The sequence below is a fragment of the Amblyomma americanum genome, chromosome 1, assembly GCF_052857255.1.
Source record: "Amblyomma americanum isolate KBUSLIRL-KWMA chromosome 1, ASM5285725v1, whole genome shotgun sequence".
Lineage (NCBI taxonomy): Eukaryota > Metazoa > Arthropoda > Arachnida > Ixodida > Ixodidae > Amblyomma > Amblyomma americanum.
This window is the reverse complement of record NC_135497.1, coordinates 58,984,242-59,115,965: the sequence shown is the minus strand read 5'-3', so window position 1 is coordinate 59,115,965 and position 131,724 is coordinate 58,984,242. Positions and strand designations below refer to the sequence as shown.

Below are 131,724 nucleotides of genomic sequence, written 5' to 3'. Positions count from 1 at the left end.
GAAAAAGAGCTAAAGGCTAAAAAACTTAATTTAAAGGAAAAAGCAGGAAAATAGAAACAACAAACAAAAGCATAAAACACCAAAGGCGCAGAACAGACAGAAGCACAGATAATGTCAGAGAATGTCAGCACAGATGAAGTCACAATCACAGTTGGTCCAGACACCACAGACAGACAGAAGCACAGATAAAGTCACAAATCATGTCAACACAGATAGTCACAGGCACAGTTGGTCCACACACCACAGACAGTCAGAAGCACAGATTAAGTCACAGAAAATGTCAGCACAGATAAAGCCACAGGCACAGTTGGTTCAAACACAGTGTCAGACCATAAAGATATACATCATTGTCCAGCAAAGGAACACAGAGCACTTCTCTGTACAGAGCTTATGCAGGAAAATGATAGTGACGAAGGTACTCATCGGGAATGTGTAGGAATTGTGCTGCTGATGAGATGAACCATTTGAATCCGAACTGCACAAGCAGCAGGGTTATTCAAAAGAGAGGGGTACGTAGACAGTGTGATGTCAGATGAGCAGAGAGACTTTAAACAAGAAACTAAAGAAGCTGTAAGAAAACAATTCCGGAAGTAATGACTAACATCTTCGCACAAAACACTGCATGAGCAAATTGAAGAAGGAGATAAGCCAATTTTTTTAAAACAGAAAGGGAATCGGCCATGCCCAGTGAGTAAAGTAATAAGAGGACTCCTAAGTAGACGGATGGAAGGAATATTGAGCGTATCGGGGATCCAGTTAAATAATTCTGTGCGGCCATTATTTTCTTGCCAATAAGCTCGCCATAAAAGAAGTGAAGAATGGTGTAAACGGGAACGCACGCAACGGCGTGGAAGGGTAGAAGTGTGTAAATGGCCATATTGCCCAGCACTACCAGCAGCCTGGTCGGCTAACTCATTTTCAAAAATTCCAGAGTGACCCCAGATATGAAATAAAAGAAATGAGGCAAGAGAAGAGAAACGATAGCGATCTTTCTCAAAGGAAATAATTGTCGGGTTAAATGAAGTAACTGAACACAGTGCAAAAGGCAGAGATAGATAATCAGTGTAGAAATGAACGGGCATAGAAGGAGGGTTATTAATAGCAAACGCAACAGCAGAATGAAATGCTAGAAGCTCGGCGGCATAGGCACTTGAAGGTGGTTTTAAGGATATGCGATGAAAGTGTAAAATATTTTGTGTGGAGCTAAGAACAACAAAAGCAGCACCAGCGCAGTGATGAGTGAATGACCCGTCTGTATAATTATGCAATGCACATTGACACGAAAAAGCCAAGGCTTCCTGATAGCTACGTTGAGCAAAAGAAAATTTTTATTTCAATGAGGGATGGTCAGACCAGTTATTAGGTACTGGCTGAATTTCAAACGGATTATCGCGTCATGCCTTTAAGGTGGAGCTTAAGTATCCCCTACAACTTTTCTTTTTTTCTTTCCGCCTACTGCTTTCGCCTGTCCTGCCTCGTTTCTCCTGTAGTGTTCCTTTTACCCTTCATGCTGTCCGTGCGCATACTCATGCTCCCTGCCTTTTCTCTGTGCAGAGGCGGCTTACAACTCCTTTTCGCCCGTAGAGGCACTAGCTCGCCAAGAGAGCTTCGCCCGCGTGGAGGCGGCACCCTCGTGGACTGTGGTGGCACTGACGGCGCCACCGCGTATGCTCAGTAACTGTGATATTGATTTTTAAGACAACTGCGACAGGAGCTGCTTGCCGACGCTTATCGCGGTTGATATCAGTTATCTGCCGAAATTGATTGTCAATTTCACTGAAAAATAATATCGCGCTCCTCAAGATTTTTGACAAAGCTTTTTCTCAAATGTTTTGGCGTCGGAGCCCTCTACTGCGACGTAGTCGGGACACGTGGGGTCCAGAGGCATTGATGGACTTGATGCGGTTTCGTGTTGTCGATATTCTTGCTGTTTGCGGTTCCCCGCGTAATTTTGTGTTTTTGGAAGTCTTGAGGCTAAATTTACATGTAAAAATATTTTTTTTCTTTTTGGCTCTAATTTATTAATTGATTACCACACATGCACCTCATGATTTCCCCTGAGAAATTTTTTGATGTTCTATCTAATGCAACCATTCTATTTCTTTTAACTCAATTCATTCGGACGTTATCGTGATGACAAACTCGTGATCAGACGAAACCCCGAACACAGCCATACAATGCTTACGCATTAATACGGGTGTGATAATGCGGACATCTGTACTGCACATTAGTTTTCGCAAAATATCCGTAAACTTGCAGCAGCCAGAAAACGAGAAGGTTACCGTACGGTGGACAATAGTTTATGTTCGTGGCTGGTTTTTCGGGGTCGTCTTAACTACGATAAATAATCTGTCGGCACTATGAGGAAGACTTCTACTGATAACATCATAATAAAAAAACGCCTAAACACGAAACGCAATGGCGACATCAAAAGTGCCCTGTTATCAGGCAGTTTGACATGCTATAGCTAAGATAAGATACGCAACCTCTCCAAGACCTGCACCAGAATTGACCGCTTCGTTGTAAATTACTTCGTAACTGAAATCTCTTATGAGACCATATACTGATGGTGTAACTTGTCACTGGTGATCCTGTATCAGCAATGAACACGATAAAGAAAGTGTTAAATAGGCTTCTAATAAAGCTTAACCGGGGTGCAAAAGAAAAGGGAGGGGGGACTTATACCCGAGAACGAAGTGACCTACTATACGTCGCGGTTCGAGATACGCATCTCGCGCCTCCATTGCGGGCTGTGGAAGGAGTGGTAGTATATCGTGGAAGGCGGTCCATATTTATTGGAAGAGGTCCGGTAGCCGCGGCTGGTGAGCCGGCGGAGCGGGCTGACAACACTGCTGGCCAGGCCGAATGCCCAATGTGTTCTGTTCTGCGCGAGCGAGGTCGCGTCAAGCTTCATCTTCGTCATCAGCGTCGCTGGCGATACCAGCGCCGCTACAGTGGCGCTGCTGCGAGCTGGGCCCTACCCGGCCCGCGTTTACACTGCCTGTACGCTCTCGCGCCTGTCGTTTCTTGCCAAATCATTAGTCCGCATTTGAAGAAAGCGCGCTCTGGGCACGTCGCACCGTGCTATCGTGCACAAACAAGCGAGCGAAGCTTCTGGTCTTCTATCGCTTGGCTATAATAGCGCACCTCGCATTCCACAGCATACCGTGCAGATCAAGTGCTACTTTATTAAGTGCTCGACCCAGCAGCACTTTCAGAAAAATGAGCACCGCAAGTCATTCCAGGCGAAACAGACGCCCAAGAAATGAAATGAAAATTGGTGGTTGGGGAAAGGAATGGCGCGGTATCTTTCTCACATCTCGGCGTACACCTCAACCGCGCCGTCAGAGAAGGTTAATAAAGGAGGGACTGAGAGAAGATAGAGAGAAACAGGCGCTGTAGTGGAGGGCTCCGGGATAATTTTGACAACCTGGGGATCTTTAACGTGCACTGACATCGCACAGCACACGGGTGCCTTACTATTTTTCCTTCTTAAAAAAGCAGCCGCCGCGGTCGGACAGAAGGGCGAGTTGATGGTGCATTGCAGACCATGTACGAGCGCATACGTCTTCGTTAGTGTGCTTTCGCAAGAGGAAACAACACATGTCTAGAACGACCGAGCTGTGTGTTCCGCAGCTCCCAAAGCTGCTGCGACCAGGAAGGCAAAAATGACGATGAAATACTATGAGTTTGACTGCACATGCTTACATCAAGACCATTTTTCACCAAATGTTATCGCTAGATATCGCGTGTTCAGTCCGAAACACGCCCAGAACGTGTTCTAGATAAGCGCTTTGCCTTTTGTACATGGTCTGCAGTGTTCACGTGGCAGGACAAAGTATAAAACCGCCTTAAAACCGGATGGTGCAAAGAGCCACCCCCCCCCCCCAGAAAAAAATTATTAAAAACGGTAAAAAAAAAGGCTGAGTTTTAAAGTAGTTAAACCGAGTAGACGTGCAAAAGCATGTGTTTAGCCTGGTTGGCTCATGATTTTGCTTTGCAGGATCGTCGGAACGTCTGGCGACGATATTAGTTTAGCTCTGACCGAAGTGTAGCTTATGTGGTCTGTTCGCGCCGCTGATGGCAGTTGATGAAGACGACGGTGTGCTATGCACCGCTATATAGAGAGCAAGAGAGCAAAATAACTGTAATTCGCACCAGTAAAATACGACAGGGGAAAAGGCTTTTGCCTACAATCTCATTCATTCCCCAAACCATGGAGGAAGGAAAGCTCAGGAGAGGCCCTCACTATCTCAACTGCGCGCCAAAAACTAAGCTGGATATCACGAGCTTCCGCAAGGACTACTGGGAGTCTTTGGCCGACAGCGCAGCCAATGGCAAAGCTAGGCGCATCGTCGTCGCCTGCTACACTGTCTGATGCGCATGCGCAAGCTCACCGAGACGGGGGCTAAGTAGGGGGTAGGGGGTAAGAATGGTTGAGCGGCTTCAACAAATGTGACGTAGCCGCCTCTCCTGAGTCCTTTCCTTCCTCCATGCCCCTAACCATTGGCCTGAATCCCTTGGGATTCTGCTGCGGTAAGGGCGATACCGATTGCTTTGCGTTGCTCATCTGCTTCATGGTTTAGTAATTAAGGCTCCCAGGATTCTACATTTTCTATTCGGGTCGTTGTAGCAAGGGCAGGCCCAGACCATCTGGACTAGATCTACAATGCTATTGTAGTGCGTACACCTAGGATTAAACGCTTCCGGGTGCCGTTCAGTATAGAGTCGAGGGTATAAGTGTACAGCTCGAGAGTGCATTGCAGTTTAACTCAAGGTGGGGGCAGCTGCGGCGATATCATAGTGGTCTGCATCAGTGGCCGGCTAAGCTATGTTCGGGCCGTCACGGGTTCGAAACCGAGTCGCGCCAGGATTTATTTCATTTCTGCACCCTCAAAGTCTACAACTGTTGAAAAACGTCACCACGCGGTCTTCACAAATGACATGACGATCAATATTTTTACAATTTACTTTATTTCCAAGCTATGCAGGCAAGGAATATGCAATACATGCACCATAAGAATGCACCACATAAAAATAAATGTTGAAAGTAATGGTCCGACTATAGTTTCCTCAGAAGCAATCTTGCGACCTGTTGTCTGCAGTCAGTCATCCGGGCATGTTGACCTGTACAGTGGAAGGAAAACAAATAAGAGGAACTGAAAAAAAAATTCCCACTCCATCTCTACAAATGTGCTTTACAACACAAGGCATATATATCCTGGCTATCCCATTCAAGAAAGTCGACGTTTTGGTTTGGTTTTATGTGGTCCAAAAACCCAAAGTGGCTCAGGCTATAAGAGGCGCCGTAGTGAAAGGTTGCGGAGTAAATTCGGCCACCTGCGGTTTCTTACCGTGCACTGACATTGCATAGAACACAGGCCTCTTGCATTTTGCATCTATCAAAACGCGACCGGCTAAACCAGGATCGAACCTGCATCATTCACGTTGTAGTAGTAGTACAGTTTATTTGGAACAAAAAATATACAAAATTTGTTCTGGGTGAGAAGGCTAATGGCATTTTTGCCTGATGAGGCCATCCCACCCCTGACATTAGTGGCAACCACTATAGGCATATTCGAACACATTTGCAGTACAGTACATCGTACAACAACCAATATGTATGCAAGCACACAAAACGAAACAATTGGACAACCCTGAGGACTGTGTGCACACTTCTGTATATGGAAAAAAATAATTACAGATTCCCGAATACTATTTACACGTACAGCACACGGAAATATCATCCATGACACAAAAAAAATTCTTTGACTTATTATTCCATTAGGTATATATGTCTTAATGTTTACTTTAGGTAGTGATGGGTAGGTTGATAATAATTCAAAGATGGCTGGATATTGATTCAATAAAATTGTTAATTGCATACATAATCTCACATCACCATAGTTGGTGCGAGATCGGGGCACCAGTATATTATCTTCCCTAAGCAGATGTGGAGTGTGTTTCTTTTTGTATTGAACCTCAAAATTTGAATGGTGTAACATATACTGGTGCACGATTTCCAGAAATAACTTGTATTTGAATAGCTTACTGATCTCTAGTACGTCATAGATCTTAAAATATGGCAAGCAATGTTCTATTTTTGGAATTTTCGAATACCACATATTAAGCGCTTTTGGAGAGGGTGCAGCTAATCAAGGTTTCTTGGTGTTGTGTCTGATGATACCAGGGAGCAAGCAGTATGTTAAACGTGAATGAAAGAGAGCATAGTAAGTTTGTTGCTTTACTGGCAACCTGTTTAATATGCCAAAAACACGTGAAAGTTCAATTCGCAGAGCTTCTGTGTGCGACTTCCAGATAAACGTTTTATGAAAGATAACACCTAGAAAGCACATCCTCTTAGACTGGTTGATAATGTTATACCCGAACATCAATTTGAACTCACTATCTTTTTTTCTACTTTAGGCTTGAAAATCAGGTATTCCGTCTTGTTCATCTCTAGGTCTAGTTTATTAAAGGTTAACAAAAAGTCTGAATAGTGAAGCCATTCATTTGCTTCCCTGTAAACAAAGATTTCATTTCAACCTGAAAAAAATACATTAGTGACATCTGCATGTAATACCATTTCAGAGCAGCCTGGGGTGTTTACAATATCACTCATATATATCAAGAATAATATGGGGCCCAGAATAGATCTCTATAGAACTCCGTATTTAATAGTGCCTCAATCAGATTCGGTGCTCTTTATTGTGGTGTATTGCTCCCTGCAAATTAAACAGCTTTCCATCAGGGCATGTGCTGTACCTTGCATTCCATAGAATGGTAGCTTTATTAATAATAAATCATGATGGTCAGAATCAAACGCTTTCCTGACATCAAGAAATAAACCCAGAGTAAGCTTTCATTTCTTAATGTTGTCAAGAATTTTCTGTTTAATATAAAGTAAAGCAGTTTCAGTTGCCTTATTATTTCCGAATCCCAACTGCTCTTTTACTATCATGTTATGCAGAGTGAGGAAATCGACAATTCTTTGGTTCATTATGTGTTCAGCAACTTCTGAAAAGACTGAAAGCACTGACATTGGTCTATAGCTTTTCAAGTCTTCAAAAGCACCACCTTTATGAATAGCTGGAACACGCGCAAGCTTCATTTGATTAGGAAATATTCCTATTTGAAGTATGCAGTTGCATACATGCGTAAGGACTGGAGTTATCAGTGCGGCTACAGCTTTCACGGGGGAACATTAACATCATCGTAGGCTGATGCACAGTTGTCCTTCAACATCATTATGTTGATGAGTTCTTCGGCGCTAGTTGGAGTGAGAAATACAGCTTGAGGACATTGAACATTCATGTATTGTTCACACGGTAATGTACCATGAATATCATTTAGGCACTAACTTCTACAAAGTGCGTGTTGAAAATGTTTGCAGTGTTTTCGTCAGTTCAGCCCTGTGTAGGTATAACACAGCGGTAATGTCGTCTTGTGTAATAGCCTTCACTTGCAGTTTTTCTGCAATCTCATTAACTTTGCTTAGCAAGTCCTCATCTTGGGTTTCAGTCATTGTTCTGCAATCTCATTCTCTTTGCTTAGCAAATCCTCATCTTGGGTTTCAGTCAATCTATGAAGCTCTAGGCTTAGAAAGCGACTACGCCGCTCCAAATCATCTAGGTCCTGCTTCAGTTGAGCTGTATCACTACCTACATTGTTAGAATCCAGCCCTTCAACTCACTTCGTTAGTTGTTTTGTAGTTTCTCTTGAACAGTCAGGTGCTTCTGAAAGTTGTCAAAGTTATCAGAGAGCAACTGCATTTGTGACTCAAATGAATCAAACTTTTTTGACAAAGGCAAAAGCGCATCAAGCTTCGTTTCAGTCTGCAGTAATCTGAGTACCACGTCGAAATCATGCTGCAGATTTTCTGTGGTGCTTGTGCCCATGCGGTTGCCTCGACCAGAGTCACATTTCCATGATTTCTTTTTGGCTTCGCACTTAGCATTGAAAGATTCTTCTGTTATTCCCGCACATGCACCACGATGAAAATTAAATTTGCACTCTGAGCATGTTGCGAAGATGGTATCAGTGAGTTGAAGACAGCAAGCACAACGAGCTATAGTACGCTCAGATCTTTTACAAAAAACCAACCACTTAGCAGCAGCAACGACATAATAGGAAAACAAAATCACATTGAGTGAGGCATAATTATGCACAAACCAGCACAAAGGCAGAGACAGTTACATGATGCTCGCAGTTGCCGTCACCCCTGCCAAGTGAGGTCCCAGTGCAAGGAATCTTCTTTTATAGCCCACAGTGAACCGTTGATGGTGGTGCTAGTGGTTTTATTAAAAATAATAGTAAAAAGGAAGGAAAAGATTTTTGCTGGCCCCGGCATCTGCCATCGTTCCAAATATTTTGTACAATTTTTTTTGAATTATGAAATAAAGCTTCCTTTCTTTGATTGATTGATTGAAAGTATAGCAGGCAGAATAGAGAAATGAAATGAAAGAGGTGTGGGGACAGGAAGAGAGGATAGGGGGAGAAGTAATATGTACAAACTATTTACACAATAAGAAATGTGTCCAGGTTGTGCGCGTGATTAGTTCATTTTAGAGAAATTAAACCACACACGCGCGCAGGACTGTGATGGTTACAACTGGAGTGGGGCGTCCAGTTATTAATCGTTCAAGGTAGAACTCGCGGAGCGTTTGGTCACTGCGTGTAACTGTGTAGCTACCTGACAGAGAACAGACGGGACGTCAAGCCCGTGTGTTCGAGGAATGCACAGAGGCTCACCAAAGTTCGCTCACGAGTGCGCGCACTGCCCTGCAGCCACAATAGCGTCTTGATGGAGTCTGGTATTATGCCCTGCGCCCTATAGGCTGCGAGCATATCGCGACGAGCATGGGCTAACGCGGCACAGTGAAGGAGCAGGTGTTCTAGTGTTTCCACTGCACCACACCCGTCACACACATCACTCGTCGCGATTCCGTGACGCACCCGTCTTTCACCGGGCCACAAGCAGCCAATGTGCGCGCGGAGGATCATTGCACATTGTGACCGTGTACGTGTGCGACAAGCCGGTGACACTGTCGATGCACTCACCTCCCGCGATGCTTGGGTCGGGGTGCTGCTTTCGGAGATGGTCGTGGATGGCCGCACGCACGTCCTCCAGCGCAAGGGGTAGATCGCTGGCAGGTAGTTGGTGTGCAGCGGTCGCGAGGTCGTCAGCTTCTTCGTTGCCGGCGATGCCACAGTGACCGGGCACCCACTGTGCACGCACGGCACGACCTCTCTGCGCGAGCGAATTTACCGCACTAGTGGGGTACCGCGGCCGTTAGATTGCAGGCGGCTGAAAGCGGCACGGAAGTCGCACAGCAGAGCACTCCTGGGCGGCGGAGGGCCGAGGGTGAGCAGCAGGTCCAGCCCGAGCCGGATCCCCAAACACTCCGCCGTGGTGGAGGAGCCCAGGAAGGCTGCGTGTTGCTGGCTGTGCAGTCGCAGGGCGGGGATGGTGGCCGCCGCAGCAAGGAAGCAGCTGTCGCGGGCCACTGAGCCGTCGGTATACACGAGGAGATGGTCCTGGAGCTCATCGTGTATGACGGCTCTGGCCAGCTGCTGCACAGCACAGAGGGGTGTGCTCCGCTTTCCCGCAATGCCGATGATCTCTCGCTGTACCTCCGATGATGCTGTGCCAGATTTCCGGGTGACACCGACGACCACGCCTTTCTGGTCCACCGTCCGTCTTCAGGGCACGTGCGATGGCCAGTGAGATGTACGGCTGCACAGTGGGTAATCTGCACAAATGCGGAGACGGTTATGTGATGCTCGCAGTTATCGTCGCTACTTTGCAGTGGTGACGATAACTTGACCTAGTTTACATGACATAACTGACAACATGGCGTAACTTGAGCACCTGAAGAACACGATAACTACTGAGCCATCGCGCCTGATTCATAATTTCAGTAAATATGCATGACAAATTCTAAATGGCGTCCATAAAACATTGTAACTAATACCCACATTCCGTGCAGTACTCTACCTCTACACTAAATACCTACTGCCAATATTGACCTCTGTATGTATCCTCTTTACATTATTTGGAATAGAATACTTAGAAAACTTGTGCCACTTATCATCATTGACTCGGTACGAGCTGTTGAGAATGCTGCCCCATAAAATGTACATTCAGTGCTCCTTGCAAAATGATCCCAACTGGAGAATATTCAAGCATTTATTCTTATACCCGCTATTGAACAAGCGCTTCAATATACCATGCATGGAGCCTGGTACGTACGCCGATACTCAAACGGGCACAAGCCATACAAACCCTACCAGGCAGACTGCGAACCAGTTCACCACGGTTTTGCGCCCACAACTTCAAACACTTTAACGTAACAGCATACTCATACACCAGCGTGTGCTCTTTGGAGCAAGTGGGTTACAGCGCTTCCATGCCGTGCTCATTATCCAGAAAAACTCAAAGAGCACATAGTGGCTGCAGCAGCGCCATTTCAGAACGAGACGTGAGCTTCAGACAACAAGCTCATTATTGTAAAGATGAAATACCATCTCAAAGTCGTTTAAGTTTTTACTTCAAGTGGAGCCCAGACAGAGCAGTAAAAAGGAGATTGTTGCATGCAGGTATCCTAACCTAACGCTGATAGAAAAACCAACGAAAGCAACGAACACGCTCAAAGTAAGAATTATTTCATTGAAACAATTAACGTGTTCATCAAAAGGCGCAGCCATAATTAAACAGCGCGAGCAGAATTGCATTCGTGGCGCAAATAAGCGCCAAGTTACATTGGCGCTTTTGTAATGTAGCTGTCTGAGATCAGAGACGCATACTCTGCCTCTCGCACAATTGATTGGTATTGGAGAAATTAGTGCACGAGTAAGCGGGGTTCATAAACGAGCCTCTCGGAACGAAATGTAAGCCATCTCTTGTCGAGGCGACATTTACTCATCTTACGAAATGAATTGTCCGGAGGCAAGCGGCGGCGGCCAGCGGCTCGGATAACAAGGATGGACGAATCCATACGTGTGCAACGAAATAGGAGACGGGATGCAGCTCGCAGGTTCTTCGCGGTGTTTGTACACGCTCGCCATTTGCGCCGGCAACCACATTTTTTCAACCATCACTCTATTAGCATTCCTTCACCGCCGCTTCACTACAACTTTGACAAACGCCTCGAGCTCTAGTCAATAGCGTTACAAAAAATATTTGGTGAAACGTCGCTGCCCACGACGCGCACCGAGTGAGCGGCTGTAACAAACAAGCAATTAATGCACACCTTTCAATGAACAGCACTCCATGATCCCGACAGGCGATAACACAAAGAATAAAAAATAAATGTAATCAACCTCAGAACTTGATTGTGCCTTTCCACAGATGCCAAGTAAATCGTGCTCACACGGCTCTAACTAACGCATAGTTTCATTCCGGCCTTCACTCAAGGGCTAAGCGATATTTCTGGCTGTGCACCTACCTTTCAACACGGAAAAGCCAGTAGACAGCTCGCGAGGAGGGCTTACCGTACCGGGTTTCGCACTGACTAACTTTCTTCGCGTTGGGAAAGACATAGCGGCACAGACGTAAGCGCATTATTCGAGAACATTGCGGCTGCCGCTGCTCACACAAACGGGCTTACAAACGCCGCTTGCAAACGTGGATAGGAAGTTTGTCGCTGCGCACATAATCTGCTCTGCACACACAGCAGTGCTTAGAGTGGCTAAGGAGACCAAATGAATAAAAATAATCGTGTAGACTTACCGTAAGTGGCCGATTAAGTTGAATTTCAATCAAAACGTAATTTACGAGAGAAAACGCCGCCGACGCCGACCCAGCGGTGCCCACAGTTGTTTGCTGCCCGGATGATTTTCCGCCGCCTCCGGGCAAAATGGGTAAAAAGTGCAATATAAACCAATTTTACGGTCATGTCTATATTGGTTGCACTCTTGCCAAGTGTAGCTTGCTGTAGCACCGAAGACCACAAAGTGCCATTTTTTTAAAGCATAAATTCTCCACTCGCGCTTTAAAAACCTTATTACTTTCGCGAAAACCAAAACCGAAACCTTACTACTTTGTCCATGCGCGCCGCATCTCCCATCGAAAAGTATGTGGCGCCCTTTTCAAATAATTATAATGCTGCATAGCGTAACGTCTTTTTGGCGCGTGCTCGTGTTTGGAAAACCGGTTTGGACAACAGCGTGTTATTGCCTCCGATGCAGCAGGTCTAGGGCGAAGAACGAAAATATACTGGGTTTCTGGTTGTTGAGTCGCAGCACTTTTTCACGTGAATGCAAACTGGAAAGGTATAAATGGCATATCTTAATTCCTCAGAGAACCAAGATATTTGAGACTCTTCTAATCATGTTTCTGAGAGATGAGCACATCCTTGAATTCTCACCCCCGTTATTCCCCGTTATTTTGCAGCAGGTTTTAAGGAGAAATAAATGTACAGTCACTGATGAAATGCTTCTTAATTAAGCGTGTTGGACAGTAACGATACAACGATGTAATGGTATATTCTAGAGCGATTCCTTTAAGGCAGAGCATGTTCGTTTTATGTGGTACAGTTTTCAGCACCCTTACTTCAGAAATGGGTGCCTTTCCTCGCTCTACCTGTCAGCATTAAAGATTATTGAATTATATTATCAATATACGGCGCGGTTTAAGGAAAGTTAGCTTTTCAAAGCTTCTAAATAGAATATACGGGAAGGTATTGCATAGCCGTTAGACAACATTTTTTTTATTCCTGAAATAGCAAAAGGAAGCGGAGGACTCTGAAAATAGTTGCGGTCACCCGATGCAGTTTGGTTCATGGGGGTTTAACGTCCCAAGCCAACTCAGGGAATGAGGGGCGCCGTAGTGAAGGGCTCCGGAAATTTCGACCGCCTGGGGTTTTTTAACGCACACTCACATCGTACACTACACGGGCCTCAAGAATTTCGCCTCCATCGAAATTCGACCGCCGCGGCTGGCATCGAACCCGCGTCTTTCGGGTCAGCAGCCGAGTGCCATAAACACTTAACCACCGCGGTGGCCCGATGCAGTTCTACTCATCATGCAGTGCGAAAAGAAATGGATTTTTTTATGGACTTAGTCGAAAGCCAGTGTATACACTGTTATTTAAAATTGGGATTGTTATAAACAATAAACAATATGTCTCTAGACAATAGTCTATACGCAGTCTAAAGATTGTCAATAGTTGATAGGAAATTTAGGCGGTTAGAGATTTTGGTCTACAAATTGTCTATAGGCCGTCTATAGACAAAGGGCTGCTAAGCCGGTTATAGACTATAACATATAGATGGTTTATAGATTGTCTATAGACAAAAGGAAATTATGGCGGTTATAGGCTTTAGTCAATAGATGGTCTATAGATTGTCTATGGACACAAAAGGAAATAAGACAGGTATAGACTTTATTCTATAGATAATCTATTGACCGTCTGTAGACAAAGAAAACTTGTCTGTTATAGACTTTAGTCTACAGATATTCTATGGACCATCTATAGGCAGAAGAAAATACGGTTTTAGACTTTAGTCGATAGATAGTCCATGGACCACCTACAGACAGAAGGAAATTAAGGCTGATATGGACTTTAGTCTTTAGATAATCTATTGACTGTATATAGACAAAGGAAAATTATGTCTGTTATGGACTTCAGTCTATAGATGATTTATGGATAGTCGATGACAAAAGGAATTAAGGCGGTTATAGACTTTAGTCTATAGATAATCTATTGATCGTCTATAGAAAAAGGAATATTGTCTGTTATAGACATTAGTCTATAGATATTCAAGGACCATCTATAGACAGAAGGAAATTGCTGCGATTATAGACTTCAGTAGTCTACGGACCATCTATAGACAAAAGAAAATTAGGGCGGTTGTAGACTTTAGTCTTTGAATTCTCTTTAGACGGTCTTGAAAAAAAGGAAAGTCTAAAGGGCGGCTATAGAGTCTATAAGAAGTCTATAGAAAGTCTATAGACCAATTTCATACGGGGGGTACTGATGCAATCTTTTCCGCTGCCCCCAATCTCCTCTTTAGTTGTCTGTAACTCTTGATTAGCAGTTAATAATGTCATTAATGTCGAAGGAGTGGAGAGCCTGCGTTTCAACTTTGGACGAGTATGGGTACCTTATGAACCGCTGTTTCGGAATCCAGAAGCAAGGGATCAATTTTTGCGCAAAACAAATGACGGAACGGACATCATTTACTCAAAACACCGTATATCTCACATAAAACTACCACGTTGGAAGCCGCGCTGACGGAGGAAAAAAATGTTCCAGTTTGGCAAAAGAGAAGAAATACTGTCAGAAGTGGGGTTCGAACCCACGCCCTCTTCCGAGGACCAGAGCTTAAATCTGGCGCCTTAGACAGCTCGGCCATTCTGACCACGGCGCATTCGCTTTTACGAACATATATTCACTCTGCGAAAGTGCGTGTGCATAAATGTAGCGTCTCTGACAGAAGTAACCGAGTAGCCGCGACGGCAGGGGGAGCGAGCTCTCTGCCGAGCGGCGGCACTGCGGTCCCAGGCGCTGGCCACTCCTCCCCGGCTGCGAGTGTAAACTGGGTGACGTGTGCCCGCGCTCTCGCCCTCCTTCCTTGGATGACAGGAAGCACATAGTATGTGTGGCGAGCAATTTCGCACCTTTGGGTCCCAAAACGATAGCGGAGAGGGACCAAAAGGTGCGAAATTGCTCGCCATACATACTATGTGCTTATCATCCGAGGAAGGAGGGCGAGAGCGCGGGCACACGTCACCCAGTTTACAATCACAGCCGTCAAGCAGTGGCCAGCGCCCGGGACCACAGCGCCGGTCCCCAAGAAACAACAAGAAACGACGGTATACCTGGACGCAGCCACATACGCCAGATCAGCGGGGCAGAGCAACAGCAACGCGGTAGCAACGGTGATTGATTCGAACCTACGCGAGATCACCAGTGCATCACTACAAGAGTGTACGATAGTCGAGACTGAAGAAGCGTTCGTCGCTCTAGAGGCAGCGGAGGGCTATCGGTACAAACAGCCTTTAACAATCCCTACAGACTCACAAACGGCATGACTCAACTATCTAAGCGGCAGAATAGGGCACGGAGCGCTTCGCACACTCCGCCCCGGAGACCACATAACACAACGACAACCAAACGAACAACCAATTAGGCATACGATAGTGTGGACGCCGGGACCCACGGGAGGGCAGGGAACCAAGAGGTGTACAGGATAGCTCGAGGCTACACTTATTACCGAGCATCCAACGTAGTCGACCTCGTGGGAACCGAACCTTTACATCAAGACTATTCGGCGATAATAAATTACTACAAGGGTTGCAGAAAGCGATATCCGCCACCGCACAACTCCCTTAGCAGAGAGGAATCTGTCGCGTAGAGGTAGCTGCAAACGGGTCGTACCCGAACCTAAACGCACTCAGGAAAATGTATCCCACACAATACAATGACAAATGCCCCTGGTGCCACGAAACACCCATGCTGTATCACATAACGTGGGCATGCCAGAAGATAGACGTGGCACACGTTATATCAAACCCGAGTGCGGAGCAATGGGAGGGAGGGCTCTCCAGCGATGGCCAGATCGACTAAGGTCTGATTCGGCAAGCACAACTGGCAGCAGCATTCAGTGGAGCCCTGGACTAAGGGCAACAGACCGCTCTGCAAGAAGATGGACGAAGCCATCTTAAGACCACCGAATACCAGCGAATCTAGCGCTCAATACAGTTTTTCACTCACTCACACACTCGCACCTTTGGGGTGCCGTCGTACTGTGCGAGGGCTCCGGCTTACGTCAGCAGTAATTTTTTCGTTGTATTCGACTACAGGGGAACGAAAAAAGAAACAGGGCAGTGCTGGTTAATAGAAATGTGTTTTAATGCTTAACAATAGATGTTAGCCTTTTTATAGGCTAACAACAAAAAATGTGGGTTAGTAATGTTTACGTACAATGTTCACTGTAGGTCCAAAGTAAGAAAAAGGTAAAAAAGAAACGTTGTCTGAAGTGGGGTGCAAACGCACGCCCTCTTGCGAGGACCAGAGCTTAAATCTGGCGCCTTGGACCACACGGCCATTCTGACTATTGTGCTGCTGCTCTTACGAAAATATATTCAGTCTGTGCAAGTGTGTGTGCATACATGTAGCGTCTCTTCCAAAAGGAACCGAGCAGCCGCGAAGGCAGCGGGAGTGGGCTCTCAGCCGAGCGGCGGCGCTGCGGTCCCAGACGCTGGCCACTGCTCCACGGCTGAGAGAATAAACAGGGCGACGTAATCCCGCGCTCTCGCTCTCCTTCCTCGGATAAGAAGTAAGCAGGTAGCATGTGAATGAAAAAATGTTTTTTTTAGGGAAAGGAAATGGCGCAGTATCTGCCTCGCCTATCGGCGAACTCCTGAACCGCGCCGTAACGGAAGGGATAAAGGAGAGATTGAAAGAAGAAAGGAAGAAACAGGTAACTTTGTGGAGGGCTCCGGAATAATTTCGCAGCGAGGAATTTCGAAATTCGCACCCGACCGCGGCGGCTGCGTTTTTATGGAGGAAAAACGCTTATGCGCCCGTGTGCTGTGCGATGTCAGTGCACGTTAAAGATCCCCAGGTGGTCGAAATTATTCCGGAGCCCTCCACTACGGCACCTCTCTCTTCCTTTCTCCTTTCACTCCCTCCTTTATCCCTTCAATTACGGCGCGGTTCAGGTGTTCAATGATATATGAGACAGATACTGCGCCATTTCCTTTCCCCCAAAAAACCAATTATAATTATGCGGTCGTAATGCACGAGGTGAGGCTTACGTTAGTCGTAATTTTTTAGTTGTAACCGACTACAGAGGAAAGAAAAAAATTGATGTTTGTTTAGATCTGGCTAACCCTGGTCGAAAGGAAAAAGCTGCATCTCCCTAGCTACGTTTGTGGTCCAGCGTCTGGAGGCCTCCACGCAGGCGTCGCATCGAACACACCTAGCGTTAGGCTGAGTGCTATAAAGTGCACCGGCGTTTTATGCACAACCTACTTTGATGCCCTGCTCAGTGCGCATGCGATTCCAGCGGACGCTTCCCGCTCCGCTCAGTCAAGGTGTGTGACGTCACGGAGGAAGTAGCAGCACACTTGGGATGCCTCCTTCCCTCCTCTCTGAAACGCGGGGACGGAGCGCACATCTGCCGCTTTCCATGTCACGCGTCGCGTTGATCACACCTAGCATTCCACTGAACGCAACAAAGGGTGCCGGCGTTTTATAATAATAATAATAATAATAATAATAATAATAATAATAATAATAATAATAATAATAATAATAATAATAATATAATAATAATAATAATAATAATAATAATAATAATAATAATAATAATAATAATAATAATAATAATAATAATAATAATAATAATAATAATAGGTTTTGGGGGAATGGAAATCGCGCAGTATCTGTCTCATATTTCATTGTACACCTGAACGGCACGGTAAGGGAACGGATAAAGGAGGGAGTAAAAGAAGAAAGGAATAAATAGATGCGACAGTGGAGGGCTCCGTAATAATTTCGATCACCTGGGGATCTTTAACGTGCACCGACACCGCACCGCACGCGGGCGCGTTAGCGTTTTCCCTCCATAAAAACGCAGCCGCAGCGTCCGCGTTCGAAACCGGGAACTCGGGCGTTTTATAATAATAATAATAATAATAATAATATTAATAATAATTGTTTTTTGGGGAAAGGAAAAGGCGCAGTATCTGTCTCATATATCGTTGGACACCTGAACCGCGCTGTAAGGAAAGGGATAAAGGAGGGAGCGAAAGAAGAAAGAGGTGCCTTCGTGGAGGGCTCCGGAATAATTTCGACCACCTGGGGATCTTTAACGTGCACTTACATCGCACAGCACACGGGCGCCTTATCTCCCCCTCCATTAAAACGCAGCCACCGCGGTCGGGTTCGAAACCGGGAACTCGGGCGTTTTAATAATAATAATAATAATTGGTTTTTAGGGGGGAAGGAAATGGCGCAGTATCTGTCTCATCGTTGGACACCTGAACCGCGCCTTCAAGGAAGGGATAAAGGAGGGAGTGAAAGAAGAAAGGTAGAATAGGTTGCCGTAGTGGAGGGCTCGGGAATAATTTCGACCACGTGGGGAATTTTAACGTGCACTGACATCGCACAGCATACGGGCGCCTTAGCGTTTTTCCTCCATAAAAACGCAGCCGCCGCGGTCGGGTTCGAACTCGGGAACGCCGGATCAGTAGTCGAGCGCCCTAACCACTGAGCCACCAGGGCGGGTCGGGCGTTTTATGCAGAACCCACTTTCATGATGAGAGCATGCGATGAAGGTAGACGCTTTCCCGCTTAACCGGAGGTCAATGCCAAGGTCAAAAATCATAGGTGAAAGTAGATATTTGGTGTAACAGCCGCTGGTGCCGCTGCTGTAGCTGACGTCATGCGTCGAACCTGACTAGCACCCGTTATGCTCATGGTTTGAACTCTAGCTACACTCAAGGTCAAACTTGCGACCACGCTGACCTCTAGCTACATTCAAAGAAAACTTGCGGCCCGGCTGAGATCTCGAAAATCTGGCGTAGTGAATATTTTCGCTTCAAAAGAAACAGGGCAGTGCTGCCTCATTAAAAATGTGTTAGTGCTGCCTACGTACAAAGTTCACAGTAGGTCCAAAGGGAGCAAAAGATAAAGAACAAGCGTTGTCAGAATCGGGGTTCAAACCCACGTCCTCTTTTGAGGACCAGAGCTCTTGCGACCCTCTTGCGAGGACCAGAGAGAGACCAATAACGTCACATGCTCATCAGCCACACGTCTATATCATTTTCTTTGCGATGACGCCCGAATTATCCCGATTAATTGCGGCTGCGCACAATTGCTTCCACATTGTTTGAGACTGTTGTAGTTGCTTTGGTGGCTTATATCGATGACGTCATCAGATTCAATGAGAGCTATAGTTTCACACTTTTCTGGGTACATCCCCGTTGGCGAGTCATGAGCCTATAAAAGCTTTCGCCCTTAAATCTTGAAGCCCGGTAAGGAAGGCGTGCGGCCTGAGACAGCAGCACTAAAGCGCAGCGCACTCACATTAAGCTTGGCTTCGCGGCCCTCCGGAGGACGGATGGGACTTCTTAGGAGGCTACTACTCCGGGCGACCGTGTTGAGCTCTGTTAGAACCAGAGGTCGCAGATTGAACCCAACGCTTCACGTTCCGCAGAAACCCCATCTATACATCGCACTCAGTAAGTTCAGTCAGTGCTGGGGAATTCCATTCACCAAAAGCGAATGATCCGCTGGAATCATACAAGTCGCGCTGTTGGCTCTCAAGCGGAAGCTGGCATGCTCCGTTGGCGGCTCCTGTAGGTCCTTGCGCAATGGCAGCAGCTTTTTCACGCATCCCGTTAGATTCGCCAGTGCACCGCGAATTTTCGTGAGGACCGCAGCCGCGTGCGTTGTCATTTTCACGACTCGGCCAGTTTGTTTTCACAGGCACCGCGGACTTTGCACGTACTCGCAGCCGCAGGCGTCGATTACACATTTTTTACGCGAGATCCGCAGACGTGCCCAGCGGTGCAGGAGGCGCCCACTTGGCGGCAGCAGGAACCACCTCGATTGTGCACTGCCCACCCAATTAAAAGGGGGGGGGGCAGTGGCAACCATTTGATCAGCTGCGAACACAGACACAGCAGCAACAGGCTCAGGACCGCCACGTCTTTGCAGGGCATTCCTTCGGCCTCCGCAAAAAGTGCTGAACAGTTTGCCGAATGATGGAGCTTCCGCCGAGTCCGTTTGTGCCTCCTCTCGGCTCTTTGTCGGCCGAGTTTAATATCCGTCGCTGGTTTGAGCGATGGGAAGGCGTCAGTGGGCTCGTCTGAATAGCAGCGGCGCAGAGAATACGTGACATTCGGCTGGTGATCACAGCAGCGTCGGGAGAGCTGGACGTAGACTCCGCTCCGGTGGCTGTGGACACCGCAGCGTCCACAGGAATGCGGCGAGCATTGCGCCCGAAAGTGGTCCGAAGAGCCACACCACCGGCAAAAGCGCTGCATGCCTTAGTAATTCCCATAGGCTCGACACTGTAGACTTCGCGTAAACCATGTATTCAGGCCTGCCCGTCTCCGACTATCTGAATACTGGTCCTAGGAGGCACGGCGGCACAGCTTAAGACCATGGCTCTTGAGGAGCCCGCAATGCCATTGCGACAAATTAGGAGCGCTCCTAGCGTGAAGCACATAGGTACGCCGCCGTTTCCACATCAACACATACCACTTTTATGTTTGCGAAAGTCCGGAAACACATCCTGAGAAGGGAAGTTTTATTATTCACGCCGAAAAAGAGCCCATTTAATGCTTAAAAATATAGGGGCATAGAAAGAGAGAGAGAATTTGCCGCCATGAAGAAAGAAAAGGAAAGTGCACAGGCCTGCCCACTGGCTCAAGCCTAGCCACAATAGCTACCACGTGCAGATAGTAGGAGAGCTGAAAGATGGGATAGAAAGACAGGATAGTAAAGACGCGCTAAAGACAAGGCCGATCCTGGAGGCAGTGCAATACCGGGCCAACCGGTGGCGGGAGTGAAGCATCCTTGAAACTCTCTGCCAAATTTCCAAAAATAAGTCCAATTGGACCCGTAACAGATACACTACGGGGTCCGGAGAATACATCAACACATACCACTCTTAATTGGGCGAAAGTCCGGAAACATATCTTGAGAAAAACATTTTTATCATTCACGCCAAAAAAGAGCCCATTTAATGCTAAAAGAATTGGGAGTATAGGCCATGCCTGCATAGTATAGTAGAAAGAAACCTACAATGTGCACTAGTTATTGGGAGTTTTACTGAAAGTGTTTCATTCTAATTCGCAAGAAATTTCTCTTATGATGTAGCGCATCACTCATCGCATCGAAAGTCTTGTTTCTTTAATGCAACATTCCGCAAAGGGCCGAGAAAATTGCCGAGAAAATGTGCTGTCGCTGCAGAATCGCCACACACAAGGTAGCCAGAAGGTTGTCTCGAACCCTATGCGAAAAAATTGGGTTTTGAGGAAAGGAAATGGCGGAGTAATTGTCTCGCATATATCGGTGCACACCCGAATTGCGTCGTAAGGGAAGGCAGGAATATGGGAGTGAAAGAAGGAACAGAAAGAGGTGCCGTAGTGGAGGGCTCCGGAATAATTTGGATCCCCTGGGGTTTTTTAACGTGGACAGATATCGCCCGCGGCCGCCTTTGCATTTCTCCTCCATCGAAACGCCGCCGCCGCGGTCCGGTGGTATTGGTGGTGGAAAACATTTATTTACGGCTGTTTGCAGGAGAGAGTGGCGACTGGCCTTAAGAGCCAGCCCCTCAGAAATTCTAGGAGAGGTCCCTAGTGCGGGACCCCTGTGGCTTCCGCGGCAGCTCAGGCCCTAGCGACGAGGGATATTTGGCTCTCTAACATAGAGCAGCCGAGCAGGGCAGCCTCCAAGCTCTCTCGCGTAGGTGAGGAGAAAAATTGGAAACATAGGCGCTTTCACCCCCTGCGAAACGGCTAATCAAAAGCGAGAATGGCGAAACGGCTAATCAAATGCGAGAACGGTAATGTGCCCGGCAGCCAGCTCGTCTAGTCGCGGGGTCGCACTTCAGCCGTATGCCGTATGCTGTGGCCCAAGACAGACCTTGAGCCCCCTAACAACGCCGCAACCGCGCTCTAACAGCTGGCGCCGCCGTCGACGTCGCTTCCGTCACCGCTCACTCCACCAGGGGTGGTATTACGGATAGCTCTCAAAAACAGTCTCAATTTTGAGATTGTGACGTCAAAGTGACGACACCGCCAGATGCCGACCGCGGAATCGGCCAATGAGGAGCAAGGTTGCTGTGGCTAGTAGCAGGGCTCCGCCCCGGAACCAGCTATTCGCACGACAAGGGACCGTAGAGTAATGTTTTGCTGTAAAGACGCAGTGAATAAAATGAGTAATGTTTATTTTGCTAAGAAATTGTATTTCAAACTCAACAACACCAAGCTAAACAAGCAGTGTTTTCTGTTTTGCAATTAAGTTTGCTCTTCAGTCACTGTTGTTGCCGCGATGGTGTGCTGTGAGCGGTAAAGCGTGAACATGTTAGTCTAAAAATAAATAGAAACGCAATGAAGAAAAGAAATGTTTAATTTTGGTAATAAACTGTGTTGTAAAGTTAATAACACGAAGGAAAATTAGAAGCGTTCTTACTTTTTCAAATAAATTTGCTGTATTGTAACTTCTTCCGCCATGAGGGTGCGCTGGCAGTTATATCGCTTTAACATGGCGGCCTGCAAGAAAAGAGCTGATTCCATGGCTAGTTCCTGTTTTTCTGCGTTGCATATTGCAATCACTCAGTTCCGCCCTTGGGCGCGTCCGGGCAGCCACAAAACCACGTGACGTGACGTCACGACAGCCGGAGGAAAAGCTGGGCCCCAACTCGCGCGGTCGCGCGCGGCCGCAGCCACCACCTGACTCCCGCTCCTCCGGCTAGGGGCGCTGCGCCGGCGCGTGACGTCACGGAGGAAAAGCTGGGCCCCAACTCGCGCGGTCGCGCGCGGCCGCAGCCACCACCTGACTATAGTTAGTGCCTAGAATATACTGGCTAGTGTGCCGAGCGCCAGCGCTGCGCAATGGGAGCAGGTGGCACCGTTTGCAATGAAAGCCCACCGATGGCGGCAGAGGGCGCTGCTTGTCGAGAGGGTGCTGCTGCAGCAGACGACGCGGTTTTCTCGCTTCGAAAGGCAGCGACCTGGTCTTGTGCGTGCGCGATTAACCTGCTTGTGCACGAAATTTTGTTGACTGAGGTGCAGTGTATGTTGTCCTGTGTGGCTCCTTGCACATGAAAGTCGACGCATCCGCTCCTCCGAACAGTTCTGTGGTGATTTCGTCGGTTTTCAGTGCGCGTTCTGTGCGTGCGTGTATCCGTTCTGCATGCTTTCACCGTGTAGTCAAATCATGCACTGAGCTCTCGATTGTTTTTTTCCCGTGTCCACCACTAAACGAGCTACATGGGACTGCACAAAAAAGATGTCAAAGCCAAAGCGACAGTGCAAAGAGAAGACTTGCTTTGTGCCAATGTGTAAAAGCGGTTACCGCTCGAACAAGAAACGTGTTTCCATGTTTACTGCACCATCTGATGCTAGGGGGCTTGCAGAATGGGAAAGAAATATCAAAAGAGAGGACAGGAGGCTGACGCCAGCTGCTGTGGTTTGCGAGAAACATTTTGAGAGCAGTTATATCGAGCGCACATTCAGTGTCAGCGTAAATGGTGTTACCAGCGAGCTTCCCCGCGATAAACCGCGCCTGAAACCCGACGCCGTGCCTTCGATATTCATGCATTACCCAGAACACATTCTGCCTAAAGTGTCAGCTAAAAGAAAAACTAGAAATCTGTGCCAGCAAGAACATCCAGCAAAGCGTCACAGGCGTGCTGCGTCGGAAGCCTCCGAGTTGTGCCCAGGCATTGATAATGCTGAATCGGTGAGCATGGAAGCATCTGACACCAACAGCGGAGCTGCAGTAAGTGAAAAGTGCACCACCCCACGCTGTGATTTTTCAGAAGAAAGCGCTGGCGAAGCGCAAAATGCTGGTGACGAACGACCACGAACAACCAACGATCGTCTCCATCAATTCTCCAACGTCGCTATTCCAGTGACATGGATGAAAGTGCCATTCGTGACAGTCGATTCATTAGCGTACGCCTATTGTGAGGCTGAAAAAATAACTACGCTAACCTCTTCATTGAAAAGATGGTAGCATTTGCAAAGCCATTACTTGATGGACAATCAGTGGTAGCCACGGTTTACCTCAGGGGAAGGGAAAAGTCAAAACACATCGTCACAACTTGCGAAGAGGCCGAAACTTTGATCAAGGAAGTTGCCTTGACAAATCTTTGTGATGGATGCGGCATAAAGCCGGCCTTAGGAAAGCACACCTCCTACAAAGTCATGATTTCTTCTGAGAAGTGTTCATTATCTGTGAGGTCTGAAGGTGAATCCTGCACTTTCTGCAAGTACCAAAGGATTCTGGCTCAAAACCAAGCGTGCAGAAAAAAGAAAAGCACAAGTGAAATTGCCAGAAAATCTGATGAAAAGAAACAGTGCAGGAACATTTCTCGAAGCCTGTCAAGAACCAAGAAAAGATTGGCAAATGCAAGGATACAGGTGGCTCACATGAAAGAGCGAAATGAGGCTCTTAGTGAAGAGACATTTAACAGCAAAATTAAATCTCTTCCCTCAAAGCAGCAGCTGGCTGTAAAGAGTTGTTTCCTTGCTGCAAGGCGAAAACCACACAAGGTAATGCGATACGATGGTGAGTGAATTTTAGAATGTATGCTGATGAGGATGCGAAGCCCGAAGTTGTATGAACATCTCCACAGACAGTCTATTATGGTTCTGCCAGGGCGAACTTGCCTGAAAAAGTACCTACAGCGCTTCAAGGGTGGCTTTGGCCTCAGTACAAAGGCCTTCGATGCCCTAAATGAAAAACAAAGACCATGGATGCTTACAGTCGTCACGGTGGCCTCGCCATTGACGAAATTAAGCTTTCGGAGCACCTAAATGTGAAATCAGCTGGTGAGTATAGCTGCAATGAATTCTTGGACCGTTCTGTGAATACGGTAAAAGCTCTTTGATTCAAACCCCGCAATGCGAAAATCCGCATAATTCGAACTGCCGGCGCGGTCCCGGCCAACGCTATGCAAGTCAATGGCGTTGCACGCTCGCTGTTTCGGAAGGTACGGGTCTCGCACCGGTTAATTCGAACGGGCTCCCAAAGGAGGTTGTGTACATACAGGTATCGGTTCGGCAAGCGGTCGTCCAAATAGCCCTCTCAAAGCTGAATTCTGTGCTGCAGAATCACTCGCGCACCTCTGACTTGCGCTGAACGGCAGGCGTGATGGCGGACGGACGGCCTCATCTACAAGAGCGGACACACTGATAGTTTCGATTTTGCTTTTCTGAAACGTACGCCCAACCGCACTAGCCAGCCAGCCAAACCCAGCTACGCGCCGCTTATAGCGTTGGTTGGCTGTTTCGCTAATCTTCTCTATCCACATTTTTTTCTTGCCCTTTCGGAGCTGCTGAGCAATGCCGTATTCATCGCCCGTGAATATTCCACGCTTGCGGCGTGCGATGCACTAGCGGCAGAGCTCCACCGCTAAAAATAGTGATTGTTGCTCCGTTCTCATCTAAAATAACAAGCAACTACTGCCAAGTATTTCACCAAATAAATTTACCGCGATGCAAGCGGTTCTTGTAAGTTTTTTTTCGGGGTCATTCGAAAGTTCGAACTTAATTTCAGACTATGCGAACATTTTTTCCGGTCCATTGAAGCACTAATCAGCGAGCTTTTACAGTATGAGTAAAATACGATGTTCTGCTAAGCACTACAATATTGCTCGAGCCGTGCAGTGCTCTGGTAATTGCCACATTCTGGTCTGTGTTGAGAGATGTCTGCGCATAAAACAAGGTGTTTTTCCTGTGCTTTGTTTTTACAATTCAGGTGATATTGAAGGCTTTGTTGACCTTGGAAGTCATACACCTGCTGACCAGAAGAATGTGCTGGCAGATCATGGGATGATTGTGCTGTTTCAGCCATTTACTGGTAAACGTTTTTTCTCTTGGTTACAGTTCGCAACTTTATACGTAAAACGCACGTACATTTGTGAGAGATTACCTTTCCGCAGGAAAATGGACGCAAATTCTCGGTAATTTTGCCTCAAAGGGCAATGTGAAGGCCCCAACACTGGCAAAAATCATTTTGGAAACCACAGTCCTTGCGGAAAAGGCTGGTCTGTTCGTGGATTGCATAACATGCGACGGCGCCAGCTGGAATAGGAGCATGTGGCGGCTGTTTGGAATACAGGGTAAGGCTGTAATTTCACGCAAAATGCAAGATTGTTTAAAGTGTGCATGGTGCTAGTGCAGATTTCATGTTTCTAATGTTTAAATATAGTGATGACGAAACTGATCGCAAGTTGTTTTTTTTCAAAGGTTCTCCAAGCCACGTTCGGAGCAGCACCAAACACCCAGTGGATCCTAAAAGGCAGCTCTATTTTTTGTCAGATTTTCCACACCTTTCGAAGAATGTGAGAAATGGATTTGTTGGAAAAGGATACCTGACACCAGCTGGGCATGTTCACTTTGGTATTGTACTAGGAGCCTTCGAAGCGGATCGAGAAAATGTTACACTGAAAGTTATGCCAAGCCTGACAAATGCACACCTTAAGCCAAACTGCTTTGAAAAAATGAAAGTGGACATCGCATTTTAGCTCTTCAGCGACCAGGTCATCAAAGGACTTTTCATTTATAGAGAACACATTGAAGCCTCACATAGGACCGTGCAGCCGACAGTAGATTTCGTAAAAGAAATGAATCGCCTGATTTGTGTTATGACATCGCGAACAAGCGAGAAGGCACTCAAGCCTGACAGTCCAAATGTGCAATTTCTGAAAGGCTTCCTAGAGTATCTGCAGGAATGGGAGCAAATTGCAAAACCAGCTGGTGGTGGTTTTCTTACAGAAAGCACGTCTGCTGGGCTAAGGGTTACCATCAAGAGTACACTTGGCTTGTTGTCCTGCCTGACGTCGACTGTGGGTTTCAAGTATCTTTTAACATCCAGATTAAGACAGAATAAGCTTGAAAACCTTTTTGTATAATTAGACAGTCGTCTGGCTGTAACGACCATCCGACAGTGTCACAGTTTCTGATGACTTTGAATTTACTCGCATTCTACAACCTGGCAAAGCCACCTAGAGGAGTGAACTGCACCCCAGACGTAATCAAAGCACTGCTGAGCCCAAAGGAGGTGTGTGAAACTACGAGTAAGTTCCTTTCAGACAAAATAGATGACCTTCTTGACCACGAAAACGTCAGTGAAGCTGAAGATGTAGTTCAAGCTGTCGTGTCTAGCAGTGACCAAGCATCGTGCATAGAGAAGAAGAGCCACAGTGCTTTGATCTACTACACTACAGGCTAGGTGGCAAGAAAGATCATTGCTAAGCTGAAGCAAGTGCCGACGCCGCTTCGCACTTTACTAGCCATTTTGACAATGGGGGCCTAGTGTACCCCAGCCAGAGCTTCTAAACTGCTGTAAAGGCCATGGAAGATGCCTTTACTGTGTTTTTTAGTAAAAACAAGCTCCATGGAATGAGTTTAGTTGAATTTTCGAGTCAGCTACAGACACTGTCTTTTCCTCAACTTGGCTGCTCAGAGCATGAAAAGGCAGTTTTATCTACCGTTGTAAAGTTTTATGTTCTCTTAAGGTTTCGTTTTTTTGTCAAGGGCCTCAACAAAGAGTGGGAAGCGCAAAGGCAGCGGCAAAAGTTTCTAAAACTGCATCGCTGCCAATAAATGCTTCTCATGTGCACATATGGGCCCTGCTTGCGGTACTTCTGTAACATGTCCGCGATTGGTATTGCACGCGAATGAAAACGAGTGTTGCACGACTGTGTTTCCTGCGTTATTAACATTGCATGTGTTTACTCGTTCACAAATGTAGTACGTACACAGCGAGAACACCTAAATATAATCCAATAAAATTAATCGAAGCGTTTTGCCTACTTTATTAGAGAAAATGTTACCGAAAAAGTACTTAACACATATATAAAAGATATCTATGTACAGCACAAGTTTCGTGTTTCGAAACACGAAGTTGTGCTGAATTTCACAGCAGCTTTCGCGCAAGCGCCAAGTGCTAAATGTGCAGCTCCTCGACAGAGACTCAAAACAAACCCTGAAACCTATAGACAGCTGCCTCCATGACAGCTTTGGTAGATTACAGCTGAACGAAAGCAAAAATGCACTAGTCCTCTTGCCGATGTTGCGAGAGCGTTGCGGCTCGGCGGCACCCTCCCGACTTGCAGCGCTCCATGCGGCGGCCGTCGGCATTCATCGCTCGCGGTGCCACGAGGAAGGCCACGGTCAGCACACTTGCCAGTATATTCTAGGCACAATAACCTGACTACCGTTCCTCCCGCTAGGGGCGCTGCGCCGGCGCGTGACGTCACGAAGGAAAAGCTGGGCTCCAACTGGCGCGGTCGCGCGCGGCCGCAGCCACCACCTGACTCCCGCTCCTCTCGCTAGGGGCGCTGTGCTATGATTGACGTCACGGCATATGTATAAAAGAGCTGCGCTCCTTCGCCGGGACAGTGATTGATTCGAACCCCTAGAAACCACTGTGTACGTGGACGCAGCCACATAAGCCAGAGAAGCGCGGCAAAGCAACAGCAACGTGGTGGAAACGGTGATTGATTCGAACCTACCCGAGTTCACCAGCGCATCACTAGAAACTGTACGATAGCCGAGGCTGAAGAAGCGGCCGTCGCTATGTAGGCAGCGGAGGGCTATCGGTATAAACGGCCTTTAACAAACCTGAGACTCAGAAACGGCGTGATACAACTACCTACAAGGCAGAATAGGGCACGGAGCGCTCCGCATACTCCGCCCCGGAGACCACATAGCACAACGACAACCAAACGAAGAACCAATTAGGCATACGATAGTATGGACGCCGGGACACACGGGAGTGGCAAGGAACCAAGTGGCGGACAGGATAGGTCGAGGGTACACTTACTACCGAGCATCCAACGTAAGCGACCTCGAGGGGACCGAACCTTTATCGCAAGACTATTCGGTGATACTAAATTACTACAAGGGATGGAGAAAGCGGTATCCACCACCACACAACTCCCTCAGCAGAGAGGACTCTAGCGCGTGGAGGCCGCAACAAACAGGCTCGTACCCGAACGTTAACGTACTCTGCAAAATGTATCCCAAACAATACAATGACAAATGGCCCTGGTGCCACGAAAAACCCACGCTGTATCACATAACGTTGGCATGCCAGAAGAAAGACGTGGTACCCGTTATATCAAACCTGAGTGTGGAGCAATGAGAAGGAGTGCTCTCCAGCGATGGCCGGGTCGATCAAGGCGATCTAATTCGGCGCGCACAACTGGCAGCAGCATCCAGCGGAGCCCTGGACTAAGGGGAACAGACCACTCTGCAAGAAGATGGACGAAGCCATATGAATACCGCAGAATACCAGCGAATCTAGAGCTGAATACAGTTTTTAACTCACTCACACACTCTCACCTTTGGGGTTGTTGTGCTCGCGCTTCCTTCTTGCTGTTGAGTTCGGCGAATTTGGACATGGGGAGGATTCTCTGAAAACCACCGCGAAGGTGAATGAGCCCTCTAGAAACAACGTGGCTGCAGGAATGTCGGAGGTAGCGACGATAATGGCGTTTCCACGTGTTCGAACAGGTCATCAGACTGGGAAGTACAAGATCAGTGTTGTCCTCTTCAGTCACGCTGGGGTTGAACAATTGCCCGAGATCTGCGCCTTCGACAGAGGCTCCACGTTCCGGTCATCAGAAGACGAAGTACAAGATCAGAATTGCGCTCTTCAGTCACGCTGGGATTGAACAATTGCCCGAGGGCTGCGCCTTCGACAGAGGTTCCGCGTTCTGGGCATCAGTACAAGATCTTACAACCCCTGCTAGGAGACATTCCGCATTCCTGTGTCACGCAGGCGCTTTCCTGTTCCACATGGGCGCAGTCCGGACCCACGTGCGCGCCCAACTGGAGACCGCGTGGACGACAACGTGACCGGGTCCTGTTCCCTTTCTTTCGACCGAGCTGCGAGAGATAGTCAAGACCACCCTGCTGTGGGTGGTACCATCAGTGCCATCGTTTGACTGCACATCATTCTTCGAACTGTATTCTCCAGCTAGGGATCGGGGGAATACGATTAGTATTTAACGAGCTGCTGGTTTGGTACCAGAAGAGCCCCCCTCTTGAGAGATACCCTTTGCTGGGAGCGACTCCCGACTACGACTGCTAAGAAGCTCTCTTAACTGAGAAGCACTCTAAGTTGCCCTTACTTGTATATTATGTAAATAGTCTTTCTATAAAGTTTTCCAAATTTTCTTCCTCCGAACGTCCTTGTCTCTTCTCTGGACCAGTAACGCTACCAGAATCCCACAACTGTGGGACGTCCACGTGAAGTTACCGGCTCCAACGGACTTCGGCAGCTACGGGACTGATAGCTTGGCTGGGTGAGTGCCCAATGTTTTCCGTTCATTTCGGCCGACCGTACTAGCACAGGCATATGCTAGGTGCGGATTCCTGTTTCCTGGGAAATTGATTTAGGGAAACTGTTTTGCCCACTTTAAGCTAGGGCTTTTGATTTAGTGGGCTTGCAAACGCATGGTGGAACTCAAGGAGGAGAAGTTAAAAGTGGAGGAGCTGCTCGAAGTTTGCCATTGAGCTGGGGGTTTCACTAAGAAAAAAGAAATTCTTGAGGTTATTGCGGCAGGTGGAGGTGACTACTGAGGAGGTCGACGAGGCTTGGGAAACGACTGTTGGACGCAAAGAAGAGCAGAGAAGGGAGTTGTGCGAGCAGAAAGAAAAAGAAGAGCCTCGGTTGGCTCAAGAAAGACAGGAGTTGTGCGAGCAGAAAGAGAAAGAAGAGCTTCGTTAGGCTCAAGAAAGATGTGTTTCGTTCGAGCAGAAAGAAATAGAAGAGCTTCGGTTGGCTCAAGAGAGACGGGAGGTCTGTGAGGCAGACAAAAAAGCGAGAGAACATGCTCGAAAAATGAAGGAGCTCGAAATCGCGTCGAACGGAGAGAATATGGCGCGTCTTAGCCCTGTAGCTTCGGTAGAGGAGCAAGGGAGGCAGAGATTGGAGGATCTCGTCTCATCATTCCACGTGGGAGGCGATATTGCACTCTTTTTGGTAATGTTCGAACGCGCATACTGGAAGGTGCACATCGACAAGAGCGCTTGGGCACAGAAGTTACTTCCTCTCCTTCCGTGTGAGGCGGCCGAAGTGGCGGCTCGCCTCTCATGGGAAGAGTGTGATGACTACGAGAAGGTAAAGAGCGCACTGCTTAGGAAGTAGCGGCTTTCTGCTGAAGCCTTTAGGCAGCGATTCAGGCAGGCAAAGAAAGGCGGAGAATCGCATGATGACAAGGTACTGGAGTGCATCGCACTAGAGCAGTACTATAGCGCGATTTCAGAGGATCTGAGGATATGGCAGCAAGATAGCCTAACAGATATAGACCTAGACAAAGCGCCACAACTAGCAGACGAGTATTACGTTCGAAGAAACCTCTAAAGCAAGGCAGGGTACGATAACAGGTTAGGAAAGAGAAACCTCTTAAAGAGAATCCCCGACCAAAGGGTGCCACCAGCACGCCGGGATCACTGGGCAGAGGATGCGGGATCAAAAGGATGAGGTAGAGAAATAAGGATTGAGTCACCCAAATCTGCCGATTTGCCGAAACAGCAGGCACCTGTAGTTCGCGCGTTTGAAGCGCGAAAGTCCATTGTCTGCTATAATTGCCCCTGCTATAAACCCTTAATTGCTGGAGCCATACATGCGGGACGTGGTGATAAATGGGAAGAAATTAAGAGCACTGCGCGATTCAGCGGCTACCATGGATGTTGCTCACCTGTCCTGTGTTTCCTCCACGGACTACACCGGCGATTGCGCATGGATTAAGCAGGTCACCGAAGAACAGAGTGCATGCTTGCCTATAGCGAAGGTGACTCTAGAGGGGACTTTTGGTAGGCTAGACACAGAAGCGGCAGTTAGCGCAAGCTTGCCGACACACTTGCCCTATCGGTTTTCGAACAAATCCGAGCAGCTGCTAAAAGAAAAAGGCTCTCTTTCACCTCGGGCTTGGCTTGCATGGCGGTAACACCTTCTCGAGCGCGAGAACTCGCAAAGAAACTCGACTGCGCTCCGATAAATGAGCAGACACCGAACCATTCTACCGACCAGCCGAGGGATCCTTGCAGGAAAACTGATCCGTCTAATCCGCATGAGCATGACCATGAAGAGGTTCCCGAACCAGCGGTAGCTCATGAAATCCAAGGAACTGCCGATTCCGTAGAGAATGGGGCAACAGGAACCAGCGCGAAGGGTTCGACATTAACACCTGCTTCGACTGATTGGGAGGAGTTGACTAAGGTTGAGAGGAAAACAATCATTGCAGAGCAGAAAAGCGACCCATCGTTAAGAGCTCTAAGCAATAATGTGAGAGAGGGAGTCGCCAGAAAGAACATCAGCTTTCACGAAAGTTCATGCCTTCAGTACCGAAAATACTGTGACTCAAAGCGACGCGCATATGAGCAACTCCTGGTGCCAGAGAAGTACCGGCGGCAGCTTCTAAAGCTCGCACACGGAAATGCATGGGCGGGCCACCTGGGCATAAAGAAAACAAAGCTAGATAAAAAGATGTGGAACAGCTTGTTAGATCTTGCGACACCTGCCAGCGGGTCGGCAAGTCGACGGATAAATGGAAAGCGCCCGTGACACTAGTTCCCATCATTACAGAGCCCTTTCGGCGTCTCGTAATTGACACTGTCGGCCCGCTGCCAGCGTCCAAATCTGGTTGTCGCTACATTCTGAGCTCACTGTGCGTGGCAACCAAATTTCGCGAGGCCATTCTCTTGAAGGAGCTTTGTTCCGCATGTGTTGTAGACGCCCTTTTGTCAATTTTTTCTCGCGGGGGGTTCCCTGGAGAGATACAAAGTGATAACGGGAGCGTGTTCAGAAGCTGCTTGACAGCAAAGTTCTTTGAACGGTGTGGGATTAAAATAATCCGCAGTTCAATTCTCCACCCTCAGTCAAACCCAGTCGGGTGTACGCACTCAGTGCTAAAGCGGATACATAGTTCTCTGTGTTTTGAGCATAGGGAGATTGGGAAGGCTGCATTCCAGCAGCACTCTTTGCAATGAGATCCATCCCCCACGAAAACAGAGGATTTAGACCCGCTGAACTAGTCTACGGGCGTGACTTGAGGACGCCGTTGCGTATGCTGAGGGAGTCATGGGAGGGTTACGGAGAGGATCTCTGTGTAGTGGAATACGTTCTAAAGCTACTGGAAAGACTTGCGAAAACCAGAGATCTCGTGGAAGCAAATGTCAGAGCAGCACAGTCACTGTCTAAAGTGTACTACGACAAATCTGCACGCAAGCGCACCTTTCAATCTGGCGACCAGGTGATTTTGCTGCGTCCGTCAAAAAGGAACAAGCTTGAGGTGCAACGGGAAGGGCCAGCTAAGGTGCTGCCCAAGTTTTCGGACACCAACTATGAGGTAAAATTTAAGAACAAACATAAACGGATAATCCAGAGTAATTTGATCAATCGTTTTGCACAGCGTCAGGCCATGGTTAACATGTCGCTGAATATGCCAGAGGAAGAGATCTCAGACATACCTTATGTCCCTCATGAGGACGAGCAAGCAGCGAATGAGCTGCTAAATTCAATCGACAGAAAGCCATGTCTGACGGAAAGTGAACGAGGAGACATAAGTACGTCATCCGCGACTTTGAGGCGGTGTTTTCAAACAAGCCAGGAAAAACAACCCTCATCGAACACGACATTCAGCTGTCCAGCAAACAGCCGATCAGGAGCAAACCGCACCGTGTCTCTCCAGGACAAAAGAAAATCATTGAGACGGAGATCCGCCATATGTGCGAACTTGGCGTCATAGTGCCCTACGAAAGTGACTATATGTCACCAATCATTATTGTAGAGGTTCCAGGCAAGGATCCGAGACCTTGCGTGGACTACCGGAACCTGAATTCAATCACAGTGGACCAGACCTACCCCATTCCGAACATCGAGGAGAGGATTGAAACAGTCGCTTAATCAGAATATATATCCAGACTGGATTTATTTCGTGGTTACTGGCAGGTGCACTCACTGAGCGCGCCAGCAGGTGCGCAGCATTCGTGTCCCGCGCGGCCACGTTTCGCCCTGTAATGTTGAGCTTCGGCTTGAATAATGCTCCGTACTGTTTTCAATATTAATGGAACAAGTGCTGGGGGGCTTGCAGATTTCGCTCTCCCCTACCTTGACGACGCGGTCGTTTTTTCACAAAACTGGGTGGAGCACATTGAACACCTGCGTATTGTGTTGAGCCGAGTGCTTGAGGCTGGTTTAACGGTAAGGGCGGGAAAATGCCACCTGGGGTGCGCCGAAGTGAAATATCTTGGGCACGTAGTTGGACGAGGTCAACGCAGACCTGCAGAAATTAAAGTGGCTGCCGTGGTGGAATACCGTCGCCCAACCACAAAGTCAGAACTCAGGGCTTTTCTTGGCCTAGCAGGCTATTATCAGCATTATGTAACGGACTACTCTGATTTAGCCAGCCCCCGGATCGACGCGGTGAGAAAAAGTGAGCCTACAAATATTTTGTTGAGACCAAAAGAAAGAAAAGGCGATTCAGAGTCTGAAAACGACCCTAAGCGAGCGCCCAATACTGGCAGCGCCAGATTTCTCGAGACCCGTTATCAAACAATGTGATGCCAGGGACCGCGGGTTAGGCGCTATTCTTTGCCAGGAAAGCGATGGCAAGCACACACGGCCTGTCCTTTACTTGAGCCGCAAGCTCATCACGCGGGAAGAGGCGTATAGCACGTCTGAAAAAGAAAGCGCATGCCTCGTTTGTGTTATTGACAAACGGGCATGCTACGTCTCCAGGTCCTGTTTCACAGTAGAAGCGGAACATTGCCCTTTGACTAGGCTGCACAATATGTCGCCCAAAAATTGTTGTCTACTGAGGTGGAGCCTGGCACTCGCGCACCACAGCTTCGAGGTTCGCTACAAGAAACGCAAGCCCCACACAAATGCCGACGGGAGAAGCCGAGCCTTTTAGCTGTTCGATATTTTACCAAAATAGGATGTCTACCACAATTTTTAGTTTTGGAGATTTATTTCATATTCTCTTCCTAATGGAGAGCGTATATCTTCCACTTTGTTTGCAGTAATGTTGTTACTAATCAGGTAACATACCTATCAGTACGTTTTCCTTCTTTCGGCCAAGCATAAGTAAGAGCGAGTGGTGTAACATGCCTTGACTTTGAGGTATTGGGCGGGCAAAATTGAACGCCACGTCGGCCAAAACCAGTCACCTATTCCCGTACCGCGTGCCCTCTAAGCACCAACCTGATTTCATTTACCAATTTTTTTTCCTTCCGAGTGCACCTCGAGCGGGAGCACACGGCTTGGACAGGTGCCATGTCTAAACTTCTCGTCTGGAGACACCATGTGTTCATTCAGGCAAAACATTTGATCTCTACAAGTTTTAGTTGGAGTTTGTTTACCTCAGTGCAGTTTTCGCCTTGAGTTTTGGTCTGGCGGAATGAGTGGGTTCTGAGTGCGCTTGCTTTTGTCAGGTGTGGTTTGGACTCTGTAATCCCTTTTGGCTAGCATTACAGATAATTTCCCAAAACGGCCATCTAACGAGGGGAAGCGATGTCGAGCTTCGGCACTGAAGGCCATCCGAAGGCTCCCTGAGAGCATATGGTTTCTGACACGCCCATTCAGCCGAGCTACGTGCGAGCAGTTACGGGGGTGCTGTTGGGCTCGCGCTGTCTTCCTGCTGTTGAGTTCGGCGAATTTGGACATGGGGAGGATTCCCTGAAAACCACCGCGAAGGTGAATGAGCCCTGTAAAAAAAACGTGGCTGCAGGAAAGTCGGAGGCAGCGACGATAATGGCGTTCCCACGTGTTCGAACAGGTCATCAGATGACGAAATACAAGATCAGTGTTGTCTTCTTCAGTCATGTTGGCGTTGAACAATTGCCCGAGGGCTGGCCTTCGACAGAGGTTCCGCGTTCCGATCATCAGTACAAGATATCTCAACCCCTGCTGGGAGACAGCCCGCAGTCCTGTGTCACGAAGCCGCCTTCCTGTTCCACATGGGCAGTCCGGACCCACGTGCGCGAAACACCTGGAGGCCGCGTGGACGACAACGTGACCGGGTCCTGTTCCCTTTCCATCGACCGAGCTGCGAAAGAATATCAGGGCCGCCTTACCGTGCGTAGTACATCAGTGCCATCGTTTGACTGGACATCATTCTTCGAAGTGTTTTCAACACCTAGGGTTCTGGGGAATACGAAGAGTATTTGACGAGCTGCTGGTTTGGTACCAGAAGAGCCCCCCTCTTGAGAGATGCCCTTTGCTGGGCGAGACTCCCGACTGCTAAGAAGCTTTCTTTACTGAGAAGCACTCTCAGGTGCCCTTACTTGTACATTATGTAGTCTTTGTATAAAGTTTTCCAAGTTTTCTTCCTCCGATCGTCCTCGTCTCTTCTCCGGCCCAGTCACGCTACCTGAATCCCAACAGGGTGCTGTAGTACTGTGCAAGGGCTCAGGCTTACGTCAGCCGAAATTTTTTGTTGTGTTCCACTACAGGGGAAAGAAAAAAAACAGGGCAGTGCTGTTTAACAGAAATGTGTGTTAATGCTTTTAACAATAGTTGTTAGCCTTTTGATAGGCTAACAACAAATCAGTTTTAGTGCTGCGTACGTAAATTGTTCACTGTAGGTCTAAAATAAGAAAAAAGCTTAAAAAGAAACGTTGTCAGAAGTGGGGTTCGAACCCACGCCCTCTTGTGAGGACCAGAGCTTAAATCTGGCGCCTTAGACCGCTCGGCCATTCAGACCACGGTGCGGCTGCTTTTACGAACATGTATACACTCTGTGCAAGTGTGTGTGCATACATATAGCATCTATGCCAAAAATACCCAAGCAGCCGCGATGGCAGCGGGAGCGGGCTCTCAGCCGGGCGGTGGCGCTGCGATCCCGAGCGCTTGCCACAGCTCCCCGGCTGCGATTGTAAACTGGGCGACGTAAGCCCGCGCTCTCGCCCTCTTTCCTCGGATGATAAGAAGCAGACTGTACTTGAATGAAAATTGTTTTTTTTTTCAGGGAAAGGAAATGGCGCAGCATCTGTCGCACTTATCGACGGACACCTGATGAAAACAACCCCGTGGGTTGTTTTCGGTTATAGAATATCTGATACGGGTCCCATTTGAACCGAACATATATTTGGAAAGGTGGCAGTGCGCTTGAAGGTTGCTTCACTTCCGCCTCCGGTTGGCCCGGTATTGCACTGTCTCCGGGATTGGCCTGGGGCATTATAGCGCACGTCTTTTGTATCCTTTCTAGCCTATCTTTCAACTCTCCTACTTTCAGTACGTGGTAGCAATTGTGGCTCAGTTTGAGCCAGTGGGCAGGCCTGTGCACTTTCTTTTTCATTTTTCCTGGCACCAACAGAAGAAGAAGCAAGGAAATAGATTAAAGAATGAGTGAAAGGAGAAAGGAAGAAGGAGGTGCCTTTGTGGAGGGCTCCGGAATAATTTCGTGGCGACGAATTTCGAACTTCGGGGTGCTGCCGTATTGCACGAGGTGAGGCTTACGTCACTAGTAATTTTTGAGTTGTATCCTACTAGAGAGGAAAGAAAAAAAATGATGTTGGTTTAGCTCTGGCTAACCCCCGTCGAAAGCAAAAAAATAATGTGGATTAGCTCAGCTTATCCAGGATATACAAAGCGAAAGACGCCGGCGTTCACTGTGTTCATTGGCGTTGGCGCTGACAATGGTCTAGACGGCGATGTACTTGAGCAAAGGAAGGGCGCATAACTGGCTCTCTGGATATGCGCACGCCTCATTCGTGCTTTGATACAAGTGGCAGTGGGGAGAGACAGATGTGGCCTGAATGCATTAGTGATGGCAGCGTTGTGGCTGACATGCAGCACTGCAGCCTTCATTTGGTGATCAATCTCTCGCGATCAAGCATGAGCTGCATGCCACCTCCCATTGTGGCAGGGACGGCGCGCTGCATATCCAGTGTGTGGAACGCAATCAAAGGAGGCATTCAAGTTGGGCACCAACGCCACGTACATGAAAGGGAGATTGAGGTTTCCAATGACCCACGGAGCTGGTTGTGTGCCCTTCCTTTCGAGAAAATGTAGCCTTTGCAAAGTTGTCAACGCCAATGAGCTCTATGAACGCCGTAGGCTGACTTGTTTTGTTTGTTTTTGAGGAAAGGAAATGGCACAGCCACCGTCTCACATATCTCGGTGGACAGCCGAACCACGCAGTAATGGAAGGGTAAAGGAAGATAGGAAAGAATAAAAAGAAAAGTGGTGGTGGTAGTGGTTTTATTAAAAATAATAGTAAAAAGGAAGGAAAAGATTTTTGTTAGCCCCGGCATCTGCCATCGATACTGAAGCACCTGAGCTGGGGCAGCGGAAAGAAAGGACAGCAGGCAGAATGGAGAAATAAAATGAAAGGGGTGAGGGGACAGGAAGGGAGGATGGGGGAGAAGTAATATGTTAAACTATTTACACAATAAGAAATGTGTCCAGGTTCTGCGCGTGATTAGTCCATTTTAGAGGAATTAAATCACACACGCGCACAGCACTGTGTTGGTTACAACTGGAGTGGGGCGTCCAGTTTTAGTCCTTCAAGGTAGAACTCGCGGAGCGTTCGGTCGCTGCGTGTAACAACCCGACGGAGAACAGACGGGACGTCAAGCCCGTGTGTTCGAGGAATGCACAAAGGCTCACCAAAGTTCGCTGACGAGTGCGCGCACTGCCCTGCGGCCACAATAGCGTCTTGATGGAGTCTGGTAGTATGCCCTGCGCCCTATAGGCTGCGAGAATATCACGACGAGCATCGGCGAACGCGGCACAGTGAAGGAGCAGGTGTTCTAGTGTTTCCACTGCACCGCATCCGTCACACACACCACTCGTCGCGATTCCGTGGCGCACCCGTCGTTCCCCGGGCCACACGCAGCCAATGCGCGCGCGGAGGATCATTGCACGTTGTGACCGTGTAAGTTTGCGACAGTCGGTGACACTGTCGATGCGCTCACCTCCCGCGATGCGTGGGTCGGGGTGCTGCTTTCGGAGATGATCGTGGATGGCCGCACGCACGTCCTCCAGCGCAAGGGGCAGATCGCTTGCAGGTAGTTGGTGTGCAGCGGTCGCGAGGTCGTCAGCGTCTTCGTGTCCGGCGATGCCGCAGTGACCGGGCACCCACTGTGCACACACGGCACAACCTCTCTGCGCGAGGCGCTCGATGCGCGAGCGAATTTCCCGCACTAGTGGGGTACCGCGGCTGTTAGATTGCAGGCGGCTGAAGGTGGCACGGAAGTCGCACAGCAGAGCACTCCTGGGCGGCGGAGGGCCGAGGGTGAGCAGCAGGTGCAGCCCGAGCCGGATCCCCAACAACTCCGCCGTGGTGGAGGAGCCCAGGAAGGCTGCGTGTTGTTGGCTGTGCAGTCGCAGGGCGGGGATGGTGGCCGCCGCAGCAAGGGAGGAGCTGTCGCGGGCCACTGAGCCGTCGGTGTACACGAGGAGATGGTACTGGAGCTCCTCGTGTATGACGGCTCTGGCCAGCTGCTGCACAGCATAGAGGGGTGTGCTCCGCTTTCCCGCAATGCCGACGATCTCTCGCTGTACCTCCGAGGAAGCAGGCCAGGGCGCGCATGAGCCGTAGGGAGGTGGGCCTTGGGTCAATTGGTCATACTCGAGCAGCTCCGCGCCCATTCGTGAGCGCGGGTACGAGCGCATACGCTGCAGCAGCGAGCCGCCGTCCGGTGCGCGGTGTAGCCGGTCGATGTGATTCAATGCCCTGAAAGTTGGATTTTGAGGAACGGCGCGGCGCTGCGCAGCGGCGGAACACCTGTGGCTCGGTGCTACTAGTAGCGCATGCGCAGTAGTGACTATGGAGCGAGAGAGAGAGAAATATCCGCGGCGTGGCGCGCGTTATGACGTCATGTGCCTGCTCGGTGTAACGCCACGGCGACATCGAAAGTTCGCGGCTAGTAAAGCTTTCGCTTTAAAAGACCCGCAACAATTAACAGGCGAGCAAAACGGCCGCTGGGGAAGCGGCTGCGGGAGACAAAACTCGAAATGCCCTGCCCAAGGAATCCCCACATGAACCGCTCGCCAAACGACATGCGCTACCGCGCAGATTCCGGAAGCAGGCAATTCGGACAGGTACTGAAGTGTGAAACACCCGACCGCCCTAGCTGATCACAAGTATGCAGCACTGCCCAACCATGTTTTCAAATTCGCGTAGATGGTTGGACTACCTCTCCCCCCTGACACCACCCCAGAGGCTGCAGAGGAAGCCGCCATCGCAATTGCCATCACCCGCACGAAAGCCCAGTACATTTTAACAGATTCTAAAACTGCAATTCTAAGTTTTGCGCGAGGCCGAGTCCACGTCCCTGCTTTTGGCATACTGGGCTCGACCGATGCACCCCCACCCCGCCATGTAGAGCTTATATGGGTGCCTGCGCACTCCGGGAATCCCGGAAACGAGGCCGCCAACCTTTTAGCCCGAGGTTCTTTAAACCGGGTTCAGCTGGTCTCGGATCGGGGATTCGCGAGGGAGCGAATGCACTCGTTCAGCGAGATGACGCAGGCTTACAGAGCCTCGCGCCAGCTCTACCCCCGCCCCACCCCTCCCTAGATAACAAACACGCAACACCCTGGCGCAACCTACAGACACACACACTCCCCTCACCCCTGACCCTAGCCCACTATCACCCATCCTTCCCCACTCCTGCCTGCACCTTGTGCCCAGAACCATTCGCCTCTTCCCTCCACATCCTCTGCCTCTTCCCGGCGGACCCTCCCCCACGCGGCCTAGAGGACCTCAAGACCTGGGAGGACTGGGAGACCCTGCTGCGCTCGAAGGACCCGGCCGTGCAGACAATCGCCACCGGCCGGGCTGCCAGTGTTATGGACCTTAGGGACATAAACACTTGAGTGCAGTGGGGTCGTGCGGAGACCCAGGGGCGTGCCCGACTTCCTCTCCAACAATAAAGTTTCTCTCTCTCTCTCTCTCTGGGACCTTCCGCTTCTACTGATTTTGAGTTCCCTGGTTCGAACCCGACCGCGGCGGCTGTGTTTTTATGGAGGCAAAACGCTAACGCGCCCGTGTGCAGTGTGATGAGAGTGCACGTTAAAGATCCCCAGGTGATCGAAATTATTCCGGAGCCCTCCACTACGGCACCTCGTTCTTCTTTCACTCCCTTTTCATCTCTTATCCCTTTATCTCTTACATATGAGAGATATTGCGCCATTTACATTCCCCCAAAACTAATTAATAATAATAATAATAATAAAAATTAAATAATAATAATAATATTAATAATAATAATAATTGGTTTGGGGGAAAGGAAATGGCGCAGTATCTGTCACATATATCGGTGGACACGAGAACCGCGCCGTAAGGGAAGGGATAAAGGAGGGATTGAAAGACGAAAGGAAGACAGAGGTGCCGCAGTGGAGGGCTCCAGAATAATTTCGACGACCTGGGGATCTTCAACGCGCACTGACAACGCACAGCACACGGACGCCTTAGCATTTTTCCTCCATAAAAACGCAGCCGCCGCGGTAGGCTTCGAACCTGGGTTCTCCGGATCAGTGGTCGAGTGCCTTAACCACTGAGCTACCGCGGTGGGTCTAATTATTATGCCAATCTAGGTGCCCAACGATATATGAGACAGATACTGCGCCATTTCCTATCCCCGAAAAACAATTGTTATTTGAAGGTCTGAGAGAGGTGTCGACGCTGTGTGCGCCCATTGAACGCGGCGCATCGGTGAGCGGCGAGCCGCCAGCACATTAGGCAACAACATCGAGCCCGTAATAGACACTAGAGAGTTTTAGTTTCACGTAAGTAGAGGGTTCATGTACTCGGACGACGAGAAGTCTACGTAGCCTGCACGCAGGTCGTTTGAAATCCTTAAAATTACGCGTATGCGACGCACGCCGCGCGTTACTCCTAGCGCCATCTTCTAAGAAACACAGACACTGGTTGTAGCCTAAATCATCCCAGACAAGTCTTTAGGCCAAGCCATTCGGTCTGTCCTTGTGTTTGGCGGTTTGGCTATGTTTGGCTGGTTTGGGGCTCTCTCAGTTCGAGATCTCGCGAGACGGTTGCTATGACGACGACCAACGCTACTTCGCCAGGCTTAACAGCTGAAAAATCGCCCTTCTGTCTGAAAAACAAAAACTTTTTGTAACTTTAATCCTTATGCTCGGGTAAGAATGGGCAAATCGAAGGCGAATACTAGAGTTTAGAACACGATATGGCGTCGAAGGATTAGCGACGAAGCTGTTATCACTGTGAAGCGGCGGACAGGGCGCCGCCATGTTGGTCAACGCTACATACAGAAACAATGCAAAGACCGCAACGTAAAAATCCGAATCTCACGTACGTACGTGAGACTCGCGCATACCCATTCCGTTAAGCGCATGCGCACTGGTCACCCGTAAGAGCTCTACGTACGTGAAGCCTCTAAGTACGTGAACGTAAAACTCTCTATATTAGAGAGTTTTAGTTTCACGTACATGCCGAGTTCACGTACTCCAACGTGAGAAGTTTACGCCGCATACGCGCATGTCGCTTCAAACCCATTTAGTTGCACGTACGCGACAGACGCCGTGCTTTTTTCCTAGCGCCATCTACTGAGAGATGCAGACACTGCTGTAGCCACTCTCAGACAAGACGAGTCAAAGCCAAATCAGTCGAACTGCGTCGGAGCGCTGCTTTGTTAGGCTTAACAGCTGCGAAATCGCCTTTATATCTGAAAAACAAAAGTTATTTGTAGCTTGAAACGTTATGCGAGGGTAAGAATGGGCAAATCGCAGGCGAATACAAGTTTAGAACACGATATCGCGTCGAGCGATTAGCGACGAAGCTTTTATCGCTGTGAAGCGGCAGGCAGGGCGCCGCCATGTTTGTCAACGCTACGTACGCAAGCAACGTAAAGACCGCAACGTAAAAACCCGAATCTCACCTACGTACGCGAGACTCGCGCATACCCTTTGCGTTCTGCGCATGCACACTGGTCACCCGTAAGAGCTCTACGTACGTGAAGGCTCTACGTACGTGAAACTAAAACGCTCTATTTAGTTGGACGTACGCAGTGAGCTTGCGCACGCAACGACACTGCGGGTAACCAAATGCGAATGCGCAAAACGCTACGTATCTAGCCGCTCATTGCGGTTGCCCGCCCGCTATAAAAAGCATAGCGTAGCGTACGCAACGTGGGACGCTACGTGCTGCGTAGAGAACATGGCGGCGATCATATCGCCCGCTTCGGAATAAATACATGTCGCCGCTGGATTCTCTTACGCAATAGCTCGCTCAAATGGTAGCTGTTCGCTTTTATTTCGCCTACTCTTGCCCACACATACCGTTATAAGCGGTAACTAGCCCCTGTTTTTCAGATAAGTTTGCCATTTTCAAGCTCCTAGGCCTAACTAAATGCGGTGTGTTTTCCTCGTAGCAACGACACCTGGCGAAGCAGTTTTCTAGCTTTTACTCAGTTCTCACATTTTCATCGGTTTGCATAGATTTCATTCTTGCAACAAAAAAGGCTCGCGATTCACTCACCCTAGTTAACAGTAATCACGTATGAAAATTGCTTCAACTGATCGTTGATATGCTTTGACCTGTTGTCACTAGATGGCGCTACTGTTTATGCGTGTGAATGAGGGGCGCTACGACACGGCCGACTAAAAGTGTCGTATTTACGCTATTCATAGCGTACGCAACACACGAAGAGATGCGTACGCAAGCTTACTGCGTACACCCCATCTAAATGTGTCTAAAATCCACCACACGCTCTGCAACGATGTTGACATCTGGTGTTACTGCGCTATATGTCTGTAAAAGGCCACTGACGCATCATAGAAAGCGGTAGGCTGCTCTGATTGAGCTCCGTCATTAACAGGGGCGGAGGAATTCAAAAAGCGCAAAGAATGGCCCAAAAAGTACCGCACCAGTGTTCGCGCTGGAGACGTGTTGCCCGGCAGCATACGCAGAACGAACATCAAAGCTAACAACGACGACGTGACGGACAAAGTTGGAAAGGCAAAACCTCCTCTCTCCCGTGGTGGTCCAAGAACAGCACAAGCCACAAGCTCGGTTCTGCCCGACCAAAAAAGAAAACTAATATATGTGGTCTGCACCAGCCTTATGACGCACAGGGGTGGTTTAACAACGTTGCAAAAGTACCAGAAGGCACCCAGCACGACCGACTCAACCAGGTCGCGCCTCACAAACAGAGGCAGATCAAATGTCTGCACCCTCCGCACACGAGCTGTGATGCCCTCTACGACCGAAGACCACATACCATCCCATATCCAGCACAGTCGTAGGTCACGCCTGAAATGCGCATCTTCGCGCACCACTGCAAAGCTATCGCACATGTAATAAGTGTCTGGGGAGACCCAACAAGAAAGTAACGACTCTTCGAATAATTAAGAGCAGCCCTTGGCAAGGAGGCGTACTCACGAAAAACGTTTAAAGCTTCGAGCATACTGCGTTCATTAGCTAAGTAAGGTGTGATGTGATCTGCATAAGCGGTGACGCGTACTACCTCACTGCCTAGCAAAGTCAACTATATTATTAAAGAGAGTGGTGATTGACTGCCAAGAGGAAAGGCTCTAATGCTAACACAAACAAAAGGGTGGAGAGCGGACAACCTCGATGGATGCCGCGGCCAACATCTATGCGGTACTTTCCCGGCCATCAGGAGCAGAGTGTTTGAAATGTCTCTGTACATCTCTTTAATGTGAAGCACGAAAGATGGTATGAAACCGAAAGCATCCAGTATGCCGTAATTATACTCATGCTCTAGAAAGAAGAACGCCTTCTCTTGATCGAGGGAAACAAGAAGACTCTGTGCGCGCCGCCGTATAGTATACTCTAGGATATCTGGCGTTACTGAAGAGTAACTATGTGTTTCACGACCAGGGATGGAGCAAACCTGGTGGCAGGAAATGAGGCACATGAGAAGAGACCGTAGAAGGCGAACGAGTAATTTTGCTAATACTCTGTATTCCGAATTTAGTAGGGTGATAGGGCGCAAATCTGCCGGACATTTCGAGAAAAGAGACTTTTTAGGAATATGGAAAAACGCCCCCTTGATTTATCCTGTTGTTTACGGAGCCCTAAGGCCGTCATTAAGTTCAGCGGCAACCTGCGGCAAGACAGCAAAAAATGGGGGTGCGCAAACTTTATCGCGATCAACCAGAAGAAGCGACTGAGGAATATCCCGGAAATGGACGAAAAACACTCCGAAATTCTTGTCAACTGGTTGGGCCACAGCCCTGGCGGAAGATGTAAAAGCAGGGGCACCTTGAGGGCACAAGAGCTCCTGGCGCTCAAACCGATGCACCTCAGTATGAGCAGTTGGATTGCGTCGACAACGCCATGCAGCCGCTGTCAAAGAGGTTGATCGTAAAAGATGCTGTAGACGCTCCGAAATCTCCTCTGTCCATGCGCAGATAAGCGACGATTGCGGCGGGGTGCGCTGAGTTATACGCAGCTTCGCCGTCACCACGCGCACCTCATCTGAGACGCGAGTCCTAAGGGCTCGACCAGAAGAGGCGCAATGGCGACGTCACTGCTCCTTCAGACTGTCCCTGTCACCATGCGCGGCCCGGACAACCAAAAAACGCAAGGCCCGCGTTAGCCCTTCTCTCCGAAATTATTCCGAGCCCTCCGCTATGGCACCTCTTCCTTTCTTCTTTCGCTCCCTCGTGTATCCCTTCCCTTACGGCGCGGTACAGGTGTCCGTCGGTATGTGAGACAGATACTGCGCCATTTCCTTTCCCCCAAAACCAATTATTATTATTATTACATCGTAGCTGCCCCACACCTAACTGGATTTCGTTGCAAGGTACGAACACATCTAACACCTAATTTATTTTGTTTCTTGTTGTTAAAATAACTTATTAGTTTAACTTCAGTTACTCCTTCCTGTATGCGGTCCCTCTCCGTGCGTCTGTAGCTTTTTGAACAAAATTGCGCCTAATGCAATAAAAGGAACTCCGTAAGAAGTGAATTGGCCACTGGTACTGAACTGAGGTATGAATCGCATGACATCCGATTTCAGTCGGTCTTTTGCATACTTACCTGGTGCTGTGTCACCGGCGATCAGCAAGGTCGGGGCACCGTGCCGAGGCCTGCCATTGCACTGCGGAAGGCTGAAGCACGCCACTACTCCTAAATGGGGTAGCTGGGGCATGTAATTTTTGGTAGTCGGGGCTCGGCGTTCGCGCCAGCCCCCTTTATGAAATTCCAAAAATCAGAATGCTACAACACATTGGAGTATTCCTCCGTAACTTTACAGCGTGGTTCGTGTGTGGACGGGTGAGAAATAAATTCAGGGGCACTTTCGTTGCCAAAAGTGCAGTGAGGCGAAAGCCATTCAAAGAGTTTATTCAGGCAACGTGTGGTACAGTTGCCTAGGGCAAATAACAAAAGGGAAATGGATGCCTTACAAAGAGTCTGCGCACTTCTTGTTCCCGGTCGAGAGCACAAGAACATTCAGCGTATAAAATAAACACTACACGAGGAAATACAGAGTGGATTGGTTAACATTGAAGCTGGAGTTATTTCATATTGAACATTTATGTTCAACAGTTGGGCAAATACTGTGAGAAACAACAGAATAAAATCGAAAAGAGTTGTCATGCCTGCAGTTACAAAAGATACATAGTGATGCTATTTTTGAAAGCTTTCAATGATTGACTTTCCTGGATAATGCTTACAGCCGGATGGTGATCATTTAAAAAACTGGAAATTGTGTAGTGAAGTTTCTGGGTGCCGTACTTTGTACGTATTTTTTCCTTATAATATATGTGCCGGGTGTTGTAGGTGTGTGTTTTCTTTAGATGCTGATGACAAAAAACGGTAGAACATGAATGCATTTGTACGTAAGTAGCTAAAGCTATCTTTTTGTTTATGACATTCCACAGTGTAAGCAGTTGGTGTTTTCTAAACAATGAGGCGGTGTGGCTAAGGTATAGTGCATTATCTATTAGTCGAAAAAATTTCTTTTGTAGTAAGTATGTGTTTTCTATGCTTGTTTTAGCTGCTGTGCAACAGACAAGGAGACAATACTGGAAACGCGAATGTACAAGTGTGTATAATAGTTGTTTCTTTAGCCAGATAGGCAAAAGGTTCTTTATTTTATACATGATACCAATGGACCTAGAGATACCAATGCGAACTTTTTCAATGTTAGGTTACCAGTCTAGATGTTCGTGAAATATGACACCGAGAATTTTATGCGATATTAAACGTTCGATAGATTCATCGAGAAATGGTATAAGTATTTATTGTTTTATACACTTGTTGCGAGCGCGGAACATAATGTACTTAGTTTTTGCAGTGTTTAACTCTAGTTCATTACCGTGAAGCCACGTCGACAAATTTTCCATCCATACATTGATTTATACTTGGAGAACTTCTCGATCTTGTCCGCAGATAAATACATTGGTGACTTTAGCGTGCAGTATTATTTATGGTGTAGACTGCACGTTAATGATATCATTTATATAAAGCAGAAATAACAGCGGCCCAAGGATTGATCCTTGCGGAACTCCGTACTGTATCTGACTTAAGCCGGACTTTGCATTCGTAATATTTTTGCACTGGTGACTATTTAAGAGGTAATTCATTATTATGTGAGAGTCGTTCCTCTAATGCCTTAATTTTATAACTTGTACAGTAAAATAGGGCGCTTAATGGAGTCGAGTGCCTTTTTAAAGCCTAGAAAAACACCTGTTGAATATATATTTTTTTACTCAAAATTGTCTATTATCTCGCCCTTAATTTTTATTAGCGCCATTTCAGTAGATTTCTCTTTCTGGAATCCATATTAGTGTTCAGCGATGATATCGTTTCGCTTGCAGAAGTTTAGTAGCCTGATGTCTATAACTTGTTCAACTACTTTGAAGAGGATTGATAGGACCGAATTTTGCCTATGATTATATCATTTCTATCACCTCCCTTGTGTATGACAGAGACTTTAGCAATTTTAGTTTATCTGGAAATATTCCGGTAATCAAAATCAGGTTGCATATATGCGTAAGTGACTGACTAATCATGAGACTGATGGATTTTATAGCTTGAACGGTAATGTCATCAGCAGCACATGTACTGCTATTTTTTAGGTATTTGATTACTGTGCAGATTCCTAATTCTGTAGTTGAAACATGAACATTGAGCTTTGGATGTTGGACATGATATACGTTGTAAAATCACAGTTACCTACCTGAGATTTACTTGACGCCCCTGATATGAGAAAGTGCTCATTAAGTTTGTCAGCATGCGACGCCCTTGTGTAAGGGACACCATTTAAAACGAGTTCAGAGATGCCGCCTCTTTTGTTGTTGGACACTAACTTGTTTACTGTATTCCATACTTGTATATATCAGTAAACTTATGTTCGTAATAACTAGTCCTGGCTTTTTTATATCAGAGCTTAACTTATTACGAATTCATGCATATTCGGTCAAACAGTCAATATTTTTCGTTCTGATAAAAGAGAAAAATAGTCTGTCACGCTCTCTAATTCTTTTCAGAAGGTAGGCATTTATCCAAGGCTTTCTGGATTTTTTATACTTTTTGAATTCAACTGTAGGGAAGGCTTGATTGTAGAGCTCGGTAACTGTTTTAATAAAGATGTCATATGCTGCGACGGGGTCACATATTTGAAGGACATCAGCCCAGCTTGTTTCTGCTACTAAGTTTCTAAATATTATGGTCTTAGCTTCAATATTGTTTCTGTATGTAATGGGTGCACATGTTTTGGAATGGTTCTGTGGCGTACAGTAGGGTTTAAAGAACATAAAAATAGGTAAATGGTCAGTAATATCAGCTATTATAACACCTGCTTGCACATCATTCTTTTCGTAGCTTGTAAAACACACATCTAGTAATATATGGCAGATGTCTGTCACTCTAGTTGGCATATGCATTACATTTTCACAACTAAACGAGAGAAGAATATCAAGCATTCTTTGCTGATTAGAATCAAGCAATAAAAGATCGATATTGAATTCACCACAAAAAACTACATTCAACTTGACTTGCATGCATTGCTGTAACATAATTTAAAGAAATGCTAAAAATATGCTGTGATCCAGAAGGTGGCATGTATACAACGGCAAATATGGTACTTACACACTTTAACACAAGACAATCAAAGTGTGGATTTATTACACAAAACTCTTGTATGGTGGCATAATTTAGGTAGTTCATTATATAAACAGCCACACCTCCTCCTCTCATCACTCCGTGAAATTGATACGCATTTGTATCCTGGAAACTGTATAAAATCATAATCGTTCGTGAACCAAGTTTCAGTGAAAGCTAAAAATACAAATTAATGGTTTAAAGCATTCAGAGCGATTTCCACAGAATTCTCTTTATTACGAAGGCTTTGTGCATTGAGATGGAATAAAGAATTTTTTTTTCTCGTAGGTGCTTTTAATGTTTGAACGAATCAGCATCATGATAAGAATATGTGAACGGGACTGTCATATTCAAGGGTGTCAGTGCTATGAGTTACCGCCTTGCGCGTACCGCCCGTTCCTCAACATATCTTATTCAGATCGTTTTTCGTCGTAATCCTCATAACTCGGCTGCGGCGGCCACTGCGGACAAACATTTTTTCATTCTTTGGTTAGGCACTCATACTCTTTTTATTTCGCCGTTTTCTTCTTTTTCCAAAAGAGCGCCTTGTTCTGTGCTGTCAGGTTTTCATTGAAGAATATTTTACATTTCCTTTCCTTTAGCTGTCCTTTTTTGCAAGCCATGCGTCTCTGGTTGAACGGGATACCAAGCGTACAAGAACAGGTGACACCTTCTTAGCACTCTCCCCGACCTCATTGTCATTGTCATTAATAGATCGTGATGGCAATCGATGAGAAGCCTGAACATTTGCCTCGGACAGGAGCGGAAGCTCGAGATGAGTGGCCAAGACATTATGCTTTTCCAGTAGGTTTTAATTATTATGGTGGGGCTGCCCAAGCATTTCTAAACTTTGACGTCTGCCATAGTGCTCTAGTTCGTGAAATTGTTGCCCTAATTCCTGATTTTATTGTTCTGTTACCTGAGCCTCGAGATTTTCGACTCGCTTTCCGAGGGCAGAAATGTCTGCATCCTGCTGTTTCATTTTTGACAAAACTTCGTCGTATTTTGTAGACATTTTCTGCACAAACTGGTCAATAGCATCCACAGTGGCCTTTATCTCTTCTAGTGTGTCGATTTTTGACTTAACCTCAAGTACTTTTGTGAGCACGATACGAATGTCCGCAGTTCCACTTGCAAGATTTGCTTCCGGGAAATTGCTAGCAGATGAGGTTTACTTACAGAGGCGGGGCTTTATAAAAGTATGACAAAAGGTAAGACCGCGTGTCGAGCTAAATCAAGATTGTCAAAAACTCAGAAGGCGCAAATAAAAAAAAATAGACTTTAACAGAACCCAAAGCAGCATGAGTTTTAATAGCCATGTTAAAACTATGTCTGGCACCGTAAAGAATAAAAAGGGAAGACAAAAAGTATCTATACTTCGAGTTGACAAAGATAAAAAATGAAAAGGTGACGTGAAAACCGGCAAAAATTTTAAAACAGACTGAACTCATCATCTGGGTACGGAAGTCTGCGCTTGCCCTCGGGACACAGCGGCGATAGTTTTTCGTAGAAAGAAGGACGAAGCTGCCTTCCTAGCCCGATTATATCAGCTTGAGTAGGGAGTCCCGCAGGAAGGCAAAAACGGGTTCGATTAGTAATTTCACCTTGATGTGTGGAAAATACAAATCTTGTGACATGGAGCTTTTCCCATCACAGGGTCGGCACCATCAAAACGCGTCTGTTTCTCTTCAGTTCTTGACCTCGAGGCAGAGCCCCTTACTAGCGACACCATTGCCAGCTTATAATTTATCATGCCTGGCCTAAACTCGAAATTCTGGCTCGATCATTTCTAAGGGCTTCATTCGATTGGTCTAGCAAGGCGAGTGTCCCAATCAAGTCGACACCTACCACGGAGGGCAGGCACAAGGCGTTTTTTTGTAAGCAAGACCATAAGCCTCCGCCAGAGAAAACGAGAAAGCCGGTGACCACCGATGGCGTCCTTATTTCTCGGAAGAAACCGTAGAACTAATACAGGGGAGCATGAGGGGGGGGGTGCATTGTGCTTCAAAGTTGCATGGTGCACGATGCATGTCAGTTTGAGTAAATAGGCTAGCGTGTGTCCTGTCTTTTCTGTGCTACTTAACTATGTCAGGATTCAGCGACCAAGTAGCCCAATTAAGAACCTTACTTCCTCCAGCATTTGGACAGTGTAATGCTTGTAGTATGTAAACTGTGTCCCAAGGATTGCGGATTTAGTCCAAACATCGAGGCGACATCAGGTGGGATGGACGAGCGGTTCATAGAGGAAATACAGATGCCAGCTCCACCGGCGGCGTCTTCTATGACGGTAACACATAAAAATTGTGTAGCACAGCAGTCTCCCGCACTGGAGAAATGCGAAATCATTTGCGTCTGAACGTCAGCAACTTTTTTTTTGCAGCTCATTGCTGTCACGTACACTTATCACGCGAATTTTAAAGAATACGCGTGACAGTATTTGCTTCATGTTAACCGCCCTTTTTTCTCAGTCATTATCAACTTGCTTCATTCCTCATGACTTGCGGATAGCTAAGATAATGCCTGTTTTCAAACTGGGTGATGGTGCTTTTTTTCATTAGCTATTATCCTCCAGTCTTCTTCACCAGTACTATTTTTAAATGACTCGAACACATCATACGCACTGAGGTGATCAGTTATATTGAAGACCATAACATCTTCAAGCACTAGCACGTTGTTCTCAAGAGCTGCTCATGCGACACTTAAATTGGCTGAATTTATCAACATGCACTCACTGATGGACGCTGGCTTTTAAGTTGATGCAATATTTCCAGATTTTCCAAACGCATTTGATCGCTTCCCTCAACAAAGGTTGTTGCTTAAACTCTCACTACTTTACACGATAATATTGCAAGCATAAAAGATTTTCTCTGATGTAGAATCATGTTATGTTGATGTTATGTATGGAGTTCCACAAGGTAGCGTACTTTGGCGTTTACTTTCTCTATTAATCTCTCTCTTTATTAATGACTTAGTCAGCAGCGTGACGTCTAGAATTAGACTATTTAGAGATTATCGTGTAATTAATCGATGTGTTACAAGCAAAACTGAGAGCCAACCATTGCAATTTGACGTAGAGACGATAAGTACGTGATGTAAAAATTTGTGAATATCATTATTTTTTTTTCCAAACTTAAACTCATGCCTTTTACCAACAGGCCACGAACCTCGACCATCTACTCTCTTAATAACATCAATTTAGAATTCACCGCAGCCTACAAGTACATCGGAAGCAATCTTCAGTCCAACTTATCATGGAATAATCTTATTATTCTTACTCTTGCCTCGCTAACCTTACCTTCTGACTTCTTAAACATAACTTAAAATAGACCCCAAAGGATCCAAAAATCTAGCCTATATCACGTTAATTCGTCTTAAACAAGAATACGTGTGTGCCATTTGGTATCTCGAACAAGCTTACATCATCAGTAAGATGGAAGCCTTGGAAAAACGTTATGCACAATTAATTTTCGCGATTATTCGCGTTCCACCAGCGTCATCACAATAAAGGATAAAGCAAAGTAAGACAGCTTAACACTTCTTTGTAGAATTTCCCGCTTGTCGCTTTTCCATTAACTATATCACCATCCTTCCATTCACGAAGAACTGTTTTAGTCACAACCAGTCATCTGTCCACGTTGTGACCATCCATATAAAGTCAAACACATTAACTGCCGCTCATCCCATTATGCGGGCTCCCTCTTATCTCGCACAATAACAGAATGAAACGCTTTACCATTAGACATTGCCACAGAACCTAACCCAACTAAGGTCAATAATTTATTCCCTCAGGTGTCACCACCAAATATTAATTGTTTGCCCAGCTGTACTTTAGAGTGCTTTTTCCGGCATTGTCTGGTGCTCTTTGCTTTTTACTGAGGTGATGTGTTGTCTTCCCGAATGTTTGCTCTGCGATGGTAATTGTTTTAAACCTTTTTTCATTGTCTATATATCATTAGCTATTAATTGTGCGTGTTGCGTTTGTGTTATATTACTGCGATGTAAAATCCGTAACCAATGCCTGTGTACCTCACCTCAATGGAGTACACTCGTAATTAGAGCATTTGTGGGCCTTTTGAATAAATTGAATTAACATGCGGACGAAAGGAATGGCGCGGCAACTTCTGCACTCAGGGTGAGAGCCTGAACCATGCCGTGGTGGAATCGATGAAGGGGTGAAAGAATAGGGAAGAAACCGATTGAGCAAGGCCTGCAATTGTGGCAGTGATTGCTGCCATGTTTTACCGTTAACCCAGCGTCTTTTGATGCTATCAAATGATACTAGAAAAGCGGATTACCGGTGGAAGGTAGAGCACGCTGCGAAAAACGGAAGGACGGAGTACCTTCCTCAGAGTGTATGCAGGAATCTCGAGAATATTCCATCTAACGAGCGTTCGTTATAACCCAGGCGCAGCATACATTCATCTCGTGCAAAATATTTGATCCAACCGGCAGTGAATTTAATACACAAGCATTTGCCCCAATTTAGTGGAAGGACCGGAGGAAAATTGCAAACACGTGATCGCTGAGTAATACTGATGACTCGTTTGGCACACAGTGCACAGGCCAGAAGTACACGACTTCGCTAAAGATTCAGTCGCCAGCCAACTGTTCCTGACAGATAAGTTCGCCTGCCAAAGCACTGGGTCATTATCGCGTGTGAAGGTGATCGGTGTTACGCACTCTCTTTACTCTGGCATTCTAAATGCCATCTACCTTGTGCTATGGTATTGCACCCTTATACCTCTAATGGGCTCAATCATAGAAACATCTTTCGGTGAGCAAATAGTGCTGCATCGTGACTTCCTGACAGTCGCTACTTGACATGTCACCTTTACAATCCTGTCAAGCTCGATATCAAAATAACCGGTCTTTTGTGCATAATAAGGCTGTTTCTATGATAGGCAGTTTCTGTGAAGAACCACCTTCGCTGAGTCATCTGACGCTGTCATTTGACGTTTAGTAACTTTCAGAGGTAAGGAAGAGATAGTATGTGCATTGCCACCCTGGTTTCACAATGTTTTAGCAAAGTTTTTGTTTAACTGAGTGTCATCTAACCCCTTCTTTTGTGTGCTTCATCTAGATGCTGATACGTCTGTAAATTAATGTCAACATTTTCGCAAATACATTCGAATGTATTTTATTTCTTCCTTTTGCAGCGTTTATATCCCCTTTTTTATGTGAATACATTGCTGGATGTCGTTATTTTTCTACCCATAACATTGCGTTTTCATGCTTAAACTGTGCTACGTGTTATTCCTGCTTTGCCGCCTAAATAATGCACATTTGTGCGCTCAAGATATTTGAATAAATAAATAAGTAAATTAAATCGCATAAGTAACGTAGTTCTCTACACAGGGTACTTCACCTTAGACTTTACAAAATTTTTAAAAATAGGCTTCTTGAGTTAGAAGAGCGCTTTTTTCGGCATAGCATTGTCAGCGGTGAAGTACATCAGAATACAGCTGACACGTGCTTAACTCGCAGGCTGGTTAACTGATATTAGATAGTTAACTTTTGAAATATTGCTCTTGGGCTCCTTACTTATTGAGCGAGGTGTAGCAAACGGCGTATTATAAATATTTTAGAATATCGAAAACCCGGTTAGCCTTGGCGCCGTGACCCCACAAATTTTGGCTATTTCGACGAGTTACGTTCATTGGAGAGGTTCCTTTGCCTGAAAGCTTCTCGAAAGCGTATGTGTTTTGGCGCGATGTAGCCAAAATTTGTTTGGCCACAGCGCCGAAAGTAACCGCGCTTTCGAAAGTTAAACTAATATGGATGTTAATTACGTTGGGCTACACACCTCTTAATGATTTAGAAGTCTAACAGTAATACTTAAAAAGTTAACTATTTAATATTAGTTAACCAGCCTGATAGTACTTCCAAGCTGTATTCTGATGTACTACAGCACTGACAATGCCATTCCGAAAAAAGTATTCTTCCAACTCAAAAAGACTGTTTTTAAAAATTTTGTAATGCATTAGGTGAAGCACCCTGAAACACCCCTGAGATACCCAGGCTCCATATTTTACAAGGATCCATTGTCCATTTTTCATTTCGTTTGGCGTGACGTCAGCGTGGCAGCAGCATCAGACGAAAGCAGCAAGCGGACAATCACAGATGTCACATGGCAGGGCGTTCTCACGTCGATGTTAGCCTTCGCGACTCGCCGCATGCACTGGCGCCGCTGACCATTGATTGCGATAGGCAGCCAATGGTGAGATACGGTCGCCAAAGCGCCAATGCTTCGGTCGCTTCCCGCGAACGCTTGAAAGCGGTGGCTAAGTCACCGACAATAGTTACCAATGCTATATGGCCAAGTGCATCTGAAATGAAAAATGAATAATGAATCCTTATATAATACGGCTCCACGAAAGGGATCACTATCACAAAGACTTTCATGGGTCAGGTTACAGTGTCACGTGGCGTTCGGTAACTTTCACCACAACCGGACACTTTTTCAATCATTACAATGCGAGCATGAAACAAATCGATTTTCAGAGCGTAATAAAAACGGCTCTAGATAATTACTTTCCGCTCACTGACTTTCGGCGATACATGACCTTTGCTGCTGCCCCCATGGTGTGACGCTCTTCAAAGATTTTTTTAACGTGGATGTCAAAAGAAACGCTTTCATGGACATAGCAACGTTATCACTGTCAGGAATAGTTTTGAACCGTAACAAGGTGATCTCTTAAACGAACAGGTTTCGCAGTGATGTTACCTCATTTATTGTCTCCATGCATGCTGCGTCACCATATCGACCTTGGCAACCCTCGCCTCCTTTTTGTCCTTATACGCTGAGGCAGGCGCCGCAGTCTCGAGGTCTCAGCCGTGTCCGCTCTGTGGCTTAGTCACGCATCCACAGGAGCTACGTGTGACCACAGCGTGGGCGCGGACTTCCTCGCCTTCAGAGGCCGGCGCGCCGGACCTTCCCTTGGGCCGCCGGCTGCGGACAGCGCGGCAGGCGGCTCCAGCGCGACGAACATTGCCAGATGGCGCTTACGCTCCGCGTGACGACTGCGAGTGCAGCGGTACAGCTCCCATTGAATCGCGCACTAATTGCTGCGAGTGAAGCGACACCCATCGTCACGTGCTAGGAAGCGCAACCTTTGGTTCTGCAAGCGCGATTAACTGAACGGAATTCCCGAGGCTAATGCATTTCACGCCACCGCGATGATGTGGTGAACGCTGTGTAGAAAGCAGTGCACTGTGAGTGGCGAGTGAGTCAACAACAGTGCAGGACGCAGCGCTGGCGGAACAGAGACGACGGCTGTTACACTGCATCTGTAGTTCCCGTAATGTTTCAGAGTCGAGTTACTATTTCATTTATTTATTTGTCGAATACTTCAGCCCATACAACCTAAGCAAGAAAAATAAAATGCACCACAAAAGAACGCACAAAAAGCTCATGATAATCATCATCAGCCTAACTGCGCCTACGCCCACTCTAAGACAATGACCTCTCCCGTATCTCTGCAATTAACCTTGTCCTGTGCCATCTGCGAACACCTTATCCGAGAAGACTTGCATGCTTTCAAGAGAAAGCTTTCAACCAATTCTACGAATTGTGAACATTAGTGGGGTAAATTGTTCCAGTCTGCTACACATCCAGGGAAGAAAATTTAAGCAGATTAGCTCTCGCAGAAAAAGAAAGGAGTCAGAAGGTTTGAGAGAGGAAGGAAACACACTTTACTGCGCAGCTTCTGTGTTAGCCACTAAGTTGGTAGCAGACTTGGCGCACAAGGGTCAGCTGCTCTCACCGGTGGTCTTTAGCAAGCCAAACACTTCACGAAGGACGGGGTAGGTACGGGTAACGCGGTGGTTTTATGGCTAATAGACCTTTAAAGAGACTGGGAACCTTGCACATGAAAATATGGCGTGCTGCAGTACAAATATGCCCCTGCAGGCGGCACAGAGGGTGTTAAGTGGGAGACGAACGGATGAGATGGAGGGTTCGTGGTGGATGATGGAATTGTTTGGCTTATTTTCTCCAAGGTTGTTGTAGTGTTTGTCGATGCCTTTCCGATATTGAAGGACTTCCAGCTCTGAGGACAGGTGCGGCCGGGAGATACCACAGGTACCGGTCTGAGGCTTCACGGGTTGGCTGATCAGTCAGCTCGTTACCTGCAATCCCAGCACGACCAGGAGGCCACCTATTCCAGACTGAAGGGGGGGGGGAGGCTGGCTGTTTGAATGGCTCGGATGGCTTCTTGAGAATTGAAGTGCATGGTGTATACAAGCTATCTGGGGGTCAACTTCGGGAGACACGGGCCCTAAAGCTGTGTCAAAATGAATTGGGAGAAGGTGATTATTGTATATGCTGCTGCATCCGTCGAAGTGCGTGCAGCATCGGTGTAAGTGAGAGTACGGTCCGGAGGGGTTCGTAATGAGAGGCTGGTGCCTTACGTTAGCCCTCATATCTAGTGCGGTCCACGTTACGTGTTATGGGCGCTATGCGAAGATATGTATTTGAGAGGGGGTCGCTTGCGATAGAGGGGACATCTAATGGAGTGATTCCGGCTTGCTGGAGTACCCAACTGCTTTGTTCTTTCAGCTATAAAGTGGGGGAGGGCAGGCTTAGGCGAAGCATATGCAAGGGAGAAGGACAGCATTGTACGTAGCCACACACAGGTGTTTGACACTACCTTCATCTTTATGCGGAGCGAATGCTCACACGTGATCCCGTGACCATTCTTTTATCGCACTCCATGCTTCGCATCTCGTGCAATTTAACTGCGCTTTGTCTTGGCATTTAGCCTTCTCAAACTCCTAAACTTAGCCAGAAAGTTCTTAACCTGCGAAGATATCGGCTTCACCTTCCACGCGCATGACATCACCATATGGGCAACGCAGGGATCCTTGGCGCAGAAGGAAGAAGCTATGCAAGCAGTTATAGACCTGGTTGAGGAGTGCGCCGAAGAGAGCGTTCTTCAATGCTCCTCAGAGAAATCGAAACTTATCAGGTTATACAGGGAAAATCACAAGTCCCCGCGAGAAATTGAACTCTACCTAGGAGAAAAGAAAATTCAAGAGAAAGAAACGATCAGTTTGGAGGCTGCAGTACAAAAAAATTTGAAAGCTGACTATACGATCAAGACCCTTACAACCACAGTCAACGAAACTTCAGCAATAATGAGAAGGATAACATTGCATCGGAAATTAATGGGGCGGAAGACACCCTCCACCTTGTTCAAGCCTTTGTCAAAAGCAGGATTACCTACGGGGTCCCCTGTCGAGTGATTAGAAGAAGGGTGTTAACACCATGAAAAGGGGAGCCAATAAAACGTCCCTAAACCTCCTACCAATATCAACCGAACGTCGTTAGGCGCGTGGAGTACAACACATGGCAAACGCTAAGGACCAGTGAGAGCAAGTCCCAAATCCCGACACCCGTAAGAGAGAGGTTCCACGTAAACATGACACCCTGTGACCTGCACCACGAGATGCAGAAAGGTAGAAGGCAAGCCAGAGTCCAAGCACTAGCGAAAATCTATGCAAAGACCCGGAAGCGGTCGTACGCTGACACGGGGGTCTATGCCGAGTTAGGAAAGTTCACGATAGCTGCGACCGATAACCAGGAGAGGCCAATTATCTGTGCTTCGATCTATGAAAAGGTTCCCGCGGAAGCGGATTCACTGGCCATGGCCATCAGCATCAAGATTCCTGACCAGTGGGGGAAGTCATCGCACGTAGTTACAGACTCCCATCAAGCCTGCAGGGACTACCTTGCTGAAAAACCTCATGGAAGGGCGAGCACACTATTAAGTACCCTTTCCCACTCACACAGAATAGCATGGACACCTGGACACAAAGACCTAGACGGAAGTGAAGTGGCGAATGATCTAGCCCGAGCTCTCACAAACCAGGCAGATTCCCATATCTGCCCCAGCCTTTCCTAGGACCGTACGGTCACAGGTTAGAAAATCTAAGACTAGAAAGAAGACATTTCTCACCACCACACGAACAACTATCCTCCCCGGACTGGAGGAGAAAATAAATTAACACATTTTCTAATCTACACGTTTTCCACAAGATTAGTCTCACAAAATACTAAGGTTACTGTCCTTAGTGCAGAGCAAGCTAAGCGCTCAATCATACCTTTTGGGAATACCAGGACAAACTCTATCCAACATAAAAACTGATATGCACGATGCAAGAACCGTTCGAGGCAGCCTTGAGCAGCTACAACCTGGACCAGCAAGCATATGCTACACACGAGGACGTTCAAGAGCAAAAATGTACAGTTTATGTTATGTAGCATGAAGAACCTAGCCAGCATGTGCAACTTACCTGCACAAAAAAATCAAAAACAAAAAATTCCGCCCCAGCAAGAGCGCCGAAACCTCGCCTGCTGTACTTTACTTGGACAACTTGGCACTAATGGCTTTAGCGAGGGGAGTTGGGGGGATCACCGTGTTGCAAGCATGGCGTCGCGAGCAGCCATTGAAAGCTGCAAGCTTTTTTGTAGTGACGTAGCTAGAAATGGAGGCGGCGAAATTCCACAAAGAGCTAGCGGCCCCGGAATGTTGTTTCACAGCCGTTCTCCAGCAGCGACGAAAAAAAAGCACAGGTTGCCTTCAAAGGCCGGCTTTGATCCGCAGTCAGGTGCAACCACGAAACAGCGTGCTTGCCGCTGTTGCATTGGCTGTACAATCTAACAGTGGTTGAATTAGTAGGAGCACGTGGAGCTGCAGAGAAAGTGCGATGCATCCAGACCGCTAGGCGCGAGAATTCCCCTCGCGCTTGAACAAAGAGTGAGTTACGGAAAGTCAGGACACTTGCGACACCTACTACGCAAGAACTCGTTGCACAACGTTGTAGAGAGCTGATGCACGCCAGAATGCAATGTCGAGGGCGATAAGGGCATACAAACCTTTGAAATGTTGTGAAATTTGCTGCAGGTGAGCAATAAGTCCCTTTCAAGATCAGGAAGAATGTCAGTTGCAGCAGTTTCCACGGAAAGTCCTGAGGAAAGCTAAACTATGTATGCATACCTTGAAACCCACGAAGCTTGCGGTAAATGAATGCATTGAAACACGTGTAATCCTCCTCGTGATTGACGCACGGTTGTGTTAGTTCACTATAAAGAATCAAATACAAGACTTTTCTGATTAAATTTCCATATCGCGAAAGCAAGATGCAATGTGCGGTGCTGTTAGGGTGAACAAAGTTTGCTTTGGCCACCATCATTTTGTCGCGATTTCGTAAGACTACAAGAACATAAACTGGCCTTGTTGCCAACGAATTTTGTAAAGTCAGTGCTAATCTCGTTGACTGTCGTTCGTTGCCATCGCTTATCGAGTTTAAACGCTTTTGAAGAAGTAGCTGAAGTATGCCATGCCTATTAAAGTAGAAACGGCAGTAAGGCATTTAAAACTGTAAGTTAAAGTGCAACACCAGAAAGGTGCTTTAATACACTCTATGTAATAAAGAACCTGAGAGAGCTGAAATGAGAAGAAATGAAAATAATCATTGGCTTGCAGAAACTGGTGGCAAAAATAGGTTTTTAACATCGTAAAACGATGAATCACTTCCTTGGTTCCAAAGACGCAGAAAAAGCACTTACACTACTATGTCGAAAAGTTTTGTGGTAGAAATTGACCCAGATGAGCGCAAAATATTCTTGCTAACAAAACGTTCAGTACTTTTTGACGAAACAAAGTAGTCATTCAAGAAAGTGCTAGCCAGTGATCACGGTATCACTTTTTCCTAGTGTCCGAAGAGAAGACGAAAGATACAAGTAGCACGAGATGGGCGACAGAATCGAATGACGCCGTTAACAGTGCAGAACAGGTTTGCTATTCTTTCGCCGCAGCTTTTTGACGAGACGATTGCAGAAGTAAAGCCAATCATGTAGTGAGCGCAGCAAACGTCATCTTAGGCTACAACGCTCAAGAATGGACGAAACAGAAAGCGCATGCAGCCGACGTGTGCTGCCGATGAGTTGTCAGAACTAGAGAAATGCACACGCCAGAAGCAGGAAATGGATCAGCAGATTTCTATGCTGGCAGCTCAAATTGAAAAGTTGCACCAGAAGAGAGCGTGCATAGCAAAACAGCGCAAGGAAACAGATCGGCAGACAGAGATACCTGCATGCACCAGAGCAGCAAGGTTGGTGAACGTTACGAAAGGTAAGCCAGCCGCTAACACTACAATATGTGAGACGCCACTAGACACCCTTGCACAACTGACAAAACTTGTTCAAAGCAGTGTGCACGATGCCTAGACGCGACTGGAAAAAACGTCAAAGGATAACACAACGGAACTGCAGAAAGCTCTAGAATAAATTTGGGGAAGTTAGATGAGGGTGATGAAGTTTTATGTGCTTACACCTGAGGAGCTCTGGAAGCTGATTCCGCTGGTGTGCAAGCGAAATCAGCTTCCGGAGCTGCTCAGGTGTAAGCTCCGATAACTTCATCACCCTCCTTGAGTTCTACCTGAACTACACGGCTATATTTTCATCAAGAAATACTATGTCCAAAAATAAGGGATATGCATAGGATCTACTGTGGACCTGTGCTATGTGACCTCTACCTGTCCACCATGGGCAAGCGAATATCCGACCGCCTAACCGGATGGGTGTCCTGAAAGTCCTGAGGTATGTCGATTACTACCCTCTCATACTTCGAGTGGTGTCTGGCTGCCACTTTGATGATCTCGTATCGAGAACTGTAGGTGTGTTCAAAAAGGCCTAACCTTTACCTGGGAGATGCCACAGAATCAAAAGATTCGGTTTCTCGATTTATTGTTCACCTTCAGTGAATCCGGTTGCTGCCCTTGCTTCAAATACAATCCAGGCAGTAAGAAAGCCCTCTTGGAATATCAAAGCGCCCATTCGAAGCTCATCAAACGTGGAATTATTACCCGTCTTCTTCTCCAGAAGCTGTTCACAGAGCATGAAGAACAGCTTTCTACACCAGAATAATTGTATAGAAAAAGCAGGGTATCCCTGCACTGTCATCAGCAATGAGTGTCACAGCAAGCCTACTGCAAAAAGCAAAAAAGAATGACAGTAAGAAAGCCTCAAGTGTGCCTCAGCCAAAACAGCAGGTTCAAGTGGTCTCTTATCGGCACAAAATCTCGCATAACCTGAAGAAGATTGGCTACAGGAATGACGTCAAGGTGCTCTTCTCAGGGCCTACCAAGCTCTCAAGCATCTGAACAGTGCTAATCAAGAAACGTGGCGAATGTGAAAAGAAGCATGAAACCAGGTTCATTGAATGCTCCACCAACGTGGTGTACAGCCTGCCTCTCGCCTGTCGGTACACATGTATTGGACAGACGGGTAGAGGTGTCAATGATCGAATCATTGAACACAGGCACAATATAGACACCAACAAGACAGGCAACCTGTATGACCATATAGTGTCTGACAAATGCAAAACCAAAGTGCAGAGGGAATAATAGAGGCCTTTCTAATATCGAAATTTGGTGAAAAATGTGTTAGTTCAACCTCGTTGACACTCCTACCTAAAGATATAGCGTTTTCAGAAGGACATGTGTGGCTTCCCACATTGCATGTTTTAGATCTGAATGTTTTTCTTTTACGACTGACGCGGCTTTTGTCTAGGAAAACCATTTCATCTGCGTAGCTTTGTTGGCTGTTTTTATCGGCTTTAATTGCATTCTTTTTCTTTGTTGTTATAGTTTTAGATATGACCTGGCCTAACCATGAGATACGTTGTAACGTGTGCATGTCTCCGTGTGAGTGTGTATTGAGCTGTCTGCTCGCGCGCAGTCTTGCATGTTTGTGTATGTGTTCATAGACTTATCCTCGCTTCTTTTCTGCCGCATCCTGGTGCAGTGGATTTATCTTTGGTTTGGTTTGCTCGATAAGATGAGACATGGGAGGTTTTCCTCCTTGCTTGGCAGCGGTTATTTTGCTGGTTGGTTGAGTGCGCACGTGTTTACCTGTCATGCCTGTGATAACTGATTTCACATTGGTATAGAAAGAGCGGTTGTCTCAAAAATAAAAACCACCTGGAAGTTTGCGTCTGTCCTGCCCCCTCACGTCTCTTTCTTCTTGAAATCACTTTTGCGGAAGTTTATTTCTTTAATTGCTGTCATGAACCAACTCGCCCAGACAAAACTGCTTATTGAATCAGCAGGAAGTCATTGCTGTACTCACGCGCCCAAATAAAACACCGCCAATAGTAGTGCCAGTCAACATTCGACCAAGAAACACGGCAATCAATCTCGGACAGGTTAAACAGCATGCCACGGAACACCTGTACAAATAGGCGGCGACTTTGAAGCTCCGCATTAGCTTAGGGATATGACCACGAATCCAGGAGGGGATCAAATTTGCAACAAGGCGGGCCTTGCTCTGAGAGAAACAAAAACACAAACTCAGGCTTACAAAAGCAAGGAATTTATTTCTATAACAACAATAACGCCGGCTAGCAAGAAAATACGCTAAGGAATCAAAATCGTCCTACTCACCTACAAGGTTATGAGCGAATGTTCGTCCAAGCTAGACCAGGGGTGATAGTCCACGACCGAACGGGACGAGATGCGGGAGAACGTTCTCCCCCACGATGCCTCGCCCCGCTGGCGAAGACCGGAACATCGCGCCGGAACGTCAACGCCCGCCAAGTTCCCCAGCCGAAGAGAGTGTGCTGTCTTCCGCGTGCGCGCTGCAATCACGCCGTCTGTGGCGCTCGTGTCGCTGCGACGCCGGTGCTTTTCCTTCTTAGTTAAGGTACATAACTAGGGAGGGTGGATCGCGGGGAAGCAAACCCTAAAGGAGATGAAGCGAGGCGAGATCCCCACAAACTACATGCATGGGGTAGTAATAGTAACCACAACCCTATCAACATAACTTTCAATACGACAGAAATTAAGAAAACCCGAAGAAAAGTAACCTTGACACAATAAGATTGCGTTCGGCAAGATACTCAGACGCGAACCGTAAGCGCAGATACGCTTGTGTTAACATTGCAAGCAGTTCTTATGGACCCACCATATATACAACTGTAAACGAGAATCGGACAACTTCGGACCTCCACTTTCTACAACTATGAGCACGTATAAAACAAGCGGATATACGTACTACTGGGCGCCCTGAGGACGTTCAAAGATAGGCGACAACCAACTGACACCTCAGGCACGCCTCCATAAGAAGCAAATGTCACACAAGAGGTGGACAGACTGGGGCCGTAGAGTGGGCACCGGAAAGAAAAACAGTGCCCTCTGGAGGACTTTTAGAGGCATGGAAAAGGGATGGCACATTAAAGATCATGCCGAAAGTATCCGGCTCGCCCTACAGTTGACGCCGCAGGAGTTCACCGGTCAGGCAGCAGCTCTTTTCTTCTCAAATCATGCGCCGTCTCTCGCCCTACTGCCGACGAAGTACGCGATGGACAAGACGAAGATAACATCTCCGTTTAACACACTGGAGCTAATAGCTGCTGTAGAAGAAGCAAGCGAAAGAACAACATCAAGACATGGAAATATTCAATACGAAGTTTGATGCCCTTTGAGGTGTGATAAATATGGTCTGGCAAAAGTGGAAACACTCGGTCGTTAGGCCCAATACCAAAGCCTGGAAAACCATCAGCACACAGTCATTGCTGCATATTCTAGGTGTTTCAGCGAAGACTAATTTTCAAAAATAAACTTTTTATGTAAAAATATGGCTTTTGCTGCATAGTATTACCAGTGCTGGCTGATACCAGAAACTTGGCGATTCGTTTTAAGTAGTAAGCTGGTTATCTAATTTTTAATAATTACCTTTTTAACTATTAGAGTTATGTTCCTAGTTGCAATCAGAGAGTTGCAGTTGGCCACTAGTAATAGCCATGGCATATTTTAGAACTTCGAAAAAGCGATTATCATTGGCGCTGTGGCTCTACAAAATATGGCTACATCGTGCCAATATACATACGCTTTCGAAAAGCATGCAGGCAAAGCAACCTTTCCAGTGCACGTAACTATTCAAAAAAGCCAAATTTTGCCGAGCCCCAGCGCCAGCCGCAGCGTAGAGCCAGCTGGCACAGATTCGAAACCTGTGCAAATCGCAGATCCATGCCCTCACTAGCTACATAAATTTCACTCCGTGAAAGGCGGGAGAGAGCGTAAACCCCCGAAATCATTACTACCCACAAGCCAGGCAAACTACCAAGCCTGGAGGCCTTGCCACCCATCTCCCTCACCTTATACCTGGGAAATTTATACGAGCGCGTTATCCAGACCCGCTTCCACAATTACGTAGAGGACCGCAACATCTTTCCACCCACTATATTCGGCTTCAGGAAAGGTCTCTCCCACACAGGACGCTATCCTCATTCTCAAGGACGAAGTACTCAAGACCCACAGCAGAAAAAACAACCATGCCACCGGTGGGATCCCACCGGCGGCATGGTTGTTTTTTCTGCTGCTTTATAAGTAATTTTCTTTAAACCAATTGATTGGCACTACAAATAAAAAAAATTACAAACATTCCCCCATGCACCTTGGTCTCTGTGACTGTTGGCGTCTTTAATATATATATATATATATATATATATATATATTAGCAGACAAGGCAAATGAAGTGAGGGGCTTGTTTGACAAACATATTAAGGAAGCCAACAGTCAATGACACTACGGTGCTTAGGGGAATGCTTCTATTTTTTTAATATCTGGTGCCAATCAATTAGTTTTAAAGAAAATTGCTTATAAAGCAGCAGAAAAAACAACCACGCCGCCGGTGGGATCCGAACTCACGACCTCCGAATATCGCGTCCGGTGCTCTTACCAACTGAGCTACGGCGACGGCCGTCCAATCTGCTGCTTTCGTGGGTATTTATGTTTTTGCGTGTAAGCGAACCTTGAGAGTGTTCACCAGCACCACCCTCGTCCATAACGGTGGACGTAGCACGTCCTGTAATACCGCAAGTGTGACGTAGAACGTCATCTAACGGCGAGGGCGGAAACTGTGCGAGAGCCCTCTTATGCTACCTATAGTATCAAGACTGCCAGAACCGAGACCCCCGTTAAGCTATTAGCAGACAAGGCAAATGAAGTGAGGAGCTCGTTTGACAAACATATTAAGGAAGCCAACAGTCACCGACACTACGGTGCTTAGGGGAATGTTTCTATTTTTTTAATATCTGGTGCCAATCAATTAGTTTTAAAGAAAATTACTTATAAAGCAGCAGAAAAAACAACTATGCCGCCGGTGGGATCCGAACCCACGACCTCCGAATATCGCGTCCGGTGCTCTTACCAACTGAGCTACGGCGACGGCTGTCCAATCTGCTGCTTTCGTGGGTATTTATGTTTTTGCGGGTAAGCGAACCTTGAGAGTGTTCACCAGCGCCACCCTCGTCCATAACGGTGGACGTAGCACGTCCTGTAATGCCGCAAGTGTGACGTAGAACGTCATCTAACGGCGAGGGCGGAAACTGTGCGAGAGCCCTCTTATGCTACCTATAGCATCAAGACTGCCAGAACCGAGACCCCCGTTAAGCTATTAGCAGACAAGGCAAATGAAGTGAGGGGCTCGTTTGACAAACATATTAAGGAAGCCAACAGTCACCGACACTACGATGCTTAGGGGAATGTTTCTATTTTTTTTAATATCTGGTGCCAATCAATTAGTTTTAAAGAAAAATACTTACAAAGCAGCAGAAAAAACAACCATGCCGCCGGTGGGATCCGAACCCACGACCTCCGAATATTGCGTCCGGTGCTCTTACCAACTGAGCTACGGCGACGCCTGTCCAATCTGCTGCTTTCGTGGGTATTTATGTTTTTGCGTGTAAGCGAACCTTGAGAGTGTTCACCAGCGCCACCCTCGTCCATGACGGTGGACGTAGCACGTCCTGTAATACCGCAAGTGTGACGTAGAACGTCACCGGACGCAATATTCGGAGGTCGTGGTTTCGGATCCCACCGGCGGCATGGTTGTTTTTTCTGCTGCTTTATAAGTAATTTTCTTTAAAACTAATTGATTGGCACCAGATATTAAAAAAAATAGAAACATTCCCCTAAGCACCGTAGTGTCGGTAATTGTTGGCTTCCTTGAAATATATATATATATATATATATATATATATATATATATATATATATATATATATATATATATATATATATATATATATATATATATATATATATATATATATATATATATATATATAATGCATACATTCCTCAGCAGGCCAATAGTGAATTTAGTTTTGTGAGAACGGTAATACTTTGGGGACAAAAATTTATGAACGACGTTGCGGCAGAAGCCGCGTTTTCGTGCGCAGCGCTATTTCGCAACCTTTACTTCCACGTATGCAAGCCACTATGAATATATTTTTGCAAGCTCAACGAGTTATAAGGCCTGCCAAAAATTAAGGTGAGAAAGAGTATGTCAGAGATACTTCCGACATGTGAAGAAGTTACCGCTTCCTTGAAATTTCACGAATGCCACGAATCTCAAACCTGCATTCAAGAATTTTTTTCTGCGCGACTGTGAGCCACAGCTCTTTCAAATCTACAGAATAGATTGCGCATGTAGGTGCTAAAGGACTATATCTACTTTCTGTGTTATGTAAGAAAGGAAAGCGCAAAGAAGTTTTCCAAATATGTCATTAATTGATACAGTAGTCTTTTTCAAAAATAAAAAAAACATCCCAAAATTTTTAAAGATTTTTGAAACAAGCGTTTAAAAGAACGTGAGAAAGAATGCGAAAGAACGGTTAACATTGCATTCTTTCCAGCGTGATCAAACATTGAACTTGTAGCTTCTCGAGCATCGGCAGAAGCGTCTAGATGAGGGCGCAGAAACAGTAAATACTTCTCCTGCTAATCAAAATGTTTACAATGTGGCAAGAATGAGACCCTTATCTTGAAGAGAGAGCATACCTAATTACATTATTATGGACTAACACCGATCTGTTACGTAAGCAGGGTGCGGAGGCACCGCTATCTCCGGATGCGGGCAACAGATGGCACTGCGTCTCATATATGTTTCATCATCATCATCATCATCATCATCAGCCTTACTACACCCACTGCAGGGCAAAGGCCTCTCCCATGTCTCTCCAATTAACCCTATCCTTCATATATCAAACCAATCATATATGTTTACGTAAACACAATTTTTTATGCACATTTATAATTTCGCAGTGCACCTATGAGGTCGCCCATCGTTAATAAAACCGTGCTCATTCTAGAACAGATTATGGACATGTAAAACTTAATTTCAAAGACAATATTTCTAAACACCCTGAGGCGCTCTTGCAGGAGGCTTTACACTTCCACAATCTGTTCTATAGGTATTACTCGGCTTTTGTTGACAAAACGACTGCCTCATTTCCTCATTTCAGAATTCCTCTGATAAGGAAATCAAGAAGAAAACCACAAAACACAGTGAGGAAATGCCTGGCCCAGCATAGCTATCCGAACAATCTCACTAAGCGTAGTTTACGTGTTGTGTATCAGATGCCACAAAGTTTAGGTCTCATTTACATTGGGCAAACAGGTCGCGTTTCAAATAAGCGCGCTAGTGGACAGAACCGAACTGTGCGCGACAATAAATAGGGTTTTCTGGCTGACCAATGCAAAACACGAGAATATGTTGCCCCGTCTGGAGTTTGGAAAAAAAAAACACGAAATTTTTGAAGGCGGGTAACGACAAAATTTGGCAAGAGATTATTGAAGATTCTTTCACCAGTAGACCAAGATACAGCTGCGTCAGCAGGCCATTCATAATGCTGCTCAGTTACGCGGTGACCGCTATTCTCGATGGGTTACTGTAGGGTTTACGTCGTATGTTCGCACTTTATGCCGCACTCTTTTTGGTCATCTGTTTCTCGTCTTTCACGCGTTTTTGTTTGCATGCGTTTTATTTATTTTAGACCTAAAATCATATTGACGTTAATGCAGCATCACTTTGGGGCTTTTCATCTCTGGAAATGTGTAGAGCCATGAGCAATATGCGGGGGAACAACAATGCACAAAATTCGAATTTTCTGGTTTTGACGACAGCGGACGACAGCACATCCAAATACATCTCGTCAAATCTCTAGCAAAGTACAGAGAGCAGAAAGTGCTTGCGTGAGCACCATATCTGTCTATCTCTGTGACAAAGAACTTGCTTACCGCTGTTCTCGATAGAAGTCACTCATGTCATTTGTTGCCGCGGCCGTGGTACGTCTATAAACAATCGTACATTTTCATAAGAAAATTGTTTCAAGTTAGCGCTGTGTGCGTCCCTCTTCTGAATCCATTCCTTGATTTTGACCTGCTACGACCTTCGCAAAGCTCTGTAGTCTTCGCACTAGTACAAGTTTGTGTTGTGTTGGCTTTTATGGCACATAGGCAACTCAGGCCATCATGCGCAAAATTCAAGGTAAGGAGCCCTCGTACGAGTGAAAATACCCTCAATAAGTTACGTGGTGTTCGCTACTGGCGACCGATACCTGGTGCCGGTTGGCGATGTCCATGAAAGCTGTGCTAGGGAAAATGTGCAGACTCAAAGCAGGTGCTTTTGGCACGATTGCTGCTTCGGAGACCAGCAGGAATGAGACAGTATACGGAACTCGTACATTTTACAAATATAAAAGACGGGGGGGGGGGGGGGGAGAAAAATATTTTTTAGGGCTAACTAAGATATATAGGTGGTCCTCCGATAGCCAAATGGAGGAGGTGACTGGCAGGAATTATCATTCTGTTTTGTTTCGACTCACAGCTTCCAATTTAAAGATGTATTACTGTAAACAGGCTGCAGTTTTCCTCACGAGAAAAGGAAACGCATGTGAGTGCATTCAATAATTTATTGCGCTCAGGAAATAATATTTCGGGCTGCTATACGCGTCGATCTTTCAAACCAATCGCAATATAAAGTGACTAAGATAATTTATGTATGATACAAGTGGTCACTGTAAGTCATCCCCGCGTCCCCTGCTTAGCTTTGCCTCACTTTTCTGCGTTCGGCGTCATTTCCACAAGTCTTCCAATATCGCGACGCCCTCTGCAGCATGCAACCACAACCCGAAGACAGAGCCGGTGATTCGCGATCGTCTGTACTTTATAACAAACTACGATTAGAAAATGATTTACATTAGCTCTAATTTCATTTCATTTCATTTTTCATTTTATTACCTTAAAGACCCCTCGCGGGGTATTACATAAGGGGTGGGATTAGCAGGAAAAGGCACAAAACAATGCCATTAGTGATCATGAACAAAAAATGTTGTTTAGATTGTTTGCAAATGATGGACAGGTGATGTCGACGATGTGCTGGGGAAGGCCGTTCCAATCCTTAGCTGCACGTGGGAAGAAGGAGGCTGAAAAAGTAACAGTTCGGGCACGTGGGCGAAAAACTTGAAGCGTGTGGCTAGTGCGATGAGAAATGTATGATGCTGGCGTGATGTAAGGGGCACGGTTAAGTGATGAGTAAAAGAACTTGTGGTACAGTGATAGCGTGGCTATGCGACGACGAACGGAAAGAGGCGATAGTGCTGATTTGGTTTTTAAGGCTGAAACACTGACGTCGTAGGAGTAAGAAGAATGAATGAACCTTGTAGCGCGGTTTTGAACGGCTTCTAGATCGTTTACGAGGTTAATATGATGCGGGTCCCATATGGCGGATTCATATTCAAGTTTAGGTCTAATGAGTGACTTGTAGGCGAGCAATTTCACGTGATGTGAGGTGAGGCGAAGGTGACGTTTAAGAAATCCCAGAGTTTTGTTAGCCGATGATATCACGTTAGTAACATGCGCATTCCATGTTAGGTCATTAGATAATGTGACGCCTAAGTATTTGAAAGATGATACAGATTCTACGAACTCGTTAGCGATTTTGTATTGGAAGGCATGAGTCTTTTTGCGACGGGTGATGGAAAGAAGCTTGCATTTGCTAGGGTTGAGGGTCATAAGCCAATCTGCGCACCACTGTTCAATTTGGTTAAGGTCCTGCTGGAGGGCTTCATGATCAGTTATGTTTGTTACTTGGCGGTAAATTACGCAGTCGTCAGCGAACATTCGAATTTGGCAGGATACGTATTGAGGGAGATCATTAATATATATTAAAAACAATAGGGGTGCAAGAACAGAGCCTTGTGGGACGCCGGATGTTACAGGGAGAGGGTTGGAAGACTGGTTATTTACAATGACTGACTGAAAGCGATTTCTTAAGAAGGCCTTGATCCAGTTTAGCACGTTAGGATGAATGTTTAGAATAGAAAGTTTTTGTATTAAACGTTGATGTGGAACTTTATCAAATGCTTTAGCGTTTCAAGGCGCTTCAATGCGTTTCAAGGCGCTTAAGGTCTTCAAGGCCGGCTTGTCGCCAGGAGTTTAGCGTCCAAATGACGAGGAGCTGCTGCAGAAGACCACGCTCACAAGCCAACCCCTTTCTCTTTGCGGATGTGATTTGCTTTTTGAGACCTGCGACGAGACGAAAGCGCTAGTATTCTAATCACAGTGCATACATGCGTATGGGTAACTTGCTGGCAAAACTTGTTTGGGTTTATGGGGTTCAACGCCCTAAAAGGATACAGGCTATAAGAGACGAAGTAGTAGAGAGGCTTAGGTAATTTCGACCACCTGGGGTTCTTTAACATGCACAGGCCTCTAGCATTCCGTCTCCACCGATATGCGACTTCCGCGGCCGGGATCGAACCCGCGTCTTTCCGGACAGCACCTGACTACCATAACCACTGAGTCACCACGGCGGCTCGAAAAGGACTGTATGAACAAATATGTAAATGGTCACATGCGTATGACACCAAATGCGAGACCGAGAGATGGTTTAGTAAAGGAATGCGGAAAAAATCGTCACACGAATGATCGCCACAGTGCAAGCAAGCGGGCCCGACATTGCAAAGAAGAGCCTTCCAGAGAAGGATTATCCGCCTTCTGCAGACGCATTGTTTGGCGGAAAAATTAATGCGCTTACACGGATGCACTTCCTGAACCAGAACAAATGCTAACAGTCAATAATACTGGAGACTGATTGGCCGATGCTCATCAAGTTCCCTTTAGTGCCTAGGAATTTTACCATGCTACGTCTGTGCCGAGTAACCTGGGCTGGGCTTGATCCACACTCCGGAAATCCTCTTTCGCACAAAGGATGTATATCAAGCAGAGGCTGTATACTATGTAAGGAGCTTTGCTACTCACGGCTCCAGGAAACCGACTGTCGGAATGAACGACAATAAAAAATAAAAACGAAGCAAGGAGCGCAGTCCGATGAGCTAATCAATTATAATGAAGCCCCTCCCTGAGGCCTTCTGAAGCTAATTATATGATATTTGAGTGCGGAGCTTTTAAAAATCTTGCACGGTGACAATTTCTAGCAAAGGAATCTGATAACGCTTTCAGAACCTTTGCGCTGTCAGCACTAGCATGCTGTGAAACGTGAAACGGATGCTATGTAACGTGAATAAAGAATGAATAGTTAAAAAGTGAACTGTTACTTTTTGTCGGGCGTGAAACAACTAACGTGTGCTTCGTTAGGAAGATTAATGAAGGAGCATGATTTTAGTCCATTGAGAGTGTTATCTTCCTCACATTTAAAATTCTTATTTGGGATTATATTTTCTCCAGTTCTGCCCTTAGCCCTGATTAGTATCGAAATGGCGGTATTTTCTTTCTGCTGCCATCAGGAATATACGCGACAACTATGAAGTTCTAATAACCATAACACACACAAAAACAAGTTCAGAGCCTAACGCGGAACTCCAGATGCACTCAAATAACGAACCCTGGTCACAAAAGCTATCCAATCACTCTATTGAGAAATCAATCCATCAACCAATTTATTTGTGACACATTCCAAAAGGTGAAGAAATGGGCGTAACACATACAGGAGGATGTCCCAGGTACCTTCTGTCTGTAGGAAATAAAATTATTCCTGCAATCAAAGCAAAAATATCACACACAAAAGTTAAGATATGCATGGAATGAAGAAAAGCACGCAGATTTAATGGAAATGTTAGAATTAGAATAACATTAGAATTAGAATTAGGATTTATTTTCTGTAAATTATGTAGGAAGGGGTATAGAAAAAGCTGCACGGGGCAGCTTGAAATACCCACCAGCCTTGGTTACACATGGCCGCATCGGCAAACAGACGTATGTTGAAATGTTGAAATATTACGTAGTTCCTTGATGGTGCCCGGTAACGAATTTCATAAACAAGCGCCGGTGATATCAGTTGATATTTTTCCAATAATTTGTTCACGGTACAGGTAATAATTAGCTGTTATGAGATGCGACATGCGTTGAACTAGATTGAGGGTGTTAGCTAGTGCGAATTGGTGAATATGGAAGCTTCGCATTAATTGTAACAAAAAGCATTGTTAATATTGAGCATGCTTGCTTACTGGTAATAAATATTGATTCCGAAGCAATGAGGAAGCACTCGAAGTGTAATTGCTGAAAACGATGGTTCGGATGGTCTGGTTCCTAAATTGTTTCAAAAGGTGTTAGTCGTGTTGGGTATGTGTTCCCCAGGATGAGATGCAGTTGTTAATATGGGTGACTATGAATGCATTCTAGACAATGAGATTGCCCAAGAGACTAAAATAACAAGGTATTTAGATTAGAATCCTAATGCTATAACCCGCTTTCTTTGTTTCTCAGTTAATGTGTTTGCGTAATTTTAATTGCCTGTGGAATTCAACTCTGAGAAAAGCTGTGTGATGAGCAGAATGGATTATTTCAGTGTTAATGAGTATTGACTGGATCATAGTGCTCATTCTTTGCGGTGAAGAAAATCTTGCAAATTTTTGATTTTTACTGCACGATTCCTCCCGCCGCGGTGGCTCAGTGGTTAGGGCGCTCTACTACTGATCCGGAGTTCCCGGGTTCTAACCCGACCCCGGCGGCTGCGTTTTTATGGAGGAAAAACGGTAAGGCGCCCGTGTGCTGTGCGATGTCAGTGCGCGTTAAAGATCCCCAGGTGGTCGAAATTATTCCGGAGCCCTCCACTACGGTACCTCATTCTTCCTTTATTCTTTCACTCCCTCCTTTATCCCTTCCCTTACGGCGCGGTTCAGGTATCCAACGATATATGAGACAGATACTGCGCCATTTCCTTTCCCCCCAAGACCAATTATTATTATTACTGCACGATTCCTGTAGCTGCAGTTCATTACATCGTGGGAATCGATGCCTTGCTTAGACATTATTGAGCCAATACTGCTGTCAAGAAATGGAGTTGTATGATCAGCATAGCTTAAAGAATCGGATGACGTCAAAAAGTGGAGGAGTAACTAGCTCTCGTATATGAGAAACAAGACGGGACCAAGTATTGAACCCTGAGTAACCAGTATCATTATTTTAGAACGGGAGTTTGTACCGGATAAAAAATGTTGGTTTGAGACGAGTCTGTCTAAAAGGTAGATACAAATTATGGTTAAAGCAGCAACTGTAATTCCGATGCAATGTAATTTATCAAATAGCATTTTATTGAGAATGGAATCAAAGTGCTTTTGAAAGGTCAAGAAACAAAGCACCATCATAATTACCGTTATTAGTCTCAACACTAATTTTATCGGTTAAGGAAACTAATCTAATCCAGTAGAATAACTCACCCTAAAACCAAGCTGAGAATGAGACAGAATGTTAAATTTTGAAAGGTGATTAGTAAGACAAAAGAACTTAGAAAGTGATTTGCCAATTTATTTACCAAAGAATGACAGGACTTCGACTGGCCGATATTAGATTCAAGGCATTTGACAGCTTTTGGTGAATTGCAATTACCTTTGCTTTTCTAAGCACCAGAGCGAATGTACCGGTTCTGAAAATCAGGATAATAAAAGCTAGTTGGCCACAGATTATATGTGCTATTAGTTTCATATACAAAGAGAAATTATTTGCACGAGGACCTATGTATCTGCGGTTATTAGTTCGTGCCATACCTCCTCGGGGACGCCGGAAAAAGATAAAAACTTTGAGACACGCGTGGGAAACGTAATGTCGAGGAATTGTTAAACGTATTAGCAATGCCAGAGCAATGTTATATGTGTGGTCGCCAGAGTAGATTGTTTTGATCGCATCATTTTTTGAGACACTGCGCAAAACAGCAGTTATTATTTTTCATTGGTTTTTTACACCCCGGCCAGGTCGCCTAAATTCATCTTCATAATACCGTTTCTAAGAATTTTCGGAAAGTTTGGCTAGTGCCATTTTGAATCGAGCAAAGGAACAAACACAGGAAGACACAGAAACAGAAAGGCGCTCTTTCTTTCTCTGTGTCTTCCTCTGCTTGTTCCTTTGCGGCATTCAAATTTATGATGAACCAACTAGCCCAACAACAAGTACTTCTGGCGGCTGTGTTAGAGTAACTTCTGTAACGAAGACGTAAAGAGATGTTAAACGGTTAGTTTTTAGTTGTTTTTAACTTTTTAGTAGTGTAGCGTTTTAGAAGATTACTTGTTATTTATGGGTATCGAGATGCCAAATGCAGTGTTTTTTTATGACAACGTAGGTGTAGATATATAGTAACACCATTGGAAATAATGAGAGAAAATAGTCCATACGCCACAGCGGGATCCAGTTCCTCATGAAAAGGTGGCCAATCTACACTATCTATTCGGTTTATGAATAAAGATGGGCGGAGGACTTTCTAATAAATTGCATATCATTACTGCATGCACTGGATTTTACTCTAACGAAAAGAGGGTAATGATCTGATATAAATTTTTCGGCTATTCTAGCATCCGGAGGAGGTAGAAGGTTAGACAGAACTTGGTTAGTGAGGATACACTGTCCAGTCTCAGCTAGCGAAGCGAATAGGTGCTGTTATCCGACCTTGGAAACAATTATCGCTTAGACAGTCATATTCACGGCATGTTGTATTTGTGTTATCAGAAAGAGTGATATTAAGATCATCTACAATTAGTACATTTTTTCCTTCTCGACATAATTTATGAAACAAGTCTAGCCTTGTCAGACCAGACCAAAAGTTCGGTCTCCCAGCGCTAATCCAAATGCATATCTCAAGCGTTGCGGTGGTGCGGTCCTGTGAATGCACACAAAAAATATGACAGCCGTAGGTCCAGTAGTTCTTCCCTCATGAGTTTTCTCCCTGCTCTCTGCTACGAGCCTCTGGGCCTACATAAACATGCGGCAACGTTTTATAGTGTACATTTTGTTAGTAGATGCAAAACAAAATGCGTATTTGAATCACAATTACAAGCAATCTCAATGCAAAGCACGAGAGCCTTGGCAGCTGCTGAGCCGCTGGGAGCAGAAATCCGATTTAGATCTACCAACCAACCTAGGCGGCTGCTCAGGGCGCCCCTATATTTCCACACTTGTTGAACAGCTGACTGCGTGGGAGCACAGTCAGTACTCTCTGACTTCCAATGGCACTAAGGCTACAGAAGTGATGAGTTTTTTTTAGAATTCAATAAAAGACAAATGTTGATTATAATGTACGCGGGGTCTGAGGAGGCTAGAGCAACACTGAAAGAATAAAAGACAAATGTTGATTATAATGTACGCGGGGTCTAAGGAGGCTAGAGCAACACTGAAGGAACTTACAGATGATTTATAAATGCAACCAGCAACCCAGTTCTTTTTGAAGAGAGTAGAATAATTCGTCTGTCTCAATCCAAATAGACCCACAATTCGATATTCTTAGAGTGAAATCAAGACGAGATCGGCAGATACATGCAGCTTTTAGAAGAGTAAGGATGGCCCCTGGTTTCTCCTTTGTTCCGACTTATTCCGTTTTACACGTAAAATCAATGCACTAATTCTGGTGAATAATAGGTCGCCGCAAGAATACAGGCGCCAAATCAGCTGAATTTAGTTACTGATTCTAAGAAGCTACGAAAACCGCGAAGTTTGATTTAGTTCTCTACACTGCACCTTCTCCTAACAGTGCTTCTTTGTTAGTACGCCAGAAAAAAAATGACATGAAAAGAATGGTGCCCAGAGCGCCCCAGGTTCTCGTATCAAGTACTTCGCATGTGTTGATATTTAGTGTGTGACAATAATCTGCTCTCCTACCTGAAGACAAGTTCATCGCTCGTGGCGCTCGTAGTTACTGCTGTAGGAGGCTGAACTCATTGATACAGGTCACATGAAAATCAAATCCAGTTTATTTTTTCAACATTTTACAATGTATTTGGCCCCCTTGGGAAAATCAGTGAAGACAGTTTGACTAAGCCTGAGAACCATTTTGGCAGCATCGACACTACCACAGTGCAATGTAATATAAAAGTTGTTCAAATGCAAGTGAGAAATGCAAACAATTATGGCCAGGATTCTGGTTCATGCGCCGCTAGTTCACAAAGCCTCCAGCACGCGCCGCATTAAGTTGAGCGCCTCCTTCATCTCTTACATTCTCTGTACCTGGTTTGGGAGAGAGACGCCGATATGCTTCGCGCACTGTCCACTTCGTGTGTCCTCCCCTCACGCCCAGCTTGTCGGGGAGGGTGGGCGGCTTTGAATGTCTGTTTCTTTTTTCTTTTCTCACCCAGCATGTTCAAGGGATACAGACTGTGTGGCTCCCCTACTCATTTCTTTGGCTGGGTTGCAAGAAAAGGAAAAAAGTCGGATCGTGGCTAACGCCGCGTACCCGCGCCGTCTTTATCGAACGTTGAGCGGACATCTGTCAAAAAAGATGCCGGCCCGTCACTGTCAGGAAGGCGTTGAAGTAACGAGCGTTAAGTGCCAACTCCAAAGGCCCTTCTCGGGCGTATGCGTCCAGCGTCGGCGCTCTTGGTGTACGCGGGAAAGGGGCGTCGAAAAGGGGCATGCATTTCCATGTTCCTGGAGCTGGCTCGCTTCCCCTATCGAGCCGACGGAGAGAATTTCGTGCCGTGCAGAGAAGGGGTTAGGAGCGATGAAAGGACAACTTAAACCGCGAAGAAAACTTCGGGGAACCTGGAAGAGCTTCAAGCCATGAAGAAAAGAGTCACCGAGGTCCCCGCGATCCTCCCATTGTTATAAACCTGACCCCTGTTCCGACGCGTACGCGAGCGCCCTTGCGCTGACGCCGATATCTAGCACAGACAGATATCGGCGCTTCGCCGAGGCTCGCTGGCGTCTTCTACTGTGCGCATGCGCAGACTGGTTTTGGCGTACGCCAAGAGCGCCGACGCTGAGTGCGTACCCCAAGGAAGGGCGCTTGGAGTTGGCGCTTTAGCCGTGTGGTTTACTAGAATTGATATGAGTGAGATTAAAGTGAGGGGACACCAATTGAAATACAAATTTGACATCTTGCATCTATAATTGATAAAACTAATCAATCACCAATTCGATATATTCGTGATGTTGCCAGTCAATCACAAAATGGGTTGCAAAATCGATTTACTGAGGGAGCTGCCATCTTGAATTCCTCGGACTTCCCAAGAAATTCTCAAGAAATCGAGAAACGCGATGAGTAGGAGCTAACGCTCTTAAATCTACTGCAAGTATTCACGTCACACAAGAAATGGTCTGCTTCTCGCCTTTTTTACGGCTGCATAAAAGCTGCTGTGGGTGACAAAGACGAGCCTTACTTTATCGTTAATCACTCGTACGCTTTCACTGAACGACCCCTGCGAAACAGAGAACGAAACAATGAAAGATGACGATGACGGCAATATAGTTACTCCTACCAACAAGCACTTATCATAAAGCGGGATGCCACTGCTCTCCAGGCTCAGTGGTATGAAGCGCACGCAAAGAAAGAATGGCCATTTTTTGCAGCGTTGGCCACAATCCCTCTCTGCGCTCTTGGTTGCAAAGTTTACTTTTTTTTAGTACCGTCGAACTCATTTCGGAAGGTTTCGCCTCAGTCTGCTGAATCTACGGGCTAGATGATTTTCTGCGCTAAAACTGTTGTCGGAAGCTCACTGCGGTCATTATTTAAAAAAATATTGAAATACCGGGACGCTGTAAGACTGGGACGCTTTTTTCGAAAAAAATTTGCGAGGCAGAGAGCGCCGCGACACGTCGACGCTCAGCTGGGTGTACATAAAGGAAAAAAATAGATATGCGGTATCGCTCAATGCTAAAGCTAAATGTCATCAACGAGGTGCAAGCAATGCTAAGCGATAAGGCCTGCCAAAGCAGCGACGGTGATCCTTCTGTTAAAGTGGCAAAAGTTGACTTCGGCGCCGCTGCACTAACTGTAGGATGAGGGCATAGTTATCTAAAAGAATTAGCGTGTTCGACTGACCGAAGCAGTCCTAATTTGGGTGGCCCACCCAGCCGCTAACACCACCAGGGATGCGGTTTTCCTCCGACGCCGACACCTCGAAGAAACACGACCATTTCTATCCGACATTAGGTCATGTCCTCATAAAAAAAAGACATTTTATGCTTGATGAATCGGTTATCTTCAAGAAAGTCAGGCTTCCGTGCACGGCGACAGACTTCCTAGTTTTGTTAGCCAGGAAGCCACTCTGTTACACAGCTGCACATGAGAATGAGTCAACCTGTGTATACACACGTGACGCGGCCAATCCTTTCCTTTAATTTTTTTTAAACGCCGCATTTTCTTGCATAAATCCTAACGTAACAAGATAACAAGTCTGTATCCTTGTTCGAATATTGCTCAGCGCGGTTCCGAGTGCACATGTGCTTTCAGGAAGACCTTCGACCGGTCTAAACAACGCGACGTCAAGAGATTGCAACTGAAGGTGCAAAAGTGCTTTCTCTACGGAGCCGGTTAGGTAACATTCCTCCACCACCTCTGTTCTCCCGTTTAAAGGGACCTCGTTATGCATTTCAGCCTTTCTTCTTTTGCTATGCGGAATTCACAGAGCAAGAATTCCAGCAATCTCGAGGGTACGTTGTTCACACGTCCCAAACGCTTCCTGCTTCCACGAGAAGTCAGCTCGGGGACGCAGTCAGCGCAGGGAAACAAAGCGATAGGGTCTCACCTCTTGACCATGTTAGCATGGTTTTGTATGTTGTTAACACTTCTCTCAGTATAGTTCCATGCACATGTTCGTGCGCCCAGCCAATGATTCTTATTTTCTTAGAATGGAAAAAACATTGGAAAATTGCCTTCCTTCTACCGATGCAGACACCCTTGCTGCGCCTTCGACGCTGATTTCCAGGAAGATGTTTAAGATCACCGAATAATTTTTTTGTGAGTTCACTAAACTAGCCCAGACAACCAAGTAAGACTTAGGTCTAAGTTTTAAATGTGTGGCTTGAACCCCAACAGAACTCTTCCTGAATTACCACTTGTCCTCGACGAGTTCTAGAACACATGCTAGATTTTCATCTTCGCTCTATAGCTTCGTCACCGTAGAGAAACATGCTTCAGTGGAGACTATAGACAACACACAAGCAGCGCCAACTTCCTTTATTGCAAGACTGCCGTATAGACTACAGGCTTTTCCATAAAACACGTAGGAGTCAGGGACGATTAACAAAAAACAGCAGCTCAGCAGATACGAATCAACATGAGCACAAGCTCTCGGTCAAAATTATGCACAGATGAGAAGGCGCCTAACCGCCACAGCCAAGTGCACTTAAGAGGTGAAAATACAACATTAAGAAGACAAAAATAAATTGCTACAAACGATAAACGACGCAACCACGCCTACACACGCCTGCGCATGCCCGGGATTGGACCCGTGATTGGAACGCTCGCCTCGCCAGGCAACTTCCTGGAAGCTCTGCTCTGCTGTGAACGATCGGCTAAGTTTCGGGTGGCTGGTTGTGGCATTTTCGCTCTGCGTCTTTGCGCGGTAAGGCAGTAAGCACGGGCTATGTCGACCCATCTCCTGGCCAGGGGAGCTCCCCCTGGTCGGCTTCTCGGTCCCCTGATCTCCTGCCGTTGGAAGCTTTTTTGCGCAGTGGTGTCGGCAGTATCCCTGTCACGCTGGTGCCTAAGGATGGTGGTGCAATCAAGATGAACAACCCTGGTGCTGTTCGGGCTGCTCTCCAGTAGGCGACTTCTCGTTATGGGTCGATCTCAGAGGTACGCCAGTTTGGACGCGGCGGGATTCTGTGCAGATCGCCAGACCTCGCCTGTGTAAGAGATTTGCTAAACTCCTCATCCTTTGCCTCCCTTCGGGTAAGTTCCTTCATCCCTTCACATCTGGCGTGCACGAAAGGTATTGCACGAGGCGTAGACTCTTCCCTGTCTCCGGCAAAGACTCTTCAGCTTCTGTCGGCTGCAGGTGTTGCTGTGCACCGCTGTAGCCGGGATGTAAACAACGTGCGGATGCCCACTGAATCTTTGATTGCTACCTTTGTTACACTTTCTGCCCCTCTTAAATCAAGGCATGGCCTCTAATTTTTCGGGTAGACCCATTATCATCTCGGCCTCTGCAGTGTAACAACTGCTGGCGCTATGGACATAGAGCGCGCGGGTGCAAATTCAACTTGAGGTGTTGCAACTGTGGGGATGGTCATTCAGCGAGCACTTGCACTGAGAAGAATGAGAAGTGTTGCCTTTGCGGTGGTGCCCACTCTGCAAACTACTCAAATTGTCCCTCTCGAGTTCAGGAAATCCAAATTCTGGAGATAATTGACAGAAAACGCTGTTCACACCGTGACGCTATTTCAGAGGTCAAAGAACGTGTCCACGGTTATGCCGGTGTGACCGCTCGGCAAGGTGTCATGTTATACTCAACGCTGCCCCAGGCAATTGCGGCTGCTGTGGAGGCTTCCATGTCTAAAATGGCAGAAACGATTGTCGCAAGTGTGTCGGAGTGCCTTACAAACGCTCTAGCGACTCAGCTTACACATGCCGTGCAGGCCGGTTTGGCACCTCTTTCGATAGCAATTCCCCCTCCTCTTATCTGGTCTACAATTCCAGTAGCATCACAGCCCCAGGAAAAAACTTCTGCCCCTTCCGCTATTCCTACTTCGGGTACTTCGAGGCATGTTGGTATAATCTATGATTCCGAGATGGAGGAGCCTGATGCGCGACCTCTTAAGCGCAGCGGGTCCCCCATGTCTCATTGGTTGTCTTCTCTGTGCACCCAGTCCGTATCAAAGAAGCAGCAGCTTGGCACCAAACCCGAAGATACCATTTTGAAGCAGGCAGTTGCTGCTGCTAGGCTTTCACAACCATAGCGTCGTTGCGGGTTCTGCAGTGAAACTGTCGCTCTATTCTTTCAGCTTCCACAGATTTACAATGTATTTCTACCCAGCTTAATCTGGATGTCATAATTCTTCAAGCAACGTAGCTTTCAACCGACAAACATTTTCATATCAAAAATTACCGTTCATTTTGCCTAGATCGGCAGTCAAGAAGAGGGGGTTTACTAAATTTAGTCTCTTCAAAATTTTGCAACAGGGCTATGGTATCTTTTCAACAAATGTCTCCTGACTGTGAGATTTTGGCACTAGACTTTGTACTTCCCGGGTGCTCTCCATTTTCAACAGCAAATTGTTATTTCCCCAATGGAGTCCAGGATATTAGACCTCTGGATTTGTTACTCGCTAACTGTAAAAACCCAGTTCTCGTGGCTGGGAACTTCAATTCTCACCATGTGTCATCGGGTTTCAGGACTAATACATGCGGCAAGCCCCTTTGGGACTGGCTTTCTGATCACAACCTGATGTGCTTAAATTCAGGATCGGCCACTTATCTTCGCTCACACACTCAACCTGTTTTAGATCTCACGTTCATTAGTCCTGGAATTGGCGCAACGAATTGGTCGACTGTTGATTACGGCACCTCAAGTGACCATATACCTATTCATTTTGATATATGTCATATAATTCCGGCGCATTCTCAGTTGCGGTCGCATGTAAATTGACAGATTTCAGACGGCGTTGCGTTCTGCCCTTGCTACAGTGTCTAGCATCGCCGAGGCCCACCAGTCAGCAAGCATATGTCTGGCTATAGAGGAAAGCCGTAAAAAGTCGGAGTTCCTGGTGAGGCAACAAAAGGGAATTCTTCTAACTGGTGGAATGCAGACTGTACAAGAGATCACAGGCGGAGAAAGGCAGCAAGGAAAAAGCTTCTTCATAACCAATGCCCGAATAACTGGGGTGATTATAAATTTATTCCAGCCACCTTTAAACGATCAATTTTGCGCGCGAAGGAAAATTAAGACTCAGAACACTTCGATTATCATTCAAAGGCGGGCAACCGACGTGCACTATTCGGTTTTCTACGGTCTAGAAAACAGCTCATGTCCTCTCATAATTTTCAGTCATTAGTTATGTCCCCTGAAGAAGCTATCCAGGCGGTTCAATTAATTGCCAGAGGCTTGCAAAAGCGGTTCTCGTCTTTACTACCTTTGCGCCCAATGTTGTTTGCATCAGTCGTGCCAAATGATAATGCCTCACAAGTGAACCTATCAGAGCTTTCACAAGTTGTCCAGAGATTGCCAGCTGTTGCTCCTGGTCCTGATGCTGTTACTACAAAGATGTTCAAGATTCCCTTTGAAGAGTATCCCAACTCCTTATTGCACCTAATAAACTACTCTCCCAAACACGCTTGGATACCTTCTGAGTGGAAGCTGTCCAAGGTGATCCCTTTACTTAAAAATCAGGGTGGAGGCTATGAATTGGATAATGTTAGGCCAATTTCTTTAAAATCAAACGCGGTAAAGTTGATAGAAAGGTGTAACTAATTCGGGTGTGAGCCATTGTGTATGTCGACATATCTTGATCGACTGAAAGGGTAGGCACCGGCGCGTCCAAGCACGCACATCAGCGTTGATTCCGGGCCAAACGTAGCGCTGGGTGAGAAGGCGCTGAGTAGCCCGAATGCCTGGATGGCATATGTCATGGAGAGAATGAAAGATAGGGCGACATAGTGAAGCCGGAAAAAAGGAGGAAAGTCCGTTGAAACATCGCACCACAAGGCCTCAGGCGAGCAAGGATGGGGCACAAGCCATAATCGGAGAGAACGAGGGTTCGCTCGAAAAGCGGCGAGCTCATCGTCATTCTGTTGGGCAGAAGAGAATGCGGCCCAGTCGACGGTGGAAGATGGAGCGTCTACCGCGACTATACGAGAGAGGGCGTCAGCGGCGGTGTTGGCTGCACCTTTCACATGCCGGATGTCGATAGTAAACTCCGAGATATAAGCGAGCTGACGAAGTTCACGTGACACGTACTTCGATGAGTTGGTCCGGAACACATATGCCAGCGGTTTATGATCGGTTAGCACGTGCAACTTGCATCCTTCTACAAAATGCCGAAAGTGCTGGATAGCGGAGTAGATGGCTAGGAGCTCTCGACCGAAGACGCTGCAGCGGGTCTCAGCAGGAAGTAGCTTCCGAGAGTAAAAAGACAATGGTCTCCACTCGGAGTTAATGTATTGCTGTAAGACGGCTCCGATGGCCACGCTGGAGGCATCCACCATCAATCTCGTAGGGGCGTCGTTGCGCGGATGGACTAGAAGCACGGCGCTAGCGACTGCTTGCTTCGCGGCAGTAAAGGCGGCCTGGGCTTCTGATGACCAAGAGATTGCGGAGGACGGGCCAGCGGTTGACCGGAGGAGGTCGGTGAGCGGGCGAAGTAGCTCTGCACAGTGCGGAATAAAGCGTCGGGAGAAATTCACCAGCCCCAGGAATTGTCGCAGGAGGCGCAGGGTTGTGGGCAGGGGAAAATGCTCGATGGTCTGGACGTGGGACGCGAGAGGGCGGATACCCACTGAGGATATGTGATGACCCAAAAACTCGAGGTCAGAAGCACCGAAAGCACACTTGGAGGCATTCACAACCAGGCCGTAGTGCTGTAGACGCTTGAACAAAGCACGTAGGTCTTGCTCATGATCATGAGGTGTAGGGCTGGCAATGAGGACATCGTCTAGGTACGCGAATACACTCGGTAGGCCCCGCGTGACCTCAGCCATGAACCGCTGGAAGGTTTTAGCCGAATTGCGTAGTCCAAAAGTCATCCGGATGTACTCAAACAAACCAAAGGGCGTCGTGATGGCGGTCTTAGGTATGTCGGCGGATTCAATGGGAATTTGGTGATACGCCTTAACCAGGTCAACTTTGCTAAAAATGGCGCAGCCGGTGAGGCGCGATGTAAATTCCTGGATGTGGGGCATCGGATAGCTGTCGTGGAAAGTGTTGGCATTCAACGCCCGATAGTCGCCGCAGGGACGCCAGGCACCGGGATCACGCTTGGGCACTAGATGCAGCGGAGACGCCCACGCGCTGGACGACGGGCGTATAATGCCGAGCTCCAGCATGTGGTCAAACTCACGTTTGGCAATAGCTAGACGGTCTCCAAACAAGCGCCGCGGTCGAGCAGCTGCGGGTGGACCACGGGTGACGATGTGGTGTGTCACAGTATGTTTAGGCGCCTGAGTGAGGTTGCATGGCTTAGTGAGCTCCGGGAAATCCGCCAACACTTTTTCGAACTGAGAGGAAGGTATCAGCGTGCGAATGCCCATGGGAGCAAAGTAGGACGAGACTCCTGAGATGGAGAGATGAGTCGGACCGTCGGTAAGGCGACGATGCCGCACGCTGATGTCTAAGTCGAAGTAGGAGAGGAAGTCTGAGCCGATGATCGAGCTAACCACGTCTGCGATGACGAAGACCCATCGAAAAGTGCGGCGTGGGCCGAAGTCGAGGGTGAGAGATCGTAGCCCATACGTGGGTATAGACGAGGCGTTGGCAGCACGGAGCGACAGTCCTGGTGGCTTGGAACGATCTGCCTTAGTCGGTGGAACCACGCTGATTTCCGCGCCCGTGTCGATAAGAAACCGGGTTCCGGAGAACTTGTCAGTGACCATATACAGGAGGCTCGAATGACTGCGGGAACCACACGCCGCCGTTAGTGATCCCGGCGGGCGTTTCCCGGCCACGAACAGGGTGGTGTAGACTTCGTGGCCCGGTGGCGAAAACGCCTGTGGTACCAGCAGAGAGATGTAGGGCTGGGACTCCGAGCTTGACGTGAGCGCGAAAGAGCGCGATGATCAAGACGAGACGGACGGGTCTCCAGAGGTCGGCTCCAGAGTGCGGCGACTGAGGCGGCAAGCTCCTCGAGACGGGCCTCAAGGCACGAAATCGCTGGGTCTCTTGGCGGCAAAACAGCAGTGACGGACGGGGAGGTGGCCACATGAACGTTATCTGCGAGCTCAGCCAGGCGGTCGAGGGTGACGTCACCGGCCGCCGCAAGGACGAGGCGGATGGGCTGGGGAAGGCGTTGGAGGAAAAGCTCTCGAAGAAACGCTGAGTGGTTGGGGATGTCGCGCTCCCGAGAAGCTGTTGCATGCGGCGCAGAATCTGGGAGGGGCGCCGGTCGCCAAGGTCTTCCCCGGTAAGGAGCTGCTGGAGGCGGGTGCGGTCCGACGGCATAAATCTCTCCAGCACCTTGGTTTTCAGGTGCTGATATGGTGTAGCACCCATGGGGGCGGAGAGAACGTCCTAGAGCTCACCGGCAACGTCAGGAGGCAGGCTGGAGGCAACATGGTAGTAGCGCGTCGTCTCCTACGTGATGCGGGCTAGGCAAAATTGCGCCTCAACCTGGTGGAACCAAACTTGCGGGTTCTGGGGCCAGAAAGGTGGAAGGCGAACCTGCAGCGACGAGACGTCCTGCGGACGCGAATCCTGCTGCGTGGATGTTGCGCGATCGGTCATTGCTCGTCCCAGGTCACCAATGTAGGCTTAACGCCTCAGGAGCGAAGGAAACGAGACCACTGCTACGAGCCGACACCAGAACAGCACTGCCAGTCGTGGCTGCACGAAGGAAGGAAGGAAGGCCTCAAACGTTGCTGGCACATACCCGCTACGGGGAGTGGTCAAGACACAGGCGGTTAATTACTGGATACAGGAAAGTTTTGACGGGAAAAGGAGTGGTAATAGTATGTAGTCTGAGAGATTGGAAAAGGGAAGGAAAGGGGTCCAGTTAACTTGGAGATCAAAGACGGGACAATTGCTTAATGTGCATAGTAGTACACAATGCCTGTAATGTTGCAATGTCGTACTGATTGAGGGCGGGAAAAAGAAATTAGAATGGGAGTCGCTGCGTTTCTTGAAGAAAATTTTGCACAGCAGAGCGCACACTCCTGTCGCTTCGTCCAAGCAAAGAAGCGCCAATGGAAAGAACAACCGCGGAAGACACAGGCAAGCCCGGTTGATGAAATGGAATCTGCAAAATACTCTTCCTCAAATGAGAAAAGCGGCGGCAGAACAGCAGGAAGTGATCTATTGTCTCAGGTTCGGCACAAAAAGGGCACAGTGGGGAAGCTGCCAGGCCAGATCTGTGAAGGTAGAAATTTAGAAGGGGAACCCGGCAACGCAAGCGTGTGAAAGAGACCTCAAGTCTGCGTGAGCGCCAGTCTTTGCTACTCCAAGGATGCAGAAGATGCTGATATTCGGGAGATGATGTAAGAGCCGAGGCAGCAAATTCCTGAAATATTGTGTAGCTGCAAAACCTCACCGCCGCTGTATATGCACATGATGGCAGGACAGCAACAATTGTGCCGCTGAGAGAGGCTCTTCCTAAGGAATCTGCAACCTCATTTAAGTGAAAGCCCATGTGACCGGGTACCCAAAGCAACCTTACCGAATTTAGATGGAGCGGAATCAGGAACTTAAAGAGGCGTAATGGCCGAGAGTCAGTGGGTGAGGATAAGGAAGAGCAAATGGACAGAGAGTCTGTCATAACCACGACCTGGGAAACTGTAGATTCTAATTTTCGTAAGGCTAAGATTACTGCTAATAATTCAGCCAGAAAAATTGGAGTGAAGTCGGGAAGACGGAGAGAAAAAGACCAATCCAGTGAAGGCGAAAAAATTCCCACACCTGCCTTTTCGCGATCCTGCGAGGCATCGGTAGCAATAAGAACATGAGAGGGAAAGGACCTTAGGTGGTCCTGCAATAGACCCTGAAGAAGCGGGAAGGGCTGCAGCTTTGCATTCGATGGGAAAATATCATCGAATTCAATCTGGACAGATGAGGAGTTGTTATATATTTGGCGGACATCTGTGAAATGAATATTTATGCGATCAAGGAGGGACTGCACGTAACATATCTGCGGGGTATGAAATCGAGACCAGGCAGCACTAAAAAAGGCGGAAGGTTGACTAAGAAATATTATACTGGAAGCGTGAAGAAGAGGTGAGTCGCACAATTTTAAAAATGTTTGAACTGTTAAAAGGCGAAACCTAGCTGATAACGAAGGCATTCGCGCCTCAAGGTGCAGAACAGCATTGGCGACATATTTTGGAAGCCCCAGACAAAGGCGCAACGCCTCACGCTCCAAAAGCACAAGAGGGCGAAGTTTATAGGCAGGAGCTCCTGAGAATAAAACACACCCGAACTCCAAAATTGGGCGGACGTACATTTTATAAATCATCAGAAGCGTATGCCTTCTCATGCCTGACCTAGCACTACAAAGCCTGCGCAGGATGCCAATGGCCCGAACTCCTGTTGCAGAAACTTGCTCAATGTGGGGCCGCCAGGAGAGAGTAGAGTCGTATATTACACCGAGATACTTCACCGTCTGAACTTGAGGTATTATGTTACTTCTATAGACCAGGCAGATATTTACTGGAATAGAAACTGGAAATACTAACAATGCGCATTTCTTCACATTAAGGGACAGATGAATTCTTCCTAGCCAGTTGTCAAGAACATTGAGGTAATTTTGTAGGGTTTGATAAAGAGTGTGAATGTCACTTGCTGATGCAAAAAATGCAATATCGTCGGCGTACACATAAGTTTTCACATTTTGAATGCATGGAATTGAGGTTAGAAAAATGTTAAAAAGAACAGGTGAGAGAAATGATCCTTGCGGAACACCTCTTGTCTGTGGAAATCTCCTTGAGGAAACAGCATTTAGGCAGCAGTAAAATTCTCTATTTTCCAAAAAAACAGATATCCAGGCTACAAAATAGCTTCGGAAGTTGAGTTCCTGTAATCTTAGTAATAGAGTCGAGTGCTCCACGCTGTCGTATGCTTTACTGACATCCAAGATAACAAGCGCAGCAAACTTTTTTCTATTGAGAGCTAATTTAATACGACTCTAAAGGTCAGTATGAGCACACCAAATTGAACAACCCGGCCTGAAACCAATTTGGCATGGATTCAATACAGCATTTTCTGAAATGAATGACATGACACGGCTGAGAAGGACCCTTTCCACCAATTTCACAAGGTTCGATGTTAACGAAATAGGGCGTATATTGTCTAAAGTTAAGCCCTCCCCTTGCTTTTTAAGCAATGGAACTATTTCAGCAAGACGCCACTCATGCGGTATCCAAGGACCTTTAATAGAATGGTTAATGAGAGCCAACAGGTCTGCAGGAGATTCATTGAACAATATTTTGATCATAGATGAAGTGACCTTATCGGGGCCAGGAGCCGCTGGGGATAAGAGCAGAACAATTTGCGACAGCTCAGGCATAGAGACCTCAGTGAAATCACTTGAGGTGCATGTGAATATAGTAGGAGAAGGTAAAGCAGATGTAAAGCGAAGCTCTAGGCCACACGCAATATCCTCTAAGGCCTTTGCGATGTCAGCAGGGGACTGAACAAAGGATTCAATGTTGGCAGCCGGAGGAATCACCTTGTTGCGCCTCATGAAATTAAATAAAGCTCGTTTATTTCCTGATTGGGAAAGGAAATCATAATGATTTGTATTATACTCCTCCTTTGCACGGGCGACTGTGCGCTTAAATGTTGCTGCAACATACTTATAATCCAGCCAATTTTTTGGGCATTGATTGATGAGAAGTTTCTTCCAAGCTGCTTTTCGTCGTCTATATGTACGCGTGCACTCAGCATTCCACCAATTGTTCGCGATTGCACCCTTTGTGCTCTTAAGCAAAAATTCAGACTTTTGCCTTGCATGGTCCAGTACCGAGCACAGATGTGCAGCCTTGCTTTCGGCACTTCTCTGAGCGCGAGTGTCTGAAGTGATTTGGAGGGCTGATTTTAGCGTGTCTTTAAAGCAATTGTAATTTATTAACGTGCGCTGATGTCGCTCAGGAAGAGTTAATTTACACGTAAACTTGAAACTAATCGGTAGATTATCACTGTTTGTTGCACAGTCAACAGGCGCCCAAGACATAACAGAGACTCCTGGGGAGGAAAAAGTTAAATCCAAGGCAGAGCGGCATTGACTGCGAACAAACGTAGGCAATCCGGAATTGTTGCAGATCAAGTTATTGCCAGAAGCCCAATCAAATAGTCTAGAACCAAAGCTGTCTGTTTTAAACCCCCAAGTCACATGGTGCGAATTGAAGTCGCCTAGTAAAAGAACCTGAGATAGGCTACTAGACATGAGTGAGTCAAGGGGCCAAGTGTCACGCACACCAGAAGGGAAATATGCATTAGCTACCGTAAAGGGCTGTTGACCTGGGACACTAAGGTCAACCGCAAGAATTTCACATTCATTGTCCGCATATTGAAAAGAAATGCATGCCCTGTGGCAAAACTTTGTAGATATGAGCACTAAAAACCCTCCCCCTCGTGATGACCGGTCAAGCCGGAACGGATGGTAATCCTTGAGATGATAATTGAAATTTGAAGTTAGCCATGTTTCCTGTAAAGCAACTAAATCTGGTAGAAGCTGAGTGCATAGGCAATTTAAATCTGTTGAAGCTGAGAATATAGATCGACAATTCCACTGGAGTACACTTAAGAACCCTATCTTGGCGGAAGTGCCGCAGCCGCGACTGCCTTTTCTAGAATACTGGTCTTAGCGTTTTGACTTGCGTTACTTTTCTTTGTCTTTGACTGGGGGCAAGATGGACCTGCAATATTCAGAGGAGACCCACTTCGTTTCTGGGCGCGGAGATCAGACTCCACATCCATACAATCCATAGAGGATGCGTCCATAACGCTATGCGAAGGAGAGGCCTGAGAGGTCTTTTGTTGCTCACATTGTTTTTGGCCCTGTGGAGCGGAATCGATAATTACAGAAGGAGGGGTAGCTTCCGAAGCCAAAGAAGACAAGAGCGGAGTGGTGGAGGCCTGCAGAAGATTGGTCATCTGAGCAGCTATGACCTGCGAAATGCACGTGGACACGGTTTCCATAATGCGATCCATTGCATTTGCCACAGCTTTCTCAACTGCCGCTGTAATAGCCTGGGACCAACTAGAATCCATTATGGGTGGACATTTGGCGGCCACACTAGAGTAGGCTGAGGTTCTCTCCTTGACTGTGGTAAAAGCCTCTCTCCGCGTGCATCTGCGCTTGTCTGTAAGCTCGCACCTGAACTTCTTGTGCTCGTGCAGGACAGTCGGGCGAATCAGCAGGGTGAGCACCGCTACACAAAAAACATTTCTCTTGCTGTTCAGGACATTCCTCTCTGCAATGACGTTCCCCACAGGCACAGCAGCGTAAGGCCGATTTGCAGGCTTTGCCGCTGTGGCCAAATCGCCAGCAGTTTTGACACTGAAGGGGCCGAGAGTTAAAGGCATCTACTCGAAAAACCAATGGCCACACCTTAATCTCTGACGGGCAAAATATTCCTGCAAATGTGGTAATTACGGACTCCGTAGGAATTTTTTCTCCGTCAACCATCCTGCTGCATCGATGGACAGCAATCACTCCCGCAGGCGAGAGGTTCTCAAGCGTCTCCGCAGGGCTCAATCCAAAGTCGACACCTCGGACCAAGCCCTTGGAACATGCTAGATGAGGCGGAATGAATGCGCTCACAGAGTGGTTGGCGAATGACGTACACTTCAGCAGGTCTTCAATACAGGCTTTATCCGGCGACCTGCACAAAATACCACCCCTGCCGAACTGCCGGACGTCGGTAATGTGCATGAAATGCTGCGATGTTGACCTAAGGGCCGCCTGCACGGCCTCCGGGTTGTTCAGTCGGATAGCGCCTCCATCGGAAGGCACTAATGCGACTGGAATGCTTGAAACACCGCTGCGGAAAAAGAGATCGATTGGGAGCTGGTCTTTAGGAAGAGATGCCGACCAAGGGGAAAACCCCTGGCCAGGAGAAGAAGTAGACATTAAGCTTTCATCCCGCACCCAATCACCCAAGAACAAGGAGCAAACAGGCACAGACAAAAAGGAGAAATTTAGCAAGCTAGAGCAACACCGCCAGGTACTTAGCCACTGCCCCGCAGCCTGGGTAGCTGAGCCACGTCAACAGAACAGCGACCAGCGATCGAAGAGCTGCCGCGGTTTGCCCAGGAGCTCCACGATCGCCTCCTCGACTCGACGAGCCACGACCAGGTGCCGTCTTTATTCTCTTTGCAGGGTGGCGCGTGCTAGCCGGGTTGTCGGCGCCGGCCAAGAGAGGGTGCTACAGTGTTGTTGAGTTTGAAATACAGTTTCTTAGCAAAATTAAACATTACTCGTTTTATTCACTGCGTCTTTACAGCAAAACATTACTCTACGGTCCCTTGTTGTGCGAATAGATGGTTCCGGGGCGGAGCCCTGCTACTAGCCACCGCAACCTTGCTCCTCATTGGCCGATTCCGCGGTCGGCATCTGGCGGTGTCATCACTTTGACGTCACGATCTCAACATTGAGACTGTTTTTGAGAGTTATCCGTAATACCGCCCCTGGTGGAGTGAGCGGCGACGTAAGCGACGTCGACGGCGGCGCAACCTATTTGAGCGCGGTTGCGGCGTTACTAGGGAGCTCAAGGTCGGTCTTGGTCCACAGCATACGGCATACGGCTGAAGTGCGACTAGCCGAGCTGGCTGCCGGGCGCATTACCGTTCTCGTATTTGGTTAGCCGTTTCGCCATTCTCGCTTCTGATTAGCCGTTTAGCAGGGGGTGAAAGCGCCTATGTTTCTCCCTTTTCTCCACAAATACGCGAGCGAGCTTGGAGGCTGCCCTGCTCGGCTGCTCTATGTTAGAGAGCCAAATATCCCTCGTCGCTAGGGCCTGAGCTGCCGCGGAAGCCACAGGGGTCCCGCACTAGGGACCTCTTCTAGAATTTCTGAGGGGCTGGCTCTTAAGGCCACTCGCCACTCTCTCCTGCAAACAGCCGTAAATAAACGTTTTCCACCACCACTACCACCGGACCGCAGCGGCGACGTTTCGATAGAGGAGAAATGCAAAGGTGGCCATGGGCGATGTCTGTGCACGTTAAAAAAACCCCAGGGGATCGAAATTAATCCGCAGCCCTCCACTACGGCACCTCATTCTGTTCCTTCTTTCCCTCCCATATTCCTGCCTTCCCTTACGACTTAATTCGGGTGTGCACCGAGATATGCGAGAAAATTCCTCCGCCATTTCCTTTCCTCAAAACCCAATTTTTTCGCATACGGTTCGAGACACCCTCTGGCTACCTTGTGTTTGGTGATTCAGCAGCGAGAGCACATTTTCTCGGCAATTTTCTCGGAACTTAGCGGGATTTTGCTTTAAAAAAACGTGACTTTCGATGCGATGAGTGAAGCGCTACATCATAAGAGAATTTTCTTGCGATTTAGCATGGAAAACTTTCAGTAAATCTCCCAATAACTAGTGCACATTGTAGATTTCTTTCTACTATACTATGCAGGCATGGCCTATGCCCCCGATTTTTTTTTTAAATGGGCTCTTTTTTGGCGTGAAAATGCCTTTCTCAATAGATGTTTCCGGACTTTCGTCCAATTAGGAGTGGAATGTGTTGATGTATTCTCCGGACCCGGTAGTGTATCTGTTACGGGTCCAATTGGTCTTATTTTTGGAAATGTGGCGGAGAGATTGAAGGATGCTTCACTCCCGCCACCGGTTGGCCCGGTATTGCACTGCCTCCGGGATCGGCCTTGTCTTAAGCGCGTCTTTACTATCCTGTCTTTCTATCCCATCTTTCAACTCTCCTACTATCTGCACGTGGTAGCGATTGTGGCTCGGCTTGATCCAGTGGGCAGGCCTCTGCACTTTTCTTTCTTCCTGGCGGCAACTTCTCTCTCTCTCTCTCTATGCCCCTATTTTTTTAAGCATTAAATGGGCTCTTTTTCGGTGTGAATAATAAAAATGGCCTCCCCAAGATATGTTTCCGGACTTTCGCCAACATAAAAGTTGTATGAGTTGATGTGGAAACGGCGGCGTACCTATGTGCTTCACGTTAGGAGTGTTCTTATTTTGTCGCAATGGCATTGCGGGTTCCTCAAGAGCCATGGTCTTAAGCGGTGCCGCCGTGCCTCCGAGGACCAGTCTTCAGATTGTCGGAGACGGGCAGGCCTGAATACATGGTTTACGCGAAGTCTACCGTGTCGAGCCTATGGGAATTACTAAGGTATGCAGCGCGTTTGCCGGCGGTATGGCTCTTCGTACCACTTTCGGGCGCAATGCTCGCCGCATTCCTGTGGACGCTGCGGTGTCCACAGCCACCGGAGCGGAGTCTTCGTCCAGGTCTCCCGACGCTGCAGTGATCACCAGCCGAATGTGACGTATTCTCTGCGCCGCTGCTATTCAGACGAGACCATTGACGCCTTCCCATCGCTCAAACCAGCGACGGACATTAAACTCGGTCGACAAAGAACCGAGAGGAGGCACAAACGGACTCGGTGGAAGCTCCCTCATTAGGCAAACTGTCGCGTTCAGCACTTTTTGCGGAGGCGGAAGGAATGCCCTGCAAAGACGTGGCGGCCCTGAGCCTGTTGCTGCTGTGTCTGTGTTCGCAGCTGATCAAATGGTTTCCACTGCCCCCCCCCCCTTTTTAATTGGATGGGCAGTGCACAATCGAGGTGGTTCCTGCTGCCGCCACGTCGGCGCCTCCTGCACTGCTGGGCACGTCTGCGGAGCTCGCGTAAAAAATGTGTAATCGGCGCCTGCGGCTGCGAGTACGTGCAAAGTCCGCGGTTCCTGTGAAAACAAACTGGCCGAGTCGTGAAAATGACAACGCACGCGGCTGCGGTCCTCACGAAAATTCGCGGGGCGCTGGCGAATTTAACGGAATGCGTGAAAAAACTGCTGGCATTGCGCAAGGATCTACAGGAGCCACCAACGGAGCATGCCAGCTTACGCTTGAGAGCCAACAGCGCGACCTGTATGATTCCAGCGTCTCATTCGCTTTTGGTGAATGGAATTCCCCAACACTGACTGGACTTACTGAGTGCGATGTAGAGATGTGGTTTCTGCGGGACGTGAAGCGTTGGGTTCAATCTGCGACCTCTGGTTCTAACAGAGCTCAATACGGTCGCCGGAGTAGTAGCCTCCTAAGAAGTCCCCTCCGTCCTCCGGAGGGCCGGGAAGCCAAGCTTAATGTGAGTGCGCTGCGCTTTAGTGCTGCTGACTCAGGCCGCACGCCTTCCTTACCGGGCTTCAAGATTTAAGGGCGAAAGCTTTTATAGGCTCATGCCTCTCCAACGGGGATGTACCCAGAAAAGTGTGAAACTATAGCTCTCATTGAATCTGATGACGTCATCGATATAAGCCACCAAAGCAGCTACAACAGTCTCAAACAATGTGGAAGCAATTGCGCGCAGCCGCTATCAATCGAGATAAGTCGGGCGTCATTGCGAAGAAAATGATAAAGACGTGTGGCTGATGAGCATGTGACGTTATTGGTCTCTCTCTGGTCCTCGCAAGAGGGTCGCAAGAGCTCTGGTCCTCAAAAGAGGACGTGGGTTTGAACCCCACTTCTGACAATGCTTCTATACCTTTTGCTCCCTTTGGACCTGTTGTGAACGTTGTATGTAGGCAGCACTAACACACTTTTTAATTAAGCAGCACTGCCCTGTTTCTTTTGAAGCGAAAAGATTCACTACGCCAGATTTTCGAGATCTCAGCCGGGCCGCAAGTTTTCTTTGAATGTAGCTAGAGGTCAGCGTGGTCGCAAGTTTGACCTTGAGTATAGCTAGAGGTCAAACCATGAGCATAACGGGTGGTAGTCAGGTTCGACGCATGACGTCAGCTACAGCAGCGACACCAGCGGCTGTTACACCAAATATCTCTACTTTCACGTATGACTTTTGACCTTGGCATTGACCTCCGGTTAAGCGGGAAAGCGTCTGCCTTCATCGCATGCTCTCATCATGAAAGTGGGTTCTGCATAAAACGCCCCACCCTCCGCGGTGGCTCAGTGGTTAGGGCGCTGGACTACTGACCCGGAGTTCCCGGGTTCGAACCCGACCACGGCGGCTGCGTTTTTATGGAGAAAAAACGCTAAGGTGCGCGTGTGCTGTGCGATGTCAGTGCACATTAAAGATCCCCAGGTGGTCGAAATTATTCCCGAGCCCTCCACTACGGCACCTATTCTTCCTTTCTTCTTTCACTCCCTCCTTTATCCCTTCCTTGACGGCGCAGTTCAGGTGTCCAACGATATATGAGACAGATACTGCGCCATTTCCTTCCCCAATAAAAACAAATATTATTATTATAAAAACGCCCGAGTTCCCGGTTTCGAACCCGACCGCTGCAGCTGCGTTTTTATGGAGGAAAAACGCTAACGCGCCCGCGTGCTGTGCGATTTCAGTGCACGTTAAAGATCCCCAGGTGGTCGAAATTATTCCGGAGCCCTCCACTGTCGCATCTCTTTATTCCTTTCTTCTTTGACTCCCTCCTTTATCCGTTCCCTTCAGGTGTCCAATGAAATATGAGACATACTGCGCCATTTCCTTTCCCCCAAAACCTATATTATTATTATTATTATTATTATTATTATTATTATTATTATTATTATTATTATTATTATTATTATTAATATTATTATAAACCCAACTCGTTTGCTTTAGATCCCCTTTAAAATTAACCGCTATAAACGCGCCAGTTTTTCTACACAGTCACAACTGCCATTCCTGTCGATGCGTGCCAACTACGTACGTGAACTCGGTAAAATACCTGGGAGTATTCTTCGACAGTGATATGTCGTGGCACACTCAGCTATCGCATGTTTGCGATAAGCTCAGGAGCGCTGAAAACAATATCAAGTCTCTCGTACCGTTTCCAGTAAAAAAAATGATAGCACATGCTTTGGTCTACAGCACCCTTCGATATGGGATTACCGTCTTTGATTTTTGCCCTACCCGATGGCAAAACCGCGTGGATTCTTTGTTAACGAACATACTGAGAAATATAGCCTACAATAATCCGTCACTCAAAAAATCATAGCATCTTCTCGGTGCTTGGCTTGCCTTGCTTCTGGTCTTTAATTGTTTGTACAAACTGTGGTGCTACGGCATTTTTGGTTCAGTGATTTTAAAACGTGCTATACAGCCCCCGATGCCTTCGTAATAGTGTTCGCTATGTAGTGCCGCGATCCTCAACAAGATATGGTGAAGCTAGACGCTGTGTTTACGTGCCGAAAATTCTGAACGATTTGCCAAATGAGGCATTCTCGATTCAGTCAAAAAGGGCATTGAAAAAGATTATTTGTTCATTGTAACGCGGTTGTTTCAATACTTCTAAAAAGTATTGGTCATCACCTCTGAAATATGTTCATCTTATCTTATGTGTATTAATTCTTGTCTCGTGATTTGCTCCTTGTTTGTGTTTAGCCTCTTAACTGTTAATACCCCTGCAATCACCCTGTTATGCGTCGAGTGAATATTGCACACTCGTCCGCTGATTTTTCCGGGCCAAGTCCTTCAAGCCATTGGTGGCTTTCACAGGCCCGCTTCTTGTACTTTGAATTCTTTTGTGCAATAAAAATATTTCAGCTTCTTCTCTCATACAAAATGCATTGCTCTACGGGCTATGCGTACACTCGGCTTCATCTGCAGGCTTTCGAGAGAGTTTCGAGCCCCACATCCTTTCTTAAAGCTCTACCTGTCCATACGTTTGCCGCTTTTGGAATATGCGTCTGTTGTTTGGAACGGCACTTGCCAGTCGAACTGTGAAAAAATCGACAGAGTTCAGCTAAAGTTCTTACGCATATTTCAACAACGGCTTTCTTGCAAAACTTCCAGCTCTCGTCCCAGACGGAGTAACTCACTGCAGCTTCCTTCTCTTAGCTGCCGTCGCGTGAGGGCAGATATAATTTTCTTGTATAAACTTCTTCATGGTCACATTCTATGCCCTCAGCTCCTAGCGCGTATCCTTTTGCGTGTACCGCGAAAGAGCATAAGGGAATTCAGACCATTCCAAGTTTCTGCACTCCTGCACTCCCTCTCCCCTCTGGACAGAATGCAAAAGTTATTTAATTCTCTTTGCCCCACCTTGATATATTCGAAAATTCTCTCCCTTCCTTTATATTGGATGTCCGTGACGTTCCACTTTGAGCACTCTTTTTTTCTCTTACATAATAACTTTCCCTTTCATGCATTTCGTCTTTACTACACTTGTGCATTTGCACCGGTATTATATTGTTTTTTTTCTCCTTAATTGTTCATCACGTCTACTTGTATTCATTAATATTATTTCTTTAGTCCTGTGTACTCACGCCTGACTGTCTGTAACGCGTTCGCTAATTACATTTCTTAATGTGTATGATTGTATTTCTAGCTTGTATTTCAGAGGTTTTTTATTCGTTCATATCAGTATTGGCTTTATTCTTCTTTGTATTTTGCTATATGCTGTACTTGGCAAGTTATCGGTCGTTATTATGTTCATTCTCTTTGTTTATTGTTTCATTAGTTATTTATATGTCTGTTGCCTGTTCTAGCTGTTTTCATTTACCGCAGCTCTCGCTGTTTTCTTATTATCGCTTTTTTGCTTCATGCTTGCTGTCACGCCTAGTTTATGTGTCTTTTTTTCTATCGCCTTAACTGCTGCATTACCTCCCCTGAGTGCCCTCCTTTGTGGTGTAATAAATTTACATTTTGTGCGTGTGAATGGTGTACCAGCACCAAGACCTTTGGGTTGTTCCTGGGCACCGAAAAATAAAGATTGATTGATTGATTGATTGATTATGAAACGCCCGAGTTCCCGGTTTCGAGCCCGACCGCTGCACCTGCGTTTTTATGGAGGGAAAACGCTAACGCGCCCACGTGCTGTGCGATGTCAGTGCACGCTAAAGATCCCCAGGTGGTCGAAATTATTCCAGAGCCCTCCACTGCCGCATCTCTATTCCTTTCTTCTTTGACTCCCTCCTTTATCCGTTCCCTAACCGTGCTGTTCAGGTGTCCAATGAAATATCAGAGAGATACTGCGCCATTTCCTTTCCCCCAAAACCTATTATTATTATTATTATTATTATTATTATTATTATTATTATTATTATTATTATTATTATTATTATTATTATTATTATAAAACGCCGGTACCCTTTGTTGCGTTCAGCGGAATGCTAGGTGTGATCATCGCCACGCGTGACATGGAGAGTGGCAGATGTGCGGTCCGTCCCCGCGTTTCAGAGAGGAGGGAAGGAGGGATCCCAAGTGTGCTGCCTACTTCCTCTGTGACGTCACACACTTTCACTGAGTGGAGCGGGAAGCGTCCGCTGGAATCACATGCGCACTGAGCAGGGCATCAAATTGGGTTCTGCATAAAACGTCGGAGCACTTTGATGCATTCAGCCTAACGCTAGGTGTGTTCAATGCGACGCCTGCGTGAAGACGTCCAGAGGCTGGACCACAAACTTAGCAAGGGAGATGCAGCTTTTTCCTTTCGACCAGGGTTAGCCAGATCTAAACCAACATCAATTTTTTTCTTTCCTCTGCAGTCGGATACAACTAAAAAATTACGACTAACGTAAGCCTCCCCTCGTGCATTACGTCAGCACGCCGAAGTTCGAAATTCCTCGCTACGAAATTATTCCAGAGCCCTCCACAAAGGCCCCTCTTTCTTCCTTTCTTCTTTCAATCTCTCCTTTATCCCTTCCGTTACGGCACGGTTCAGGATTTCGCCGATATGTGAGGCAGATACTGCGCCATTTCGTTTCCCTAAAAAAACATATTTCATTCACATGCTACCTGCTCACTTCTTATCCGAGGAAGGAGAGCGAGAGCGCGGGATTACGTCGCCCTGTTTACACTCGCTGCCGGGGAGCAGTGGCCGGCGTCTGGGACCGCAGCACCGCCGCTCGGCTGAGAGCTCGCTCCCGCTGCCTTCGCGGCAGCTGGTTCCTTTTGGAAGAGACGCTACATTTATGCACACGCACTTTCGCAGAGTGAATATATATTCGTAAAAGCGAGTGCGTCGTGGTCAGAATGGCCGAGCGGTCTAAGGCGCCAGATTTAAGCTCTGGTCCTCGGAAGAGGGCGTGGGTTCGAACCCCACTTCTGACAGTATTTTTTCTCTCTTGCCAAACTGGGCAAGAACATTTTTTTTCCTTTATCAGCGTGGCTTTCAACGTGGTAGTTTTATATGAGATACACGGTGTTTTGAGTAAGTGATCTCCGTCCCGCCGTTTATGTTTTGCGGAAAAATTGATCCCTTGCTTCTGGATTCCGCGACAGCGTTTCATAAGGTACCCATACTCGTCCAAAGTTGAAACGCAGGCTCTCCACTCCTTCGACATTAATGACAACACTAACTACTAATGAAGAGTTACAGACAACTAAAGAGGAGATTGGGGGCAGCAGAAAGGATTGCATTAGTACCGCCCTTATGAAAATGGTCTATAGACTGTCTATAGACTTTTTATAGACTCTATAGCCGCCCTTTAGACTCCTTTTTTCTATAGACACGGTATAGAGAATCTATAGACTAAAGTCTATTACCGCCCTCATTTCCTTTTGTCTATAGATGGTCCGTAGACTACTGAAGTCTACAACCGTGGCAATTTCCTTCTGTCTATAGATGGTCCATAGACTATCTATAGACTAAAGTCTATTAAAGACAATTTTCCTTTTTCTATAGTTATCTATAGACTAAAGTCTATAACCGCCTTATTTCCATTTGTCATAGACTGTCTATAGATCATGTAAAGACTGAAGTCCATAACAGACAATTTTCCTTTGTCTATATACAGTCAATAGATTATGTATAGACTAAAGTCTATATCAGCTTTAATTTCCTTCTGTCTATAGGTGGTCCCTGGACTATCTATAGACTAAAGTCTATAGCCGACTTAATTTTCTTCTGCCTATAGATGGTCCATAGAATATCTGTAGACTAATGTCTATAACAGACAAGTTTTCTGCCATTAGACGGTCATTAGATTATCTATAGACTAAAGTCTATACCTGCCTTATTTCCTTTTGTGTCCATAGACAATCTATAGACCATCAATTGACAAAAGCCTATAACCGCCATGATTTCCTTTTGTCTATTGACAATCTATAAACTATCTATAGATTAAAGTCTATAACCGGCTTAGCAGCCATTTACCTATAGACAGCCTATAGACAGTTTATAGACCAAAATCTCTAACCGCTTAAATTTCCTATCGTCTATTGACAATCTTTAGACTGCATATAGACTATTGTCTATAGACCTATTGTCTATTGTTTATAACAATCCCAATTTTATCTAACAATGTATACACTGGCTTTCGACTATGTCCATAAAATATTCATTTCTTTTCGCACTGCATGCTGAGTAGAACTGCATCGGGCCACCGCGATGCTTAAGTGGTTATGGCACTCGGCTGCTGACCCGAAAGACGCGGGTTCGATGCCAGCCGCGGCGGTCGAATTTCGATGGAGGCGAATTTCCTGAGGCCCGTGTGGTGTGCGATGTCAATGCGCGTTAAAAAACCCCAGGCGGTCGAAGTTTCCGCAGCTCTTCACTACGGCGTCCCTCATTCCCTGAGTTGGGTTGGGATGTTAAACCCCCACGAACCAAACTGCATCGGGTGACCGCAACTATTTTCAGAGTCCTCCGCTTCCTTTTGCTATTTCAGGAATAAAAAAAATGTTGTCTAACGGTTATGCAATACCTTCCCGTATATTCTATTTAGAAGCTTTGAAAAGCTAACTTTCCTTAAACCGCGCCGTATATTGATAATATAATTCAATAATCTTTATTGCTGACAGGTAGAGCGAGGAAAGGCACCCATTTCTGAAGTAAGGGTGCTGAAAACTGTACCACATAAAACGAACATGCTCTGCCTTAAAGGAATCGCTCTAGAATATACCATTACATCGTTGTATCGTTACTGTCCAACACGCTTAATTAAGAAGCATTTCATCAGTGACTGTACATTTATTTCTCCTAAAACCTGCTGCAAAATAACGGGGAATAACGGGGGTGAGAATTCAAGGATGTGCCCATCTCTCAGAAACATGAGTATAAGAATCTCAAAGATCATGGTTATAAGATCATGGTTATAAGAGTCTCAAAGATCATATTGTTACGTGGTCCCGGCGGGAACGACGCGAGAACGCCCGGGCACAGCACACAGGTCAAGAGCACAGGGCGGCCCGCACAGAGCACCAGGCACAGAGCACCGAATCCCAGAGCACGCGCGCCGCCGAGAGTCTTCATTCATCTCTTATTCTATCCGTTGCATTGCCCCCGGTCGCAAAAAACACCGTCTCGGTGGAAATTAGGGCGGGGCAAGGGATTGCGACACGTAGGGCTTGAGGCGAGAGACGTGGACAACGTCACTCTGAGATGCACCGGAGGTTGTCTTCTGAAAGGCCGGGGAAATCTCGTAGGTGACGGCGGTGACCTGGCGGAGCACACTGTATGGGCCAACATAGCGGGACATTAGTTTTTCGCAAAGCCCGACACGGCGTGTGGGCGACCAAAGCAAGACGAGGGCTCCAGGGGAAAAATTTACCATGCGGTGGCGGCGGTCGTAGTAGTCCTGCTGTGAGGCCTGCGAGGCTTGCAGGCGGGAGCGAGCCAGCTGGCGGGCGTGGTCGGCGCGGGCGATAGCGTCGTGGGCATATTCAGAAGGCAGAGAAGGAGATGTCGGAAGCAGCGTGTCCAAAGGTCATTGGGGTTCACGACCGTACAACAGATAGAACGGGGAGTAACCGGCAGTGTCATGGCGAGAATTGTAAGCGAAGGTCACGTATGGAAGGGCAATGTCCCAGTCCCGATGGTCCGGGGAAACGTACATTGCGAGCATATCCGTGAGTGCGGTTGAGGCGCTCTGTAAGACCGTTGGTTTGGGGATGATAGGCGGTGGTCAGCTTATGTTTTGTTGAGCAGGAACGGAGAATGTCGTCGACAACTTTAGAGAGAAAGCAACGGCCGCGGTCGGTGAGAAGTTGACGGGGTGCACCATGACGGAGGATGAGGTCGTAGAGGAGAAAATCGGCCACGTCGGTAGCAGTACTGGTGGGGAGGGCCCGCGTGATGGCATAGCGAGTAGCATAATCTGTCGCAACGGCAATCCATTTGTTTCCGGAGGTGGACTCCGGAAACGGGCCCAAAAGATCCAAGCCAACACGATAGAATGGTTCAGGGGGCACATCAACAGGCTGGAGCAAACCCGCGGAGAGCGTGGCGGGACGTTTCCGGCGCTGGCACTGGTCGCAGGCACGAACATAGCGACGGACGGACTGGTAGAGACGGGGCCAAAAGAAGCGACGACGCACGCGGGCGTAAGTACGCGAGACACCCAGATGTCCAGCAGTGGGGAGGTCATGGAGCTCGTGGAGGACGTCGTTGCGCAGATGCGTCGGGACAACCAGCAGTAGATCTGGGCCGGCGGGGTTCAGGCTTCTGCGGTAGAGTGTGTCATGATGAAGTACAAATCGGCGCAGGGCAGGGTCAGATGGAGAGGATCTGAGGCGGGAAATAATAGAGCGGAGCTCGATATCTCGTCGCTGCTCATCGCCAAGGTGAGTAAGAGCAGAGAGCGAGAAGAGGTCAGCGGCGGAGTCACTGCCAGAATGATCAGAAGAGTCAACGGGATAACGGGAGAGGCAATCAACATCAGTGTGTAGCCTACCGGACTTATATACCACGGTGTAGTCGTAGTCTTGAAGGTGTAAAGCCCAGCGACCTAGGCGGCCAGTAGGATCTTTCAGTGATGAGAGCCAGCAGAGCGCATGGTGGTCGGTGACAACCGTAAAAGGGCGGCCGTACAAATATGGGCAGAATTTCCCAACCGCCCAGACAAGGGCTAAGCACTCACGTTCGGTAATTGAGTAATTGCGCTCCGGGGCGGAGAGGAGGCGGCTGGCGTAGGCGATGACACGGTGCTGTTCGGATTGCCTCTGAGAGAGAATGGCGCCTATGCCATAGCCACTGGCGTCTGTGCGGACTTCAGTGGGAGCTGTCACATCGAAGTGGGCCAGAACTGGCGTGGTAGTAAGCTTCAATATCAAGGTGGAAAACGCGTGTGCTTGGTCGGGTCCCCAGATGAAGGTGGCGTCCTTTTTCAGGAGGTCGGTGAGGGGGCGAGCGATGTCGGCGAAGCCTTCAACAAATCGACGAAAGTAGGAGCACATCCCTAAGAAGCTGCGGACGTCGTTACAGGAACGTGGCTGAGGAAAGTCTTTAACGGCTCGGATCTTATCAGGGTCAGCGCGCACCCCCGTGTCGTCGACGACATGACCCAAGATGGCGAGTTGACGGCGCGCGAAACGGCACTTAGACGAGTTGAGCTGCAAGCCAGCATGACTAAAGAGGGAAAGGATCTGAGAAAGGTCAGTGAGGTGAGAGGAAAACGAGGGCGAAAAGACAATGACGTCATCGAGATAGCACAGGCAGGTGTACCACTTAAAGCCTTGCGAAAGCGCATCCATCATGCCTTCAAAAGTGGCTGGTGCATTGCATAATCCGTAAGGCATAACTTTGAATTGATAAAGGCCATCAGGAGTCACAAAAGCGGTTTTCTCACGGTCCTGTTCATCTACAGCAATTTGCCAATAGCCGGAGCGAAGATCTATGGACGAGAAGAATTTGGCACCATGGAGGCAGTCAAGCGCGTCATCGATACGCGGCAGGGGGTACACTTCCTTTTTAGTGATCTTATTCAGGTGGCGATAATCAATGCAAAAACGCCATGAGCCATCCTTTTTCCTGACAAGGACGACGGGTGAGGCCCAGGGACTGTGTGAGGGTTCGATAATGTTTTTTTTTCTAGCATTTTAGTAACTTCCGCATTGATTACTTGACGCTCGGCGTGAAAGACCCTGTGAGGGCGGCGGCGGATGGGAGGGGCATCGCCTGCTTCAATGCGGTGCCTGACGGCGAGAGTTTGACCCAGCGCGGTGTTGTTCACGTCAAAAATATCCGAAAAAGATTCGAGAAGGGCACGAAGCTTGGCAGTTTGATCGGGATGGAGGTCGGTGGCCATCATGGTTGTGAAGGTGTCGGTCGACAGAAGAGACTGCCGGCGCGGTGCGGTGGTTTCTGGAACTGGGGTAGCGGGCAACGTAGCCACGTGGCAAGGAGCGAGAGGGGATAGCGTAGCGACGCAGATGCCGGACGGTAGCACTTGAGAAGTGAGGCCGAAGTTGAGGAAACGCAGAGAGAGAGCGTTGGCTTGGATGGTGGCAATGGTATGAGGTAGGGCAACGTTACGGGTCAGGAGGAGGTCAAGATTGGGAGTAACGAGATAGTCGCCATCGGGAACTGGGCGAGATGGGGTCAATGGAACAAAAGAGGCGGTTCGGGATGACAGGCGAGCATATGCGGTACTGAATAGTCGCAGTGATACATCAAGTGGGTCTGAATCCAGCATTGGAAGGGCGAGGTGTAGAACACCCTCCGAGCAGTCAATGAGGGCGGAATGGTCAGTCAAAAAATCTAAGCCGAGGATAAGGTCATGGGCACAGGTGGTCAGCACGGTGAACTGAACTGGTATACTCTGTTCGGCAATAGTAACGCGCGCGGTACACATACCGTCCACAGCAGGCGTGCCACCATCCGCGACACACACACGGGACTTTGCAGGCGTGAGGACATTGCGGAGGCGACGGCGGAGGGCAGCACTCATCACTGATACATGGGCACCGGTGTCAATCAGGGCGCGCACAGGAACACGGTCGATAGTGACGTTCAGAAGATTAGGTCGAGTGGTCGAGAGAGGATTTGTAGTCCGGGTCGTTGATGCAGCGTCACCTCCGGGAGCTGCATCACTTAGTTTTCCAATTGGGAGCGGCTGCGAGAAGGCGACTGGGGGAACGAGAGCGGCGGCCCTGCGGGGACGGAGAGCGGGAGAATCGGCATGGAGGGGGTACGGCTGGTGCAGACGGTTCGGACGGGGCGCGGGTCGAGAAGTTGTCGGATGAGGCGGGAGTGTAGAAGGAGGGGAAGACGTTGCGGGGCGTTGAAGACCATGGACTGCGGCAATGACGGGCGATGTGGCCAATGCGAGAGCACCGGAAGCAAATGGGACGGTCGTCCGCCGTGCGCCAGTCATTGGGATTGCGGGAACGGGGCCGAGAATAATAGGTGCGACGAAAAGCACAGGGAGGAGGCTGGGGGTTGTCCGGGCTTCTGATGGCGCACACTGCCGGAGCAAGGTTCAGATGAGCGAGTTCCTGCCGCACGACGGCCTGAATCAGCGACACAGAGGGCAGGGTTGTATCAGGGACGGAAGGCGGGGATATCACAGGTGCGAGGGCCTCCAGTTCACGTCGGACGATCCGGGTGACTGAATCGGTGACGGCAGGGGCTGCCGACGGCGTGCGGGATGGTGGTCGGTGGTCCTCACAGGAAGATATCGCGGCCGTGTTGGGAAGGCGAGAAAACGACGGCGAAATGCGGCGGCCATTGATTTGCTCAAATCGACGGCACTTGTTTATGATGGAGTCAATTGAGGTACAGTCTTTGCAACCAAGCAAGTGGAACGCATCGTCGGCAATGCCTTTGAGCACGTGGCCCACTTTATCGGTCTCACTCATTGCGGCGTCGACCTTGTGACAAAGCGCCAAGATGTCCTGAATGTAGGCCACGTAGCTCTCGGTAGAAGACTGTGCTCGAGTAGCCAGCTCTTTCTTGGCGGCTAGCTGGCGGTCATCAGGTCTACCGAATAGCGTCTTCAACTTTTCCTTAAAGGTGTCCCAACTTGTTAGCTCTTCCTCGTGGGTCTTGTACCATACGCGCGCCGTGCCATTGAGGTAAAAGATGACGTTCGCGAGCATTAGTGTAGGGTCCCACCTGTTGTAGTTGCTGACACGCTCGTAAAGGTTAATCCAGTCTTCAACGTCCGAGCCATCTGTGCCGCAAAACGTGCCGGGGTCGCGAGGAGGAGCCATGATGACGAAAGGAGGGGTAGTGGGGGTAGTGGGGCTCCTTGACCGGTCGGGTGGAGCCATGGTGGTAGTCCCGGCCTGACAAGTACTACGAAGCTGCGTGGTGTGCGGAGCGTAATATCCGCACCTCCACCAAAGATGTTACGTGGTACAGGCGGGAACGACGCGAGAACGCCCGGGCACAGCACACAGGTCAAAAGCACAGGGCGGCCCGCACAGAGCACCGAATCCCAGAGCACGCGCGCCTCCGAGAGTCTTCATTCATCTCTTCTTCTATCCGTTGCAATATTATCAATATACGGCGCGGTTTAAGGAAAATTAGCTTTTCAAAGCTTCTAAAAAGAATATACAGGAAGGTATTGCATAGCCATTAGACATTTTTTTTATTCCTGAAATAGCAAAAGGAAGCAGAGGACTCTGAAAATAGTTGCGGTCACCCGATGCAGTTTGGTTCGTGGGGGATTAACGTCCCAAGCCAACTCGGAATGAGGGACGCCGTAGTGAAGGGCTCCGGAAATTTCGACCGCCTGGGGTTTTTAATGCGCACGGACATCGCACACTACACGGGCCTCAAGAAATTCGCTTCTATCGAAATTTGACCGCCGCGGCTGGCATCGAATCCGCGTCTTTCGGGTCAGCAGCCGAGTGCTATAACGACTTAACCACCGCGGTTGCCCGATGCAGTTCTACTCAGCATGCAGTGCGAAAAGAAATGGATATTTTATGGGCTTAGTCGAAAGCCAGTGTATACATTGTTAGATAAAATTGGGATTGTTATAAACAATAGACAATAGGTCTATAGACAAAAGTCTATATGCAGTCTAAGGATTGTCAATAGACGATAGGAAATTTAGGCGGTGAGATTTTGGTCTATAAATTGTCTATAGGCCGTCTATAGACAAATGGCTGCTAAGCCGGTTATAGACTTTAATCTATAGATGGTTTATAGAATGTCTATAGACAGAAGGAAATTATGGCGGTTATAAGCTTTAGTCATTAAATGGTGTATAGATTGTCTATGAACACAAAAGGAAGGCAGGTATAGACTTTAGTCTATACATAATCTATTGACCGTCAATAGACAAAGAAAACTTGTCTGTTATAGACTTTAGTCTACAGATATTCTATGGACCATCTATGGGCAGAAGAAAATTATGTCGGTTATAGACTTTAGGCTATAGATAGTCCATGGACCACCTATAGACAGAAGGAAATTAAGGCTGTTATAGACTTTAGTCTATAGATAATCTATTGACTGTATATAGACAAAGGAAAATTGTCTGTTATGGACGACTTCAGTCTATAGATAATCTATTGACCGTCTATAGAAAAAGGAAAATTGTCTGTTATAGACATTAGTCTATAGATAGTCTATGGGCCATCTGTAGACAGAAGGAAATTGCCGCGGTTATAGACTTCAGTAGACTACGGACCATCTATAGACAAAAGAAAATGAGGGCGGTTATAGACTTTAGCCTATAGATTCTCTATAGACTGTCTATTGAAAAAAGGAGTCTAAAGGGCGGCCATTGAGTCTATAAAAAGTCTTTAGACAGTCTATAGACCATTTTCATAAGAGCGGTACTGATGCAATCTTTTCTGCTGCCCCCAATCTCCTCTTTAGTTGTCTGTAACTCTTCATTAGCAGTTAATAATGTCATTAATGTTGAAGGAATGGAGAGCCTGCATACCAACTTTGGACGAGTATGGGTACCTTATGAAACGCAGTTGCGGAACCCAGAAGCAAGGGATCAATTTTTGCACAAAACAAACGGCGGGACGGAGCTCATTTACTCAAAACACCGTATATCTCACATAAAACTACCACGTTGGAAGCAACACTGACGGAGGAAAAAAAAATGTCCTTGCCCAGTTTGGCAAAAGAGAAGAAATACTGTCAGAAGTGGGGTTCGAACCCACGCCCTCTTCCGAGGATCAGCGCCTAAATCTGGCGCCTTAGACCGCTCGGCCATTCTGACCACGGCGCATTCGCTTTTGCGAACATATATTCACTGTGCGAAAGTGCCTGTGCATAAATGTAGCGTCTCTGACAGAAGTAACCGAGGAGTGATGAAGGAGCTAGACACCGCAGCGAACACGGGACAGAGAAAGAAGACGACACAGGGCGCCCTGTGTCGTCTTCTTTCTCTGTCCCGTGCTCGCTGCGGTGTCTAGCTCCTTCATGTCTCACCAACTGGCTTACACATCTACCCTCCTAAGTTATGTGTTCCCAGACGTAGGCTCTTATATGTGTTCTTTGGCCCCCGAGGATCAGTGTGCACTGTGTTCTTCAATCATCGCTTCTTCAACGTGCAGAGCTAGGGCCTGTGCCTATTGTCTGCGAAATCATACTTGCCCCCTTGACGTTTCGTCAATGTTCGGGGCGCTTCGACCATCTGTAGGACATTGTAAAAGGGTTTCGAAAATCCTAAAAACAGAATGCTGGAGGCAAGTGGGATTCTTCAACGCTTGGCGTCGAAATGTGTGCTTTGAAAGCTTTGGTACCGCCCTGCGTCGTCTTCTTTCTCTGTCCCGTGTTCGCTGCGGTGACTACCTCCTTCATGTCTCACCAACTGGCCTACACATCTACCCCCCCCCCCCTAACCGAGGAGCCGTGACGGCAGCGGGAGCGGGCTCTCTGCCGAGCGGCGTCACTGTGGTCCCAGGCGCTGGCCCCTCCTCCCCGGCTGCGAGTGTAAACTGGGTGACGGGTGCCCGCGCTCTCGCCCTCCTTCCTTGGATGACAGGAAGCACATAGTATGTGTGGCGAGCAATTTCGCACCTTTGGGTCCCAAAACGATAGCGGAGAGGGACCAAAAGGTGCGAAATTGCTCGCCATACATACTATGTACTTATCATCCGAGGAAGGAGGGCGAGAGCGCGGGCACACGTCACCCAGTTTACACTCACAGCCGTCGAGCAGTGGCCAGCGCCCAGGACCACAGCGCCGGTCCCCAAGAAACCTCAAGAAACGACGGTATACCTGGACGCAGCCACATACGTCAGAGCAGCGGGGCAGAGCAACAGCAACGCGGTAGCAACGGTGATTGATTCGAACCTACGCGAGATCACCAGTGCATCACTACAAGAGTGTAATATATTCGAGGCTGAAGAAGCGTTCGTCGCTCTAGAGGCAGCGGAGGGCTATCGGTATAAACAGCCTTTAACAATCTCTACAGACTCACAAACGGCGTGACTCAACTACCTACACGGCAGAATAGGGCACGGAGCGCTTCGCACACTCCGCCCCGGAGACCACATAACGCAGCGACAACCAAACGAACAACCAATTAGGCATACGATAGTGTGGACGCCGGGACACACTTGAGGGCAGGCAACCAAGAGGCATACAGGATAGCTCGAGGCTAAACTTATTACTGAGCATACAACGTAGGCGACCTCGAGGGGACCGAACCTGTACCCCAAGACTATTCGGCGATACTAAATTACTACAAGGGCTACAGAAAGCGGTATCCACCACCGCAAAACTCCCTTGGCACAGAGGTCTCTGTCTCGTGGAGACAGCTACAAACGGGCTCGTACCCGAACCTAAACGCACTCAGCAAAATGTATAGCACACAATACAATGACAAATGCCCCTGGTGCCACGAAACACCCATGCTGTATCACATAACGTGGGCATGCCAGAAGATAGACGTGGCACACGTTATATCAAACCCGAGTGCGGAGCAATGGGAGGGAGGGCTCTCCAGCGATGGCCAGATCGACTAAGAAGGTCTGATTCGGCAAGCACAACTGGCAGCAGCATCCAGTGGAGCCCTGGACTAAGGGCAACAAACCGCTCTGCAAGAAGATGGACGAAACCATCTTAAGGCTCCAGAATACCACCGAATCTAGCACTCAATACAGTTTTTCATTCACTCACACACTCGCACCTTTGGGGTGCCGTCGTACTGTGCGAGGGCTCCTGCTTACGTCAGCCGTAATTTTTTCGTTGTATCCGAGTACAGGGGAAGGAAAAAAGAAACAGGGCAGTGCTGGTTAATAGAAATGTGTTTTAATGCTTAGCAATAGATGTTAGCCTTTTGATAGGGTAACAACAAAAAATGTGGGTTAGTAATGCGTACGTATAATGTTCACTGTAGGTCCAAAGTAAGAAAACGCTAAAAATAGAAACGTTGCCAGAAGTGGGGTTTGAACCCACGCCCTCTTGCGAGGACCAGATCCTAAATGTGGCGCCTTAGACCACTCGGCCATTCTAACCACGGTGCGGCACTCTTACGAAAATATATTCAGTCTGTGCAAGTGTGTGTGCATACATGTAGCCTCTCTTCCAAAAGGAACCGAGCAGCCGCGAAGGCAGCGGGAGCGGGCTCTCAGCCGAGCGCCGGTGCTGCGGTCCCAGACGCTGGCCACTGCTCCACGGCTGCGAGAATAAACAGGGCGACGTAATCCCGCGCTCTCGCTCTCCTTCCTCGGATAAGAAGTGAGCAGGTAGCATGTGAATGAAAAAAATGTTTTTTTTAGGGAAAGGAAATGGGCGCAGTATCTGCCTCACATATCGGCGAACTCCTGAACCGCGCCGTAACGGAAGGGATAAAGGAGAGATTGAAAGAAGAAAGGAAGAAACAGGTAACTTTGTGGAGGGCTCCGGAATAATTTCGTAGCGAGGAATTTCGAAATTCGGGCATGCGGTCGTAATGCACGAGGTGAGGCTTACGTTAGTCGTAATTTTTTAGTTGTATCCGACTACAGAGGAAAGAAAAAAATTGATGTTGGTTTAGATCTGGCTAACCCTGGTCGAAAGAAAAAAAGCTGCATCTCCCTAGCTACGTTTGTGGTTCAGCGTCTGGAGGTCTCCACGCAGGCGTCGCATCGAACACACCTAGCGTTAGGCTGAATGCATCAAAGTGCATTGACGTTTTATGCAGAACCCACTTTGATGCCCTGCTCAGTGCGCATGCGATTCCAGCGGACGCTTCCCGCTCCGCTCAGTCAAGGTGTTTGACGTCACGGAGGAAGTAGGCAGCACACTTGGGATGCCTCCTTCTCTCCTCTCTGAAACGCGGAGACGGAGCGCACATCTGCCGCTCTCCATGTAACGCGTGGCGTTGATCACACCTAGCATTCCGCTGAACGCAACAAAGGGTACCGGCGTTTTATAATAATAATAATAATAATAATAATAATAATAATAATAATAATAATAATAATAATAATAATAATAATAATAATAATAATAATAATAATAATAATAATAATAATAATAATAATAATAATAATAATAATGATAATATAATAGGTTTTGGGGGAAAGGAAACGGCGCAGTATCTGTCTGATATTTCATTGGACACCTGAACAGCACGGTTAGGGAACGGATAAAGGAGGGAGTCAAAGAAGAAAGGAATAGAGATGCGGCAGTGGAGGGCTCTGGAATAATTTCGACCACCTGGGGATCTTTAGCGTGCACTGACATCGCACAGCACGCGGGCGCGTTAGCGTTTTCCCTCCATAAAAACGCAGCTGCAGCGGTCGGGCTCGAAACCGGGAACTCGGGCGTTTTATAACAATAATAATAATAATAATAATAATAATAATAATAATAATAATAATAATAATAATAATAATAATAATAATAATAATATAATAATAATAATAATTGGTTTTGGGGAAAGGAAATGGCGCACTATCTGTCTCATACATCGTTGGACACCTGAACCGCGCTGTAAGGAAAGGGATAAAGGAGGGAGCGAAAGAAGAAACAGGTGCCTTCGTGGAGGGCTCCGGAATAATTTCGACCACCTGGGGATCTTTAACGTGCACTTACATCGCACAGCACACGGGCTTCCCCCTCCATAAAAACGCAGCCACCGCGGTAGGGTTCGAAACCGGGAACTCGGGCGGTTTAATAATAATAATAATAGGTTTTTGGGGGAAAGAAAATGGCGCAGTATCTGTCTCATATCGTTGGAAACCTGAACCGCGCTGTCAAGGAAGGGATAAAGGATGGAGTGAAAGAAGAAAGGAAGAATAGGTGCCGTAGTGGAGGGCTCGGGAATAATTTCGACCACCTGGGGATTTTTAACGTGCACTGATATTTTTAACGTGCACAGCGTTTTTCCTCCATAAAAACGCAGCCGCCGTGGAAGGGTTCGAACCCGGGAACTCCGGATCAGTAGTCGATCGCCCTAACTACTGAGCCACCGCGGCAGGTCGGGCATTTTATGCAGAACCCACATGGCAAGGTAAAAAGTCATAGGTGAAAGTAGAGATATTTGGTGTAACAGCCGATGGTGCCGCTGCTGTAGCTGACGTCATGCGTCGAACCTGACTACCACCCGTTATGCTCATGGTTTGACCTCTAGCTACACTCAAGGTCAAACTTGCGACCACGCTGACCTCTAGCTACATTCAAAGCAAACTTGCGGCCCGGCTGAAATCTCGAAAATCTGGCGTAGTGTACCTTTTCGCTTCAAAAGAAACAGGGCAGTGCTGCTTAATTAAAAAGTATGTTAGTGCTGCCTACGTACAAGGTTCACAGCAGGTCCAAAGGGAGCAAAAGGTAAAGAAGAAGCGTTGTCAGAAGTGGGGTTCAAACCCACGTCCTCTTTTGAGGACCAGAACTCTTGCGACTCTCTTGCGAGGACCAGAGAGAGACCAATAACGTCACATGCTCCTCAGCCACACGTCTTTATCATTTTCTTCGCGATGAGGCCCGACTTATCTCGATTGATTGCGGCTGCGCGCAATTGCTTCCACATTGTTTGAGACTGTTGTAGTTGCTTTGGTGGCTTATATCGATGACGTCATCAGATTCATTGAGAGCTATAGTTTCACACTTTTCTGGGTACATCCCCGTTGGCGAGTCATGAGCCTATAAAAGCTTTCGCCCTTAAATCTTGAAGCCCGGTAAGGAAGTCGTGCGGCCTGAGACAGCAGCACTAAAGCGCAGCGCACTCACATTAAGCTTGGCTTCCCGGCCCTCCGGAGGAAGGAGGGCACTTCTTAGGAGGCTACTACTCCGGGCGATCGTATTGAGCTCTGTTCGAGCCAGAGGTCGCAGATTGAACCCAAAGCTTCACGTCCCGCAGAAACCCCATCTCTACATCGCACTCAGTAAGTTCAGTCAGTGTTGGGGAATTCCATTCACCAAAAGCGAATGAGCCGCTGGAATCATACAAGTCGCGCTGTTGGCTCTCAAGCGTAATCTGGCATGCTCCGTTGGAGGCTCCTGTAGGTCCTTGCGCAATGGCAGCAGCTTTTTCACGCATCCCGTTAGATTCGCCAGTGCACCGCGAATTTTCGTGAGGACCGCAGCCGCGTGCGTTGTCATTTTCACGACTCGGCCAGTTTGTTTTCACAGGCACCGCGGACTTTGCACGTACTCGCAGCCGCAGGCGTCGACTACACATTTTTTTACGCGAGATCCGCAGACATGCCCAGCGGTGCAGGAGGCGCCCACGTGGCGGCAGCAGGAACCACCTCGATCGTGCACTGCCCATCCAATTAAAAGGGGGGGGGGGGCAGTGGCAACCATTTGATCAGCTGCGAACACAGACACAGCAGCAACAGGCTCAGGACCGCCACGTCTTTGCAGGGCATTCCTTCCGCCTCCGCAAGAAGTGCTGAACGATACAGTTTGCCTAATGAGGGAGCTTCCGCCGAGTCCGTTTGTGCCTCCTCTCGGTTCGTTGTCGGCCGAGTTTAATATCCGTCGCTGGTTTGAGCGATGGGAAGGCGTCAGTAAGCTCGTCTGAATAGCAGCGGCGCAGAGAATACGTCACAGACGGCTGGTGATCACAGCAGCGTCGGGAGAGCTGGACGTAGACTCCGCTCCGGTGGCTGTGGACACCGCAGCGTCCACAGGAATGCGGCGAGCATTGCGCCCACAAGTGGTCCGAAGAGCCACACCACCGGCAAACGCGCTGTATACCTTAGTAATTCCCATAGGCTCGACACGGTAGACTTCGCGTAAACCATGTATTCAGGCCTGCCCGTCTCCGACAATCTGAATACTGGTCCTCGGAGGCACGGCGGCACACGTTAAGACCATGGGTCTTGAGGACCCCGCAATGCCATTGCGACAAAATAGGAGCGCTCTTAGCGTGAAGCACATAGGTACGCCGCCGTTTCCCATCAACACATACTACTTTTATGTTGGGGAAAATCCGGAACCACATCTTGAGAAGGGCATTTTTATTATTCACGCCGAAAAAGAGCGCATTTAATGCATAAAAAATAGGGGCATAGAGAGAGAGAGAAGTTGCCGCCAGGAAGAAAGAAAAGGAAAGGGCACAGGCCTGCCCACTGGCTCAAGCCTAGCCACAATTGCTACCACGTGCAGATAGTAGGAGAGTTGAAAGATGGGATAGAAAGACAGGATAGTAAAGACGCGCTAAAGATAATGCTGTTCCCGGAAGCAGTGCAATACCGGGCTAATCGGTGGCGGGAGTAAAGCATCCTTCAAACTCTCCGCCACATATCCAAAAATAAGTCCAATTGGACCCGTAAGAGATACACTACGGGGTCCGGATAATACATCAACACATACCACTCTTAATTGGACGAAAGTCCGGAAACATCTCTTGAGAAAGGCATTTTTATCATTCACGCCAAAAAAGAACCCATTTATGCTGAAAAAATCGGGGGCATAGGCCATGCCTGCATAGTATAGTAGAAAAAAACCTACAATGTGCACTAGCTATTGGGAGTTTTACTGAGTTTTCCACGCTAATTCGCAAGAAAATGATCTTATTATGTAGCGCGTCAGTCATCCCATCGAAAGTCACGTTTCTTTATTGCAAAATCCCGCAAAGTGTCGAGAAAATTGCCGAGAAAATGTGCTGTCGCTGCTGAATCGCCACACACAAGGTAGCCAGAAGGTTGTGTCGAGCACTACTACCACCACCACCTATGCGAAAAAATGGGGATTTGAGGAAAGGAAATGGCGGAGTAATTGTCTCGCATATCTCGGGGCACACCCGAATTGCCTCGTAATATGGGAGTGAAAGAAGGAACAGAAAGAGGTGCCGTAGTGGAGGGCTCCGGAATAATTTCGATCCCCTGATGTTTTTTTAACGCGCACAGATATCGCCCACGGCCGCCTTTTCATTTCTCCTCCATCGAAACGCCGCCGCCGCGGTCCGGTGGTAGTGGTGGTGGAAAACATTTATTTACCGCTGTTTGCAGGAGAGAGTGGCGACTGGCCTTAAGAGCCACCCCCTTAGAAATTCAAGGAGAGGTCCCTAGTGCGGGACCCCTGTGGCTTCCACGGCACCTCAGGCCCTAGCGATGAGGGATATTTGGCTCTCTAACATAGAGCAGCCGAGCAGGGCAGCCTCCAAGCTCGCTCGCGTAGGTTAGGAGAAGAGGGAGAAGCATAGCCGCTTTCACCCCATGCGAAACGGCTAACCAAAAGCGAGAATGGCGAAGCGGCTAACCAAAAACGAGAACGGTAATGTGCCCGGCAGCCAGCTCGGCTAGTCGCGTGGTCGCACTTCAGCCATATGCCGTATGCTGTGGATCAAGATCGACCTTGAGCTCCCTAGCAACGCCGCAACCGCGTTCTAACAGGTGGCGCTGCCGTCGACGTCGCTTCCGTCGCCGCTCACTCCACCAGGGGCGGTATTACGGATATCTCTCAAAAACAGTCTCAATTTTGAGATTGTGACGTCAAAGTGACGACACCGCCAGATGCCGACCACGGAATCGGCCAATGAGGAGCAAGGCTGCGGTGGCTAGTAGCAGGGCTCCGCTCCAGAAACATCTATTCGCACGACAAGGGACCGTAGAGTAAATTTTTGCTGTAAAGACGCAGTGAACAAAACGAGTAATATTTAATTTTGCTAAGAAACCGTATTTCAAACTGAACAACACCAAGCAAACCAAGCAGTGTTTTCTGTTTGGCAATTAAGTTTGCTCTTCAGTCAGTGTTGTTGCCGCGAAGGTGTGCTGTGAGCGGTAAAGCGTGAACATGTTGGTCTAAAAATAAACAGAAACGCAATGAAGAAAAGAAATGTTTTTTTATTTTGGTAATAAATTGTGTTGTAAAGTTAATAATACGAAGAAAAATTGGAAGCGTTCTTATTTTTTCAAATAAATTTGCTGTTTTGTGACTTCTTCCGCCATGAGGGTGCGCTGGCAGTGATATCGCGTGAACATGGCGGCCTGCAAGAAAAGAGCTGATTCCATAGCTAGTTCCTGTTTTTTTGCGTGTCTTCTGAAATCAAGGTACTTTGCGCATATATTAAGTGCGCAGAAAAATGTGTTTGAAGGCAGTGTATGCTACAGGCCTGCGGAGATCAACTTACAATGAGTGCTGGGCTCGAAAATCGACGACGACAACTTTATCTCTGTTCTCGGTCGGCGCCTATCGATGAGCGAGTGACGTGTGGTTCTGTTTATTTTCTTTAGAAAATACCAGAAAACCATGAATCATAACACAGAAGCAACTGCCGACAGACAGGAGCAGACAGGTGCCGCTGCTGATTGCTTGCAATCTCGGTGCGGGAAATGAGAGCCGACACGGCCTGCCTCTGTGGCAGCAATCACTATTTTGCCTCGTAACCAAGTGATGCAGCCCACATCTGGCTAAGCACTTGATCTTCCGTTGGTATTTTTGTAGCTCCGTTCGGTTCATGTGCAGTTGTTGCGGTAGATTCTTTTTCTTCCTGTGCAAGATGCCGAAAATGTAATGTTTATGCTACACTTAGTTTGTTTAGAGAGAAAAGAAGCACTTGTTTTGATAACTTTGCTATTGTCACCGAGGACAGAACGAGCTTGTTCCCTTAACGTTATTTGCTGATCTTGTAGTAGATCCAGGGACAACCAGGAAAAAAGTAGTTTGCTTGTATAGCTTGTGTAGAGGTTAATTGCAACTGGGCAGAAAGTTGAGAAAGTTTGTTCATGTTTGCTGCTACACAGCGCTTGAATTGTATATGATCCAGGGCAGTGCTGTGTAGGAAAGGGCAGTGATGTGTAATATGTTATTGTATTTTGCTCAGCAGGCGGAGTGATGTTGGTATAACTGGGTTTGTTGAGGGCAGTGTTCGAAGGGCTTTAAATACTTTGCAAAGCTTCAAACATGCACTTACTTTCAGGTCAGAAGACCACTTGGGTTTTTTTCTTAATTATGGTCCATTATATCAGAGGCACCCTGTATACAGGCCGCTCCAGTTAGAAAGGAAACAGCCAGTTGAAAATGACCTGGTTATTAAACAGATAGACGAAAAGTAGCTCGAAAGCAATTGCACTTATCACACATATTATGGGATAGCGTGAGGAGCCTGTCCGGCCATTCGGCATTGTCATCGTCTCGTGTCATCATGGACAAGACTTAATTGCCCTGTGTTATACAATCCAAGCTACTTGTCAGTTATGGGGCAAAAACCGAGACCTCAAATTTTCGCATAATGGAGCTGCCTGCATATTCTTAGAGCTGTAGAGCATTTCCAGTAATTGTGTTGCATGATTTCTGATTGTAAACTAATCTCTACTCACACACCATCTCCTTGATAATGTGTCTGTGATGTTTACACATCTTTGTGTATCAGTGAAAATGTTCTAGTAATTCAGCAGCCATTGTAGCCACTCCACCTTACAATATTTATTCCGCATTGTTGTACAGCGCTATCCTTGCAGTAGGTACAGCTTTTTGCAGAGAGTGAAACCCCTAGCCACATACAATTAAGCTAAAAGCTTAGCTTCGGTATTCACACAACTTATAAGTGCCAAAATGTTTTCTAGTCCTGAAAATGCGTTATGTACACTGTACTATGCCGTATTTATTGTACAGGTAGCCTCTGTATGAAAGGAAACATGCACTGTAAACTCAATAATTTAATTTTTTTTCTTAACTGCAATCAGAAATGCCACATGGTAATTGTACATCAAGGTAAAGTATGCTTGTATGTACACCGCCTTTTCTGCAACAGAAACACTCCTGTCAAATTCTGTGCCTAAAAAAATAAACGTGCTTACTGAATGTATGATGCACTAAAACAGCTTTGGTGTTGCTTTTTGATTCCAACAAGCATGACAAATATTTCGTGCCTTATTCCAGCACTACACTTTTGGCCCATGCATGTTCGTCCCACAGGTAATGAGCACAGCCACTCCACCTAGCTGGAAGGAGATAGCAGAGAAGGGGCAGGTGGGCTGACATAAGCATATAAAGAAGAGTGTTCAAAATGATGCTTTTCACAAATTGGTAGGGCTGCTTTAACACCTTTTCCGCCTTCAGGAAGAGACTGTGCAACACGCTGCTGAGGGACTTGGAGGTATACTGGCAAACACACTGAAAATGATGTGGCAGCCAGTGGGGTCACTTGTTTGTCACTGCAGGCTTCTGGCCGCACATAGGCTGGCCAAGGGCACAACCACATCACACAGTTGCTCACAGACTTGCAGATGTGTGTTGTGCACTGAAACAAAGCAATGACAGTGGCAACAGGAACAGTTGTTGATATGACTCTCCACACCGGCATGGTGAGTCGCTAGACGCTACAGTTTCCACTGCTGCACCATCCCTAGGTACGCCTGCCTCTAATAACTGGTCGTCTTACAGAGGCTGAAAATACAGTAGCGCATTGCTCTTCCTGAGGAGGGACCCTGTCTCTACGAGGTAGCCACCATTTAGAGGTGGGCCATTTATAACTGGTTCAGTGGCAGTGTCGCCGGCACCCTCTGCGGATATGGGTGCATCCAAACAGAGGCCGTGAAGAGCAGCACGTGTGGTGATGACGCGCACTGTTCACTCCCACTGGCAGTGGTGCATCCGGTGCCCTTGAAAACACCGGAAGCAGCTCTTCGGCATTCCAATACAACGCTCAGCCACAAATTGCGTGAATGCATGTGGCGTGTTGTACAGGTCTTCTGCAGAGTCGGGTATTTGATGCCACGCAACTGGTGCAAGTAGCCATGACTCCAGTGGGCAGACATAGTCTCCTGCGTAAAAAATAATGACGCAGTTAAGCATGCCCTTTCTCAGTGATCTCAGAAGCCATACAGGACGATCTGCTATACAATAGAAGACTCATGCCAAGTAGCCCACACCGAGGCTTTCATGAATATGACATTCAAGAGCATACATACACGTAGCATTGAGATGTATAAGTGAGCACTGCTGTAAGGTCAGTCTTTTACCACCATATTGATATAAATGATGCGCTATGATAGCCTACAAAACACAAGTGCTGTCAGGTGCATTTTCCTTTGGTTTCTTCAACAGGAAAGGCTATGCATTTCAACAATGCAATACGTGTCCTGTGTTTCTGCTGCAATTATAATTAACAAAAGGGTGGCAATACACTGTGTCATACTGTAACATGTCTGCATTGACGTAACTAGCCAGACTGATTCTTGTAGCTTTCAGATCCGGGTAAATGCATAGTGCTGGAGCTCACTATATGTGACTGAGTTCGCCCGACGGTTAACACGGCTCTTTTACTGCTTACCCAGAATAAACTCACCGTCGTCCAGCAGGACTTGCTGCGCCTCGGAGTGGCGCTAGACGAACGTGTCGTGGAAGGATGCGCGTCAGCGCGTGTCCACGGCCAGATTGCGCATGTTCGCGCCACAGATCTGAGAAAAACGACGCACAGCACGAACTTACTCTACCTGACGAGGCCCGCACTTGTAGCTGAACTCATACGGTCAAAAACAGCGGCCGAGGTATACTCACTTACACGTTCGCAACGCTGCCCCAGGCTTCTTGATAGCGATGAGTGCCCAATCGACACACCCGACAACGCCGGGAATGCTGCCGCGGCGCAAGTTTAGGCAAAGGAAGCCCTCTGTCGCGGCAGCCTTCTCCTCGGGTCTCCTCGGAAAGCGAACACACCCTTTCTGCGACCCAACGTTGACATTAGTCTCTGCTACCCGCCGCAAACACTTGTTAACAGTCGGTTGGGCTGCGCCAACTTTTTCTTAATTTTCAACGGCGCCTTCAAACCCATCGGTGGCGAGGAAGCGCAGTGCGCTCAGCACTTTCCGCTCCACTGAAAGCGCACCTCCAAGTTCAACGGCGAGGTCGTCGCATAGCCACTACAAAGTGTCCTTCTTAAGTCGAAGCATCGAAGTAACTCGTACCGCGCCTCAAAGTAGTCTTCATGCACCCTCCTACACTGTTGCTCGCGCGGTGACCCGCGTATACGACGATGTAAACAGCCATCATTTTGTGCCTCAAACGCTATGAGACTACTTTTCACTGTCTCAAAAAATCATCTCAATCTGCCCGCATAATTAGGTGGCCAACGTCAACACTTCTGGGCTCTTAACAACGTCAGTCAGTGACGCAAAAAATGAAAATGGCCGTCACAGACGGTCGATCAATTGGAGAGGGGCATATGAGACACTTTTTGAGACAGTTTCAATTGGGCGCGATCCGTAATACCGCGTCAGATGTGCTCCGCTGGGGTAGAGGGAGAGGAGGTGTTGGCTAGCGGGTATATATATATATATATATATATATATATATATATATATATATATATATATATATATATATATATATATATATATATGTATATATACGCTTCGCCTCAGTGGATTCAAGTATTCTAGCCGTTATTGAGATCGCGAAAGATAGGCTACAACGAAAGAATGGAGCGAGGAAGAGACAAAGGGCTCAAGAGACGGCATAAGAACGCGCCGCATGACTCGAGAAGAGTGTAACGAAGATGAGGCCAGAAGAAGTCGTACCATGTTCTGGAGTGACTTCTACTGTGGAAGTGACCAGTTTGAGTTCTCGAAGGCGTCGGAATGAGAGGCTGCGTAGACGACGTGCGGAGGAAACGAAGCTTTCGCAATTCAACTGGAGTTAACCAGAGCTAAACCACACCCAATTTTTTAAATCCGTCTTGTAAGGGGGAGTGCCGCATTGTGGACGCACGTTCTTAGACGTCTACCACATGGTGTGAGCACGCCCCTCTAACCATGATAAGCCATCTTTCCCCTCGCGGCGGTCGGGATCGAACCCGGTACTCGGGATTAGTAGCTGAGAGTTCTACCCACTGAGACACCACGACGGGCAGCCCTAGACTGTCGGACCTTATGGGCACGCATTGTGTATCGCTAGTTGCCATAGCAACTGTGGCAGCAAGTGGCACGAACTTTTCCCGGACCACCGCCGAAATTTGACGTTGCCCAATTAGGGCCAAAATCGATGTGCGACCATAATTAATCATGACCGACACTATTGTGTCCTACAAATGTGCTCCGATTCATTTCCGAAAATGTGACCCGGACAACCCCTGAAATTTGACCTCGGCTGAATTGGACCAAAATCGATGTCCAGCCATAATTGAGCGTCCCCGGCGCTACGGCAACCTAGAATTTCGACCCGGGACATTTCCAAAGAAGTCGTCGCGGTGGCTGTGTGGTTATGGCACTCGGCTACCGGCCCGAAAGACGCGGGTTCGATCCCGGCCGCGGCAGTCGAATTTCGATGGAGGCGAAATTCTAGAGGCCCGTGTGCTGTGTGATGTAAGTACACGTAAAAAAGAACCCCAGGTGGTTGATATTTCTGGAGCCCTTCACTACGACGTCCCTCATAGCCTGAGTCGCTATGGGACGTTAAACCCCCATAAACCATGAACCATTTCCAAAATTTTGTCCCGGGCCACTCCCGAAATTTCACCTTACCTATTTGGACCAAAATCAATGTCTAGCCGTAATTGAGCGTCCCCGGCGCGAAATTAAAAATTCGTTTTTGGGGGAAGAAAATGGCGCAATATGTCTCACATATAGCCTTACACATAAACCGCGAATAACCCGACCGCGGCGGCTGCGTTTTTATGGAGGAAAAACGCTAAGGCGCCCGTGTGCTGTGCGATGTCAGTGCACAATAAAGATCCCAAGGTGCTCGAAATTATTCTGGAGCCCTCCACTACGGCACCTCCTTCTTCCCTTCTTCTTTCACTCCCTGCCTTGTCCCTTCCCTTACGGCGCGGTTCAGGTGTCCAACGATATATGAGACAGATACTGCGCCATTTCCTTTCCCCCAAAACCAATTATTATTATTATTATTATTATTATTATTATTATTATTATTATTATTATTATTATTATAAGGGAAGGAACAAGAGAGGGAATGTAAAAGAAAGAGCTAGGTGTCGTAGCGCTGTGCTCCGGAATATTTTCCCCCACCTGAGGATCTTTAACGTGCACTGATATCGCACAGCAAGCGAGCGCCTTAGCGTTTCGCCTCCAACGAAACGGGGCAGCTGCAGTCCGGTTCTACCGCGTTTCGATCGCGATTCTAGATGAGCAGTGCGTTTCAGAGGAAAGAGGCAAGGAGGCAAGAAGGCCAGCTTTGATTATGATGGTTTCCAAGTTGCGAGTGAAAAAATTAATGTGGACTAGCTTAATGTGGATTAGCTCAGCTAATCCAGGATATAAAAAGCGAGAGATGTCGGCTCTTCACAGTTTTCTTTGGCATTGACAATGTTCTACACGGCGATGGCTTTGAGAAAAGGAAGGGCGCATAACTGGCTCTCTGGATATGCAGACGCCTCATTCGTGCTTTGATACATGTGGCGGTGATGAGAGAGAGAGGTGTGGCCTGAATGCATTAGCGCTGACACCGCTGTGGCTGACACGCGGCACTGCAGTAATAGCTAGGCCGCAGAGGTCATTTGGTGATCAATCTCTCGCGAACAAACATTAACTGTAGGCCACCTCCCCGGGTGGCAGGGAGGGTGCGCTGCCTCTCCAGTGTGCGGAAAGCAATCAAAGCAGGCTTTTCCAGTTGGACAGTAACGCCACGTACATGAAAGCGAGATTGAGGTCTCCACTGGCCCACGGAGCAGGTTGTCCGCCTTTGCTTTCGTGAAAATGAACGGCCTTTGTAACGTTTTCAACACCAATGAACTCTATGAACGCCGTCGGCTTACTTGGTTTGTTTGGTTTTTGAGGAAAGGAACTGGCACAGTAACCGTCTCACTTATCTCGGTGGACACCCGAACCGCGCCGTAAAGGAAGGGATAAAGGAGGGAGGTAAGAAGACAGAACTGAAAATTGAAAGTTGGTTTTTGAGGAAAGGCGCAACGCTGCGCAGCGGCTGAACACCTGTGGCTCGGTGCTACTAGTGGCGCTTGCGCAGTAGTGACTAGGGAGCGAGAGAGAGAAAAAGACGTCACGCGCGGCAGTGGCGAAAGGTCAGGCGACGGAGTCCGCGGCGGCCATCTGCGCCGTGCGTGGCGTCTCTAATGCCTCGACATACGCCGGCTCGCGTGAAGCGCATTGTTGACTAGCGTAGTGAAGGTTTTCGCTCCAATACTAGAGGAAACTAGTTCTGATCAGGAGACGCGCACGGAACAGTCTATGTGAAATAAAAGGAAAAGGACAAGAACCGAGAAAAAGCGGATTGATAGTCAAGTCCTAAATTCAAGCGCGTAGACAGGTGATAATGCTAGCACATATAGAAATGCGGCAGAAGGAAAAGAAAATCCTTCCAGCATGGGACCTTTAATATTGCACCTACAGTTACTGGTCAGGCGTCACGGGCAGGTGCGTTTAAAGTTGACCATAGTAACGGAAAGGAATAGTAATTATAATTGATTTTTGGGGAAAGGAAATAGCGCAGTATCTGTCTCATGTATCGGTGGGCACCTGAACAGCGCCTAAGGGAATGAATAAGGAGGGAATGAAAGAAAAAATGAAGCGGTGCCGTAGGGGAGGGCTCCGGAATAATTTCGACCACCTGGGGATCCTTAGGGCTCATTCACACTTGAGAGTCCCAGAGGTCGCGCGACCATTAGTGGCCAGCGACTACACCGAAGTTCGACAGCTCCATATGTTAACACTTCCAAAGGCGACCTGGGGGTCGCCTTCTTGTTCGATTCTGGTTTGAAATGAGAACTCTTGGGAATAACGCCGTTCGCGCGCTTTCGAGAGTTTCGTCTGCTTTGGTGGTGGTGGTGGTGAAGGGACACGCCTTTACAACCACTAGGTGGGGATGCCTAGTCAGGCACCCCATTGGCGGTTGCCGCAGCCCGGGCACGCTGCGTTAAGGGCATTTGGGCCTGGAGGGTGCAGGAGTCGGACAGGGTCGCCTCCCAGTCCTCTCGGGTGGGGTTTAGGATAGGGGGTAGGGATGGGTTCTGCTGGCAGGCCCACACCATGTGGTAGGTGTCCGACACCTCCCCACAGTGTGAGCACCGCCCGTCGAATTGAGGATTGAAATGCTTTAGAGTTGCCGGACAGAGCATCGTGTTAGTGAGCAGGCGCAGGAGTACCCGCTTGTTGGCCTTCCCCAGCCCTTTGCAAGGAGTGGGAAGAGTTTGGTGGGTGGATTTGTAGTAATCGCATATTTCCTTAAAAGTGTAAACCGGATTGAAATCGAAGTCCTGGTCATCGTCGGGTCCCGAGGGAAACGCCCGGAGAGAGAGCGCGCGGGCGGCGGCGTCGGCTGCTTCGTTTCCGTGGAGGCCTTGGTGACCTGGAGCCCAAATAATAGATCGGTGCGCAGGATCGGAGTCTCGGTTACAATTTTGATAGATGCGATAAGCCAGGGGAGTAGCCCACCCTTGCTCGACGTTTCGACAAGCCCCTCGCGAGTCAGTGATTATGTATTTGGAGGAGGAGTCGGAGGCTGCCAGGGCGATGGTGACCTCTTCTGCGTGAATTGTTGACTGGGCCTTAAAAGTAAGGGCGTCTACTGTTTTGCCCTCGTGGACGACCGCGGCCGTGTACCATCCCTTGGGATCCGGGCCGGAGGCGTCCACGTAGAAGACTCCTGGTTTATTCCCAAAATGGCGGTCCAAGGCTTCCGCCCGCGCCTGGCGCCTGCCATTATGGTCCTCTTTGGACATGTTGGTGGGGTGAGGCCGCACGTGGAGGGCGCGTCTCCAGTGTACGGGAAGGCGGCATCTCTCCTCTGTGAATTGGGTGTGCTGGATGTGAAGTCGGGCTAGAAGGCGGCGACCCGACCCTGTCTTTGTGAGACGAGTGTTTTGGTTGGCGAGCTGGGCCTCCCGAAGCTCCCTGAAAGTGTTCACTATCCCCAGTCCCATGAGGTGGCTGGTAGAGGTAGAGACCGGGAGGTCCAGCGCGCGTTTCATGATTTTGCGTAGGATGACCTCGAGAGCATCGTCTTCCTGTTTCCGCAGGTGGAGTTGGGAGTCGAATACAAGATTCGACTGGTCACGAATGCGTTCGCCAGCCGTAAGGCGTCTTTGCATCGTAACCCACCGCGCTTGTTGGAAACCCGGCGGACCATGCGGCCCACCTGGTCCCCCACCTGCCGGAGCTTGGCGAGTGTTGTGTCGCAGCGTCGCTGGTTGTGTATGAAGAGTCCGAGGACTCTGATTTCCTTGGATTCGTTAATGGGGCCGCTTTGCAGGGAGAGATTAATTTGTGTCGAGCATGTGCGCGAGGGGCGCAGATGCACGAATTCCGATATCTGCGGGGAGCATTGCAGACCACAGTCCCGGGCATAGCGGTCCACTATGCTGGCGGCGTCTCCTGCGCTTGCGCTTGGCCCTCAAAAGTGCTTTGGTCCCTCGATATTAGCAATGTTCTGCGACGACAGAAGCGAAGAGGAAGATAAAGCGGCAATGTGCACCGCGGTCGTACAAGCGTTCTGCCAGCCAGCCGCTATCGTCAGAAAAATGCGCTTGTATGTTGTTTGTTCGCGTTCATACCATGCTATGGGAAGTCGAAATTAAAAACAAGAATCAATTTCGAGGATAGTTGGCCAATACCGAGCTGCTGGATACAAGCAAATATCTTCTCATAGCCGCTTTGCTGCTGTTGCCCAAAGCGGCTCGATCACCTGGTGTCTGCTTTCTCCGATGCTGAAGGCGTGGCGGAAATAGAGCATATATTTATATTATCATGAGACGGGGTACACAACAAAGCCGTGGCGAAAGTAGTATCTTGGTTACAGCGCTGGTCAGTTCCGAAACGCCCTCAGCTGCGGCATCGACGCTAAACCGGCTAGGCTTAGCGACGACTGCGGCGCACCCGCGAGCGGCGACGTTCCCGAAAGCTCGGCTCGCTCGCTGATTGGTTCAGCGGTTTGCCAGTCGCAGTCGCGGGGCTGCAAAATCGAGCAGCGAGCGACTGGACCGCGACTGTCGCTTTTCAACCAACGCGATTGTTTGCGACTGTCGCTTTTCGACCAAAACAGTCGCGCGATCTCTGCGACTCTCAAGTGTGAATGGGCCCTTAAGGTGGACAGCACAAGGGCACAGCACAAGGGCGCCTTAGCGTTTTTATGGTAAAAACGCAGCCGCCGCTGTAAGGTTCGAAGCCGGGAACTCCGGATGATTAACCGAGCGGCCTAACAACTGAGCCACGGCGGCGGGTTAACGGAAAGGGAAGAGAGCGTTTTCCGACCAGAGCAGGCGCATAATGCTTCAGGGGGCATCGGTCTGCAAGAAGACTCAGGCCGCGCACGCCTGACAAAAACGCGGTGAGACACCAGGCAAAGGGGCCAAAGGATCAGAACTCTGTGGGTTGCGCGACACTCGGCGCATGCGAGCGTAGGGATCGTGGTACAGATACCACAAATACGCTAAGGCGCCCAGGCTTGCCGGGCGCGCGCACTTGAGAAGAAAGATGTGTAATTCACTTTCGGCGCTGTATTCTAGGCAGCGCGCCGGGCGGAAGGGTAGTCGAACTTCGGGCTTGGGGCGAAAACAAGCATCATATTCTTCCCCTCGTCACAGCACATTACACAGTGTCGGCTCTTCCGTTTGCATGCGGTACCAAGGCCTTTTGACCGCGTCGAGGCTTTGTAGAGATGACAGTAGCGATCAGGAATGGGTTTTAAGTAGCTTTTTTTCACGAGTGGACAGCAGTACAATCAGTCAGAGCGCCACATCGGCGGGCGCGTCTGTGAGAGTAATTCTTTCAACGTGGTGGTGGAGAGTCAGCTTTCATCCCGCATAGCCATTCGAAGTAGCTGTTTTTATTCCTCTTTTTTATGTGTGTAAAATCAGGGAGCAAAACGCTACTTGGTATTGGGCTAGCGATTCGAAGTTGATCGGATATCGTTGTATTTTCTTACAACTTCGATAAAGTTTATTGTACCATTAACTTAGCAATGAAGAGTGTCAAGTTGCCGTGCTACCAAATCACAAGTGCACTAACAGGAATGCAGCTAGAGTCGAGTAGGTGCGACGTCGATTCCCTAATTGGGACTGTTCGCGGCAGAAGGTTTATGGCTATGAATTTTTTCACATGTTTGCTTTTCTGTGTACAGTAGATTAGGGCGTGTCAAACTTGGTTTAGATACCAAGGGTTTGTTGCTACATTAACGACAGTGTAGCTAACGCATTGCAGGTGCAATGTAAGCGCGTGTAGGTGTGCGCTTTTTCGTACACGTGTTAAGCGGCGCGTGGCTAGTTAGCTGTTTGTGTTATGCGAAGGTTAACCGAACGAAGTGATGCTGCAAAATTTTGTGAAGAACAGCTGTAGCAACTTTGGGTAGAGGTTATGGTGACGAGGTGCAGCATTGACTCAGTGAGTTTAAGAGAAGCCTTCCACAAGTACGGGTTGTCTACTTTGCGGGTGGAGTCAGTGAGCTGGATGCATTGTTCGTTTTTGCGGAGAGTTGTCATTAGAGAGGTCACCTATTCTTGATATCCCGAGCGAAAAATGTTGACAGAGGGAAGTTTCAAGAGGAGCTTAGTCTAATCGGGAATATGTGCTTGCGTTGTGCCTCGTTTAAGGGGCTGTGTGTACATTGTCGTATTAATGATGCAGTGTTCACTACCTAGGGTGTCTGGGTGTTAAGCCAGACGGCGTCACGAATATTGCGGGTAGAGGTCAAATCTGTGCATATATCCCTGGTTACTGGGTTGCCCAAGCGAGTGGGGTTGTCCTGATGACGCAGACCTGCAAAGCCGAGCGTCGGCTGTACCCCCTACCCCATCCCTCCCTAGACAATTATCATCGGACACTTTGGAGGCGGCTCCAAACACGCACCTTACCCTCCCCTTATATACGCTCGCGCTACCACCAAGTCCACACAAACCCCCCTGTACCCTCTGCCACCACCCCAAAGCCACTCTCGATCATGTCCTTTTCCTCTGCCCGGCGGATCCTCTCCCGCGGGGCCTGGCGCACCTTACCACTTGGGAGGTTTGGGAGACCCTACTGCGCTCCGAGGACCCGGCCAAGCAAGCCATCGCCACAGGCCGGGCTGCCAGCGTCATGAGCCTCCGGGACATGAACATTGGAGTGCAGTGGGGCCGTGCGGGGGCCCAAGGACCTGTGCGTCCTCAACTACCCTGTATGCAATAAAGTTTGCACCACCACCACCACCTGATCAGAATGGAGGGTTTGGAGGATATGGAGGTAAAAAGCAGAAACACAAGAAGAAACTTGGACACCGCATTCCGCAAGGCTGCCGACTATGCCGCTCAGTTAGCCGACACTAACTGAGTTGAGCGATGCAACACTGCTGCGCGCCAGATGTCTGGCTGCAACACCTGGCGTCTGTTTCGTGCACTTATTGAACCCACTATAACGCGTGCAGAAACGGCGCGGCACCTCCAACGTGCAATGCATAACTTTCCCGGTACTATAACACAAGTGTCCCGAACATTGTGTGACAGATATCTCTGTACCATGGTGGACCCTGGCCTTTCTCTATGGTCATACATAGGGCAAGCAAATATGGAGCTGGACGCCCCCCTCAAGCTCCATGATTTGAAGGAGGCCTTGGCGAAAATGAAACGCGGTGCCCGCCGGGCCGGGACAGTGTTACCGTCAAACTTCTGACGAACCTTCCGGATGCAGCCTATTGTACCCTCCTTGAATTTATCACCCATATCTGGATTGGAGAGATTCCTCTCCCCCCGGATTGGAAAACAGCCCTAGTGACGTATATTCCTAAGGCAGGCAAGCCAATTGATGTGGAGCACCTGCGCCCTATCTCCCTCACATCTTGTTTCGGCAAGCTGATCGAGACTATGGTGTGAGACGGGTTGTCCACTTACCTCGAAACACATCACGTTTTTGCAGCCACTACGTTTGGTTTCCGACAATTAGAAATACGCAGAAGACATCCTTCTACAACTCCATCATGACATATTAGAGCCCAAAGAACTCCCTCACAATGAATAGGTAGCCCTGGCCTTAGATTTGCAAGGAGCCTTTGATAATGTGAAACGTGAAGTATACTCAACCACCTCCAAGATACCAACTGTGGACAGAATACATACCGCTCCATCTGGCAATTTCTCCCGGGTCGACAGGCCCACATTCGAATTCAAGACAAGGAACATGGACCCTATACCATCGGATCCCGGGGTACACCACAGGCGCGGTTTTATATCTCCTCTTCAAGTTCGCAATGAAAGACCCTCGTGCAAAATTAAGCTCCTTGCGCGGCATGTGATATGGTCTATATGCGGATGATATCTCTATCTGGGTGACAGAAGGAAATCTCGGACACATGGAGACCTGCCTACAACAGTCAGTGGAGACAGTGGACACTTACGCTGAATACTGTGGTCTCCAGTGCGCTGCCACCAAATCAGAATTTGTCCACATTCGACCCTCTCCTCGGGACGACACTTCAATTCACCTCACACTCTCTTCGGACCTGATTAGAGAGTGCAAGGTGATCCGCATCCTCGGTCGCTTTATTGAGCAGCAACGCATACCGGACACCACACTCGCAACACCCGCACGTATGGCAATCAGGTGGGCCGTATGGCCCGCCTACTCTCCATTAAGCGTGGGGGCTACGAAGCAAAGATGCCTAGCGGCTGACACATGCCTTTGTAACGTGTGGAATTCTCTACTCAGCCCCCTACCTTCACATGCGCAAACACGACGAGGACCAACTCGAAGTCATGCTCTGCAAAGTCATCAAACGGGCTCTTGACCTTGCTATTACCACGTCCAACCAGCGTTTGTTAGACTTGGAGGTGGTGAACACCTATCGGGAACTCCGAGACGACCATGTCCTCAACCAATATACGCGCCTATCACAAACGCCATCCGGTGGCCGCATTCTTGACCGACTGTACATCCAACACACTATCACATTTGAGAAAAGGGTACGAGCGCCAGAACCCCGGAGACGCGCCCTCATGTTCCGGCCAATTCCCCGAAACATGTTACACTCTGCTAGCATTTTTGGACCGCTAGCGTTTTGGGATCCAAAGGAGCGAAATTGCCCGCCAGACATACTGTGTGCTTCTTATCATCCGAGGAAGGAGGGCGAGAGCGCTGGCTTACGTCACCCAGTTTACAGTCACAGCCGGGGAGCAGTCGCCAGTGCCCGGAACTGCAGCGCCGGTCCCCAAGAAGCCCGAAGACACGACGGTATACTTGGACGCAGCCACATACGCCTGAACAGCGGGGCAGAGCAACAGCAACGCGGTAGGAACGGTGATTGATTCGAACCCCTAGAAACCACTGTGTACGTGGACGCAGCCACATAAGCCAGAGCAGCGCGGCAAAGCAACAGCAACGCGGTAACAACGGTGATTGATTCGACCCTACGCGAGATCACCAGCGCATCATTAGAAGACTGTACGATAGCCGAGGCTGAAGAAGCGGCCGTTGCTCTGTAGGTAGCGGAGGGCTATCTGTATAAACGGCATTTAACAATCCTTCGACTCACAAACGGCGTGACACAACTACCAACAAGGCAGAATAGGGCACAGAGCGCTCCGCATACTCCGCCCCGGAGACCACATAGCGCAACGACAACCAAACGAAGAACCAATTAGGCATACGATATTATGGACGCCGGGACACACGGGAGTGGCAAGGAACTAAGTGGCGGACAGGATAGCTCGAGGGTACACTTATTACCGAGCATCCAACGTAAGCGACCTCGAGGGGACCGAACCTTTACCGCAAGACTATTCGGCGATACTAAATTACTACAAGGGCTACAGAAAGTGGTATCCACCACCACACAACTCCCTCAGCAGAGAGGACTCTGCCGCGTGGAGGCAGCTACAAAAAGGCTCGTACCCGAACCTTAACGTACTCAGCAAAATGTATCCCACACAATACAATGAGCCCAGCCGCGGTGGTTCAGTGGTTAGGGCGCTCGACTACTGATCCGGAGTTCCCGGCTTCAAACCCGACCGCTGCGGCTGCGTTTTTATGGAGGAAAAACGCTAAGGCGAACGTGTGCTGTGCGATGTCAGTGCACGTGAAAGATCCCCAGGTGGTCGAAATTATTCCGGAGCCCTTCACTACGGCACCTCTCCCTTCCTTTCATCTTTCACTCCCTCCTTTACTCTTTCCTTACGGCGCGGTTCAGGTGTCCAACGATATATGAGACAGATACTGCGCCATTTACTTTCCCTTCAAAAC

At 47.8% G+C, this 131,724-nt stretch overlaps 1 protein-coding gene and 7 non-coding genes across 8 annotated transcripts; 2 read left to right on the top strand and 6 right to left on the bottom strand.

Moving 5' to 3' along the window:
- Positions 1–14,280: 14,280 nt before the first annotated feature.
- Positions 14,281–14,364, bottom strand: TRNAL-UAA (transfer RNA leucine (anticodon UAA)). The gene has a single exon. It is a non-coding gene; the product is annotated as a tRNA-Leu (tRNA).
- A 21,965-nt stretch (positions 14,365–36,329) lies between these two features.
- Positions 36,330–36,413, bottom strand: TRNAL-UAA (transfer RNA leucine (anticodon UAA)). Its single transcript has one exon. It is a non-coding gene; the product is annotated as a tRNA-Leu (tRNA).
- An 8,340-nt stretch (positions 36,414–44,753) lies between these two features.
- On the bottom strand, positions 44,754–106,533 carry LOC144098421 (uncharacterized). The gene is made up of 2 exons (XM_077631084.1): positions 105,930–106,533; positions 44,754–44,764 (listed from the first exon to the last, which is right to left on the bottom strand). Exons 1-2 carry the CDS (start codon positions 106,531–106,533, stop codon positions 44,754–44,756), a joined length of 615 nt encoding a protein of 204 aa, XP_077487210.1.
- LOC144116880 (U1 spliceosomal RNA) lies at positions 45,695–45,857 on the top strand. The gene has a single exon (XR_013311995.1). It is a non-coding gene; the product is annotated as a U1 spliceosomal RNA (small nuclear RNA).
- TRNAL-CAA (transfer RNA leucine (anticodon CAA)) lies at positions 66,400–66,473 on the bottom strand. The gene has a single exon. It is a non-coding gene; the product is annotated as a tRNA-Leu (tRNA).
- TRNAL-UAA (transfer RNA leucine (anticodon UAA)) lies at positions 99,568–99,651 on the top strand. The gene has a single exon. It is a non-coding gene; the product is annotated as a tRNA-Leu (tRNA).
- Positions 106,534–108,365: 1,832 nt separating the features above from the next.
- Positions 108,366–108,449, bottom strand: TRNAL-UAG (transfer RNA leucine (anticodon UAG)). The gene has a single exon. It is a non-coding gene; the product is annotated as a tRNA-Leu (tRNA).
- A 2,161-nt stretch (positions 108,450–110,610) lies between these two features.
- TRNAL-UAG (transfer RNA leucine (anticodon UAG)) lies at positions 110,611–110,694 on the bottom strand. The gene has a single exon. It is a non-coding gene; the product is annotated as a tRNA-Leu (tRNA).
- Positions 110,695–131,724: the final 21,030 nt, after the last annotated feature.

Bases quoted from the DNA above. Each gene is read 5' to 3' on its own strand.
- LOC144098421 (XM_077631084.1), bottom strand. From the start codon at position 106,533: ATGGCTCCACCCGACCGGTCAAGGAGCCCCACTACCCCCACTACCCCT.